Here is a 102,984-nt window from a genome sequence, read left to right as displayed (position 1 = left end):
ATAATCCTTGTTCTGCATTTGCAAGAATTCAATCTTTTAGTGTGGCAATCTTTGGAACTCCTTGCCTGTTGATATCAGGCAGGTGTCTTCCCTGCATTCTTTTCAGCACCTGCTAAAAACATTTTGTTTAGACAAGCCTGTGTTTAGAAAACTGATGTGAGTTTTAATCCGTTTATTACTATTTTAACTTTTTGAAAGTCTCAAATTATTGTCATTCATTGTTTTGTAAATGACCTTTATATTTTTGTTTTGTTTTACGATTAAGTAATGTATGAAATGAATGAATGAATAAATAAATAAATGTGAAGTTAGCATCCTGAAAACAGCAGGAAGGGAGAATCCCTGATGGGTCCCTAACATTAGTTAGGTACAGAGATTCTGTCTTTAAAGCAGTATATTTATGCTCATTTTGCACTGTATTCATGACCATTTGAAAAATGGGTGCACAATTTTTCCAGGGATTGGAGTGGAATAATGTTGGTGTTTCCTGGTTAAAACAAATCCACCTGCATAAGGTAAGTATCAAAGCATTATCTTTTTAGCATCAGGTGAATATCTTTTTATTTATTTTTATTTTCTGGGACCTGTTTAATCGTTTTAATCTTTGCTGCCTGTTTTTAATTTTTGATACTGGTTTTTTTCATTTTGTTTTTATTTTTCCAAATCAAATAAAAGTGTGGGGTGGTGGTTTAGAGTGTTGGGTTATGACCTGAGAGACTAGGGTTCAAATCCCCACTCAGTAATAATAATAATAATAATAATAATAACAACAACAACAATATTTTATTTGTATCTCTCCCTTCCCAAACCTTTGGGGGGGCTTGTTTTATACAAAGGAAAGTAAGTCAAACTGCACCCTGCCCAAAGGTTTGGCTATGAAGCTCACTGGGTGACTTTGTGCCAGTCACCATCTCTTAGCCTAACCTACCTCTACCTCACAGGGATGCTGTGAGGATAAAATGGGGAGGACGAAAAGAACCATGTACACCAACTTGAGGTCCATGAGTATATAAATGTAATAAATAAATCTAATGAAGCTGAATGTTAGAAGATTCTGGACAGATAAAAGGAGGACTTCTTAGTTAAACTATGGAACTCACTGCTACAGGAGGCAGTAAGGTGGGTGGCTTAAAAAGAGGACTGGACAAATTCATAGAGGAGGAGAAGGCTAATGATAGTTACTTGCCACAATGGCTATGCTCTTCCTGCACTGCTGGAGGCAAAAATGGTTGAAGCTGCAGCAGGGAGAGAGGGTTTTTGTGCTCTGATCCTGCTTGCAACTGTTCAGCCACTGTGAGAACAGGATGCTGGACTAAATGCATCATTAGCCTGATCCAGCAGAGCTTTTCTGATGCTCTTATGGAACCTCCAGATGCAGAGGCAGACTATCTGAATTACTAAGTCCTATAAGACACCTAGCCACTGCAAGAGCAGGATGCTGGGCTTGGTGGCCCATGGGCCTGATCCAGCAGGCTCTTCTTATGTACTTATGTTCTTAACTTCCATCCTGTAAAAAACCAGAAGGATCTTCTCCTGCCCAGAGGCCAGAGGGGGGGTCCCCTCTGCGAGCCGGAGCAGCTGCTGCCAGCACTGCGCTGTCTACCTCTCCTCCTGCAGGTGCTCATTCTGCTGCTGCAAGAGGAAGTGCCTCTCCTGGTGGGAAGACCTGGAGAAGTTCTGCAGGTGCTGGATTTCCGCCTGAAGGGAAGCAGAGGAACAGAGGGAATAAGGCTGCCTCCCCTTTGACCTAAGAAGAGCATCCAGCATCCTGCTCTCACAGCGGCTGAATACTCCTAAGAACCTGGGAATCGAGATAGAGTGCTTCTGGGCCTGGAGGTTCCATAAGATGACCCTTGGGTGCCCCGTCCAACTCTACAATTCTATGATTAGATGATGATGATAATAATACTAATAATGTAGAATATCAGCAGCCCTGGAGGGGGCCCCCTTTCATAACCCCCAAATCATTTATGGCTTGGAAATGAGCGGGAAGTACAAGCCCCATACCTGGCTGGTGGGATCCGTTGTCTCACTCATTTCGCCAGATTCTTTTGCTGGGATGGTTCTGCCAAGGAGCTGGTTGGTGGGAGGGGACCTTAGGCCAGAGACCTGGTACGCCTGGGGGGTAAAGCTGCCAGCAGGTTCTTTAGGCTGGAGCCCTAAAAAAAAGAACATATGAGCATCAGAAGGGTCTTCTGGATCAGGCCGAAGGTGGCCCATCTAGTCCAGCCCCCTGTTCTCAAGCAGGATCCGAGTGCAAGAACACCCTTCCTTCCTGTGGCGTCCAGAAACTGGCATTCAGAAGCATTGCTGCCTCCAGTCATGGAAACAGAGAATAGTCACGGTGGCTAGTAGCCCTCAATATCCCCTTTCAAAACCATCCGTTGCTGCCTCCTGTGGGAGGGAGTTCCACAGTTTAACTATGTGCTGTGGGAAGAAGGGCATTCTTCAGAATCTACCCAATAATATTTGTGTTTGGCAATCGTCAGGTGGTGGCTTTTCTCGTCCTGTTCTGACATTTGCCTATGTAATGCCCTCCTCTCCTTTACGCACGTGATCCTGAGTGTTTTAGAGCACAGAGACTCTCGCATTAACTGTCTGAAGTCTCACACGCCCTATTTAACTCTCAGGAGGAGCAGTTTGCATCTCAAGGTATTATTCAAAAACCACTCTCCAGCCCCAGTCTGCTAAATTTCTTCTCACTGACACCCTTGCAGGGTTTAAGCAGAATCCAACAAAATTCCTAATTAAGATAAGAAACGGGGGAAGAGATGATTAGTTTTTTTTCTCTTATTTTAGGCTGGACAGCAGTCTGTTCCATCAATGGCAAATTCTCTGCCCTGTTTTAAAAAACAGTGTCAGCAATAATCACTTAATCCAAATTCATGAGGCTGCACTTTTAAAAACATGGCAAAAGAAGCTGCCTTCTATCTATCACCACTGGCCCATCTAGCTCAGCATTACCTGCACTGACTGGCAGCAATAGCTCTGCAGGCATTCCCAGCCCTACCTGGAGCAACCGCAGGGGGTTGAATCTGAGACCTTTTGCATGCACTGGCCTTCTGCAGCAGAGCAATGGCCCATACCCTACAAATAAAGATTATAGTCCTCGTGGTTCTGGGGAAAGGGCTGAAGATGCTGGGAACTGAACCCAAAAACCAGATGTGTTGTCATAGAGCTGCAGCTGCAGCAGGACTCTGCTCCATGGATGGGAGGCTATTGTTCTCTGATTGGGATAAGTGGGTGGTTTAAACCTTGCCAAAGGCACTACAGTATTTTATATCACCTTGTGCTTAACTAGTAAGAGAACAGCGCTCTCTGGTGGCACAAAAAATACAGTGGAGCTCCTCCAGGGGACATATACTGTATTACTGTATAGCTTGTATTAGTGGAGAACAGTACAGTAGTTTAACAGGCACCTAATGAGCTCAGATATTGGAACTTTGGAACTCCCTGCCTCTTGATATCAAACAGGTGCCTACATTGCACTCATTTCGGTGGCTACTAATAACATTGCTGTTTAGACAAGCCTGTCCAGATGCTTAGAAGGTTTAAACTATTGTTGCAAATTATTTTATTGATAATTTGTTTTACCTCTTTGTATACCTCTTTGAGTTTTTGATTTGTTTTACAATCAAGCAGTATATACATTTTATGAAATAAATATAAAAATAGAAAATATATGCTGTCTCAATTAATTAATGAGTATTTTATTTCTCCTTTTTGCTGTATGAGTTTGATAAGAAGCAAGTTTCACATTAAAAAGCGATTGCTGCATTCCAGGGGGTTAGACTAGCTGACCATTGGGATCCCTTCCAACTCAACACTTCTATGATCTAAGTGCCTTTACAAATTGTCTAGGGGCAATAAAAATATTTTTCTTTCACTCTAAGGTCTGGCACACAAAGAAAGGTCTCAGTTGATGATTGCAGGGTCCGAGTCAGTTCATATGGGAAGAGAGGGCCCTGCAGGGATTGGGGTTCTATATAGGTCAAGACCAGAATTTGAATTGGGCCTGGAATCTAATTGGTAGCCGGTACAGTTTCTGAACTGTCTTCAAAGGCAGCCCCACCCCCACTTCTAGGCAGCAGTCTAGCCTAGAAGTCACCAGAGCATAGACACCAGAAATTAGCTGTGACTGGCTTGGGTGTAGCTTAGACACCTGACAAAGTTGGTGGAAGGCACTCCATGTCACTGAGGGAGGGAAGAAAAGGTTTGGGAAAAGCATCTCCTCACCCTGAATCTTCCCATGATAGGGCTTTTCACTGGGGTCTTCCATCCTGAAATTCTGGTGGGGGGCAATGCAGGTTTCCATCAAGGGGCTGGTTTGTAGCCTGATATGAACAGAAAGGGAGAGACATAAACTGCATTTATTTATTTGCTGAACCGTACTGATTAAAAACAAAGACCCTTTGGCAGTCAACATAAAATGAAAGATTCCTATGAAAAATCACAATAATAAAAACAGACTTTGGAAACTAGGGGATGTAAGCAATCAATCAAGTGGTGCATACATTTTATTAATTAATATGAAATCAATATGTCAATCAGGTTCCTCTCCAATAACTAAACAGAGGATTTATTTCTAGTACAAGAGAGATCAAGACAGCTACTCATCCAGAAAGCAAGGGAAAGTAATTACTTTCTGACTTTAGCATGCCACACAAATTCAGCATAGAAACATAGCATTTCAGAGTTGGAAGGGACTCCCAAGACTCATCTAGTCCAACCCCCTGTAATGCAGGAATCCTCTGCTTAAAAACCTCCAATGAAGGATGGCCCACCACATTCTGAGGTTTTCATATGATGATAAATAATAATAATAATAATAATAATAATAATAATAATAATAATAATAATAATAATAATTTTCATTTGTTGTTCTGCCCTCTTTTTCTCTGGCCCTGCCCACCACTGGCAGATGGCCCCAGAAGGCTTCCTAGAAGACAATGTGGTCCTCAAGTTGAATAAAGCTCCCCCCCCCCAGCCATCCCTATACAGAAGACGGAAGAGCATCTGACATTCCTGGCAGAGATACCAAGGCCAAGTCAGAGGGAGGCAACAAGGAAGCCCCTAGATCCTCTGCAAAGACTTGACTGCCGAGCTGAGCTAAAAGGATTAGAGGGAAATGTGTGAAAAACCAAAAATACAATAAAATAAAAATGGACATTTTTATGGAGCTCCAAAAGAAGGGGCAGAACAGCAACAGATAGAAGGGAAATGTTTTTATATCATCCACAATTAAATAGGATTGAATTTAAAAGGAGAGTAAGAATGAGCTCTCCCACTGAGCTATGACCCCCTAACTAAAGTAAGACTCTATTTCTCATTTTTGCTGAATTAAACAGGGAACACAGGAAGGCACCAGCCCTACCTAGAGATGCCTTTGGGGATTGAATCTGGGGGCTCCTGCACCTGGGATGCTCTGCCACTGCAAACACCCGTTTGTTGATAGTAAAGGAGCAGGGTGCCATGCCTTCCTGCTCTCACCTCCCAGCTCCCAAAGAGAGCACCTTAATACCTCTAATCTCTCATCCCACAAAGGATGAGGAGTTCAGAATATACAAAGTAATCACACTGATCAGGAAAAAGAAAACCCAGCTCAGTCTTTTCTGTCTTGTTTCTGCACTTTGTCTCCCAAGCCAGGTCAGCCACAGCTGAGGATCTCTTCCCCCATCTGGACGGGAAGGAGTTTCATGGGCCTGAAGACACCTAGCTGTTGCTGTCATGGAGACACCCCCCCCCCTTTTTGCGGGAGAGAAGGAATAATAACCCAACCCCCTGCAATGCAGGAATCACAGTAGAAAGACCAGGAAATTCACAGTTGTGCCAACAGAGCTCAACTGAAAGAAATGGAAACCATAAGGATTGACCACAGGATCTATCCCAACCTCTTCTTCTCATGCAGCTGCCCCAAAGGGAAGTCCCTGAGCAGCTGTGGGGATCCTTTGGCACACCCAACTGGCATGGCCTTTGCATGGGCTAGCAGTGCCACCCTGTGGTCAATTGTAGAACTGTTCTTCTTTCTTCATTGCATTTATAGCCCACCTTTTTCTCCAGTGAGTTCAAGGCCGGTGGTGATTAGTGCCCTTCTCTTCATGGAGTCCCCACAACAACCCTGTGAGGTAGGTTAGGCTGAGAGTGAGTGACTTGTCCAAGTGAGCTTCATGGCCATGTGGGGATTTGAACCCTGCTCTCTCCTAGGGTCCTAGTCCTCATTTAATCCCCATGGTGGGTTAGGCTGAGAGGCAGTGACTGGCCCCAAGAATACACAGTGAGCTTCATGGCTGAGTGGGGAATTGAACCCTGCTCTCCCAGATCCTACTTGACACCCTAACCACTACACAACACTGCTCCTCTTCTCTGGGTTCATATTAAAACACACACACACACACACACACACGAGCAGGCACCACATAAAGCCAAGCTTTCCAAACTGTGTGTCGTGACACATTAGCGTGTCAGCTGCACTGTGTAGGTGTGTAGCATGAATGCTCCCCAAGCTCCTCTCAGGGCCGGAAAGGGGTTAGTTTAACTTCCGGCACTCTAGTGAAACTGGATTACTGTATCGTGAAATGATGCATGTGTTAAAAGTGTGTCACCAACATGAAAAGTTTGGAAAGCTCTGCCATAAACAGAGCTTCATGAACAGAAAGTCACTGTGCTTCCCAAAATCCTTGGACTACCATTTGCAGAAGCTGAAAGCCGCAAAGGGGCTCTCCGGGAAGCTGGAGCAAGCACCCAAAATCCTTTTTTAAGATATTTGCATTTTGCATTTGGCAAGGAGAGTTTAGAACATAACAGCATAAAGAGAGCCCTGCTGGATCAGGCCAATGGCCCATCTAGCCCAGCATCCTGTCCTCACCGTGGAATGGGAAACCCACAAGCAAGCTCTGAGCACACAAACTCATCCCTCCTGTGGTTTCCAGCAACTGGCTTTCAGAAGCATTGCTGCCACCATCTATAGCATCAGAGCACAGCCAGCGTGCCTAGTAGCCATTGATAGTCCTCCCCTCCATGGATTTGTCTAATCATTATAAAGCCATTCATGTTGGTGGCCATAACTGCCTCCTGCAGCAGCAACTTCCATAGATTAACTCTGTGCTGTGTGCAGATTAGACCAATTCATGGAGGAGGAGAGAGGGCTCTGGATGGCTACAAGCCACGATGGCTCTGCTCTGCTTCCACAGTCAGAGATAGTACCAGTTGCTGGAAGTCACAGGAAAGAAGAGGGCTCTTGTGATCGGGTTCTGCTTGCAGGTTTCCTGCAGGCACTTGGCTGGCCACTGTGGGGACAGGATGTTGGACCAGACTGGCCATTGGCTTGATCATGCAGGCTTTTCTTGCATTCTGATGGGGCACCACAGCAGATGTGAAGGTCCATGAGGGTCAGGAGGTGCTTACCTTCGGGTGAGGAACTGCAGATGTGGTGTGGCAGGTGAGGCACCTGGCCTCTCAGGGGAGGGTTCTCTTTGAGGTCCCCTACTTGCAAGAAAACCTTTAGAAAAAAGGGAAGGATTATGTATGGACGGCTTTGAGGCATGAGACCTGAGCTCAGTTTTTACACAATGAGGATGATGTATACGTGTCAAATGGGTTTTAATGGTGAAGAATAATAGAGTTGGACGGGAGCCAGAGGATCACCCAGTCCAACTTCCTGCAATGCAGGAATACCGGTATGCAGCTGTCCCATACAGGGATCAAACCCACAACCTAGGCATTATCAGAACCACACTCTAACCAACTGAGCTGCCTTCAGAGAGGATATATTAGTTGCAATTTATCCCTCCAGGAACCCGGGCAGGGGGTTAAACAGAGTTTTAATATCTCATCCTTGGCAGCAAAATTAGAAGTATAGGAATTAGGCTGCAAAGCCTCTTCTTGAGCAAGTCCAGTGACAAAGTAAGCTGGCTTCCACCTTTCTTACCCCTCTAAGCAAAGAAACCAGACAACAGACTATGATTACTAACTCAATAGTCTTGCATTGGTCTTCAGCTACAGCAGCAGTACAAACAATGCAGGTAACATACTTATATTTACAGTCAAAACAGTTTCAGGCTTGTGCCTGGGAATGGGGCGAACATAGAGCATGTCTGGTTGAGGAGAGAGAAAGAGAGGAAACAGGAAGCTACATATTGGGTGCTGGGATAGCTCAGTTGGTAGAGCAGGGACCAGCAACCCAGGAAACGCTTCAGCTCACCTTTCCACCTTTCCTTGATGTTTTTTGCACTGGCTGCATGTCGCTCTTCCACCTCAGAGGAAAGATCCCACTGCGGTCCCTCACCATGAACTCTGGCAATGGACAAGAAGGCCCAGATCCTCTCCATGGTGGCCTGGGTTGCTACTGCTGCTGCTCCTTCTGGAAGGCGAGAGTTCTCCTGAGCATGCAGTGATGGACTACGGAAATGGCTGGGCTCCCAAAAGGCATTTTCACATGCTGCATGTGGAGCCTCAGTCTTTGAGGTGGCAGAAGGTCCCTCTGACAGAGATGGGGGTCCCGTTCGCCACCCTTGGTCCGCTGAAGATTCAAGTGGCCTGTTTCTGGCCCTCAGCCTTTTTGTCTCATTTTCTAGCCGCTCACTGAGGCTCCTGGCGAGAAGGCCAATGGCTCTGACTTTCTCTTGTTTGCTTCTGGACAGTCTGGACAGTTCCAATGGGGCAACATCCAGGTCCCTCAGCCTTAGAGGGCTGTGACTAACACTAGTGCAAACCAAATCTGAGCTTCCGGTCACTTCTGCTACCTTGGACGCCTCTCGACACTCCTCACTGACAAGACAAAAGAACCAGAAAGAAAACATTTTTCAAAAACACAAAAATAGCACTGGTTGCTTCAATCCTATCCCACTCCTCAGCACATGGGAGCGATGGCACCCATCTTACCTGGGAAACCCCACCTCACCCCTCAGAAGAGCACGTGATGTTTGGCGGACCCAATGCGAGACTTCTAATTCCTGAAAAGGAAAAGAGCATCCACTTTGCAAAAATGCTGGGATTATTTTATAGAGCAGGCTTTTCCCAACCTGGTGCCCTCCAGTTGGAATCTCATTTCCTGTCATTTGAATCCATTGGTTCAGGTCCTCCCTTCCAGAGCAGCAGAAAACAAGCTTGCTCCATTTTCCATGGGACAGCCCTTTAGATATTTGAAGATGGTTATCATATCTCCTCTCAGTCTCCCTTTCTTCAACCTACCCAGCTCCCTCAGCCATTCCTCTTAAGGCTTGGTTTCCTTTATCAACTTGGTCACCCTCCTCTGTCCACATTCCCATTTGTTAATATTCTTCTTAAATTGCAGCACCCAGAACTGGACCCAGTACCCCAAGTGGGGTCTGACCAAGGCAGAATAGAGCAGTACTATGACTTCCTTTGGTCTGAACACCATACTTCTGTTGATGCAGCCAAAAATAGCATAGAGGGGTGGGGTTTTTTTGTTGTTTTTTTTTTGCTGATGCATCACATGTAGACACAGGTTAAGCTTGTGGTCTACTAAGATCTGTAGATCCTTTTCATAAGTACTACTGGCAAACCAGGTGTTCCCCCATCTTATATTTGAGCAACTGGCTATTCCTGCCTACATTTGTCCCTGTTGAGATTCATTTTGTTAGTTTGGGCCCAATTATCCAATCTGTTAAGACCATCTTGAATCCCAATTCTGTCTTCTCCAGCATTAGCTACCCCTCCCAGTTTGCTGTCATCTGCAAATTTGATGAGCACCCCCTCAATTCCTTCATCGAAGTCATTTATAACGACGTTGAGGAACACTGGAACCAGGACAGAACCCTGCTGCATTACCCTTTTTTTGCTGCTCTCTCTTGGACTTCTGAATTACAGCTCACCAACCACTCTTTCCACCACTCAAACACACATCTGATAGCCTTACCGGGCTCCAGTGATGCTTAGCGTACTTTGTGGACGTGCTTCCCCGGTTGAACTTCCTGCCCACTTCCTCTTCTGTGTAAGCCTTTCTCCTCCTGTTGCTGCTGCTGAAGGCTTCCTTCTGCTTCCTCTCCACCTCTTTTAGCCTCCTCTTCCTTGCCTCCTGCGCCTCCCTTAAAGCTCGCTTTTCTTCCCAGGCCATCTTTCTCCTTTCTGCCATCTTCTGCACCATAAATTCCCGGACCTCATCAAGATTGTAGGGGATCCTCCTCCTCTGTCCATCCAACCTGAGCTGGTTCTCCATTTGGGAGGTCTCCTTCATCCTCCCCTTGCGGATGGCCGAGAGTGTTCTGGGGCACATCCACCCAGTGTCTGCAGATGCACTGTGGACCTTGGGGGAATCCTTGGTTTCCTTCCCATCAGAGCAACCTGCTTTACCCTTGCTTCCAGTTTGCCTTTGCAGATTTCCTGTCTCCCTTTCTAGACCTGGATATTCCTGGTTCCCGCAGCCTTGGCAGATTTTGTCCAATCCTGCAGCACCATCTGCTTCTCCAGCTTCTGCCGTTCCTCTCTCCATGGCATGATCTTTGCAGTGTGTGCCACCTCTCATTCCTAAAGAGGTTTGTTCTACCTGGGACATGGTCAACAAACCTTTTCCCGGTTCTGTGGAAAGTATAAGAACATCAGAAGAGCCTGTTGGATCAGGCCAATGACCCATGTAGTCCAGCATCCTGTCCTCACAGTGGCCAAATACCCTTAAGAACCTGGGAATCAAGAAAGGCTGCCTCTGGTTCCATAAGATTCAGTCCAAAGGGGGCCATCCAGTTCAGCATCCTGCCCTCACCATGGCCAACAAGATGTCTACAAACAGGACCCACTTTCCCTTTCTCTGGTTTCAAGGAATTGTATTTACAGTATTTTGTTAAACCACCAGTTAACCACGAGGCAGCAATGCAACAAACCATGCTTGTTTCAGTGGAGATCTATTTTCACAATTATTTTTAAAGCTTTGCTCACAAGAAATGGGAGTGAGGAGGAAATGTCAAAAGAGGACCATACCTGGGGTGCCCTTTGCTGCCATCCACAGAGAGCTGCTGTTCCCTGGCTTTGGGTATTTCTGGGGTTGGCCCAGGATCCTCCTGGCCAGCTTCTGGCCTTCCCTCCAGGCAGAAGGACCAAATAAATGGGCTCCTAGATTAAACACAGCAGGAAAAGGGTCTTTGAGGAGTGAGACACTCTCCAGACAGCTGCATTTGTACCTGCAAAACTCTAGGACTCCCTCCCTCAGGCAAGCACCTTCACTGTAATCTTTTCAGCACCAGCTAAGAACAGTTTTCGTTAGACAAGCCTGTCCAGGTATTTAGAAAGCTGATGTGAGTTCGAATCTATTTTCACACTATTTTTAACTCTTCAGATGTACTAAATTATCGTTTTTACAGATAGTTTTATTGTTTTATCCTTTTTTTGTAAACCACTTGGAGGGTTTCTTCTATGATCAAGCAGTGTTGCGAACAACATAAGAATAGCCTGCTGGATCAGGCCAGAGTAGCCCATCTAGTCCGACCTCCTGTCCTCACAGTGCCCAACCAAATGCATCTTGGGAAACCTGCAAGGAGGATTCAAGCACAAGGGCCCTCCCCCCTCCTGTGGTTTCCAGAAGCAAGTGGTATTCAGAAGCACTGACCATGGAGGCAGAGTAGAGCCACTCCGGCTAGTAGCCATTGATAGCCCTCTTCTCCATGAATTCTATTCCTTGTTTGAAGCTCTCCTTCACTGGAGGTTTTAAGTGGATGTTGGATGGCCATCTGTCAGGGATTCTTCAGCTGTGATTCCTGCATTGCAGAAGGCTGAATTAGATGACCCCTTGGGTGCCCCTTCCAACTCTACAATTCCAGGATTCTTTGCCCACCTACCTGAGCCTCCTTCCCCGCTCCTCCTTCCCATGAATAGATGAATATTTTACAGCCAGTGTGTGGCTTAATTTTTCATTAACTGCTTCAAATCACTAATTCATCATGATGCTAAGCGCTTTGCCTCTGACCTCTGACCTCCCATCCATCTCACCACTGACAAACGATGAAAGGGACCTTCCTGGGGACTGGTGCTGACAGTTCCCTTGATGAATGTGGGTGGCGGCGGTGGCCCTCCCTGTGAGGGAGGCACGCTAGTCATTTTTCAGGCTACTTGTTAAAACAAAGCAGGAGGGAGGAGAAAATTATTGTCTATTTCATACAGGGTTCAGCAAGCAAAAAGCCCCCTCCGCTGATGGAGCAGGAACAGGGGATAAGTTTACAAAGTTATGCCTGGCATAGGGGGAAAAAATAGATAGAGAAAAGTTTTCTTTCCTGTCTCCTAACACCAGAAATTGTAAGCATCCAATGAAGCTGAAAGTTGGAAGGTCCAGGACAGATAAATGAAAGTCGTTCTTAGTTAAACTGATGGCCACCAACTTCAATGGCTTTAAAAATAGGATTGGAAAAATTCACGGAGCAGGAAAGGTTTTTCAATAGCTAACCCTCATGAGAGAGCCAGTGTGGAAGGTGTAGTGGTTAGAGTGTTGGTTGGGAAATTAGGAGAGCAGGGTTCCAATCCTTCCATTTGCACATGAAGCTCACTGTGTGGGCCAGTCACTCTGCCTCTCAGCTTAACCACCTTGCAGGGTTGTTGTTAGTGTGGGGATTAAATGAGGGGTGGGGGACATGCTTGTGTTGGGAAATAACTGGGGAATACCAGTTAATCCTGAAGTCCTGCAAAAGAAAAGAAAAATGGCTGCCTGGCTGCATGGATTCAAAAAGCATGAAATGCAGGAATGTATGTATGAATGAATGAATGAATGAATGAATGAATGAAGAATTGGTCCAAGCAGCACACACGCAATCCACCATGACTTTACCTCTCTCTTTCTGAGACACCTCAGGGGGAGGAATCATGTGCGATTTGCGCCTCTTCTCCTTTCCTGACGTTCCTCTGCGACCTTCACGAGTGAGAAAAGTCACACGATACATTAAACTCAGATTTTGACAATGCACCACAAAACCACGAATAAATATATATTGGGGGCGGATTCTCCAGCAGCCGAATCCTGCTATCACTTGGACATCCCAGCACCTTCTTTCCATCAAAGAGTTCTGGGAACTGTAGTTTACCTCATGTTGCCCTGCAATTCCCAACAACCGTCAGCAGATTACGGTGCCCAGAATTCTTTGCACGGGGAAATGTGCTTTGAATGTGCACACAGCCTTTATAAGTGAACCTGTGCAACAACATTAACAATAATTTTGACAAAATGGGCAAATTCCTGCATGAGACAGCTATTAGCCATGGGTGGCAGAGCTATGTCAGAAGCAGTGGTCCTTTGAATACCAGTTACTTGAAGCCACAAGAAGGGAGGCTGATCATGTGCTCGCATCCTGCTTGTGGGCTTCCCATAATGGGTATCTGGATGGCCACTGTGAGAGCAGGAGCCTGGACTAGATTGGGGCCCCTTGGCCTGATCAACCAGGGTTCTTCAGGTGCTCTCTTGAAACCTCCAGGCCAAGAGGCAACCTATCTTGATTCCTAGGTTGTTAGAGGCATTTGACCAGTGAGAACAGGATGCTGGACTAGATGGGCCATGGACCTGATCCAGCAGGCTCTTCCTATGCGTTTAATAATAATCCTTTGCAGGGATCTCTGCATTGCAGGAGGTTGGACTATATGGTCCTGGCGGTCCCTTCCAATGTTACAGTTCTGTGATTCCAAAGCAATTATCTGTGTTAACTCACCTTCAGAAGCTGGATCTGGAGTGTCAACAATGTGGGCAGCCGCCTTGCCAACCTTCCTCTTGAGACGCCTTGTGCCCAGAATGGGGGCTCCCTCACCAGGACAAGGGGTCTTGGGCCTCCCCCCTCCCAGGGCACGGACAACACACCGCCGTTGCTGCTCCAGTATCCGCTGCTGCAACTCCTGCAGCTTCTTGTCTGGAGGGGACTTGCCTTTGAGAGCCTCCAACAACTTCTGAGCAATATGGCAATGTCCTGGCATGCTGGCTTTAGATTTGGCCAGGTGGCCCTCACTCTCCATCCCTTCAGCTGGGGGGACCAAGGAAGATGGATGGAACTCCATGGACCCCCTTCCGATGGATGGATCTTGGCAGGATGAAGCAAGCCGGGAGTCTCGTTGAGGGGCCAGCCTCTAGCCCAGAGTCACAGGATCCAAGGACCCAATCCTGGGTGAAGGGTTGTCTTGTCCATCCCAAAGGAATCCTCCATCAGCCTAAGGGAAAAGCCAGGAGGGTCATTGCAGAGTCCCACCCACTCATTTGCAGAAAAGAGGAATCCAACAGGTGCAGCTTCCTAGGCAAGTAGGAGCAAGGAAAGGAGCTGGGGAATTCAGAGCTGGCCCTGGTGTTTGGCTGCCCGAAGGGGAGGTCAAGGTGGCTCCCTCAGTGCTCTCTGCCCAGACTGGCAGTGGGAAGCAGAAGCTCTGAGACCCTTAGCACCATTCAAAACTTCATTAAACACAATGGGTAGATGGGGGAAAGGATTAGTTTCTGAATTGTACTATATATTGCTTAATGTAAATTATGGTTCTATGGAGCTGCTTAAAAAGATACAGGAGTTGGATACTGGCACACAAATTGTTCCTGAGGATTGCAATAAAATTTCAGAACTGCAACCATTAAGGTCTGTTTCCAGTTTTCTTAGGGAAAACTCCTTGAAATCACTACACAGATGGTACTGCATTCCTTTGCAAATGTAAAAAAAAAAAGTTTTCTTCTGTATCACCTTATTGTTGGAAGGATTGCAATAAACTTGGTACATAGAACCATAGAATCATAGAGCTGAAAGGGAACCCAAGGGTCATCCAGTCCAACCCCTTGCAATGTACGGTAGGTTTTCATTTATTGTGTTGGAAAGTCAATTTGTGCCCTTTTTGGCACTGCTGTTGGAAACCAGGGATCCCTATTGCCACCCTCTGCCACTAGGCTCTCTGAGGATTTCGGCTCCCCCGCCCTGGTGGGATGTTGCTTAGAGTAGAGCAGTGTTTTTCAACCACTGTTCCGCGGCACACTAGTGTGCCGCGAGATGTTGCCTGGTGTGCCGTGGGGAAAATTGAAAAATTACTTTATATATAGTCAATATAGGCACAGAGTTAAATTTTTTAACATTTTCTAATGGTGGTGTGCCTCGTGATTTTTTTCATGAAACAAGTGTGCCTTTGCCCAAAAAAGGTTGAAAAACACTGGAGTAGAGAGCTTCTCAAGTGTCTCTCAGGGCCATGTTGAGTCAAGCCCTTTCTTGCCACTAGAGGGCAGACCAAGAGCAAACTTCACACACACACACACACACACACACAGCCCGGGCAAAATAATACTGTTTCCTGTTAGTGCCCTTCAGGGGTGCTGGATTTCCAGCTCACATATGCTCCAACATCACAGGGCTGTTCTGGATGTGGCTGACGGGAGTTGTAGATCAACGCACCTGGCGGACACCAGGTGTTCGAGAAGGCAGAGCTCTATACATCATATATAATATTGTATAAGTAGAGTATATTTTATACCATATATATGCTGGCATCTGCCTATCTTGGGAGACAATGGAGCACCTCCCATATATATAGTATATTGTATATATACTAAGTATACATAATAAGACCCAGTGTGGTGTAGTGGTTAGAGTGTCGGGGTAGGACCTGGGAAAGACCAGGGTTCAAATCCCCATTCATCCACGAAACACACTGGGTGATACCTTGGGCCAGTCACTCACTCTCAGCCTAACCTCCCCATTCCTCATTTAATCCTCCCAAGGCCAAGGGAGCTTCATGGACGAGTGGGGGGATTTGAATCCTGTGCTCTCCCAGGTCTGAGCTTACGATGGAAGGGTTCACAGCATTAACACCCCTGAAGGCAGCAGGCTTGGATTCAAGCAGAAATCAGGCATGGCCCTGTCTCCCAGCTGTCCAGCCTGCAATCTCACACAACTCAACTCCCAACTGTGGCTTTTGTCCTTCTAACTACCAGGCAGTTGAAGGAGGAGGACCCATCCATTTGTCATCTGGCACAGAGCCACTTCCTTGGTTACTTTAACTACCAATACATACGCGGGTGGTGCTGTGCTCTAAACCACAGAGCCTAGGGCTTGCCGGCCAGAAGGTTGGCAGTTCGAATCCCTGCGACGGGGTGAGCTCCCGTTGTTCAGTCCCAGTTCCTGCCCACCTAGCAGTTCGAAAGCACGTCAAAGTGCAAGTAGATCAATAGGTACCACTGTGGCAGGAAGGTAAACGGCGTTTCCGTGCGCTGCTCTGGTTCGCCAGAAGCGGCTTAGTCATGCTGGCCACATGACCCGGAAGCTGTCTGTGGACAAACGCCGGCTCCCTCGGCCTATAGAGCGAGGTGAGCGTGCAACCCCAGAGTCATCCGCGACTGGACCTAACAGTCAGGGGTACCTTTACCTTTTACCTTTACCAACACTTAGTCCATTACCTCACCAGGAAGCTAGCCTGGCTATTCCAGGAATTAAATCAGTACTGGATCCAGGAATTAGAAGGGGGCTCAGGCAAAGAGTGCCAATCTGAATAAAATATGGGGTGCAGGTAAACCCCGCCCCACATAATTGATCACATGCCACAGCAATACCCATCAACTTGGGGGAGGCCAGCCCCCTCAATTTTTTTATTCGGGGGAGCAGAAGGGACCTTGGTCCCCAGGAATTGGCTCCTATGGGTCAGGCATACAGTCTAATACCCTCCCCAAACGAATAACAATATTTTAAAACAACACAGAGGCAGAGACTCTAAATAAATAATTAAATAAATGGGATTTCTTTGTGAGTTACCTGCTTCTCACCAGGACTTCCTGCTGCAGGATTTGGCTAACATTTCATGCCTGGGTCAGCAAATGCATTTCAGGATCTGTCTCTCTGCAACGCTATGGACTCCTGCAAGAGGCAGGGGTGCCGCCTATTTAAATGGCTTTTTAAAATTAATGGAGGAGCAGGCTATTGATGGCTACAAACTAGCCATGATAGCTATCCACCCTCACCCTCCATAGTCTGCAGGAGGGCAGAGGGCTCTTGTTTTCTGGTCCTGGTTGCTGGTTTCCCACAATGGGAATCTGGTTGGCCACTTTGAGAACAGGTTGCTGGGCTGGATGGCCTGATCCAGCAGACTCTCCTTATGCTCTTAACAGTTAAAACAGATCATAGATTCATAGAATTGTAGGGACTCCAAGGGTCACCCTTTAAAAACCTGATAAAATAAAGGAGATTTAATTGCAGGTTACCTGTCTCTTGCTGTGACTTCCTGCTGCAGGATTTGGCTAACATCGCATGTCCTGGATCAGTGAATGTGTCTCGGGATCCCTTCCTCTGCATATGTGGAGAGCATATGCGGGGCATTTCATAGCTTTTTCTCTGCTGGCAACAGGCAACACACGCCTCCGGTTTATGTTTTCCCTGACAGCAGCTGTGTGTATCAACACTTGCCTGCCTGGGCTTGCCAGTCCCTGGCACTTCCTTCTGTTGGAAGGAGAGGAGGAGGAGGAGGACCTGGGCAGCATGCAGAGTCAAGCCTGCACACCTCCCTCTCTGCTACTCTCTTGTCTCAGTTTGTTGCTCAGGGCCCCGGGGGAATAGATATTCCACAAAGCTTAATTAAACTGTGGAACTCCCTCCAGCAGGAGACAGTGAGAGCTACCAACCTAGATGGCTTTAAAAGTGGGATATTGATGGCCCACCTTGTCTATGCTCTGCCTCCAAGGTTGGAGGCAGCAATGCTTCTGGATACCAGCTGCTGGGAACCGCAGGAGGTGAGAGAGCTCTCCTGCTCAAATCCTGCTTGTGGGTTTCCCCTAAGGGGCATCTAGCCCTGCAACGCAGGAACCGCAACTAAAGCATCCCTGACAGGTGGCCATCCAACCTCTGCTTAGTAACCTCCAGTGAAGGAGAGTCCACCACTTTCGGAGACCACAAAATCACAGAACTGTAGGGTGGGAAGGGATCCAGCCAACGGGTAAGCAAGGCAGGAATCCTAGCTGGCCCAGGCTGGGGAAAAGGCGGCCACCTACGGCGAGGCCCCTGTGTGTTCAGCAGTACAGCAGGCTATGGCCGTTGCTCCAGGCGGAGTCACTTCTCCTCACGCGTCGGGGCTCCAAGCACAGGAAGGTGGGAGGCTGGACAACAAGCCTCTTCCCGTGGATCGAGCCCGTTTCGTTCCAACAGCGACCAAGATACTGGGAAGGAGGGTGGTCTAGGCCAGTGTTCCCCAACCTTGGGCCTCCAGCTGTTTTTGGACTACAGCTCCCATCATCCCTAGCTAGCAAGGCCAGTGGTCAGGGATGATGGGAGTTGTAGGCCAAAAACAGCTGGAGGCCCAAGGTTGGGGAACACTGGTCTAGGCGACCCCCAAAGGAGGGCGCCCGTTGGAGGCAGTGGGACCTTCATATTTACCGTAAATTTTAAACCCAAAGCCGGAGATGGGGTAGAATTTGAAAGACGTTGCAAAGGAATCAATTCCTTTAAATTCAAGACAAGTTTCCAGTCCTCATGACCCAAGAGGATTTTATTTTATTTTATTGTGCTCGTGGTGGTGGTGGGGAATATAGCCCTGCGTCAATCAGCCCCCCAACTTCATCCTCACAGTTAAGCTTACTTTCTGTATTTGAGGCAGGGAGACATAGGCACCCGCCCTCCCGCGAAAGCGCGCCGGCGGGCTGGTGCGCGCGCGGGCGGGCGGAGAGGTGGGCGTTGACGTCAGAGCCGGGGGCGGGTCGCCCTTCCTCCGCGGAGTCGGGGGGTCCGGGTGAGCCGCCGTTGCCGGCCGGCTGGAGGCGGAGGAGGCGCTGCCCGCCCCTGCTCGCCTGCCTGCCCTCCCGCAGCGATGGCACTGCTGGCCCCCGAGAACGCCCTGCCGGAGCCCCCCGACAAGAGATTGCATTCCAGGTAGGGCAGAGTGGGGGCTGGACAGACAGCTGAGGCGAGGGGCGCCTCCTCCTCCTTTTCGCTGCCCCCCTCAGCGCTTTGCGTTCAGGGGCGAAAGCTTGCCGGGTTCCAGGAGACATGGGGCTCCTCCCCGCTCGGGCCTTGGGAGGTTTTCCACGAAAAAAGGTTGCCTCCCTCGCGCTCCGGGCCGGAGGGAGCCCCCTCCCCCTTTCCCCTCTGCGGGGTCTCCCTAACCCCAGGACCTTCTGCATCTCGCGCGCTCTCTGCGTGGTTCTCAGCCATTACTAGGAAATTGGTCTATTTCCTTTTGGGGTGTGTGGAGGGAAGTGTCATCTAGTTTCCCCAAGGAACTCTGCTACTGGCTGCAATAGGTAGCCGAGGGTCTGCCCTGTCGGACCGCTGCAGTTTCCAACACCCACTGGCAGCAGCTATCCGGAGTTTCGGGCAGAGGAAACTCTTCCCCCCTCCAAAAAATATAAATTAAGGTTCTGCTTCTCCTGGGGTGAATTAAATAGGAACGAAGGATGGCACCTTCTACCGAGCCAGACTGCTGTCCCATTTAGCTCAGTGTAGTCTACTACACAGACTGGCAGTGGCTCTCAAGAGTTTCAGGCAGTGGGGCGTGCTCAGCCCTTCCTCTGAAAAGTACAGTGAAGTTCTAGTCCTCATTGTTCCAAATAAAGGACTGAATTAAACAGGAAACATAGGGGCCTTCGACACCCTAGCTTGTGGGTGCACCACTGGGGATGCTTTGCAACCCACAGTGACCCCCCAAAATAAATTGGGTGAAGCAGGGCTGGACAGCAGTGGGGATCCAGAGGTGCTTGACTTTTTCTTAGGATGTCCTAATGAGATCCTGGAGTCAATAGGTTGCACCTGCATTTAAAGTGCTGCAATACCACTTTAAGACTGCTTCCCCTAAAAACTCCCGGGAATTGTAGTTTAAGGGTGTTGAGAGTTCTTAGGAGATTCCCCCATACCCGTCCCAGAGCTGCAGAACCTAGAGTTCCCTGGGGAATAATTAAACCACTCTGGCAATGGGGAAGAGGGGCCTTCTGGCAACTCAAAACCCCTGAACAAACAACGGTTCCCATGATTTTTTTTTTGGGGGGGGGAGCCACAGCTGTTTAAAATTGTATATAATCCTGCTTTAAATTTCTAGTGCTGGTAAGGTCTCAGAAAAACTGCAGAATCTGTGATTCTTGCATTCCAGGGGGTTGGACTAGATGACCCTTGGGTGTCCCTTTCAGCTCCATGATTCCATGATGATTAAGGGCCTGTTTTTGCAGAGTCAGAAATGCTGGGGTGTGCTTTAATTGTGTATTGCAGTGAAACTCCAGGATTTCTAAAAAGGCCTTGGGTGCTGGGTCTGGGTCCAGGGGAAGACCACCCTGCAAGGGGGGGGGGGTAGAGAGAGCATAGCCATTGTGGCTAGTATCCATTGATAGCCTTGCTTGCTCTCTGCCATGTCACCTCTTCCCTCTCTTTTTCTCTGCCTGGAACCCTGGAGAACTGTTGATGCTGCCAGCCAGAGCAGGAAATGCTCATTTGCATAGGAAGCTCCCTTATACTGAGTCCAACAAGTCCAGCATTGCTTACTTTGACCATCAGCAGCTCTCTGGGGGAAGTCCTAGTCCTCATGGGGCATTCTGCATGCAGCACAGATGCTCTGCCACTGAGCTACAGCCCTTCTAGGTCGGAATGAGCTGACGGCCTGCGTTCCTGTGCCATTTGGAAGCCATTTACCATGGCCAGAGAAGCCTAGACCAGGGCTACTATCCCACTGCTGGATCAGGCAGCTGTTTCTCCAGGCCACAAGCTGCTTTGCTGCCCCACCCCAAGGCCCAGAAACCACAACCATGTTGAATTTGGAACCTGGTCCCTAAAACGTGGGCTCCTGGGGGGGGGGGAGAAGAATGTCAAGCGGGAACGGAGGCGAGCAACCACTTTTGGAGGGGGCCAGTGTTTCCTTTTCCTTTGCGATCCTCTACTTAGCGAACATAAAATTACAGGGTTCATTCCAGAGACCAGCAGTGAGGCAGCTTCTGGATTTACAAAATTTGCTAGGAGAGGAGAGTCCGTGATCCCCCAAGGCCCCATGCAATGCTTGCCTGATACTGGAGCATATTTCTCTCTCCTGTTATAATTCCTGGCTGCCGTTTAAACAGAAAAATAATTGGGGGGGGGGGGGAGAGGGGAGTTTTTTTTTTAAAGAAGAGTCTGCTGGATCAGTCCAGCACCCTGTCCTCACAGTGGCTGAACAGTTGCCTGGGGAAACCTGCAATCAGGACCCGATCACAAGAGCAACGCTGTCCTCTCCTGCGTTTCCCAGCAACTGCTGAGAAGCATTGCTGCTTCCAACTGTGGAGGCAGACAATAGCCATTGCGGCTAGTAGCCTTGACAGCCTTCGCCTCTTCCAAGAAATTATCTAATCCTGTTTTAAAACCATCCAGGGTGGAGGCCATGCTGCCTCCTGCAGGAAGGAGTTCCATAGTTTTGGGCCAACAACGTTCCATCATGGGATTTGAGTTACTTATCTGATTATGTGTATGTGTGTGTGTTTTAAAAAATATATAGATGGTTTTTTTTAATGGCTTTCAGGACAGATAAAATAAAGGGCTATTTTACACAGGACATAGTTAAACTACAGAACTGTCTCTTGTAGGGTGGCATTAAAAGAGGATCGGGCAGATTCACAGAGGAGAAAGCTATCTCTGGCGTGCTCTGCCTCTACCGTTCAAAGCAGCAACGCTTCTGAAACCCAGATGTTGGAAACCGCAGGAGGGTAAATGGGCCACTGGCCTAATCCAGCAGGGTTCTTCTAATGCTCTTATGGAACCTCCAGGTCCAGAGGCAGGTTAACTGAATTCCTAGGTTCTATGGGGGTATTTGGCCACTGTGAAGAAAGGATGCCATTGGCCTAATCCAGCAGGCCTTAAGTTCCTCTTGTTTGCATTGGTGCTGCTTCCCACCTCCAGCGCTTTCCAGATCCTTCCATGTCTCTTGCGTATTCAGCAGCTTCTGAAGGAGGTTGCAAGAAGCCGGATGCAAATCTTAGCACGATTTAAACAAAGAAGAGTGAAGCAAACACACGCAGGCCACTCGTGAGCTGGGAACAGAGGTGGCATTATGGGATTCCGGGGGACAGATGCACAGGGTGGGCAGAGGAGCTTTCCCAGAAGCATGGTGGCAGCACCAGAGAAACAATAGTGTCTTTAAGAAATGTGGACAGAAGACAGGCTCTTGTCAGAATTTGGCCAGCTGGGAAAGGGTCAACAGGGTGACTCTGTCAACTTCAGTTCGTCTGGAGTTTGGCATTTCTCTTCTCTTTAAGAGTTTACTCCTGCATTGCAGGGGGTGGGGCTAGATGATCCTTCAGTTCTACAATCCCATGAGTCTGTTGACGTAAATGCAACAAATCAATGCAATTGTGGGGGGGGGGGAGAGAAGTGCAAAAAAAAAGCAGCGTGTGATATCTGGGAGAGACTTCCTATTAGGTTGAGAGAGGACTTAAGGCCATTGGCTGAACTAAATTTCATGTTGTACTGTGGAGAGGGAGTCCTCTGTGTCTGTATTTAGAACCACAGACCTGTAGAGTTGGAAGGGGACCCCCCCCCCCCCCGAGGCTCATCTCATTCAATGCCCCACAATGCAGGAATCACGACCAAAGCATCCTACCTCTTTTTAAAGATCTCCAATGAAGGAGAGTTCCGAGGTCATAGAATCATCCAATTGCAGAGTTGAGGGGAACCCCAGAACAGTCCAGCACTTTGCAAAGCAGGAATCACAGCTACTTGTGACATATAAGACAAAATCCTGCCAAAAGAGCACATAGTTTTCCGGGATCCTCCAAGCCTTTTGGCAACACATTATTATTATTATTATTATTATTATTATTATTATTATTATTATCATTATCATCATCGCCACTACCCCCCTCTTATTTCATTTCATAATGTATGTAAAACAAAAAAACCATTATAACAACAGATGAAAATTAAAAGATGGAAAAACAAAACTATAAGGCACGTAGAATGAGTACAGTTGCAGAGGTAGCAAATTTCCAGTAAAGAATCATAGAATTGGAAAGGATCCCAAGGGTCATCTAACCCAACCCTCCGCAATGCAGGAATATCAGCATTATGAGATTATCAAGTCTAGTTCCAGATTTGCCAGGCTTGTAACGAGGGTTGCCTTGAAAATGAAATGTCCGCTATATATGTCCTAAAAGAATGCCAAACTCCTGTATAAAGTGCCTGGCAGTTCTAGTCGTCACTGATATCAAATTAGGTGTAATTTTCTCTCTTATAGCTATATTACAGAGTGGTTCCAAGGGCCCAGTGTAAGATTTTGGGCTGTTTTCCATTGATCTACAATATCCTTTTTGAGGTGAGGTGGCCAGGACTTTTGTCCCCTTTTGCAGGGCTGTGCTAACTCTGGGGAGGGAGGAAGGCTTGCACAGCAAAGTCTGTTGATCATCTGGTTGCCATTAAAGACCCAAGTGGGAGCTGAGTGCCTGAGAGAGAGGCACAGGAGAAGCTCCCTCTGTAATTATCTGGAGCAAATCCTGGCCATGTGATCTGCAAACGGATGTACAGGGCCTGGACGTCGTGTTCCCGGCGAGATGAAAAGAGCAGCTCCCTGGCAGCTGGCCGGACTTGGCGAGGGCTGTCATCATGGGTGGATTGAGCCCAGCCAGAAGCCAGCCTTCCGCACCACTCTCTGGGTTGCCATGGTTAGCTAATACAGCTTCTGATTCCTCACACTTGGAGGAGTGGCCCAGAGGTTGCTTGGTGTTGCAGAGGTTGTTTTCGGGAGTAACCAGAGATCTGGAGGACCAATTTTCAGCATCATTAAGAAAATGCCATCCAGTCCAGTATCCACTTCTCACAGTTTCCAAATGCCCCTAAGAGCTTAGGAGTCCAGATAGACTGCCTCTGGGCCTAGAGGATAGACACTGGGGTAGTAACCATTGATGGCCTTCTCCATGAATATGTATAATCTTTTTTTAAAGCCATCCAGTTTGGTGGCCACCACTGCCTCCAATGGCAGTGAGTTCCACAGTTTAACTATGCATTGTGTGAACAAGAACTTCCTTTTTTCTATCCTGAATCTGAATGATGACCTTCTGCAGTTTCCCTTCTGGGTTACACATGGCTTGCGAATAAGTCCCCTTTCCCGTGACCTTCAGGCACCTTCCTCCATTTTCCTTCCCCATGGGGTTGTAATCAATCAATTCCCCATCCCGCGCCAACCTCTGTTACTCAACAGTGAACCTTGTGTTTGATCAACACAGCTTGTTGAGATTAATCGATTTTGGCTAATGTGACACCCAATGAACAGTGTCTGCTTTGCTGTGTTTGGAAGTCCTCATTTGCCATTTATTTTATTTTTAAAATTAACACCCTGCCTTTCTGCTTGAAGGATGAGCTTTCAGAGCGATGCACAATGATGGATAATCAAAAGGCATTGTAGACAACAGCAGATGAAAAGGAAAAGACAACAACGAGTTAGCAGTAAAAACATACCATTTCATTTCTTCCATTTATATACCACCTTTAATCAAAAGACACAAATCTCAGTAGCTATACATATGTGATCTTGGCAGCGCACATCATCATGGGAACTCAATGGAAAACAGCCCAAAATCTGACATTGGGCATTTGGGACCACTCACAATGGACTATAGCTATAATAGAGAAAATTGCACTTAACTGTGATTTTGATGAGGACTAGAACCTCCAGACACTTTTTAAATGATTTGGCATTCTTTTATGAAATAATGCAGTGAGACAATCATTTTCAAAAACAACCCTTTTCACAATCCTGGCGTATCTGGAACAAGACTGAATCATCAGATATGCTGATATTCCTGCATTTTCAAGGGTTGGACAAGATGACCTTTGGGATACTTTCCGATTCTATGATTCTTTCCTGAGACTTGGTTATTTTAACCCCTGTGCTACTGGACTCGTGCTACATTCCAGTTTTATGGTTTAATTTTCTCATATATTTATATACAGTGATAGATATATTCCAGAAATATTCGAATGTCAGTGCACAAAAAAACAAGATAAAAACCCAAACAATTCTAGTAATAAATAATTACAATAATATATTTGCTGTACATGCTTGCCCCCATAGGATGGAAGCCTCTTGCTTGGAGGTGGCCCTGGAAGGAGAGCGTTTGTGCAAAGCCGGGGATTTCAAAGCTGGGGTGGCCTTCTTTGAAGCGGCTGTTCAGGTGGGAACAGAGGACCTGAAGACGCTCAGTGCCATCTATAGCCAGCTGGGCAACGCCTACTTCTACCTGAAGGAGTATGCCAAGGCTCTGGAATACCACAAACATGATCTCACCCTAGCTAGGTAAGTGTCCTGCTGCCAGAAGTATGTGTTCATTCTCTCATTATGAACATCAGAAGAGCCCTGCTGGATCAGGCCAATGGCCCATCTAGTCCAGCATCCTGTTCTCACAGTGGCCAAATACCCCAAACAACCTAGGAATCTAGATAGTCTCTTCTCTGGAGCTCTTGAGGTCCCATAAGAGTGTCAGAAGAGCCTGGCTGCTGGATCAGGCCAGTGGCTCATCTAGGCCAGCATCCTTTTCCCATGACGGCTGAACAATTACCCCTAGGAGAAATCAGCAAGCAGGATCCGAGCACAAGAGACCTCTCCCCTCCTGTGGTCTCCAGCAACTGGTATTCAGGAACATTGCTGCCTTCATTGTGGCTAATATCCATCAATAGCCTTCTTCATCCTTGAATCTGTCCAGTCCTTTTTAAAAAGCCATCCAAGTTGGTGACCATCACTGTCTCCTGCAGGAGGGAGTTCCGTAGTATTGTCCGGCAACGGTCAGCTTCATCAGATGACCATGAGTTGTGGTGTTATGAAAGAGAAAGAGAAACTTCTATCTGTCCAATTTCTGCATGCCATGCATAATTTTTATAGACTTTCCTGTATTGCAGGGGGTTGAACTAGATTACCCTTCTGGGCTGTATAATTTATTGCCTATAAAGTTAGGAATGGCTGTTATGCTCAGTTTCCTTGAAAAAATGGATAGACATTTGTGGTGGTGGTGGTGAGAGCAACAACAAATATATATAATATACAAAGATTACATAATTTGCCTACGAAATCAGCAGCAGGCACCTTCAATGTATTCTGTTCGGCACCTGCTGAAAACATTCAGGTGCTTAGAAAGCGGATGTGCATTTTAATCTGTTTTAGTATTTTATCTTTTTGTATGTTTTGAAGTGTAGTAGTGTAAACTTTTATTGTTTTACCTTTTTGTAAATAGGTTTGGGGTTTTTCCTTACAATCAAGTGGTGTGTATACATTTTGTGAAATATATATTCCACAATAGTTAATCAATGTCTGTTTTTTACTTTTTATTCTACGATTTTTTTTGGGGGGACTTGCTGTAAACCAGTTACATAGTCAGAGGGAAGGGAAGAAAGGACAGGAGGAGACAGAAAGAAGGGGTGGGAAGGGCCCCGTTGGGGAGCTTCATTCCTTCCCATCCCTGCCTGGGTCTTCTTTGTGGCTTTGCTGGAGTGGAGCCACCCAGGACCTCCTTCTGCTTTCTCTCTGCAGGACCACTGGGGACCGCATCGGAGAGGCCAAAGCCAGTGGCAACCTGGGAAATACGCTGAAGATCCTCGGGCAGTTTGATGAAGCCCTGGTCTGTTGCCAGAGGCACCTGGACATCTCCCAGGAGCAGGGAGACAAGGTACCACCTGCACACTAAAAATAGCACCACAAAACAGCAGGCACAGGAGGGGAGAAATGCTCTTGCACTCGGGCCCTCCTTGCACGGGGCTCCCTATGGGGCACCTGGGTGGCCACCATGAAGACACCCATTGGCCTGATCCATCATGGCTCCTCATATGGATGTCAACAGTGATAACAGAGCTTCCATGCCCAGGGGCAGTCTACCTGTGAATGACAAGTTGGGGTGGATGCTGCTGTTGAGCTAAGGTTCTGATTGTGGGTTTTCCATAATGGGCACCTGGTTAGCCAATAAGGACAGGATGCTGGACTAGATGGGCCATTGGCTTCATCTAGCAGTTGCCAGGCTCACCTTATGCTCTTATGGCACCTCCAGTTCCAGAGGCAGTCTGTCTCAATTTCCAGGTTCTTAGGGGCATTTGGTCACTGGGTGCTGGGCTACAATGGCCCCCCTGTGGCCTGGTCCAGCAGCCAGGCTCTTCTTAAGGTTGTCTCTTTTGATAGCAGACTATGACACTGTATATGGAAGATGGGGAACAACAGTGGGAGAGTTGCTGTTGCACTCAGGTCCTGCATGGGGGCATCTCTTTGGGTCATCTGGCTGGCCACTGTGAGGACAGGATGCTGGACTAGATGAGCCACTGACCTGATCCAGCAGGGCTTTTCTTATGCATCCATGCTGAAATCAACAGGGATGAGGACCCCGGTCCATACAACCAATGTAAGAGAGAAACCTAAGGCAGCATGAATACCTTTTCTCCCCCACCTCTTTTAGGTTGGAGAGGCGAGGGCGTTGTACAACATTGGGAACGTCTACCACGCTAAAGGGAAGCAGCTGTCTTGGAGCTTGCCCCAGGAGCCTAACCACTTGCCCGAGGAAGTCCAGGAGAGTTTGGAGAAGGCGTCCGAATTTTATGAGTGAGTGGCAACCCCTTATTGAGGCAGTCAGCCTAGAATTACAGAATTGTAGTCTCATCTAGTCCAACTCCCTGCAATGCAGCTCCAGTGCACCTGATGTCCAGCGGAGGCTGGGCTGCGGGGTCTTTGTAAAAATGCCCCATTCTCTTTCAGCCTCACTTCATTCAAAGATGCTACCCTTGTTGCTCCCCCACTGTGCCTCAGTGCCCCCCTTTCATGCGAGATCTTCGGTCCTTGAGGATGGCCCCCTCACCAGAACTGCCTGCTGGATCAGGCCCATGACCCATCTGGTTCACCAGCCTGTACTTGCAGTGGCTGAACTGTTGCCTGTGGGAAAACCAGCAGGCAGCATTTGCTCACAAGAGCTCTCTCCTTCCTGTGGTTTCCAGCAACTGCTGTTCAGAAGCATTACCGTTTCCGACCATGGAAGCTAAGCATAGCCATTGGGGCTGGTTGCCATTGACAGGCCTCTCCTCCTCCATGAATTTCTCTACTCCTTTTTTAAGGCCATCTAAGTTAGTGGCCGTCACTGCCTCCTGTGGGAGGGAGTTCCATAGTTTAACTAAGAAGTATTTACTTTCCTGAATCTTCCACCATTCAGCTTCATTGGATGTCCACCAGTTGTAGTCTTAGGAGAGAGAGAGGAAAACTTTTCTGTATCTGCTTTCCCTATGCTAGTATACATCATTTTATAAACTTCCTGCCCAAATGCTGCGACCTTTCCTCATAGGGGAGTCATCATTCCATCCCCTGGATCATTTTGGTTGCCCTTTTCTGGACCTTTCCCAATTCTGCAATATCTTTTGCTGCACATGAGGCTACCAGAACTGTACATACCATAGTATATTCCAAATGTGGTCGCCTCATAAATTTGTTTAATGGAATTATGATCCGGTCTGTTCAGTTTCAGTTCCTTTCCTAATGATCCCTAGCATGGAATTTACCACTCAGTGTGTCATCTTCATCAAGCTCTCTGCTGTGACCCCAAGCTTTTTCTGGTCTGGCACCGCCAGTTCAGACCCCTGGAGCAAGTACATGAAACTGAGATATTTTTTTGCCCCAACATGCATTACTTTACACTTGTTTACATTGAATTGCACGTGCCATTTTGCTGCCCATTCACTCAGTTTGGAGAGGTCCTTCTGGACCTTGCTATCCCTTTGTTTGCATGACTCTGCTGTTTCCCCCCCCCCATTCATTTTGTGTGTATGTCACATATTTATTAAGCTTTAAAATCCTTAATTGCAAATTTCATATTTCTTATACATTCCCCTTTTAAACTTTGACTTCCTGCCTTTTCTTCCATGCTGCTCTTAATCCCATCCCATTTATGTACATTATTCTAATAAACACTTCACCTAGAACATATTACTCTATTTCTTATATTGTCCTTTCCCCCCGCTGCTGATATTTCAAATCCTGCTTGCAATTTCATCTGATTATATTTTTTCTAGGTATTGCAACAAGGGCTTCCATTCTCCCATGAATAGGCCGTCATGTTGCTTTCCTATTTTTGCTGTTAGTTTTGCCAGTTCCGCATTGTCCCCCCCCCCATTTATTGATTGCAAAACAAGAACAACAACAACAAAACATTTTCCTTTTGGGGGGGATTCCAGGAAGAACCTCTCTCTTGTGAAGGAGCTGGGGGACAGAGCTGCCCAAGGCCGGGCATATGGCAACCTAGGCAACAGCCACTACTTGCTGGGCAACTTCAGCAAAGCCATCATCTTCCACAAACAGGTGAGGCTCAGTTGGGCTTTGCGTGGGTGGGGGGGGGGGGAGCCTTCCATTCTGTGGGTCCCTTGATCTGCCCCCCCCCCCAGCCCCTATGCTGTGATCTCATGACAGGGAATCTCAGTGTCAAACCACAGACATAAAGCCAAAATGTTTTTCTTTCTTTCTAAAGCATGTTTCTAGTCCTCATCCATGCAGAGAGTAACCTGGCCTGGACTGGCTGAAAACTCCCAAACTGAAGAGCCTCTGGGCAAAGGCTGTTCACCGTTCCCTTTGTAGGGTGTCTTGGAGGGGAGCTGGGTAACACACCCACATCTCAGTCATGTCCAGCCCTTTCTTCGTGAATTTGTCCAGTCCTCTTTTAAAGCCATCCAAGTGTGTGGTCATCACAGCCTCCTATGGGACTTCTGTAGTTTAACTCTGCGCTGCCTGAATAAGTCCTTCCTTTTCTCTGTCCTCCACTTCTATGATTCCCACATTCAGCTTCGCTGGAGGCCCATGAGCTGCAGCATTATGAGAGAAACTTTTATCTGTTCATTGCCTTTAATTACTACCTTGCATACCAAAGCGAAAATACTTTTAAAAGCAAAAAAAGCAAAAAGTAACAATATTTATAAAAAAAAATAAACTGCTTGTTCAAAAAAGTAAAATGGAATCTCCAAGCAGCAAACATGTCCAAATAAATACAAAACATTTCAACACCAGAAGTTGGAAATCCCTAAACCAATGGTATGATACAGTTGTTATTAGAAGAGTTATCTCAAGAGCAGTAAAAAGGGGACGAAAGAAACATGACAATTTCTTATGCTATTCTAAATTGTTCAAATGGTCTGACTTGTACAAATTCATCTTAATTTTTTTTGACCCATCACCACCTGATTCCTGTAATGAAGAAAGTAGGGAAACAATTAATAATGGAATAGCTGCAGTAATAGGAAACCAGTGTATTATAATTCACCCGATTTAAATCTGAAGTGGGTTTCCTGTATATACAGAAATTCCTTTATGATGTCTCATTACCTTGTATCTAGTTGATTTTGAGATTGTTTTTAGCTGTGCTTCTTGCATTTTAAGTTGTCATTGTTGCAGCAAAATTGCAATTTTTAAAAAAACACAATTCTGTGTACAAAATGCGAGTAAACACACCCAAACAAATGAAAAACAAATTTGCTTGAGATGGCAATTGAAAATGGAGATAAAATCAACAAGTGCAACTGCCTCATGTCTTATTTTTATTTATTTATTGCATTTATACCCCACCTTTCCCTTCAAGGAGCTCAGAGTAGTATCCATTGTTCTCCTCCTCCCTGTTTCATCCTTGCAGCAACCCTGTGAGGAAATTTAGGTTACAAGACTAATTGCAGCCGTTAGTCAACAGGTTTTCCACACCTATCAGCTGATCACCCATTCCCACCTTCTGAGTAATACCCCTCCCCACTCCCTCACTATATTTAAGGATCTGGTGACTTCTGTTTCAGTGTATCTGAAGAAGTGTGCATGCACACGAAAGCTCATACCAAGAACAAACTCAGTTGGTCTCTAAGGTGCTACTGGAAAGAATTTTTTTTATTTTGTTAGGAAATTTAGGCTGATAGGTGGTGACTCCCTAAAGGTCACCCAGTGAGCATCATGGCTGAGAGGTCCTAGTCCAAGACCAGTACACCCCACTTCCCAGTGTTCTTGCTGCAGCCGTAACCACCTCTCTCTCTCTCTCTGCCCGCCTCCCTTCCAGCGCCTGGCCATCGCCAAGGAGTTTGGCGACAAAGCAGCAGAAAGGAGAGCCCACAGCAATTTGGGGAATGCCCACATCTTCTTGGGGAGGTTCGACATCGCTGCAGAATACTACAAGTAAGAAGATGTCTCCCTGCCACTTCTCAACCTGCCATGTGATTTTATTCTTATTTATTTATAGCTCGCCTTCCCCCCCCCTAGAGCTCAAGGGGGTGTACATGCTTGTGTTCATTCCTCATTGAGTTCCCCACAAGAGCCCTGCGAGATAGGTTAGGCTGAGAGGCAGTGACTGGCCCTCAAGGTCCTCACATCCAGTGAGCTTCATAGCCAAGGGGAAAATCAGAACTCTCATCTCCCAGGTCTTAGTCCAACACTCTAACCACTGCACTGCACTGCACTGTCTCTCCCACTCTGAATGTGTACAAGTGAGAAATGGCATACACCTGTTGTGGTACAGCTCAGCTATTTCTGCAGAGAGGTTGAACACCCCTAGAGACATTATATTGGCATTGGGAGAGCAGATTCCTGCATCACAGGGAGTTGGACTGGGTGACCCTATCAACAATTCTATGATACTATGCAATCCCAGGAAACACTTTCCATTACTGCTTGGCTGGCTGGCCACAACTGTGTTCATTTCCTGTCTGCCGTGCCATCCTGTAGAAAAATCTAAAATCCAGGAAATATTTTATTCACTTCCATTCAGAGCATCCTGCTGCCACCTTCTGGTATCCAGGAATCTCCTCTGTTTCCCTGTCTGTGAACTTTAGATGAGCTCAGACGAACAAATCCTCAGCAGGCACAAGAGCTACGATAATAAAAAAAATTAAATATTGTAACATTGGCCTGGATATCTATTTCAAATCTATATTTACGGTGATATATTAATTCAGCCAACCAAGATAAGTGTGGAGGCTTTTGAGAATTTGAAAGGCTTTCACGCTTTGGTAACATTTCCTTGGTCTGAATAAAGATAATAACGCAATAAGTTTAACAAGGAAGAGTCTTGTGGCAGCCTAAAGTTTCACCAGTTTATTACTGCATGAGCTTTTGGGGACCACAGTCCACTTCACCATCATGTCCACAGAAGCTTAAGCTGCAATAAATTAAATTTATTAAAATGAAAGATAATAATTAGTAAAATGATTAATAGATTGAGGTGCTGCAAGACTGTGCTTTGCCGCAGGAGTCTGCCATGGCTATTCTATTCAGTTTCCTGCAGGCTTACCTTTTTTACAGTTTAGAAGGGGAAAACTATCTCTACTCCCTTCCAAAAGAAAACCACCACCACTTTACTATCCTGTTTTTAAAAATGTTGTTTGAGCCACAGAGTTGTTAAATAATAATAATAATAATAATAATTTATTATTTGTACCCCGCCCATCTGGCTGGGTCTCCCCAGTCACTCTGGGCGGCTTCCACCAAACATTAAAATACATTTAAAATATCACAGTTTAAAAACTTCCCTAAACAGGGCTGCCTTCAGGAATTTTCTGAATGTCAGGTAGTTGTTTATTCCCTTGACTTCTGATGGGAGGGCGTTCCACAGGGTGGGCGCCACTACCGAGAAGGCCCTCTGCCTGGTTCCCTGTAGTTTTGCTTCTCGCAGTGAGGGAACCGACAGAAGGCCCTCGGCGCTGGATCTCAGTGTCCGGGCTGAATGATGGGGCTGGAGACGCTCCTTCAGGTATACAGGACCGAGGCCGTTTAGGGCTTTAAAGGTCAGCACCAACACTTTGAATTGTGCTCGGAAACGTACTGGGAGCCAATGTAGATCTCTCAGGACCGGTGTTATGTGGTCCCGGCGGCCCCTCCCAGTCACCAGTCTAGCTGCCGCATTCTGGATTAATTGCAGTTTCCGGGTCACCTTCAAAGGTAGCCCCACATAGAGCGCATTGCAGTAGTCCAAGCGGGAGATAACTAGAGCATGTACCACTCTGGCGAGACAGTCTGCGGGCAGGTAGGGTCTCAGCCTGCGTACCAGATGGAGCTGGTAGACAGCCGCCCTGGACACAGAATGAACCTGTGCCTCCATGGACAGCTGTGAGTCCAAAATGACTCCCAGGCTGCGCACCTGGTCCTTCAGGGGCACAGTTACCCCATTCAGGACCAGGGAGTCCCCCACACCCACCCGCCCCCTATCCCCCAAAAACAGTACTTCTGTCTTGTCAGGATTCAACCTCAATCTGTTAGCCGCCATCCATCCTCCAACCGCCTCCAGGCACTCACACAGGACCTTCACCGCCTTCACTGGTTCTGATTTGAAAGAGAGGTAGAGCTGGGTATCATCCGCATACTGATGAACACCCAGCCCAAACCCCCTGATGATCTCTCCCAGTGGCTTCATATAGATATTAAAAAGCATGGGGGAGAGGACGGAACCCTGAGGCACCCCACAAGTGAGAGCCCAGGGGTCTGAACACTCATCCCCCATCACCACTTTCTGAATACGGCCCAGGAGGAAGGAGCGGAACCACTGTATAACAGTGCCCCCAGCTCCCAACCCCTCTAGCCGGTCCAGAAGGATGTTATGGTCGATGGTGTCAAAGGCCGCTGAGAGATCCAGCAGAACTAGGAAACAGCTCTCACCTTTGTCCCTAGCCCGCCGGAGATCATCGACCAGTGCGACCAAGGCAGTTTCAGTCCCATGATGAGGCCTGAATCCCGATTGGAAGGGATCCAAATGGTCCGCTTCTTCCAGGCGTGCCTGGAGTTGTTCCGCAACCACCCGCTCAATCACCTTGCCCAAGAATGGTAAATTTGAGACTGGGCGATAGTTGGCCATATTGGCCGGGTCTAAAGATGTTTTTTTAAGAAGCGGTCTAATGACCGCCTCCTTCAGCGGGTATGGGAAGACTCCCTCACAGAGGGAAGCGTTCACCACCCCGCGGAGCCCATCGCCCAGTCCTTCCCGGCTTGCTTTTATAAGCCAGGATGGGCAAGGATCAAGGACACAGGTGGTTGGTTTCACTCGTCCAAGCAGCCTGTCCACATCCTCGGAGGTAACAGATTGAAATTGATCCCATGAAACGTGACTAGACAGAGCTCTAGCACTCTCCCGCCCCAGCCCTGCTCCCACGGTGGAATCTACCTCCTTCCGAATCTGAGCGACTTTATCTGCAAAAAACTTTGCAAAAGCATTGCAGGAGATCTTGGGGTCCCTACCAGGCCCCGATGACGACGGTGGTTCTGCTAAACTGCGAACCACCTGGAAGAGTCTCCTGCTGCTGTTTTCTGCAGATGCAATAGAAACGGTGAAGAAGGCCCTCTTCGCCGTTGCCATTGCCACTTGGTAGGCTCGAAGTTGAGCTCTAGCCAGTGTCCGGTCAGATTCAGAATGAGTTTTCCGCCACCGGCGCTCTAGCCGTCTCAGCGACTGTTTCATCACCCTCAGCTCCTTTAAACAGGGCTTTAAAATGCTTGAGGTCTCCCATCCCTTGTGTACATCCTGGAGAGCCCCACATGGGCTACCCTGCCACTGAACAGAAGAAGAGCCTTCTGGATCAGGCCCCAGACCCATCTGTTCCAGCATCATTTCAGGCCAGCCATCAGGGTGCTTTAGCTGTGATTCCTGCCGTGCACAGGGTTGGGCTAGATGACCCTCAGGGTTCCCACCAGCTCTACAATCCTAGGATGCTGTGAAATCATCCTAGGATGCTGTGGGTTTATGGAAGAACAGGTCTTTTTGGGTAATGTTTTGGAACAACACCTTCAAGGATCATGTCCAACCTTATGCCATTTTAAACCTTTTCTTTATGCTCTTTATTTTCGGTTTACAGCATTTTGTTTAATAAAATATATTTTTTTAAAGAATCTGCTTTTAAATGCAGGAAGACACTGCAGCTCTCCAGGCAGCTGAAGGACCAAGCAGTGGAGGCTCAATCCTGCTACAGCCTGGGGAACACCTACACCCTCCTGCAGGACTACGAGAAGGCCATTGATTATCACCTGAAACACCTGGCCATCGCCCAGGAACTGGGAGACAGGTGAGGAGGCAGTGGTGCAGCCGGGCTTAGAATCATATCATAGAATCCTACAGCTGTATTCCAAGGAGGGACTCCCAGGATCATCTAGTCCAACCCCCTGCAATGGGACTTGATGGAGCTTCTTACAATGAGCCCCCTTTGGACAGCCATGTGCATGGCAGGGTGGGCGGGATTTGTTCATTTAACTGTGCTTTCAAATGAGTATTTCCATTTCTGCTGATCGCTGTTTTCAGACCTGGTTTTAATGCCTCTGTTATGCCTCTGGCATTGCAGGGAGAGATTAGGGCGGTTCTTCCCATGGCCCATGAACTGCGAGTGGCCCACGATGCCATTTTGACAGCCCTTGGCTATTTTCAAGGGGGATGGGGAACATTAAACATGAATTATGAATATTTTTTGTGCCATGCTTCATGTGTATTACATTTGTTTCATAGTTAAATATATTGAATCTAGGAGCTCAGGACTGCAATACCTCAAGGACCGCCTCTCCCCCATATAAACCGTCTCGGGCCCTGTGTTCATAATCTGAGGCCCTTCTTCGTGTGCCTCCTCCTTGAGAGGTCCAGAGGGTGGCAACATGAGAAACGGCCCTCTCTGCAGTGGCTCCCTGTTGGTGGAAAGCAATCCCCAGGGAGGTTTGCCTGGTGCCTTCATCATATATATTTAGGTGCCAAGTGAAAATGTTCCTCTTCAACTAGGCCTTTTGCTGATTAATATTGCACAGCCTTTTAAATTTGTCTGTGGGACTGGGGCGGGGCGGTTATTGTTTGGCGGTTTTGTTTTACTTAATTACTTGTTTTTATCCTGTTTTTTATTCTGTCAACTGCCCTTAGAAGGGTGGTATATAAATCTAATAAGATTGTTGTTGTTGTTGTTGTTGTTGTTGTTGTTGTTTATTAGCAGGTGGGCGAATAAGGGTTGAATTGGGATATATCTACACACATGTCGATAGCCAGCTAGGCCACAAGGGGGAGACAGAGATTTTGTATGGAGTTGAACTTGACAAACTCTATGTCTTATTGAAGTAAGAAATTACTTGTGGAATTCAGCATCATAATACTAAACTTGTGCAGATGGGGAAATTCCACTTCCCATCACCTCAAAGGCTGTTTCAGGGGTTCTCTCCATACATGCAACCCTGTTTCGGGAGCAAGAGGGGAAGTCTCAGAGTGGTTTACAGCCAGGGGCATAGCAAGGGGGGGGGGTGTAGGGGGCGGTCTGCCCCAAGTTCCATAATGGAGGGGTTGACAAATTATTAAGGAACAATTACTGCCCTACTAGGGCGGTTCATAAAAAACTTTTTTTAAAAAAATGCCTGCTCCAAAGGTCTTATCTTACTATACTAGGGATTATATAGCTATATATGAAATTTCATGCATATCGGTTAATATCTTGACTCTCCTCCACCAAAATAGCTATTTAGTTGGCTGTTTTCCTATGTCGTGAAGGCTGAAATTTCAGTTCAGTGGAGCACTTACTGTTCCCAACCCTAACCCTGTGGAAAGCCATCTAATTAGACTGTAATCTGATTTTGAGATGTTTTTAGGAGGTAATTTAATTATCGTTTGATTTTATACCAATGTTATGTATCTGATGTTAGCCACCCTGGGCCCGACTTCGGCCGGGGAGAGCGGGATATAAATAAAAGGTTATTATTATTATTACTTGTTATTATTCCTTTGTAAGAAAATATGAAATAACGTAAAACCATTTTTGCAGGGGGAGGGGGGGTTGACAAGAAATTTTCCGCACCGGGTACCACCTGACCTTCCTACGCCTCTGTTTACAGCCTACATTAGGACATCAAATCAAAGAATCCCAAAACAAAGTATTCCCAAAGAAAATCAAACATAGTACAGTATAAACATTCCAAGCAACACAATTAATGGGAGACTAAAATATTGTCTTCAATATTACAAAAGAAGACATTACAAAGGTCAAGTATAGCGCTCACAATGAATGCAGGAAAGTTGACAAACTGTACATCAGGAAGAACTTTCTGACCAAGAGTGGAACGGACTCCCCTGAGAGGTGGTGGACTCTCCTCCTTTGGATGTTTTTAAGCAGAGGTTGGATGGCCATGTGTCAGGGATGTGGAATTTCCTACATTGTTGGGGGTTGGACTAGCTGATCCTCAGGGTCCGTTCCAGTTCTACAATTCTATGTCTATATGTCATTCTACCTGACTGGGTGGTGCCTGGCAATCTCTACATGCCTTGAGTTGTCACTATGCAGGGAGGGGCATGATAGGAACATAAGTGAATAAACATACCTTTCCTTTTCAGAGTGGGAGAAGGAAGAGCTTGCTGGAGCCTGGAAAATGCCTACATCTCTCTTGGAAACCGTGAACAAGCCTTATACTTTGCAGAGAAACACCTTGAAATCTCCCAAGAAGTAAAAGCATTTTTTAATTTGTTGGTGGTCTGTCACATTTAATTATTTTATAATGTTGGGGGTGTCCATAGACCTTTAGCAGCTGTTCGGTGCTCCTTGGACACTAGGATTCCTGCTCTGCAGCGGATTGGGCTAGATTACTGCTGATTGCGTGACTGCTAATTGCAGCCTCTGGGAGCTTGTGACCAGGACTTGTAAACAGGGGTGTTTGCAGTGGCATTTAATGGGGGAGGCCAGGAATGCTGTCTCACGGGCGACATAGGACCAAGGGGCATGGATGGCAAGGGAGCTGCTGTAGTGACTTGCAACACCTTTGCCATGTTTGTCTCCCTACCCAAGAATGTTCAAAACTACACCTGCAGCAAGTGCAAGCTGGTTGCCTTGCTGGAAGAGAAGGTACAGCAACTGGAGGCCCACCAAACAGCACTTGGAGCTACTGGGCAAGATGAGGAATTTCTCAGTATAGCAGAGTGGACTGTCCTGGAATAGTAACATGAGTGGGGTGCCCCAGTGCAGAATTAAACCATGGCATTCGCTTCCGCAAGAGGGGATGATAGCCAACTTGAATGGCTTTGAAAGAGGATTGGACAAATTTATGGAGCAGAGTTATGGAGGGCTAGTAGCCACAATGTCTATGCTCTGCCTCCACAGCTGTGCACAGCAGTGTTTCTGGAACATTGCTGGAAACCACACAGGGGCAGGGAGCAAGGAGGGCTCTTGTGCTCAGATCCTGCATGTGGGCTTCCCAGCTGGGCATCTGGTTGGGTTCCCTCCCAACTCTACAATTCTGTGATTATTTGACCACAGGGTTGACTGCTACAGCTCAGAGGGGTTCAGGCAGAGATTTGTCCCTCTTTGGGGTCTGAGTTGGGAACAAATGTTGGGGGGTTTTTTTAGTGCAAGAGGGTAAAGAAACACAGCTCCAAGGAGCAGGTGTGGATAGAAACTGGCCTTTCAGGATGAGGCCCTGTGGACATTTCATGTTGGAAATCTGGGGTGCCAAGACCCAAGTTGGGGGCAAGTACTCTTGCCCCAGCAGAGATTTAAAAATCACAAAACCTGCAGCAAAGAAAAGTGTGCAAACATAAGCTGTATAATAACGTTTAAAATTTTACCTCCCCAGTTGCTTGGTTACAAAACAGTAAACGCTCCTAAACTATTGGTATAGGGAAAAAACTCATTTCAAACTCCATTTTGAAACCAAAGAGGCTGGAGGGAGCAGTTCAGAGCTCCTCACACACTGAGTTCATATGTAGACTGAGTATAACAAAAGATTTAGTTGCCCATTTCCTCCCAAGGTGAGGGGAAGGCAAGGGGAAGTGACATAGGCAGAGCCTGGCAGGACAGCTTATTCCATGGCCTTAACCCCTCCATGTATTAATTGAGCTCACAAGCAGACTGGTTATATGAGGCTGCTTACCCTATATATTGAGATGGTGGCAATGTAGCTTGTGGTGTAGAGCGCTTGCTTTGCATGCAGAAAGTCCAAGGTTCCTATTTATTGAGAACCATGAGGACTAGGACTTTCCTTTATGTTAAGGGGAAGGGCCCTAGCTCAGTAGCAGAGCACCTGCTTTGCATGCAGAAGGTCCTGGATCCAATCCCTTCTGGATTTTCCAAGCTGGACTGGGAAATGACTCCTGCCTGAAGCTTCAAGGGGCCACAGCTGCCAGTCAATGTGGACAATACTGAACTCAGTGGACCAATGTCCTGACCTGGTATCTTCCTCTGTACCATTACAATTCAGCCCTTTATTCAGAACTATGAGTAGAATATTCCTTAGTTTTAGCGAATGGAAATAAATCTGCCTGAAGCTCTTAAGGAGCCACAACTGCTAGTCAGGGAGGAGCTAGTCACTGTGCTAGATAGACCAATGGCTGGATTCAGGATCTTTTCATGACTGTTGAGGGTTGGGCTAGATGACACGTGGGTGTCCTTGTCAGCTCTACAATACTATGAAATGGGAAATGAAGTCAGGGGAAAGCGAAGCCAGAGGACCTTCTCATCAGTGTTACACCCCCTATTATTAACCCTTCAGCTGTTCCAGATAAATACACTTTCCTGTCCTCTGGGTAGCACAGATTACTCAGCAACAGATGGGGAGAGAACAATGGGAGGTTTCACGGAGGTGGGTAGCTGGGTAAGGGCTTGGATGGAGGAGGAGGAAGAGGAGAGTTCCCTAAATCATATAATGGCAGAACTGGCTTGAAGTCGGGTATGCTAACACATTTGCTTCCTGGCTCCGTTTCAAAAGAAGACCAAATAGGTTTGGCTGCCACACTGGGGAAGGCAATCCAGATTCTTGTACATTTCAGAGCTTTACACTCTAGATAGACTGCCTCTGAACCTGGAGGTTCCATGAGGGCATAAGAAGAGCCCTGGAGCTGGATTAGGCAAAGGTGGGGGTCCACCTACTCCAGCTTCCTTTTTTCATAGCCAAGCCAGTGCCTCAGTGGGAAGCCCCCAAGCAGGACTTGAGCTCAACAGAATTCTCCCTACTTGCAATTCTCAGCAAATGGCATTTCTGCCGCTTAATTTATTTATTATTTATTTCCTAAAATTTATACACCACTTGATTGCAAGAAAAAGGGGGAGGCGGACACACACCACCCTCTGGTTTCCAGAAAAAATAGAGCAATAAAATTAATACTAAGAAAAATGTACAGCAATAATTTGCGGCATACAAAAAGTTAAAACAACAGTAGACTGGTTATTCTGTTGTGATTCCTGCATTGTAGGGGTATGGACTAGATGACTTTTGGGGTCACTTCCACCTCTACAAGTCTATGATTCTATCTTAACTTACTGGAATGTATTGTATTCATCTACCTTTGCTGTATTGCATTCGCCTGACTGTTACTGGCTCAGAAATGACCAATATCTGGACTGCTGAATGTATTTTTATCGTTCTGTGTCTAGATATCGTTACAGTATTGAATATATACACAGATACACACGCGCACACACACACACACCCCAAACAGTAACAAATTAGAACTCGCATCTGGGCAAACTTGTTGAAACAAGACTGTTGCAGCAGTTGGCAAAAACATGCCCACTTGAAATCACGAGGCAGGAGTTCCAAAGATGTGTGCTTGTTCCATGAATTAATGATGGCTAACAATACTTTTCAGGTCGGAGATCAGGATGGGGAGGCCACGGCTTGCTTGAACGTGGCCCAGCTGAGGGCAGTCCTGGGCCTGAAGCAGAATGGAGAGGATCTGGAGACCCCCGTGGCAGGAACCGGTTACGAAGAGCAGGGTGAGTCTCTACAAAAGGCAGCTTCCTATCTACCTGCCTGATTCAGAATCATGAAGACAAAAAACACACTTTAAGGGAAGGGGCAGAGCTTTTGACTGCAGAGGGTCCCTGGTGCAGTTCCTGGCATCTTCAGGCAAAGGGGTAGGTATTGTCCATTGAGCCTGAAACCCTGCTGGTCAGTGTACTGAGCTGGAGGGACCAATGGTCTGATTCAGTATTATATATTTATTTATCTATTCCATTTATATCCCTCCTATTTTCCTCCAAGATGCTCAAGGTAGCGTTTGTGGTTCTCCCCCTCCCCATCCAATCCCCACAACAACCTTGTGAGGTAGGTTAGGCTGAGAGGCAGTGACTGGCCTCCAAGGTCACACCCAGTGAGCTTCATGGTTGAGTAGGGCTTTGAACCCTGATCTCCCGGGTCCTAGTCCTCATTAAAGCCCCACAACGATCCTGCAAGGTTGGTGAGGCTGAGAGGCAGTGACTGGCCTCAGAGGCGAGTTTCCTAGCCAAGAGGGGGAATTCAAACACTGATCTCTCCCAGGTCCAAGTGCGGTCACGTAACCACTACACCATGCCTGCATGGTAGAAGGCAGCTCCCTGTTTTACTCCAAACTATAAGGATTACGGACTTTATTTTTTAGGGGAAGGGCTGTAGCTCAGAGGCACAGTACTGACTTTGTGAGAGCCAGTGTGGTGTAGTAGTTAAGAGTGGTAGACTCATAATCTGGTGAACCAGGTTCGCATCTCCGCTCCTCCACATGCAGCTGCTGGGTGACCTTGGGCTAGTCACACTTCTTTGAAGTCTCTCAGCCAGGGGCGTCATAGGGTGGGGGCGGGGGGGCGGGCCGCCCCTCGTACCGCCCCTAGGTGGGCGTAACATTTTGGCGCGTAGGGGTGACTTGCGGCGGCCCCTCCCACCACTTCCACGCGCCGCCGCTCCCTCCGTCACCCCGGGAGCAGCAGCGCTGCACAGACGGGGTGCTCGCTCGGCCGAGCGAGCACCCCGTTCCTGCAGCGCTGCTCCTCCCTGGGTGACCGGTGGGGAGTGGTGGGAGGGGCCGCCGCAAGTCACCCCCACGCACTGCTGCTCGCTCCGTCACCGTGGGAGCAGCAGCGGCGCACAGTGTGTGCGGTGCTGCTGCTCCCGGGGCGACGGAACGAACGGCGGCACGTGGGGTGACAAGCGGCGGCCCCTCCCATCACTCCCCACGCGCCGCCGCGCCGCTCGCTGCCCGCTGTGCTCAGGGAGCGGAGCCCGGGGCGAAAGGACAGGGGCAGGCCCGCTGGCCCAACCCCTCTCCTTTCCCCGGGACGGCTCCGCTCACGGAGCGCAGCGGGAGAGGGGCGGGCCAAGTGGCCCGCGCGGAGGCGTTGTTCCGTGCGCATGCGTCATGACGTCATGCGCACGGAGCGACGCCCCGCCCCCATGGGTGCCACTGGGCTTGCCGCCCCCAGCAGCCCAGTGGCTAGCGACGCCCCTGCTCTCAGCCCCACTCACCTCACAGAGTGTTTGTTGTGGGGGAGGAAGGGAAAGGAGAATGTTAGCCGCTTTGAGACTCCTTCGGGTAGTGATAAAGTGGGGTATCAAATCCAAACTCCTCCTCCTCCTCTTCTTCTTCTTCTTCTTTGCATGGAGATGCTCCCTAGTTTGGGGACCTCCTTGTGCATGTTGAATTACTCATGTGGAGAACTGCTCCTAAGGGAAAACAAAGTTTTAACTCATACAAATATGCCCCATAAAAATTGTGTGTGTGTGTGTGTGTGTGTGTGTGTGTGTGTGTGTGTATTCTCCACCTGTGAGTTCCATCATTGTGAGAAAAAGGGTTCTATATGGTCTGAAAGGAGCCAGACATTTGCATTGTGGGGTTCAGCAAGATGACCCCTGGAATCCCTTCCAACGCTACAGACCAGTTGCACATGAGTGAAAATAATGAAGTGCAAATAAAGACCATTATCTGATTATCATCTAATTCTAGATATGCCAGGCTTGTGATGAGGGTTGACTTGAAAATGTCTATGAATAAAGTAATGTCAAATCATATTAAAAGTGTCTGCAGGTTCTAGTCCTCATCGATACAGGATTATGCATAATCTTCTCCGTTATAGCTGTATTCCAGAGTGAGGGGTATTGAGTGCTCAATGTAAGATTTTGGGCTGTTTTCCACTTGTTGCCATTACTATTCAAGCTGTCAAGATCATGTATCAAGACAAATTCTTTTGACAATATATGTCTACATTGGTATCATCAAAAATATTCAATCACGTTAATTTTGGGCAATTTCTTTAGTAATATTTATCATTTCTGTCAAAATTAAATTCCAAACATCTTGCACCAACTGACATTCCCACCATAATGATAATATGTACCAAGATCGTTGCAACCCCTCAGTCAATTAAGCAGTATTAGAAAAAACATATTTGACATTTGCAAAGGAGGACAAGACCATCTTTGAGGGAATTTCAGGAGATTTCAGGTGCCTCAGTATTCGTTTATGAAATAAAACCATGCCATGTATTTATTTAAAAGGTCATTCAAGCTCTGCCATTTAGAGATTTTTAGTTTCTTTTTCACCCCAGATGACAACCGCTGACAGCACTTCCCCGCACTGCAGAGTCCAATTCGGCCTCCCTCTCCTTTTGATAGGAGCAGCGCTAAGGACTGAGCTTGGGTGAACTTGAGTGCATGGTTTCTGGCATGGGAAGTGGATTGGGAGCTGCATCAATCCAGCAGAGCTCTTGATCTGGAGCTCTCGGGGCAGCAGTGACCTCAATCATCAGGCCCTTGAATGGGCTCCCATGTTCAGACCTCATCAGGAGGAACAAAATGTTCCTGAAAAGGAAAACAGAAAAGAAAATGCAAAGTTACCTATTTTGTTTATTTTTTCAAAGTGGTTTACAAAAAAAAGAGAGAAAATAAAGGTTTACAACAATACTTTAAAACAGACAAAAAGTTAAGATATTAAAACAGGCTAAAATTCACATTCTAAACAGGAATGTTTTTGGCAGATGCCAGAAGGAGTTCAGCAAAGGCACCTGCTTGATATCCATAGGCAGAGACTTCAAAAGTGCAGGTTCTACTGCACTAAATAACAAGAGGCTTACAAATGCATCTTTGGTGGCCCAGAGAGGCAGTGGAATTTAAGGGACATTGTGCAGAGGTGAAATTAGCTGGAGGCTTTTTGGCCACATCGTTGAAACAGAAAGGAGAGGAATGGAGGCAGGCTTCTAAACGATGTTGGGCTCCAGCTCAGTCAGCGTGGCCAATGGTTAGCAATGATGGTGGGAGTTGTAGTCAGCAACATCTGGAGGGGAGGTACCAAAATGCCATGTGAACATGTTCCCTGCTAGGAATTTTATTGTCTTTCAAGCTCTGATACTGTGAAATCTTGCTTGGGATTTCAGGGTGCTAGGGCTTCAGAATTGGAGCCTCCCTTGTTTTGATTTATGACCCGCATGGCTTTGATGAAAAGTTATCTTTGGAAATGTGTGGCCAGTTGCTGCTGGTGTCATTCTCCCGAGAACTGGGGTAAATCCCTAATCTTGGATAAGAGATGTTTTCCTCATTCTCATGAAGACCACAGACCACAGCCCCTTCTGATTCATGTGGATTCAAACAGTACTGCCAGACACAGCCATGTAACAAGGGACTATGAGACTCTGAGCGGGAAGCTGAAGAGCCTTGGGGCACAGGTGGCCTTTTCATCACTTTTTCCTGTTGAAGATCATGGCCCAGGCAAAGAGGAAAATACTAGAAGTAAACCATTGGCTGCACAGGTGATGTTATCAGGAAGGGTTTGTCTTCTTGGACCATGGCCTCTGCTTCCTTGAGGAAGGCCTTCTGACAAGAGATGGGTTAGCAAGAATGTGTTTGCTAAGAGTCTTGTCAACCTGATCAGGAGAGCTTTAAACTAAACCTTGAGGGGGTGGGAGACAATATTACAGACCACTGGGGGGAACACCTGGTACTGGGGATAATAGCTTCATCTATGCACAAGAAACCGAGGTGGGGCTCCAGAAACCTGATAAAGGGCAGGAAACGACAAGAAGAAAGCAGCTGGAGGGAATGACTCATGGTTTCAGTTTCTATGCTATTGCACAGAATATGAGAAACGAGCAAGACAAATTTGAGCTTTTAATATAAATATTAAAATTATTAAATATGATTTAATAAGAATTATTATTATTATACAGTGGAACAGGCTCCCGCAGGAGGTTGTGAACTCCTTTTCCTTGGAGGTTTTTAAGCAGAGGTTGGATGGCCATCTGTCATAAATGATTTAAGTGAAGATTGCTACATTGCAGAGGGTTGGAGTAGATGACGCTCAAGGACTCTTCCAACTCTACAATTCTATGATAAAACCAGAACTCACAGGTATCCAACGAAGCTGAATGTTGGAAGATTCAGGACAGACAAAAGAAAGTCCTTCACACAATGCAGAGTTAAACTATGGAACTTGTTCCCGCAAGAGAGGATGATGACCAACTTGGATGGCTTTAAAAGACGAGAGGAGAGGGCTTTCGTGGAGGAGAGAGTTATGGAGGAATAGTAGTCACAATGTCTATGCTCTGCCTCCACAGCTGTGTGCAGCGATGTTTCTGAACACCAGTTGCTGGAAACCACACAGGGGCAGGGGGCGGGGAGGGCTCTTGTGCTCAGATCCTGCATGCTGGCTTCCCAGTTGGGCATCTGATTTGCCACTGTAGATATAGATAGATAGATAGATAGATAGATAGATAGATAGATAGATAGATACTTTATTGTCATTGTACGTAGTACAGTGAAATTGAATGCCATCCCACATTTACAGCCACATATACACATTTATACATTTACAACCACACATACACATATTGTGAGAACAGGATGATGGACTATATGGGGCCCCTTTGCTATGATCTAGCTGCTGTTGCAGAGCTCTTCTTACGTTATGTCCTTCTTGCGCACAAAGCACCTTCTAGCCAGCCTCCTCCTCTCCACGGCATCCTCCACCTGCTGCAAACATGGGTCTTCTTCTGCTGTTTTGCACTTGCCACTCTGGACCAGACAAAACCACGGGGGATTCCATTCTGTATCCCATTTACTGCAAGCATTCTCTGAACGCCGGGCTGCCATCCCCAGCGCGACACATCAAAGGGCTGTCTCCATGTGCTCAGCATGGCCATGGGAGCTGGCTGGTATTCTGATGCATTCAAAGTCAACAAACGCACTCCAACCACAGCACTAAAGTGGTGCCTTTCTCCGCCTTGTTTGCACACCTCCAAGGAGACGCAGGTCAGCAAATGCCACTTTTTGCACCTTCAAGCAGGGAACTCTGTTCTACTTGGAGCTACTCTGAGAACAAGTCCCTGTTTGTCTCCTGACAGCCAGGCTCTCTGAATTGTCCCAGCTTTAGTTATGATTCCTGCACTGTTGTCCTTATCCTTCCACTGACAGGTGAAAACTTTCTTTTTCCAACAGACTTTGGGGAACTGACTGCTTTTAATGAAAGGGCAGGTGTCATGCTGTTTTTATTGTAATTATTTGTGTAGTTTTTAATAGAGTTCTCTCTTTCTTTCTCTCTCTCTCAGAGTGTGTGTGTGTGTGTGTGTGTGTGTGTGTGTGTGTGTGTGGTTTTAATTCAATCAGTGTTTAATTGTTTATTACCGGTTGCTTTTCCCCTATGTTTTTAGCTGTTCTTGTTTTTATCTATAAGCTGCTTGAGTCCCTATCAAGGAAAAAGGCAGAGTACAAATATGTGGAAATATGATGCATATGCTTGCACTCCCGGTTATAGAATTGTAGAATTGGAAGGTACCCTGGGGGTCATCTAGCCCAACCCCTGCAATTCAGGGCAGGTACCCTGCAGCCTTCTGTCTAATTTCATGCGGCCCTAAGATTAAGTCCCAAAGCTCCTTGTGAATGATCAGTTCTCAAGCATTATATCCCTTCTTCAGCTGTCTTATTGGTCAAGGGGAAGAGAGGAAGTGGGGTGGCATTGCCAAATATTGGACCTTGCTTCATTCACTGCCAGTTTTGTACAGTGTCTGGAGGGAGTTGCCCAGTAGGGAATGCAGGGAAACGTTGCCTACACCTAAATGAGAGGTGGATGGGGCTCTTCAACCTGGGAAGGTAGCCCATCTAGGAAAAGGAAAACCCATACCCAGCCAGCCATCTCAGTGCAGAGCCGGTTGTGACTAATAGGGGTTGTGGTGGGTTATGAGGCAGTGTCGTGTGGTGGTTAGAGTATCCGACTAGGATCTGGGAGTGTCCAGGATTCAATTCCCTGCTCAGTCATGAAACTCCCTGAGTGTGACCTTGAGAGACCTCACTACCTCTGTCAGCCTACCCTACCTCACAGGGTTGTTATGGGGATTGAAAGAGGAGGGAGGAACCTCTTTGAGCTCATTAGAGGAGGAAAGGTGGGGTATAAATGCAATAATTAGAAATTAATAAATTTTGCGGCAAGTGCAGATTTGGAAGGAGGGCTGTGTTTCCATTCACCTCTTGCACTGAAGAGTGCAGATTTGGGAGATTCGCTTTTTGGTACAAACTCCTTGGCTGTGACCTTGCCAGGGCTGTGGCCTCCAACAGAAGCAGGAAGATGCAACGGCTGGCCTTATCCTCCCGGCTCTTTTGTCAGCGAAAGATGTAAGCTGTGGGCTTCCTTTGACAGGCCCACTTGTTTTTCTCCATGAAGGACTCGGTTTTGTTGCTTTAATTACAGTTCTTTGGCTGATTCAAGATGCCGTCGGACTTAATTACAGCTTAGCTCAGAGCCGGCTGGGATTTCTGGGGTGGCTGGGGTGCTATATCTCCCGCTTATTTTGAGAAGTGTCTTTGATGCAAGAGGCTCTCAAAGTATTCGGGAAAAGGCGTGAGGGATCCGGTCTCTGAGAGGCTCAATAATCCCTGACAGGTAGTCAGACAACCTCTGCTTAAAAACGTCAAATGAAGGGACTACAACTCTCACCACAGTCAACGGCCAGGGATTATGGGAGTCATAGTGCAAAAATTGCCCCACAAAGGCTTTTTTTAATGGTAGTTTTTAACCGGTTGGTGTGTGTTTTTTTAATGCATTGTTTGATTCTGTTTGTAAACTGCTTTGAAGGTATGCTTTTTTACAGTCAGGTGATATATAAAAAATTATGATACTGTAGATCAGTAGTTCTCAAACATTTTTCTTGGGCCACACTTTCAGAATAAAAATTTGCACGCACTGATTTTTTTATTGATAATTAATGCATTGGAAAACAAACAGAAACATGTTGGAAAACAAAAACAAAAAAAGAACAACTCCTAGCAGTGCTTGATTTATGACATAGAAAATTTATAACATATATTACTTTAGAATGTGATCATGAGACATGCAGAAAGTATAAAATGATGCAGCTGCGTAAGAATGTAAATCATTCCCAAAATACAATTATAAGTGAGCCTTAAGTATACTTACAAACTGCATGAGAGGTGTGAGTTTGCTATTGCCGGGTGATCTCATTTATATTAGGTCTGATTTGAGACAAACGAACTCTCATCTCTTCTTCAGCACAAATAAGCCTTCCTCTCTTCTGATCTTTCATATTTGTCAGAGTTGAAAATCCCTGTTCACAACAATATGTTGTGGAGAACAGTAGAAGAGAGGTGATTCTGGATCACAACTAGGATTTGTCCTTGGTATCTCTTGATACTCTGGCTCTCATTTTGAAAAGACATCCATCCATATTCTGCAAATTAAAATATATATTTTGATACTATACTATACTACAATGAAATGTTTAAATGTTTCTTTGATTGCCCTTGAATTTTCCCCTCCACACTTGCCATCCTGTCCTGCCACATCAGTGTGGCGAGTCACACTCATGAGAACCACTGCTCTGTACTGAAGCAAATCCTGCCATGTAAAAGATTTCCCAAGTCTGCTCTGGTGCCATGTGGACGACTGCATTCAAGATTCATAGAATCATAGAACTACAGAGTTGGAAAGGATCCCAAGGGTCATCTAGTCCAGCCCCCTGCAACGCAGGAATCAATACAGGAAACTCAACATCTGGACATGCATTTGTCCTGGAAGACAGCACTTCCTTCTTGGGAATTATTTTGAAATTTTTTTTCAATAGAGTTTGCAATTAAACAGACAAACAAAGTCACAACAAGCAAAAATTGTGAAATAAATAAATAAATGTATTCCTGCATTGCAGGGGGTTGGACTAGATGACCTTTGGTGTCACTTCCAGCTCTACAATTCTATTATTCAATTCTGTGATTCTATACATTTGGATAACTGCATCATCCATGACACCTGCCCAGGTGACCTTATATTGCTGCAACTCAATTAATGACTTCTGCTGTTAATTTTTTTAAAAAATTACTGGGTGGTTTTTTCTTTTGTTTCTTTTGTTTTTGTTTGTTTGTTTGTTTGTTTTGCCATGAAGGTAGAATCTAGACGGTGGTTGGCCAGCTCACCCACCCATCTCCTGTTGCTTTTTCAGGGGCAAGGCCCAAGAGGATCCAGAGAAACCGCATGAGCAGCCTTGAGTTCCTGAGATTCCCATCAGAAAAGGTAAAGGGAGGCATCAGTTGGTGGTGGAGAAGAGGAGGAAGAGGGATCTTGAAGACATACCTGTTTAGGCCAGCATCCCCCTGTACTTGAACTTCCTGATTGATGGGTTTTAATTGTTTTAAAAAAAAGTTTTAATTTTTTATGATTTTTAAGTGGCTTGTTTTATTCTATATTTTAATTCTGAATGTTTTCAGTGCTTTGATGGAATTCTTTTACCACATGTTTTAATTACGGACGGATTTTATACCTGTAAACAGCTTAGAAGCCATTATAAATCAGTAATGACAGGCCACATTCAGCCTGCTTCTCCTTCCTTTCTGGAATGACGTTCCTCTCTAGAGTGGCAGGGCATGGGGGGTGAGGGAGAAGGGGCAACCTCTGTCGCCTCTGTCATGTGGCTCCCAGAAGATCACCCCTGAGGGGATATCGCCCCCAACAAGAGGGAAATGCCCCCTGCCTTGCCTCAAGGTGTCTCCATCTACAGCAATGACCTCTTTGTCACTTCTCCTCAGGACCAGAACGGAGACGTGGAGATCCCTGGGAAAGAATTCATGTCGCTGCCGGTCAGATCCAAGAAACACAGGGGAAGCCAGTCCATCCCAGACAGGAAGATTCCACCACCCAGCGAATCCCCTTTGGAAACCAGTGATGTACGGGTTCAGCTGTCCCAACTGGTAAGGAGATGAGGTGGGCATGAACAGTACCCCTCACCTAAAAATTCACATATTGCTCATCTTCCTAGGTTCATTGGCATCTGCTGTGAAGGACCCCATTGCATGAATGCCTTTCATTTCATTCTTGCTTATTTCATAAAATTTATACACTGCTTGATTATAGGAAAAACCTCAAAGCAGTCTACAAAAAATGGTTTTTAAATATCTAGAAAAATTGCAAGAATACTTCCAAATATACAGAAAGTTAAAATGCTGAACAAGTTTTAAAACACACTTTCTAAGCATCTGGACAGGCTTGTCTAAACAAGAATGTTTTTAGCAGGCACTGAGATGAGTACAGTGGAGGTGCCTGATTGATATCAAGAGGCAGGGAGTTCCAAAGTGCAGACACTACCACACTAAAATATAGATTGTTTGCCAATGTGGAGCAGGTGTTATGTGGCACATGTAGTAGTGCCAATTCTGCTATTTGGAGTGGTTGAATGAATGGCCACCTGTGTTGCAAGGTGACTTCGCAGGTAAACTGGTCTCAAGTTGTTAAGGACTTTATATACTAATAGTAACACCTTGACAAACATCTCTGAGCAGCAAAGACATTATATTCTGACAAGGTCTCACTCTCATCAGCAATCGTGCTGCAGCATTCTGCATTGGCGGCAGCTCGTGGTCCAAGTGCAAGGGTAGCCCCACATAGCGCGCATAGCAGAAATCCAGCCTGGAGGTATTTCCAGGTCATATTTAAGAAACTTATTTATGCTGCGCATAACTGAACAACAGAACGATCACTCGCAGGAGGCAGCGATGGTCACTGACTTGGATGGCTTTAAAAGAGAATTGAGCAAATTCATGGAGGAGGTGGCTGCCTGTGGCTACTGGTGATGATGGCTATGCTCTGCCTCCACAGCTGGTAGCAGCAATGCTTCTGAATACCTGTTGCTGAAAAGCGCAGGAGGGGAGAGTGCTGTTATGTTCAGGTCCTGCTTGCTGGTTTCCCACAGGCATCTGGTTGGCCAAAGTGAGAACAAAGTGCTGGCCTAGATGGGCCGTTGGCTGATCCTGCAGGCTCTCCTAATGTTCTGGTTTGTGGAAGTATGTGGCATCCTCCTATTTCTCTGCTGCTGTGGTTTTCACATTGGGCATTCGCCTCTCATTCTCCTGGCTGAATTTGGCCTTATTTGAAAGGTCACCATTCTTGGAAAGAAAAGGAAATTAAACAGGTTTATAAATAAACACACCACACACCACGGGGGATCTGCCTCTGACTTGGCAACAATTCAACAGCCCCGGATAAATATGATGGAAGTGAGTTTTGTTGGGGAACCCCCTGCTCCATGCTAGGTGAGATTCAAGTGCCTGTCTTGTGCCTGGTGCTCACTGCATGCTTGTTGTTGTTGTTCAGTCGTGTCCGACTCTTCGTGACCCCATGGACTAGAGCACGCCAGGCACCCCTATCCTCCACTGCCTCCCGCAGTTTGGCCAAACTCATGCCAGTCACTTCGAGAACACTGCATGCTAGATTTCCCAGATGTGCGGGAAAGGTACAAGAATCTCCCAACTGGGTGGGGGCTTCCAACTATATCCCGCCATTGCTCTTGTGAGGAATTCCAACTGGCTTTCCATCCATTAGCTGGGATTCCTGCATTACAAGGGATTGGGCTAGATGGCCCTTGGGGTCCCTTCCAACTCTACAATTCTATGGTTCTATGCCTTGGAAAGTAGTGAACTCTCATTCACTGTGGGGCGGGGTTTAAGCAAAGGTTGGATGTCTGTCTGTCAGGGATTCCTTTGCTGCGATTCCTAGGCCACCCTCCTCTCTGGCAAGGCCATGTATAGGCAACGGAAAGCGCAGAGAAGTCACACTGACAGCTTGCAGATGTGTGTTCCTCAAGATTGTTTAGATATGGAGCCATTTTTGGAGCATGCTGTTAGCATTATGCTCTTGCCGGGACTGAGATGCCCCTTTTGAGAAATAATAGGGGACACGTGCGATGAGGCAGCCATCTTGCGGCACCCACTGTGCAAAACCTGCCTGTCTTTCCATATCTGCAGCGTGGGTGAGCCCTCCTTGGACCCCCGCAAAGAGGGAGCTTTGCCCCACCCTCTGTGATAATGTGGCTAACGGAGTGGGAGCTTTTGCTGCAAGGTAATGAAAATGACATTGGCTGAGCCATTTCTCAGGAACTGTCACTTCTAAGGAGATAAATAGGAATGAGGGAAAATTCAATCCAAGGCCTCTAAAACTGCAAATATTTAATTTCTCGGGGTGTCTGGAATGCTTCACTTGTCGTTTCCGACTGTTGTTTCTAATATGGCCATTGTCTGAAATTAACGCCTCCTTGTAGAATCATAAAACTGTGGAGTTGGAAGAGACCTCAATAGTCATCTAGTTCAACCCCCTGCAGTGCAGTTCTGAAGAGTGCAGAACAGCAGCTAAAGCCCCCAATACTGAACTGCATTACATGGAAAACTAACCTATTAACATGGGAAATTTACCCATTATTTAGAAGGGAGAATAACCTCTTTTTGTCTGTGTTTGGTGGGATTTTGTTGACTACATTTTTTTAAAAAAATAGACATTTGTCTCTTCCACAAGCCTTTCAAGAAATCTGGGGTAAGCAACAGGTAATTGGCTGAGAATTTTTCTCGATGTAATATAGAGATTTTTGCTCTTGGTACTCCTTGTGCCTCTGATGGTTTCAATTATGGGCTTGCCTTTCTGTATATCTTGCAAGCCATGTGCGCAGCACACCACTTGCTTTCACATTTCTTCTTTTTAAATATTCATAAAAAATTATTACACTTTGTAGCCGAGATGGTCATACATCAAACAGGTTTGCTTGTTGATAAAAGCAGTGAGGGGAAGGGGAAAAAAAGAAAAGGAAATAATACGAAGGAGAAAAGAGTTAAGCATAGCAAGAGAGAGAGGAGAAAGAAAGAGACTTTATGCTCGGAAAATATCTGTTTCCGGTGGTAGAGCAGATAATAGGAATAATAGCCTGGTAGAATATTCATAGAGAGCTGATATTTTGCCCCTCCAAGAGAGTTGTAGTGTCTGCCACCTTTTCAGTTGTCATCTGTTTGCATGCTTATATTATTGTAGTTATGCTCAATGGGTTATTTGTGAATCTGGGTGCAACCAAACCCCTTAGTAGTTTATTGGACTTTTTTTATTGAAGTACTAATCATGTAACTGGATGCTTCTCCAAAGGTGTTTGGAAAGTCCATGTATTTCGTATTGATGTTTCTAGCTTGGTAAATGATAATGCTATATCATTTGCATACAGTGAGATTTTGAATTCTTGCAAGCCAAAGTTAATTCCATGAAGTCTTTGGTTGGTTCTTATCAAACTTGCTAATGGTTCTAGAAACCTTTTGCAAACGATAACAAAGGTAATGAGCACCCTTGACATGCACCACACTGGTAATTTTAATGGCTTTAACAAGTAACAATTGGTAATGAAAACTTTCACTCATGGGTCCTTATATAAGATGCCAATCCATTATTTGAATCTGCCACTAAGATCATTTATTGAAGGGTTCTGGGGCCTTTTTCGCATCCAAAACAAAAAAAGTGATTTTTGCTTTCATATCTTTCTTAATTCAACCGATACTTCAGTTTTGTTATATTGTAATCTCCTATTTTTTTATAAAACTAGTTTGATCTGGATTTACATATTTATGTACACTTAGCAGTTATGGAGGACCATTTTGGCATCTTGGTTTAGTAAAGAAATTGGTCTATACGTTTGGGGTAGTTTAGGATCCTTATCTTGTTTAGGAATAAAATTAATTATAATTTCTGATCATGAATCCTGGAGGTGTTTTTTTTAATGAGAGAGATGCATTGTTGTATAGTAAGATGTTACTTTATTGGGAAAAGGTTTATCAAATTTGCTGGTCAAGCCATCTGGCCCATATGCATTGAAAAAAATTACCTTATGTTATGTACCTCTTCCTCAGTGACTTTTGATTCCAAGACTTTGGGAACTTAAGCTGAAACTTTAGGCATCAGAATGTTTATAAAGGCTTTATCAATCTGTTCTTGGGTTGGTTGGGGTTTCTGGTATATCTAAATATTGATAGAATTGTTGAAAAGAATTTGCTATTTCTGCTGAAGAGTTGCCCTTTTATTTTTATGTTCTATAGATGCAATTATGGTTTTTGCTCGTCTATCTTTTAGTTGATAATGAATGCAATTTAGACGGTCTGTGTTACTATGTTCAAACAATTGTTGTTTGATCAAATGTGTTTTTTGAATTTTTCAGTTTGAAGTTATTGATACATCAATATTATGAAATTTAATTGTTCCACTGCCTCCAGATCATGTCTTCGTTTGTGACTTACTTATTTATTACATTTATATACCACCTTTTTCTTCCAATGAATTTAAAGTGGTGTACCTGATTCTCCTCTTCCCCATTTCATCCTCACAACAACCCTGTGAGGTAGGTTAGGCTAAGAGATGGTGACTGGCCCAAGGTCACCCAGTGAGTTTCATGGCTGAGTAGGGACTGTTTCTTTTTATATGATTGTTTTGAATTAAATCTCTTTCCATTTGGGAAAACTGTTTCCATTCATATGGGGGTTTTTAAATCAAAAATTCATGAATATGGGCTTTCGCTGCATCCCAGACTACCAGCCAGGTTTCCTCTGGCATAATATTCTGACTAAAAAAAAATTCAAGATGTTGTGCTATCTTATCTCTAATTTTGCAAAATGAAGTTGTCTAACCGCCATTGTTTATCAGATCAAGCTTCTGCAAATTATTTATTTATTGAAACTGGGGGGGGGGTGATTGGGTGGATTCGAGTTTCATTCATCTTTGCTTAGAAAAATATATATACAGAAATATAAATTATAAACATGAGAATAGGAAGTGCAATCTTTATCAGTAGGATGGCAGAATTTACAAATATATGTTAATCTGTGTTCTTTCACCTCCCATTTCTTATGATAGTACTTTTATTAAATGCTAGAATCATAGAATTGTAGTGTTGGAAGGTATCCCAGGGGTCATATAGCCAACCCCCTACAAGGCAGGAATTGCAACTAATCATTTTCCACTCTGCATCTTATCACAAATATCCAGAGAACCAGCTTCATCATTTCTGTTTGTGAATTTAACATCCCATGCAAGCCTTGGTTTAGCTTTTATGTGTTTGTCCCATGAAGTTCTATTTTGCTGTTTGGGTTAGGTGGATAAAATTCAATAAAACACTTTCCAAAAAGAATAAAATCTCACCCAATAAATTATATTGTATTAGACTCAGTCACAGGCTACCTGGAGGGTTGTATCCTGATGTATGAACCTGCCTAGGCTCTGAGATCTATGGGGGAGGCCCTTCCCTCCATCCTGACCCACTCCTGGGGCTGTTTGGTGGGGGGCGTGGGACAGGGCCTTCTCAGTGCTGGCTGCTCCCAGACAACTTTGGAACTCCCTGCCTAGAGAAGCTAAACTAACTCCCCCTTTAATGACATTCCACCAGCAGGCAACTGTTTCATCCTGACAGGCCTTTCACTGAATCAATTGTAGAGTTGGAAGGGAGCCCAAGGTCATCTAGTCCAACCCCCTGCGATGCAGGAATCCCAGCTAAAGTACCCTGTTTTTAAGGAAAGGGTTTTTAAACTTCTTTGCAGAAAGCTGGGTTAGAGGACCTCCTGCGGAAGTGAGTTCCAGAGTTTAACTCTGAGAAGCGGACTTCCTTTTATCCATCGTGAATCTCTCAATATTCAGCTTTGTTGGTTGTCTAGTGAATGATAAGAGAGAGGAAGAGAAACTTTTCTTTACCAACTTCCTTGCTCAGTTTGCAAGGTTGCCCTTTCCATTGATGGATCCATGTGGGAAGGATGTGAGATGCCTCCTGGTCCCTGCAGTCGCTGGCTCCTTACTGGCCTATCTCCAGCAGTTGGGGGGGGGTTGACAGAAGAGTTGTGGGCTCACTTTGACATCTGGATTGAGGGTGGTTGGTGGCTGATGCACACACTGAGTGGCAGGCTGCCTTTCCCATGTGGATGGCAAAGGGCACCCTTGTCACTGATGGCTGCCTGGTTGCAAATGTTCGCTCTTTGCTGCCTCTCCTTGCAGAGATGAAGCCTCACCCCTGATCCCAGAATGAGGCTTGCTAATGATTTCTTAAAGGTGCTTTTGGACCGTCCTAAGAACATAAGAAGAGCCTGCCAGATCAGGCCAGTGGCCCATCTTGTCCAGCATCCTGTTCTCATGGTGGCCAAATGCCCCTAAGAAGCTAGGTATCTAGGTGGACAGCCTCTGGACTGGTAGGTTCCATAGGAACACACAAAGAGTCTTCTGGATTGAGAAGAATACAGTGAAGGCACCTGCTTGATATCAATAGGGGGGAGTTCTGAAGTGCTGCCACACTAAACAATCAAGTTTACAAATGAGGATTGGGTATTACCTGTAGCCAGTTCCACGGACTGAAGTGGACATATATATATATGGAGTAAATGGACCTATATATGGGCATATATATGCTTTAGCAGGCAAACTGGTCCCATGTTGTGAAGGACCAAACTGGTCCTGACAGTAACCCCATGAACTTGGCCCAGTAGTATATTGGCAACAAGTGCAGATCTTTGAGCACAGGTGTTAAATGCCAGCAAGGCCTTACTGCTGGCAGCAATCGTGCTGCAGCCCTGCAAGGATGGCTGGTTTTGCACCTGTTAGTTAAACTGAACTAAGGCAGGTTCGTAATGAGTTCATATGGAGAAACTGCCACTGACCTGGGGTGTCAGTAAGGAGCAAAAAGCACCCTTTGGAGGGTGGGGCTGATTAGCTGCAATTCTTGAATTGCAGGGGATTGGACGGGTCCCTTCCAAAACTACAGTATGATTCCATGAATGCCAAGTGGACATCCGTAGCAGAGAGCTGCCCACCCAGCTGGGAAAGCCTGTTAGAACACAAATGTATCCCAGTGTTTCCAGAACACTGCTTGGGGGTGCCAGCCATATCTTGAGAGAGGCACCGTTTCTGAGAACAGGGGCAGCCATAGTAAGGTGCTGCTCTGAGTAACAATGGAGTGTGGGGCTTGTGGGATCTTTAGTACTTGGAAGAGAGATTCCTTCCCCCCACCCCATCCCTGATCCCATAGGGGTCCAAAGGTGCTCTGGCCAACATAACCTTTTGTGGCTACTCAGCTGCGAGCCATATATTCCCAGAAGGCAAAGGTCTTGATCTGCTCCATCAAAACCAGAAGGAAAAAGAGGGGGATTTGGGGCTGGAGTCCACCTCTCCCCATAGCTGGAGAATGATAGCCAGCCAGCTCCCTAGAAGGCTCCCTTGTCTCTAAAGAGGTTTATGCGTGGGGCTGGTGCAAAATGCGAAGAATGTGCAGATTTTTGAGTTTGTTTCTTGTCTGAGAGTGTTTTGTTCTTGTTGTTCTATTCTCTCTCTCTTTGCTGCTCTGGCTGCCTGACTCAGCCCACTGTAAAAAACCTGTATACTTTGTCAAAAGCCCACAGGTTTAGCATTGCAGGGACTAGATGACTCTTGGGGTACCTTCCAACTCTACTGCTCTATGATACACAGCACATAGTAGTTAAACAATGGAACTCAATCCCCAGGAGGCAGGGATGGCCAACCTGGATGGCTGTAAGGAAAGATTAGACAAATTCATGGAGGGCTATTGATGGCTGTTAGCCCATCTTGTGGCTTCCAGCAACTGGTATTCAGAAGCATTGCTGCCCCTGTTAAGGCAAAGCACAGCCATTGGCAGCTCTCAAATCCTCTTTTAAAGCCACTCTCAACTGGTGGGTCCCTGACTCCTGCGGGAGGTAGTTCCGCAGTTTAACTAGGCACTACCTAAAGAAGGACTTTCTTTTATCTGTCCTGAAGCTCCCTGGGAAACAGTCGCTGTCTCCCAGGCTTGCTGTTGTGGGGAGTCAACTAAGACGAGGAGAACCACCTAGCCTTGTCACTTTGAGTTCCTTGAAGAAGCAGCTGGGATAGAAATGGAATAAATTACTACCTCCCAACATTCAGCTTCACTGGATCCCCACGAGTTCTGGCTGTGTGTGTGAGAGAGAGTGAGAGAGAGATTGGGGGTAGAAAAGAGGGAGGAAATAAAATCAAAACATCACCTTTCCCCCAGTGCAATTCTTGCTCCCATCCCTACTCTGAGGCTACTGGGGGCGGTGTCTGGGCTCCTCCCCGACTGCGCTGGGCCTGGCAGGCGACTGGCCGCCTGGCGAGGCTTTGCCTCTGCCGCCGCCCAGGCGCACCACTCACGCGCCTCAGCTGGGAGAGGAGAGCGGAGGTTCTAGCTCGCTGCAGCGGCGGCGGCGGCACTTCGGAGCCGGGATGGCCGGAGCCCTTTGCTGAGGAGAAGGCAGGTGCGTCCCCGGCGGCGGGGGGGGGGGGCTTGGAGGGGAGGGGGGCTTCTCTCCCGGCAGAAGTTTGTAAGACTCCTCCCCATCCCTCCTGGATCTTCCCCTTTCTCCAAAGGGGCCAGGAGAAGAGGAGCATCAGTGCCCGCTCCTGGAAGAAGATGCTAGCAACAGCCCGGGCAGGTGTGCTCAGTATTGGATTCCCCAGGAAGGGAAGATGTTGTCTCCCCAACGGCACCTTGCTGCAGCGCGTTCCTCGGCTAGTAGCCCTCTACTCCGGGCGACTGCTTTCCCGCCCCACCCCCCTTGATAGCAAGTTGGCTGGGTGCCCCCAAAAGGGGGGGGGGCTTCCCCAGGCGATCCCACAATCCTTTAACACAGTCGAACTCGTTGGCAACCAATGAAGCTGAAAGTTGGACTCAGAGTGGATAAAAGTAATGCATTTAAACTGCAAAGCTCCCTCCTGTGGGAGGCAGGTATGGCCACCTATTTAGATGGCTTTAAAAGAGAGATGGACAAATTCAGGGAAGAGAGCATTAGTGATTGAACACCTGGAAACCTCAGGAGGGGAGAGGGCTCTTGCTTCCCATGCAGGAATCTGGTTGGCCACTGTAAAAACAGGATGCTGGGCTAGATGGGCCACTGGCCTCACCTAGCAGGGCTCTTCTGGTGTTCTCATGGAACCTCCAGCTCCGGAGGTAGTCTATCTCAATTCTTAGGCTTTTTTGGTGTATGTTTTTAAGCATTGCTTTTGGTCTGCATCTGAGGATTCTTCCTTTGCCCCCACCCTGCCCCCACTGATGACAGTCGTTTAGAGCAATGGATGAAGGATGGGCAGAGTTGGGCTCGCTTTGGTCCAACCCTGTCACACACAACACCACAAAATGTAGCTGCCTCTTCTTTTTTGCCAGAAGCAAGTTCTCAGAAGTTCTCTCACCCACAAGGGTGACCAAGATCCTGTGATTCCTGGTTGGATTAGATGATCCATGGGGTCCCATCCAACTCTACAATTGTAGGGTGCTATGATCCAGAGTCCAGAGCAGCCCTTCACCATCTTGGTGCCCTCCATAAGTTTTGGACTGTGACATCCATCTGCTCCTGCCAGCACAGCTGTTTGGAAGTGAGTTTGGTCAGCTGAGAGCCAGCCAAGTGGGTGAAGACTGAAGCCCTCATTCTCTGGACTCTTGTGAGTGGCAGTGATCCATGGGGTGCTCCTGAGAGTGGCTGGCCAAGCGGAGGGAGAGTTTTGTTCCTTCTTTGCATCACACGGCCAGCCTCTTCTGGAAAATACTCAAAGCTCCGTTTGCCATCCACCCTGCTTTTCAACAACCCCGCAAAGAAAGTCAGGCAGAGGAGTGGCAACTGACCCAGAGCCACACCAGGCAGCTTTGCGGACTCTACATCCTCCCACTAAGGTTAATGGCACTGGGATGTGTTTTTTGATACCCGTGCCACAACCTCAGTCCCTACACAGTCAGGCCAATTAGTGCATCTAGGTCATGTTATCTACACTGGCTGGCAGCTGTGGCTGTTCAGGATTTTGGGCAGGAAACATTCCCAGGTCAACCTGGAGATGCTGCTGGGGATTGAACCTGTATGCAGAGCAGGTGCTGTCCCCATTCAGCTTCAATCCTTCCTCTTAAAAAAGTTTATGGTACTGAATTAAATAGGAAGTTGCCTCAGAGCAACTGGTCAGGCAATTGTTCCATCTCGATCACTACTTTCTACACTGTCTGGCAGCAGCTCTTTGGGGCTTCAGGCAGGGGGCTTTGCCAGGCCTACCTGGAGACACCATTGTGGATTGAAGCTGCAACCTTCTGCATGCAAGGCAGGTGCTCTGTCCCTTTGCTGCAGCTAAAAATAAAGCAAGAGTCATTGGTCTGAGTAAAGGGCTGAATTAAACAGGACTATAGGAAGCTGCCTTATACCACTTCACTAGACCATTGTTTCACATAGGTTTTGTAATGTAAATGACATTTTTGTGCTCTCTGGCTTCAGTCACGGTGCTGCGTTGTGCAAGAAGCGGTTTAGTCCTGCTGGCCACATGAGCCGGAAAGCTGTCTGTGGACAATTGCCGGCTCCCTTGGCCTAAAAGCAAGATGAGTGCCACAACCCCATAGTCGCCTTTGACTGGACTTAACCGTCCAGGGGTCCTTTACCATTTTACCCTTTAGCAGTACTATAAACACTGACTGCCAGCAGTGGCTGTCCAGGGTTCCAGTCAGGGGACTTTCTCCTAGTTCTACTTGGAGATGCTGAGATTGAACCTGGGGCCTTCTGCATGCAAAACAGATTCTCTACCCCTGAGCTACAGCCCCTTGAAATCTCACTCTAGAGTCACACACACACACACACACACACACATATGTACACACATCTAATTTGGCCCATGGAGTGAAGGTCAGGGTAGTCACCTGAGCTTGACTCTCCAGCTCACACGTCTTCCAACAAACCCATCCAGGTTTGCTGGGAAATCATAGAATCATAGAAGGGAACCCAAGGGTCATTTAGTTCAACTACCTGCAATGCAGGAATCTCAACTAAATCATCCATTGCAGGTGGCCATCCAAACTCAGTTTAAAAACCTTCAAGAAAGGAGAGTCCACTACCTTCCAAGGAGGTCCATTCCACTGTCAAACAGCTCTTATCATCAGAAAGTACTTCCTGATGTTTCATCAGAATCTCCTTTCTTGTAACTGGAAGCCATTGGTTCGGGTCCTACCCTGAGGAACAGGAGAAAACAAGCTTCCATGTGACAGCCCTTGAAGATGGCTATCACATCTCCTCTCCATCTTCTCTTCTCCAGGCTAAGCATGCCCAGCTCTTTCAGCCATTCCTCTTAAGGCATGGTTTCCAGACCCTTCATCATATTGCTCACCTTCCTCTGTCCACCTTCTAGCTTGTCCTTATCCCCTTAAATGGTGGTGCCCAGTGGACACAGGCAGAATAGAGCGTTTCTATGACTTCCCTTGATCTAGGCACTCAGCGTCTGCTGATGCAACCTAGAGTAACATTAGCTTCTTTTGCTGCTGCATCGCACTGTTGGCTCATCCTAAGCTTGTGGCACATACTAAAACCCTGTATCCTTTTCAATCCACTGCTGTCAAGCCAGGTATCCCTCATCTTTTATTAGTGCATTTGCTTATTCCTGCCTAAGTGTGGAACCTGACATTTGTCCCCATTGAAATCCATTTGGTTTGTTCAATAGGAACAAATGTAAAGTTCTACATTTAGACAGGAATAACCAGATGGTTAGGTTATAAACAACACTCAAGTAGCCAGGGCTAGACTTGGAGGTGGCAGCGGTCATTGGACCAAATGTAGAATCCTAAATTGTATTTGGAAGTGACCTCGAGGGTCATCTAGTCCAACCCCTTGCAATGCAGGAATCAGTGGCCTTTCTGTTTAAGACAAGGTGGCTGTAATCACCTCGACCCCTCAAAGGGCCTTTAATTGCAAAGGTGAGGTTAACCTTCAAGCTTGTCACGGATTTGGGGAACTAATGGTGAGTTTGAGGATGAAGTAGTTGAATTCTGAATCCAGTTTCACTTCAGTTTGGGTGGGCACAGGATCCTTTCTCCCCAGAGCCCTGTTGAGTCAGGATGGCATGGGAAGATTCAGGATAAAAGGTAGTGTTTCTTCACTCAGCACATAGTTAAAATGTGGAACTCCCTCCAGCAGGGGGCAGTGGTGGCCACCAACTTGGATGGCTTTAAAAAAAGGGATTGGACAAATTCACGGAGGGGAAGGCTATTGATGGCTACTAGCCAGGATGGCTAAATTCTTTCTCCCTCCATGGTCAGGCAGTAATGCTTTTATAAATACCAGTTGCTGAAAGGGAGAGGAGAGTGCTCAGGTGCTTTGGGGTTTCCTTTGAGGGCATCTGGTTGGCCACTGTGAGGACCGGATGTTGGAGGACATGGGGCACTGGGCTGATCCAGCAGGATCTTCTTATGCTCTTAAGTCAGAAGATCCTATATTGAACACTGGAACTTCTGTGACCCAGTCTTTCTGCAACAGTGTTCCACAGGAGGGATTGCTTTTAATAATTTAAAAAAAAAAAAGACTGGGCAAATTCAGGGAGGAGATGGCTACTAGTCAAGATGACCCTGGTAGCTTAGGAAGTGAGAGGCCTCTTGTGCTCTGGTCCTATCTAGGGTCTTCCATTGGGGCATCTGGTTGGCCACTGGGAGGACAGGCCGCTCGACTAGATGGGCCCACTTTGCCCTGATCCATCAGGGGCTCTTCTGAGGTTCCTGCAGAATGTTACATTTCTGCTATTCAGAACTGAATAATTCTAGACTTTCAGATTCTAACATGGGGAAGAAGGGTTGATTCACCAGAATCACAGAATTAGAAAGGACCCCAAGGGTCATGTAGGCCTACCCACTGTAATGCAGGAATCTCAATTAAACCATTCCTGACAGCTGTCCATCCATCCTGTGCTTAAAAACCACCAAAGAAGGAGAGCTGGCCTTCCTTTTGTTCTGGATTCCTTCCCTTCCTCAAAGAACCAAGACAATTTAATCTCATTCTCACCCTTTTCTTGAGTTGTCTTTCTGTTTGAAGTGCCATAAGGCCGGCAGCTAACTTTAAATACTTGTGGGGGCTGCAGGAGGCGAAGTGTGGGGGAAACTCACTCCTAGGAAGGGTATTTATAATCAGCAGGTGATGCCATTGGAGGAGGACGGAATTGGAGTAGGCAGCACAACAATTTAACTCATAGTGGGGCATGAGGCTTAACTGGGCTCAGAGGAAGGAAGTTTTGCAAACTTGCAAGACCTCCTGGTGCCCTCCAGATGCGTTGGACTACAATGCCTACCAGCCCCCAGGCAGCACATCTATCAGATGACCCTGGGGCTGATGCAATTTGTAAGGGAAAGTGTTGTTTACAGAGAACCAGCCTGGCAGAAGCTGCTTTAGACTCAGGCATACTCTAGCACTTTGGGATTCTTTTTTACCTGCACATAGTTTTCTTGTTTGTATGTCTTGTTTTTTCTTTTTGATGTTCTGTTGTTCTCTTATAAAAAAAATATATGTAATATTTTTTTTAAAAGAAAGAATTTGGTTGTTCCTGCTCAGCAGGTGGTAGCAGCAGGGGTTGTTGCCCCAGTGAAGTGGGTGGCCAGTCACCTGCCCAGGCCAACCATGATAGTCAGTCCCCAGGTCATAGAGGAGGCTTCTTTGGGCTTGTCCTGGACAAATATCTACCCTACACCCCTGCAATGTAGGAATCCCAGCTAAAGAACCCCTAACAAAGGGCCACCTGCCCTCCATTTCAAAACATCCAGGGTAGGATATGATAAATAATAATAATTAATAGTAATACTTCAGTTGTGAAGCTCACAATTTCCATTTCTCATCCTCCCCCTGCCATGCTGCATGAATTCTGCCCCATTCCTGCTCTACCAGGCTTTGCCACAGAGAGAAAAGAGGAGCACAGATTCTCTTCTGGGAGTTTGGGGCTTTTCATTTCTCATCCTTCTACACCCACTCACCCCCCCAATCCACCATGGGCACAGACTTGTGATTCCTGTGTTGCAGGAGCTTGGGCTGGATGACCCTCGGGGTCCTTCCCAACTCTACAATTCTAGGATTCTGTGACAATGGGGACAACAGCAAACACCAACACAGCTGTGCAAATGCCCCCAAATTACAGCTCTTCAGAGCAAAGTGATCGGTGGTTGACCCAAATGAGCACCTTTTGCCAGACACCCGGGTTATTTTTATCCCAGCCTCCCTGTGTGCAGGGAAGCCCCAGAGCTCTTCCTGACAGCCTGACGCCCAAAGAAATGGCCAAAAATGCAAGCAGCTGCATGGATCCGTTATTGTATGCATACACACTCTGCCCCACAGGAATAATAGAATCGTAGAGTTGGAAAGGACTCCCAAGAGTCATCTAGTCTAACTCCCTGCAGTGCAGAAAGCACAACTAAAGCATCCCTGGCAGACAGTCACCCAACCTCTGCTTAAAAGCTTCCAAGGAAGGAAAGTCCACCACCTTCCGAGGCAGTCTGTTCCAAGGGATTCCCTCTGTACCACTTTCGGAACAGCCCCTGCCCTCAGAAAGTTCTTCCTAATGTTCCTTTCATGTCATTTGAAGCTGTGGGTTCAGGTCGTGGACAAGCTGCCTCCATCTTCCAGGTGGCAACCCTTCAGATGTTTGAAGGTTGCACTCATGTCTCCTCTTAGTTTTCTCTTTTCCAGGCTAAACATCCCCATCTCCCTCAACCATTCCTCATCAGGCTTGGTTTCCAAGACCCTCCGTCATCTCTGTCACCCTCCTCTGCACACCTTTCCAGCTTGTCAGTATGCTTCTGCAGAGGGTCTTTTTGGGGTGGGGGTTGCTCAAGATATCCACAAGTGGTCTTTAAACCTGGTTCCCTCTCTGGGAACCATCAGAGCAAGAGGGAGTGTGTGTGTGTGTTATTGCATTAAAAAAAATAAGAAAAGCTTACTGCATCCAGCCAGTGCCCATCCAGCTTAGCATCCTCTTCTCACAGTGACCGACGTGATGCCTGTAAGAATCCCTCAAGCAGGACCCAAGCACAACAGCCCACACACACACACACACACACACACACACGGTTTTTAACAACTTAATAGCTCTCTTATCCATGGATTTGTCTAATGTTGTTTTAAAGCCATCCAAGTTGGTGACCATCACTGCCTCCTGTGGGAATTCCGTAGTTCTTAACTGGGATCATAGACTCTACCCTAAGATTACCAGATTTTTTTCAATGAATCCAGGGACACTTTTCAACTTCAATGGATTTTGTCAGGGGATTGATTTGTAAGTCCGGGGACTGTCCCCAGGAACGGGGACGTCTGGTAACCTTACTCTACCCCAGAAGCCAGAGATTCCCCAAACCAGCAGGGACTGGGTTAACAGCACAGCTTGCTAAACACAGGGAAATAATTCATCTTCTAGCAATGCTGAAGGGAGAAATTAAAACACACACACTCACTTGGCTTCTATTTAGGGCAGCATCAAAATTAACCACCCAGTGGAGGAATCTGGCCTTTTGAGCTGCTTGAAGGCTGATCAGGAATTAAGAGAGAAAATTAAAAAATTATCCTCCTTGCCACCCAACCCGGGGGGGTGGGGGGGATCTGTTAATGAAAGATAATCCAAGTCTAAAGAAAAGCCCACAGCCAGTGGGAAGAGAGTGATAGCAGAGACAGATTTGGGGTAGTGGTAGGTGACTCCCTAATGAGGAAGACAGAGACAGCCGTGTACAGAAGCGACAGGATGTCCTGGGAGTTGATGTTGTCTTCTAGGTACAAAGGTTAACAGCGGGGCAGAGAAGTTGCCCAGCTGACCACAAAACCTTCCTTTTGATTCATAGGGGGTACAAATGACACTGCCAGACACAGCCTTCAACATACAGCAAAGGGACTACGAGAGTCTGGACAGGAAGCTGAAGGGCTTTCGAGCACAGGTGGTTTTTCCATCACTCCTTCCTGTTGAAGTTCATGGCCCAGGAAGAAAGAGGAAAATACTGGAAGTAAACCACCGGCTGTGCAGGTGCTATCGCCGGGGAAGGTTTGGCTTCCTGGGCCATAGTCTCTGCTTCCTTGAGGAAGAACTTCTTGCCAGAGATGGATCGCAGCTGACATTGGTTGGCAAGAATGTGTTTGCTAAACGTCTTGCAAACCTGATCAGGATTGCTTTAAACCAAATCCGGGGGGGGGGGGACGACACAATATTACAGACCACAGGGGAACACCTGGTACTGGGGATAATAGCTTCATTGATGCACAGGAAACTAAGGTGGTCCTCCAGAAACTTGCTAAAAGCCAGGGAACTACAAGAAGGAAGCAGCTAGAGGGAATGACTCAAATGCAGAGAGCAGGAACACCATCGGGGAGGGGGGCTGAGGGCTACCTCAAATTTTCGAGGGAAGGGTCCCCTCAAAATTGTGCAACTCCGCACGACATGCTCACCTCACTCTCACATGCTGCAGGGTGTGCTGATGTCACTCACACAATCTGCATGGCATGCACACAACGTCAGCACACCCTGCAGCGTTCGCACACGGCATGAGAATGCCCCATGGTGTGGGTGCATGACATCAACACTTTCTCGTCAATGTATGCCAGTGGAGAGGGGAGGAGAACATTGAGATGAGCAGCTAGTTTTATCGTGCTTTTGAATTTTTCCCAATTTTCCTGCCTGCTTCTCACCTCAACATCTTGCAAATTAAGTGTCTTCCCGCTTATAATACATACTGAAAACCATCAGCGTCTTGCCATCTGATTTTGAAGAGCATGTAGGAACTGGGGTGCATTTAGACAGCTGAGTTCTGGTTTTGATGATCCACTTTAAATATGGTGGGAAATCGAGACTTGAAAAAACTATTATTATTTCTTCTTCGCAGAAAATCAAGCGGGCGCCTTCGGACGAGGAGTGCTTCTTTGAGCTGCTGAGCAAATTCCAGAGCAACCGGATGGATGACCAACGCTGTCCCTTGGAGGAGGGCCAGAAGGAGCCCGAAGAAGCTACAGTGGCCACCCTGGTGCCTGCCCTGGAGGAGAGGACCTGTAAGCTTTTGTTGAGCTGCTCCCAGGGCTCTTGCTGGGCTAGCTATGTGTCCCCTTCTGTCTTAAATAATGGCAGATAAAAGGAAGGATGTCTTCCTGCAGCACTGTTAATCTGTGGAAATTCTTCCTGCGGGTGCCATTGAGGGTCACCAACTTGGAGGGCTTTAAAAAAAGAATTAGACGCATTCATGGAGGAGAGGGCTATCAGTGAAGCTGGATGTTGGAGGGTTCACGGCAGAGAAAATAAATTCACGCAGCACAGTGTTAATTTGTGAAACTCCCTCCCACAAGATGACCACCAACTTGGATGAACACATTCTGAATTCTGTGCTGCATTAATAAGTCTATCCTTTTAACTGCCCATAAGATAAGCCCTGCAGCTGGATCAGGCTAAATATCCTGTTCTCACAGTGGCCAGCCAGATGCCCCAAAGGGAAACCCACATGCAAGAACCTCCTGGGGGTTTCTAGCAACTAGTCTAATCAAGAAGCATTTACTGCCCCCAGCTGTGGAGGCAGAGCATAGCCATCTTGGCTAGTAGCCATCAATAACCTCCTCCTCCTCCATGAACTTGTCTAATCCTCCTTGAAAGCTGTCCAAGTAGGTGTCCTATAGGAGGCAGTTCCACAGACTAATTGTGTGCTGCAAAATGAATCCTCTCAACATTCACCTTCGTTGGATGCCTGCGAGCTCAGGTCGGCACTTCCTTGCATCAAAATATTAAGTAGGGGTTTGTGTGCATGGATCAAGAGAGGAAGCTCCGAAAAAAAAACCAGGCACAGGAAATGCAGGCAGAGCGCCAAAGCTGCAAGGCAGGCAGGAGGCAGTGTTGAAAAGGTCAGGCTGTGTTATGACAAGGAGCGGGGTTGAGCAAGGCTCTCTCGCTCCTAAAAATAGAAGGAGAGCTTCTTGTCGTCCCTGCTGATGCGGGAGTGCCCCTGGGGGCTCTTGCTTTCCTCCACAGGGCCCACACCTCCTCCTGCTTGCTTCAAAGTATTTGGACACAGCGCCTGAGGGATCAGGCCAACAACCCATCTAGTCCAGCATCCTCTTCTCACAGTAACCAACCTTGACATCTGAAGGGGGGGGCATTCCACAGGGGGAGCGCGACTACTGAGAAGGCCCTCTGATTGGTTCCCTGTAACTTCACCTCTCACGATAAGGGAACTGCCAGAAGGTCCTCAGTGGAGGACCTCAGTGTCCGGGCTGGACAATGGAGGCGGAGATGCTCCTTCAGGTATACAGGGCCAAGGCCATTTTAGGTCAATGGCCAACACTTCTAATTGTGCTCAGAAATGTACTGGGAGCCAATGTAGATCTTTTAGAACCAGTGTTAAATGGTCCTGGCAGCTGCTCCCAGTCACCAGTCTGGCAGCCGCATTCTGATTTAGTTGTACTTTCCAAGTCACCTTCAAAGGTAGCCCCACATAGAGGGCATTGCAGTAGTCCAAATTGGGTGGGTGGGGGGAGATAACCAGGGCATGTACCACTCTGGAAGACAGTACACAGGTAGGTGGGGTCTGAGCCTGCGTACCAGATGGAGCTGGTAAACAACTGCCTTGGGCACAGAATTAACCAGTGCTTCTATGGGCAGCTGTGAGACCAAAATGGCCCCCAGGCATCACACTGGTCCTTCAGGGGCACAGTTACCCCATTCAGAAGTAGGGAATCCTCCCACCTGCCTGCCTCATGTCCCCCAGAAAAAGTACTCAATCCAGTGACCACCATCCACCCCCCCCCCAACCGACTGTTCACACATCTATCTAAGCTACCAGGCACATCTTATGCCAGGAGTTCTGCGTGTTGCAAGCTGCTGAGCAAGGGCTGTTGCTGGGACTAATTAGGGACAGTGTGTTAAACAAGATGCTGGTCTTTGCTGATAAAATCCTCGATTACTTCGGAGCAAGCAACCTGGAAGAATTTCTAATCACTGCACTACACTTTTTTGTTGTTGTTGTTGTCGTCGTCACAGAATTGTAGAGTGAGAAGAGACTACCAACAGTAATCCAGCCCAGCCCCCTGCAATGCAAGAATCACAACTAAATAATCCCTGATAGGTGCCCTTCCAACCTCTGCTTAAAAACCTCCAATGAATCCTGAATTCATAGGGTTGGGAGGGACTCTAAGGGTCATCTAGTCCAACCCAGGGTCTCCCGAGTGTTCTGCTTTTTAATGTACTCAGTTATACTGTTTTTTTAAAAAAATATTTATAAATGACAAATGTAGGAATTGAGAGGGATGCACACTGTATTTGCAGATGATGCAAAACTGGCAGGGGCAGCTAATACAGTGGTACCTCTAGCGGCGGAGGAAGTGCCTGCTGCGCTCTCCTTTCCCCACCCCCTTTCAGTGGCTTTTTTCGCCACTCGGCTCCCTGGGCAGAGCCCCGACATGGAGGCGAGGGGCGGGCCAGCTGGCCCGGGGGGGGGGACACTTGCTGGCCCGCCCCTTGCCTCCATGCCACATCTCCAAAAGCCAGCTGAGGGGCGGGAAAAGCCGCTGAAAGGTTTTATTCGCCGCTCGGCTCCCTGGCCGGAGCCGGTGCGGCATGGAAGCAAGTGGCAGGCCAGCAAGTGTCACCCCCCAGGGCGCTACCTGGGGTGGTCCGCCCCCCCTTGCTCCACCCTTGGGTACCTCCAGTTACGAACTTCATTCGTTCCAGAGCTCCGTTCTTAAGCCGAAACCATTCTTAACATGAGGCGCACTTTCACTAATGGGACCTTGCGCCGCTGGCGTGCAACTTCTACTCACATCCCAGGGCAAAGTTTGCAACTAGGGGCATCTACTTCTGGGTTAGTGGAGCTCGTTACCCAAAGCATTCGTAAGGAGGACAGTACGTAACCCGAGGTTCCACTGTACCGCAGAAGATAGAATGAATTTCAATGAGGACAGATGTCAGATTCTGCATTTAGGCAGGAATAACCAGATGCACAGATATAGGTTGGGGGACACCTGGCTTGACAGCAGTCAGTGTGAAAAGGGATCCAAGGATCTTAGTAGACCACAAGTTTGACATGAGTCAACAGTGTGATGCAGCAGCAGCAGCAGCAGCAAAAAAAAAAAAAAAAGCTAATGCAGTTCTAGGCTGCATCTGCAGAAGGAAGGAGTGGGAACTGAGCTTCACAACTAAAGCATTATGGTTATGATTATTATCTCCTTCGTTGGAGATCTTAAAGGAGGCTGGGTGGCTACCTGCCAGGGACACTTTAGCTGAGTTTCCTGACTTGCAAGCAGTTGGACTAGGTGGGGACCCTGGGGGTAATCTATTCTGTTTCTGCAATAACATTTCTTTCTTCCTGTGTGCTGGCAGCCCAGTCCTCAATGGCCTCCCCACAGACTGAGGAGCTCTTCGACCTCATCGCCAGCTCCCAGAGCCGGCGGCTGGACGACCAGAGGGCCAGTGTGGGCAGCCTTCCAGGCCTGCGCATTACCCCCAACAACCTCAGCCACCTCCGCAGGGAGGGTGGCACACAGCAGGAGCCGGGCGACGAGTTCTTCAACATGCTCATGAAGTGCCAGGTATGTTTTGAGCATGGCTAATCACTTGACATCATTAAACCCACTTCAGAAACTGTCAGTTCGCAGCTTTTGAAAATCTTGGGGCATATTTTTTTGCTCTGTTCTTTTGGGGGTTGAGTTGAAGTTGTGGAGGGGTACTCATCCAACTCATCCAAGGGGTCCTGTTCAGAGCACTGGTCCATAGAACCACTGAACTGCAGAGTTGGAAGGTACCCCAAGAGTCATCTAGTCCAACCCCAGGCAATGCAGGGATCGTAGATAAAGCATCCAATAATTTTAAAATATCTATACTACGATACATTTTTAAATGTCTGAGTGCATATACGCAAACTCATGTGAAACTTCTTAAAATCAGAAAGAAGCTGACCATTATGGGGAAAAGATGTATTCTCAATTGCTTGCATAGGCCAAAGAAAAGGGGGAAGTATTCCAGATCAGGCCAACAATGGGCCATCTAGGACAGCATCCTGTTCTCACTGTCACCAAATGCTGCTTAGGATCTAGGAATCCTGATAGACTGCCTCTGGAACTGTCCAAAAGCATTTCTAGTTCAGGCCAGTGGCCCACCTAGGCCAGCATCCTGTTCTCACAGTGGCTAACAGATGCCTCTATTAGGAAACCGGCAAGGAGGATCAAAGCACAAAAGCTCTGTACCCTCCTATGAGTCTCAGCAACTGGGATTCGAAAGCATTACTGCCCCCAACTGTGGTGGGCAGAGCATAGCCATCATGGCTGGTAGCCATCAATAGCCCCTCTCCTACATGACATTAAATGCTCTGTTTCTTGTTGTTATAAAACAACACTCCTGCAGGTGATCTCCCTTAGGCCTGCCGGTAAGTTGTTCAGGGCTTGACCCCAGCTCAGGAGATGGCCACCAACTTGGATGGCTTTAAAAGAGGGCTGTTGAGGACCATTCACCACAGTGACTGCTCTGCCTCCATGGCCACAGGCAGCAATGCTGCCAGAAACCACAGGAGGGGAGAATTGGTGTTGCACTGGGATCCTGCTCACTGGTTTCACATTTAGGCACTTGGGCAGCCACTGTGAGAACAGGATGCAAGACTAGGCAGCCAGAGAAGATTATAGCATAGAATCATAGCACTGGCAAACACCCCCATTGGTCATCTAGCTCAGCCTTCTGCAATGCAATTTCTGGGCAGTATTCCACCAGCTACGGGTCCTTGCTGATAAGGTTCTACATGACTTGAGAGCAAGTGACCTGAAGGACCGTCAGTGTGTGTTGGTCACTATTTAACTACGCCAGTGTGACGTGGTGGTTAGAGTCTGGGAGATCAGGGTTCAAATCTGCTATTGGGGCAGTCACTCACTCTCAGCCAACCTACCTTGCAGGGTTTTTGTGGGGTTTTCTTTGTGGTTTTGGGGAGAACCATGTACGTTGGAGAAAAGAAAATGCAATAAATAAATAGTAATCCCAAGGATCATTTAGCCCAACCTCCTGCAGTGCAGGAATCACAGCTGAAGAACCCCCAACCTTTGCTTAAAAACCTCCAAGGAAATAAGAGTCCACCACCTTTGGAGGTCATAGAATTGTAGGGTCTGAAGGGAAACCCCCCCAAGGATCATCTAGTCCAACCCAGTCCTAAACCGCCTGACTCTCTGCTCCACTCTGTGATGCCTCCCTCCTTCACTTCTTCTTCTTCTCGTTCCTCCTCCCCTCTTGCCCCTCCCTAGTCCTCTCGCATCGATGACCAGCGCTGCGCAGCCCCCGATGCCACCCCACGCGGTCCCACTGTGCCAGATGAAGATTTCTTCAGCCTCATCCAGAGGGCCCAGGCCAAGCGCATCGACGAGCAGAGGGTGGACCTGGCTTTGGGTGAAGAGGAAGCCGAAGAAGAGGAAGCACAGCCCAGGCCCAGCTAAGACCGGTCTCCCATGCAGGGTCTGGACTGAGCCCATGTGCTGTGAGGACGCAGGCGCTGGGAGCAAGACATTGGGGCAATCTCAACTGTAGCAGTCCCGACTCAAGGGAGTGGCTCTGAGCAAGGCCCATTTCTTGAAGGGGGGGCTGTTATCCTAGAGATGCTGGGGGATGGAAAGTTGAGTGTGCCTCTACCACCAGGGGCAGTCTACCTCTAAGCTCCTAGAGACATTCATAAAAATGTACAGTTGGAAGAGTGCCCCTAAGATTCATCTAGCCCAGCCCCCTGCAATGTAGGATTCACAGCTAAAGCAAACCTGACAGATGGCCATCCATTGGCTACAGGGAAGAGAACAGGAGCAATGGGGGAGGGGATGCTTTTCACTCCTTCCCACATCTCCGAGCCCAGTCAAAACTGGAAATGAAGCCACCTGCAGGAATATCTGCCAAGATTCAATATATTCGCTAATTTATTCTATATATATATATATATACTGAGGGGAGGGGTCCTTCATCTGCATGGTACTTTCCCCATCCCCGTAAAAATCAAAGAGCTGCCAAATAAATTCTGTGGGGGAAGAGGGGTGCTTATTAAACATTTTTGGAACACAAGGTCGTTTGGTGTTTCATTTCAGCTTCCAACTCTGAAAGCAAGAGGAAGCTTCGGGGGGGGGGAGTCTAATTTGCCCCACACGGCATTTTGGGGTGGGGGCAACAGAAAAGGGTCACTCCTGGCTTCCCTGCCATTATTTGGCAAAGGGCCAAACCACATTCCAGGTGGCTCAAGCCTGAAACCAGAATCCTCTCTTGGGATTTGGCCACCAGCCCCCACTTGAAATATTATTTTGCCATTTTTAAATAGCTGCTGCTCCTTACAAAATCACACCTCACCACTGTGCAGGGCGCAACTTGGGGCCTGGCCCTCTTCTATGGATTTGGAAGCATAAATTGTAGGGTGCCGAGGGACCCCCAGTGGTCTTCTAGCTGAGCCCCCTGCAAGGCAGGAATCACAAACTAAAACATGCCTGACAGGTGATGATCATGACATTGGATAACCAGCATATGGGTGGCCTTCCCCAGCTATCTGCATGGGGGAGATAAAAGAACAGGCCCACCACGCCAAGCACACCTGGTGCACAAAATTGGGTTTAAAAAACAAACAAACAAAAACTGATGTTAAGATCAGAAGTGTCGCTGGATCAAGTCAATGACCCATCTAGTCCAGCAACACTTGCATGTCAGAAACCAGCAAGCAACCCAAGTACAAGAGCTCTTCCCTCGTGGCTTCCAGAAACTTTTACAGCATTCAGAAACCTTGCTGCCTGTAATTGGGGTCAGAGCTTGGCCATCATGGCTAGATGCCATCAACATCTCTCTCCTACTGCATGAATTTCCCTTATTGTGCAAAGCCATCCATGTTGGTACCAATAGCTGCCTTCTGTATCAAGTTTGCAGATGACACCAAATTGGGAGGGGTGGCTAATACCCCAGAGGACAGGATCACACTTCAAAATGATCTTAACAGATTAGAGAACTGGGCCAAAGCAAACAAGATGAATTTTAACAAGGAGAAATGTAAAGTACTACATTTGGGCAAAAAAATGAAAGGCACAGATACAGGATGGATGACACCTGGCTTGAGAGCAGTACATGTGAAAAGGATCTAGGAGTCTTGGTAGACCATAAACGTGACATGAGTCAACAGTGTGATGCAGCAGCTAAAAAAGCCAATGCAATTCTGGGCTGCATCAATAGGAATATAGCATCTAGATCAAGGGAAGTAATAGTACCACTGTATTCCACTCTGGTCAGACCTCACCTGGAGTACTGTGTCCAGTTCTGGGCACCACAGTTCAAGAAGGATACTGACAAGCTGGAACATGTCCAGAGGAGGGCAACCAAAATGGTCAAAGGCCTGGAAGCGATGCCTTATGAGGAACGGCTTAGGGAGCTGGGTATGTTTAGCCTGGAGAAGAGAAGGTTAAGGGGTGATATGATAGCCATGTTCAAATATATAAAATGATGCCATATAGAGGAGGGAGAAAGGTTGTTTTCTGCTGCTCCAGAGAAGCGGACACGGGGCAATGGATTCAAACTACAAGAAGATTCCACCTAAACATTAGGAAGAACTTCATGACAGTAAGAGCTGTTCAACAGTGGAATTTGCTGCCAAGGAGTGTGGTGGAGTCTCCTTCTTTGGAGGTCTTTAAGAAGAGGCTTGACAGCCATCTGTCAGGAATGCTTTGATGGCGTTTCCTGCTTGGCAGGGGGTTGGACTGGATGGCCCTTGTGGTCCCTTCCAACTCTAGGATTCTATGAGTACCATAGTCTAAGAAGGACTTTCATTTATCTGACCTGAATCTCCCAACATACAATTTCATTGGATGTCCACGAGTTCTAGTGCTATGAAAGAGGAAGAAAAACCTTTCTCTCCCCACTTTGTCCAGGCCGTGCATAATTTTATAAACTTATCTCATGTCACCTTTTCCTCACCTTTTGTCCAAGCTAAAAAGTCCCTCACACTGCAACCATTTTTCATAGGGGAAGCCACTCCACCACCTCCCTTAATCATTTGGGTTGCCCTTTTCTAAACCTTTTCCATCTTTAATATCCTTTGTGGAGTTTATAGTGTATTGACATTGCACTCAACACTGCAAGAGTCAAAGTACGAAAGGGTCATAAATCAAACACCATCAGATTCTTCATCCTTTTGCCAGCTCAGTTTTTAAAAAATCTTTTGTGATGTACTGCTGCCCTCTGGTGGAAACTCTCACACCCCACACAAAATACCTGAGCATCTTTTCTTGAGGCCTCATCTGGAACAACCTTTTGCCAACCTGCTACCCTCCAGGGACTTTGGACCATGGTTCCTCCCATAAAGCAGATGGCTGTATTGGGAGCTGATGGGAAATGTGGTCCAAAATGGCTTGAGAGCACTTAAGGAAAAATGTTCACCGTCAAGCCATTTCAAAAAGTGTCAATGCGCTTGAGGATTTACGGCGTTTCTCCTGGAACAGAGCCAGGCCAAGCCACCCACAACCCTTCTCATTGAGTCCTCCTAGTTTGGGAAAGTCAGCCCCATGCACCTTCCATCTACAAGGTTGAGAATAATGGCTGTATTGACTCAGCACACCGACACCCTGAAAATTTCAATTGGAGAAGCACATATCTATAAGGACTAGAATCTTACTTTATTTTTAGGCAAGGTGCTGTAGCTCAGTGGCATAGCACCCACCTTGCATGCAGAAGGCCGCGGGTTCCCTTTTGTTCAGGACCATGAGAACTAGAATATTCCCCAAACCACATTGTGCAGCATCAGTGCTACTTGGTGGCCTTGACACACACCTGATGTGGGAGTCAGGAGCAGTTGTGGCTAATCAACTGCTTCAATTGGCAGAACTGGCACTACTACAGGTGCCACACAATCCCCATTCTGCATTTGTAAGAACTTGATCAATTCATGTAGAAGCACCTACACTTCGGAACTCCCTCTCTTGATATCAAGCAAGCACCTTCACTCTACTCTCTTTGTTGCGTGCCAAAAACATTCTTGTTTAGACAAGCCTGTCCAGACTCCAGATGCTTAGAAAGTGGGTGTGAATCTTCAGGACACTTCCACAGCTGGCATGATCCCCCGCGCAGTGCAGATTTTGTGTGTGTGTTTTAAATTGCTTTTGAACTTAAAGAAACATAACACAAAATCAAAGTTATCCATAACAAAAAATAAATACAGAAAAATTATCACTATCTGTTATACTTTATCACAGTCTTCTTTTGGTTCCAATGACTTCCTGCCATTTCCATTTGGCTTTAAATATCTATTTATCTAGCACACTATTCATCTCTGTTTTTAATAATTACTTGTCAAAGATACTGTACTTTCTTAAACTTGTTCAGTGGATTACAGAAGCTATTCAAAGGCTGCCAGACTTCATGCAATTTTTAAATAAACCCCATTTATTAAAAAAAATACTTGGTCTGCATGGTCTCTTTTTTCCTGATAGCTTAGCCAGCTCTGTGTGTTCCATTAATTTTTGTTGCCACTCCGACTTCGATGGCATTTTTCCTCCTTTCCAGTTTCAGGCTATTAGAACTATTGCAGCCACTGTTGCATATAAAAATAGTTCCCTTACATTTTTTGGTGTAGCAGGACCTAATATTCTGAGAAGGAAAGCCTCTGGGGTTCTTCTTATAAACATAACCTTAAGCATTTTTTTTTAAGTTCCATATATATTTCATCCCAGAATTCCTTAATTTTTTTTGCATGTCCACCACATATGTAGCATCGATCCCACTGCTTCTCCACACCTCCAACATTTATACGATACATTCAGTGCAGCAGAACTTTAAGAAAGCCCGGGAGATGGAGACCAAAGGCTGGAAGTACCAGTTTACTGCCAACTTCCTGGAGATCTACACCGAGTCTCTGCAGGACCTGCTGCTGTTGCGCCCTGAGCAGGGGGGCTCCGAGCTGGAGATCCGGAGAGCCAGTGCACGGAGAAACTGCACGTCCCCAACTTCTACTACGTCCCCATTGCTTCGGAGCAAGAGGTGCTGAAGGTGCTCCAGAGGGCCCAAAACCAACCTCAACAAGTGCTCCTCCCGCAGCCACAGCCTCTTCCAGCTGCACATCGAGGGCCAGAATGCCATCCGGGAGATGCACACCTCCTCTGTGCTGAGCTTGGTGGACCTGGTTGGCAGTGAGCGCCTGGACAAGGTGACCGCCTCAAGGAGACCCAGGCTGTTTACAGCAGCCTCTCCGAGCCAGCTTAGCACAGCAGTTCCATCAACCAAAGCATTGCTTGGATCCTTGAGGAATATTGGGAGTTCAATTAACAAGAGGGAAAGAAAAAATAATAGTGGTAGGAATTTACGCACCAAATGGAAGTAAGACACAATATTTTTAATCAGTTGAGGAAAAATTGTTGGAACATATCAATGAAGAGATTATTTTAATGGGTGATTTCAATGGTGTCACCTCATTGGAATTAGACAGAACAGAAAGGGGGGGGGAATCAAAAGAAGGGAGATTACCACAAATATTTTTTGAAATGGTAGATAACCTAAAAGATGCATGGAAACATAAATACCCGAATGAAAAGCAATATATGCATTTCTCAGAGGCAAAACAATTTGCAGGAAGAATCATTGGGATTTGGATATCACCCCAAATTCACCATCAGATCACATAACATGTCCATGGCTACAGCCTGCACCACAAAAAAAAAACACATCCACTGTTTCGTTCAGAATATTTTTTTCTTGTTTTCCTCCTCTAAAGACTAGGTGCCCCTTATGGTCAGGTGTGTCTCAATGGAGCGAAAAATATGGTAGCTGAAACCAAATCTTTTTGTATTCCGCCCCCCCCCCCTCGAAGGACAGTGGAGCAATCCAGTCACATCAGACGTCCTCCTGCATCTCCGTCATCCGACGAGGTTCCTGTCTGCTGAGGATCCTCCAACAGGATTTCCCAGGCATCTTCACCAGCCACACGCCTAACTTTCTCCCCCCTAGCTGCGAGGATTTCCTCCACGTTCCTGCATTGCAAAACAAACAAAGGTTTTATAAAAGACGCAGCAGCCCCACCCAGGGCAGGAACTGGCAGCCTGGGTTTGAAGTGGGGCAAAAGTCTGCTGAACTGGGGATGTTGCCCTCTCATGCCTCCATTCCCTATATGTAAAATGGGAGCAGCGGCAACTGAAAATGTTACCTGTAACAGACTAACATTTATCACAGCAAAATATGCCTTTTTAGCAAAATGGTTGCCAATTTTGAGCCCAGCCCACTTGCATTACATGTGTGCGTGAGGGAGAATCTGTGTTTATACAGTCATAGAAGCACAGAAAAAGAAGACCAGGGAAGATAAAACAAAGTTCTTCAGGCATCACATCCACAGTTGTGGAACTCACTCCCACAGGGAGGCAAGTAATAGCCAGCAACTTGGGTGGCTTTAAAAGAGGATGAGCCAAATTCATAGGAGGAGAGAGCTATCAATGGCTAATAGTCATGATGGCTCTGCATTGCCTCCACAGTTGGAGGCAGCAATGCTTCTGGATACCAGATTCTGGAAGCCACAGCAGCGGGGAGAGTTATTGGGCTCAAATTCTGTGTGCAAGTTTCCCATTATGGACATCTGGTTGGCCATTGTGAAGACAGGCGGCTGAACTATATGGGTGCCCTTTGACCTGATCCAGAAGGTTCTTCTTATGCTATTAAAGGGGGGGGAGAGAAAGTGTGAAACAATAACCCATGCACATGTATTCAATAATGATTGGTGGGTTGTTGGATACAACCATGAATGATTCTAAAACTTAGAGAGCAGATCCCTAACTTAGGTCCATTAATTTCAGTGCGCTTATCCTGAGTATCACTGATGTTAAATACACAACCCTCAATTTTTAAATCATTTCCATCTTGCACACTGAGGATCAGAACTCTTTTCTCAACATATTCCATGAAGGCCAAGGAAGATTTATCTACAAGAACTTAAGAAAAGGCCTGCAGTTGTCCTCACAGTGGCCAGCCAGATGTCCTAATGGAAACCCCCCCAAAAAGTTTCCCCACTTGCCATTCCCAGGAACTGGCATGCAGAAGCACACCACCTCTGTTAAAACATAGCCATATACAGTATAGATAATAGTATTATGCAGTTAGAAGGGACCTAAAGTGTCATCTAGTCTAGCCCCCTGATAGGCAACCCTCTTCCTGTCCATCTCCTCTTCTGTGCCATGTTCTTTTAGATTGTAAGCCTGTGTGGGTTGATTATAGGCCCTTTTTGGCTGAAACATGGGGTGCTAATGCTCCAAATAAATAAAATCAATATGCACATTTTGGCATACCTGCCTACTATGGGATTTAGTCCCACCCACCACCAATATGCAGACCCTCACCCGAGAAGAAAGAGATCCACTGAAAAGTCATAGAATGGTAGAGTGGGAAGGGACCCCAAGGGTCATCTAGTCCAAACCCCTGCCGTGGTGCTCGCTCACCTTTTCCCAGCCAGGTCCGAGAACCAGCCCAGGTTATCTGCAATGATGTGATGGTTTTGGCAGCCAGGACATTTCACAATCACCACACCGTGGTGATATGCTGCCTTGGAAATGCTTTTGGCTGACCGTGTCCCACACACCTGAAAGGGAACCCCAAAAACAACTTGACCATTGTGGGCAGAAAGCGTCCCCCTCTCCCCTCTGCATTACTGCCCTGTCAAACTCACAAACTCCTGCTGAAATTCTGAAGCTACAGTTGCCAGTCTGTAGACAACAATGAGCTAGATGAACCCCAGTATTCCCTATGGAAGCAGCACACTGCTCCTATTGTCATGAGTTTTAACCTGTAGCTTACTCTTATTTTAAATTTCTCAATGTTTTAAAGTATCATTGTTTTTATTTTTTATTTTTTTGTTTTATCTTTTTTGTAAATCATTTTTATTTTTACAATCAAGCAGTGCATACATTTTATCAAATAAATAAAATTAACATTCCTGCCTTGTTACCCGCCTAGGCTCTCTCTCTCTTAACTATATGACCCTCTGGGCAGAGAACTCTTTCCCTGCTTTCTTTCTACTCTTCTCCACCAGAGGGCGCCCTCCTAAGTGCGACTTGGGACTACTACTCCCATCAGCCTCATCACGCAGGACTTGCTTACTGGGACTGATGGGCGTTGTAGTCCAAAGCGAATCTAGGCTGCTCCCTTCATCTTGGGGAAGGAGTTTCTCTTTCGCTCGCTGCTCCAAGAGCTCCTGCGCCCCTCAGCGCTCATAATCGGGCCTCATTTTAGATTTCCATCACTATGAAGCGCGGTAAAGAAAGGCTCGGGCAATTTTCCAGGAGCAAAGATGGCCGCCACGCCGTCGCCCCTCACACTGCGTTTCCATCCCCTCAGGGCTCTGCTCCGCCTCGCAGCAGGTCCCAATTCGGCCTCTTCTGTCGCCTCACCAACCATTTCAAATATATACGCACACAAACTCACGGACCTTACACGTGTACACGAGCCTGTACCCCGACGCGGCCTTCAAGGCCTGAGTCGCTTCCTCTTCCTGGCGCGCTCCACCGCTCAGGCTGCGCTGCTGGAGAGCCGTGGCGAAAAAAGAGGGCGGCGGTGGAGGTAAAGGGACCGTTCGCCAAAGACCCCGAGCGAGCCCCCGCGTTGTTCCGTGCCTGAGGCACCCCGTGAGGGCTCCAAGGCGCCGCAAAAGCGCTGAACAAGCCGCCGTGGTCGCCATCTAAACCCCGGGCAGCAAATAAAAAATAAAAATAAAATCACTAGGCCGTCGCGGTCGCCTTTTAAACTCCGGGCAGGAAAAGGCGGGAGGGAGTTTCCGGCATTTTTACCTCGGAGCTCCTTTGAGTTTTTTTAAAGCCGTGCTTAAACCACTGAGCCACCCGTATTGGCCACACGGGCTGAAATCTGCAATAGCTGGTCTTGGATTTCGGACTCCGGGGCATTCCCCAGCTCTAGGTAGAGATGCTATTGCGGAATAAAGCAAGATTCTAGTCTTCATCGTTCTGAACAGAGGGCTCAATTAAATAGGAATCCACCTTTGAGCAAGTCAGACCGTTGATCTATCTAACTCAGTATTGTCTACTCTGACTGGCAGCATCTCTTCAGGGTTAAAGATAAGGGTATTTCCCAGTTTTACTTGGAGATGCTGCCATACCCTTCCACCCAAAATATAGCAAGAGCCTAGTCCTCACAGTTCTGTTCTGTTAAAAGGCTGCAAAAAAGTAGGTACATAGGGACGGCCTTAGAGTGAGTCAGACCCTTGGCTCATCATTGCCTGTACCGACTGGCAGGGGCTGAACCTGGGACCTTCACTACTGCTATGCTGTGGCTCTTTAAGAAAGAAGAAACCAAGGTTCCAGTCCTCATGCTGAATAAAGGGCTTAATTAAACATCAGCATAGGAAACTGCCTTTTACCTAGTCAGAATACTGGCCCCTCTAGCTTAATATTGCCCACACTGGTGGTGATGATTTATTAAATGTATCCGGGGTTTCAGGCAGAGGATTTATTACCAGCTCCACCTGGTGATGCTGCTGGTGCTCTCCCACTGAGCTAAAACCTCTTTTCCATTTTTTAAAAAAATGGTGCTTTTGATCAGTGTGTGGCAGGGTACTGTCCCCTGCCTTGCTACAAAGCAGGAAATACAGAATTGCAGAGTTGGAAGGTACCCTAGAGGTAGAGTCCAACACCATGCAACGTTCCAGGCTAGACTCCTTTGTGTGCAAAGCTGCTTTTCTCCGTGGTTCCCGCAACAAGAGCTCTCTCCTCTGAATTGGGGTCTCTTGTAAATCTGGGGCTCATATATATGGATGCTGGTGTGCAGAGTAATGACAAATCCTATACTTCTTGGTGGCCAAAGCAGCAAGTTGCTCACCACAGGAGCCAACTCCTAGGGGCTGAGGGGTCTGTGGCCTGCCAAAAAAAATATTTGAGGGGGCTACTGCCCCCCCCCAAGTTGATGGGCATTGCCATTCAAATGGTGTGCGTGCACGACGTCATGTGATTGATTATGTGGGGCAGGGCTTACGTACCTGCCCCCCCCAAATAAATTTTTATTCAAGTTGGCACCCCTGTTGCTCACCATGTCTGATTTTGAAATGTGCTTTCTCCTTTGAGCACAGGGATTTCTACCTTTCTTGGTTTTGGCAGAGTTGCCCCATCAATGGGTGTGGTCATGTTCAGAATATAGGGTATCTGTGGGCACAAACAAACCCTTGACCTTTCATCCCATGAAGCTGAACCTTGGAAGATTCAGAGCAGATTTTTAAAATGTGGGATAACCAGCCTCGTATAACCAAATGCTTAAGTCTACTTAGTGCATGAAGGAATTAATGCCATAGAATAAGCTGTCCTGCCAGGCTTAGCCAGGTCACTAGAGAGCCCTATCACTTGCTTGCAGCTCTGGAAATGGAGCTTATTCTTTTGGATGCTGATGAGGACACTGAAGTGGCCAGCTAAGGTCATTATGTTACAAAGAAACTTACCGGTATCTGACAGTTCAGCAGCCTCCTCCATTAAATTCCAACTCTCACCATGCACAGAACCCAAAGAATTGGAAGGGGCCTCAGGGCTTCATCTAGACTGCCCCCTCAAACCCACAGTATCATACCCAAAGCCACAATCCATATTTATACAGACAATAAGTAGAGTTTAACTGACAGTTTCCAAAGTCAAACAGAAAGGAAATGTTAAGTTCATTTTATTGTACATATTTGACAAGACTGATCTATATATAAATTAAACTATGAATGGTTTGTGTATGGGAAGTTCCTTTATCTATAGGCAAGCTCCACATACTATATTGATGTTATTAATTTGTACCTTTTCCAATGTAATCCTTCTGCATTGTCCTTCCCAGGGTGACTTTCAAAGAGTGACAATGATCTGAAACAGTGAACTCAGCACAACTGAATGACAGCCATGAACCAACAGAACAGCAGGGCTAAAGCAGAAGAATGTGGCAAGCTTAGGTAGGGATCAGATTTAACCATATTTTACTATGATTGCTCCTGCCTTGGGCTATCTCTCCTGAAGGTTGTGATGCCTGTGTGAGCCTTCTGGTGCGCAGTCCCTTTTGTGGTGGAGCTGTCACCAAGTGTAGGCCCAACAATGCTGTCAGGCATTACCATTTTCAGGTGAGCTTCAGGTTTTTTTTGGGTTTTTTACAAACTATATTGAAAAATGTTAAAGCAGCTACCAAGCAATTACCAAGTCTTCCAGGACAAATGCATGTCCAGATGTTTGTTTTTAAAATGATCATTTTAAAAATTAATGTTTATTAAATTTTAAAGCATGTATAGATGTTGTCTTGAATGCAGTAATTCATATGGCATTCAAGCAGACTTGTAAAATCTATTACATTACAGGTTAAGTTCTCATCTAGAACATTTAGATAATTTCTCCATACTGGCTGATGTGACTGAAGCAGAAGGGAAATCGCTGTACTGTTGTTAATAAAAAAAATAAATCAAGACCATACAAACCCATCTTCCTTTTTTAATTCCTCTTATCACCCTCTGATGGTGAGTTAAGTGTTCCATAAGTGCTATATTCCACCCATCTTGGGTCCAACTTTCTGTGGTGGGGTTTCAGTTATGTACCAGCAAATTCAGATGGTGCAAATGAAAGCTGATTTGGAGCTCTTGCAGATCACACCCACTTCCCCCAAAAGACTGGACTTTTTGCTACAAGGAAAATGTAGTGTGTGGAAAGTGTGAGATGATCATTCTTGGCTTTGACACAACATCTAACCTCCCCTCAAACAAATCAAAGTGAAAGCTCACTAAAGAGCCAGTGTCTAATCTTCCTACAAGTGAATCAGTTTAACAGCTCATAAAAAGTCACCTATAAATGCCCTGTGTGGGAACTAGAAACCTTGTTGTTGACAGGCCCTCCAGGATCCACAATTTATTTTTCTGCAGAGCAAACACCCTCAGGAGCCTTCAGTATCTGTGTTGTCACTGCCTGATGTGTTCTCCCAGTCCACGGTGTAGTACTTGCCCTTCTGTGCTCTCCTCAGGGCCCTCTTTCTGCAAAATTAAGGTCCAAATTTGTTTAAAGTGTGGGGGATGGGGACTTGTTGCGCCTCAGATGTTGCTGATCTACAGTTCCCTTCATCTCTGTGATGGCTGATGGGAGTTGGAACCCAACAAACTCTGAAGGAGGTGCTGGTGTCCTAACCCACCTTTGGAGTTACAGGTAGGTAGCCGTGTTGGTCTGCCATAGTCAAAACAAAATAAAAAATAAACAATTCCTTCCAGTAGCACCTTAGGGACCAACTAAGTTTGTTCTTGGTATGAGCTTTCGTGTGCATGCACACAAAAGCTCATACCAAGAACAAACTTAGTTGGTCTCTAAGATGCTACTGAAAGGAAAAGAAGTTTTTTATTTTTTATTTTGTTTCCACCTTTGGAAGCATGAGTGCCCACAGTCCTTCAGTCTAAAGAAGGTGCTGGACTCTCCTTGGTTGGAGGTTTTAAAGCAGAGGTTGGATAGCCATCTGCCAGGGATGCTTTAGTTGCAATTCCTGCATTGCAGGGGGTTAGATTAAATGACCCTGGGGTCCCTTCCAACTCTACAGTTCTATTATTCCAGAACACATGGGGAGCTGAGCTGAAGCTGGATCAGGTCACTTGCCCATCTAATCCAGCATCCTTTCCTCACAGTGGCCAACTGGGTGCTTCAATGAGAAGCCTGAAAATAGGATCTGAGTGCAGCAACTTCTGGGATTCCCATGAACTTGGGGGTATTTAGAAGCATTACTGCCTCCAACAGTTGAGGTTAGTAACCATTGGTAGCCTTATTCTCCATGAATTCATAGAATCATAGAGTTGGAAGGGACCCCAAGGTAGCCTAAGCCCCTGCAATCAACTATAATAAAGTGCAAGTGTCTCTGCGTCCAGTCCCTGTGTCCATGGGATTGCGCTACTGCGCATGTGCCCCACGGACAGCCGTTGGGACTTGGAGCGCAGAGACTTCGGGAAAGGTCGGCGTGAGGAGAAGGTGGGAGGGAGGGAGGAAGGAAGGGCGGGGCCGGCTGGCTGTCAGTAAGCGAGGAGGCGGCAAGCCAGCCAGGGAATGCCCGGACGTGAGAGCGGGAAGGGGCGGGGACGAGAGCGAGGGGGCGTGTCTGCGAGGCTGGGCGCGCGGAAGAGACCAGGTTGAGAGCGTCGACGTCGCCTCCCCCTCCCCAGCAACAGCGCCGCTCGCTTCTCGCAGCCCCGCCCGCGGCTCGAGATCGTGCAGCCGAGCGTGACGCGGTGTCCTAGCGCCCGTTAATTTAACGGGCATAATACCCACTAGTTATAAATAAAAGTCCATGATTAATCAAAATCAGCCTGATTATTACTAACCATTCCCAGAGGTTTGTGGTCACCTCATCTCATTTCTCACAAGTCTCTCTCTGCCAAATAGATTGAGGAAGACCAGAGGATAAGGCTATCCATGGCTAGCAGCCCCAATTACTATGCATTGTCTCCACTGCTGGAGGCAGCAATGCCTCTGAATCCCAGTTGCTGGACAACACAGGGCAGGGGGAACGCATCTGAAGTTTAGGGAAGTTTTTAATGTTTGATGTTTTATCGTGTTTTTATTATTCTGTTGGGAGCAGCACAGAGTACCTGGGGCAACCCACTCAAATGGGCGGCATACAAATAAAATTATCATCATCAAATCCTGCTTGCATGTTTCCTGTTGGGGCATCTGGTCAGCCATTGTGAGGACAGGATGCTGGATTAAGTAGCCTGATTCAGCAGTCAGGCTCTTCTCCTTCCTGCACTTTGTAGCAGCAACATGGGGATGGGCAGGGCCGTCTTAAGCATATCCGGCGCCGTGGTGCAAAGATCCCTCTGGCGCCCCCTCCCCACATTTCCCAGAATCGCACACTTTACTGCACTTCATGTTTGTGTGCCGGGTTTGGCTCGTTGGCTGCATGGGGGCGTGGCGCACATCCCGGGAGGGCGCGGGGCATGCTGGGGAGGGGGCAGCCGCAATGGCACGCTTTCCCAAAAGGAGGCTCTGGGCACAGCATGGCATGGCGGAGGCGGACGAGGGCGGTGAGCTGATGCTGGGAGGCGCCGCATCCAGCCTCCACCTCTTCCCTAGCGCCCTCCAGAACGTGGCGCCGTGGTTTCCCACACCACTAGCCTCTATGGCTAAGACGGCCCTGGGGATGGGTCTGCATTAGGCAAGCGTATGAGGCATGTGTGCTTTACCTCCGGTAATGCTCAAAACTGTCCTTCATTCGCCGGCGCCCCTTCTCTGTCACCTCCCCATCGAGTGGACTGCTTTCCTGGAAACACAAAGCAGAATTGGGGCCAGATTACTTTCAGCCATGCTACTCTGCTAATTTGCATGGAAGGCTCCTCCACAGCTAGAGCTAAACTCAAGGTAGGTTACAGTGAGGAGCATCAGGAAAGGTGATTTGTGTTAGATCCATTCCCAGAATTTGGCATCTGGCGAGCAGCTTGGAATCCCTGAAACTCCTGATGGGTGTACAAGTGGTAAATGCCTGGACCCCTGGAATTTTATACTGCTGTGGAGACTGGAGTGGCGTGTAACAGTGTCACTAAGGAAAATTAACAGCAATAATTTTAGACTTTTGAAAATCTAAAACAGCAATAGTCTCAAAACAGATTAAAACATATGGTATATAAATATATTATACAAATGAAAATATAAAATACCCCTGGGGATGGAAGAAGTTGGATTTTGCTGAATTGCTGGTTGGAGGATTCTGCAGAGAGATAGAGAAAGAGAGAGAAGGAAAAGGGTTAATTTTATTGACCAACTATTACCGGTACTTGCTGTTCAGAATTTAAAGCCTAGTGTACCAATGTGCATCCAGGGTTTTCTGGTGTAAGATAGGCATATGTAAAGCCACTGTATTGCCCATTTGTGAATATTAAGATCCTGGCTGCTAAACAGACCAAAGGCTTATCCAGCCCAGCCTCTTTTACCCAGTAAACAACCAGATGCCCACCTCAAGCAAGACAGGAGTGTAGAAACAATGCAGTCATAAGAACAGAAGAAAAGCCTTGCTGGATCAGATCAAAGGGGATTCTTCTAGTCCAGCTTCCTGTTCTCACAGTGGCCAACCAGATGCCCATTGTGGGAACCCTGCAAGCAGGACCCGTGCAAAAGCAATTCTCCCCTCTTGTGGTTTCCAGCACCTGGTTTTTAGAAGCATTGCTATCTGTCTCAACTGTGGCAGAGATGGCCACAAAAAGTGGTATCCTTGGTTAAAACTGTCTGTTGAGTTGCAAATGCAAGCTGCTGGCACTGTAGTCCCCATATTAGTTTTGCAAGCCCTGGCTGAGAGAAGCATTTATGAAGTGGGATACCAGAAGCAACCTAAGCAGTAGAGAGCAAGGCCAGCAGCCCTTGGAAAAACTTGCCTTTGTTTGCACCTTTCATGTCTTCATCCGGGTTTCCAAGGGGAGGAAGCTTCATGCAAGGAAAGGAGAAAGAGAGTTAACATAAGAGCCTGCAGGGTCAGGTCAGTGGCCCATCTTGCCAGCATCCTGTTGTCACAGTGGCCAATGAGATGCCAAAGAGAAACCAGCAACTAGGATTTGAGTAGAAGAGCCCTCTCCCTTCCTGCAGTTTTCAGCAACTGCTATTCAGAAGCATTACTGCCGCCAACCATGAATGGGAAAGCATAGCCATCATGGCTAGTAGCCATCAACAGCCCTCTCCTTCATGAATTTGCGCAATCCTCTTTTAAAGCCGTCCAAATTGGTGGCCACCACTGCCTCCTGGGGGAGTGAGTTTCACAGCTTAACTAAGAAGGACTTTATTTTATCTGTCCTGAATCTTCCAATATTCAGCTTCTTTGGATATCCCTGTGTTCTCTAAACTAAAAAGTCCCAAATGCTTCAACCTTTCTTGATAGGCAAGTCACTCTATCCCTTGATTATTTTGGTTGTCATTCTGTGAACCTTTTCCAATTCTAAAAAATCTTTTTCGAGAATGGGAAATAAGAGCCTCTGCATGCAAATGAACAACACTGATTTATTCTTTACCCATGAAGGAAAATAGAAAACAAAAGCAATCAGAATCAGGTACATTTTCACAGAACTTCAGCACAAGGACCTCCAGTTAATCAGTGACATACATACACACACACATACATACATACATACCGTACATACAAAAAAAAAACCCTTGAAGAAGTCCTCTCTACTAATACAGTAATCCCATTGCAGCTCAGGACCACATTTGTTTGCCCAACAACAACAAAACTGTAAACTTCAGAAGACCCTGGCTGCAGGATGAGGCCAAAGGGGGCCTATCTAATCCAGCATAATGGTCTCACATTGCCAAACATACATCCCAAAGATAAGTAGTAGCCACCATTCTAGGGTATACCGACTCTGTCCATGGAAGCTCCCTTTAGGAATCATAGGAATTTAATACTGCAACTGGATCAGGCCAAAGTGGGCTCCAGCCTTCTGTCCTCAAAGTGGCCAACCAGATGCCCATTATGGAAAACCCCCAAGCAAGATCCAAGTGCAATAGCAACTCTCCCCCTTGTGATTCCCAGCAACTGGTATTCAGAAGTAGACTTCCCCTGGGCACGTAAGTTCTGTGCTCACAAAAGACTTCCATGAGAAGGGCCCTGCACCTGGATCACGCCAAAGGGGGCTCCATCTAGTCCAGCATTCTGTTCTCACAGTGGTCTGTCATGTGCCTCATTAGGGGGCTCCTAGCCTGGATTTTGTTGACAGAAAAGGAAATGGGTTCACCCTCTCTTTTGAATTTGGCACCACATCCTCCACCTGATGTCAGGTGATGAACAAGTGGGCATAATTTCATTTATTGGTATATATATATACACCAATATATATTACTATTTTCCCAGTAGTAATGTACGGAAGTGAGAGCTGGACCATAAAGAAGGCTGATCGCCGTAGAATTGATGCTTTTGAATTATGGTGCTGGAGGAAACTCTTGAGAGTCCCATGGACTGCAAGAAGATCAAACCTATCCATTCTCAAAGAAATCAGCCCTGAGTACTCACTAGAAGGACAGATCCTGAAGTTGAGGCTCCAGTACTTTGGCCACCTCATGAGAAGAGAAGGCTCCCTAGAAAAGACCCTGATGTTGGGAAAGATGGAGGGCATAAAGAGAAGGGGACGACAGAGGATGAGATGGTTGGACAGTGTTCTCGAAGCTACTAACATGAGTTTGGCCAAACTGCGAGAGGCAGTGAAGGATAGGTGTGCCTGGCGTGCTCTGGTCCATGGGGTCACGAAGAGTCGGACACGACTGAACGACTGAACAACAATATATATAGATATAGATATAGATATATATACACACACACACATATACAGCTATTCAGAAAAAGATGTACAACATTTATACGTAAAACCATGCATAAAATAGGTTAAAATCATAAAAAGATGTATTCATTCCCTGCATAAGCATGATGGAATGCAGAAGTTTTCAGCAGGTGTTGGAAAGTTGAAACAGAAGGCATCTGCCAAAACCATTTTGTTGGCCAAATATTTAGGCTTGGTGGGCTGGAGGTTTTTCACCCCAGTCAGTTAAAGGTTATGTGCTAACCGGACCCCTGACCCTGACCCTCAGCCCCAAATGAAGCAGACAAATGACAACAGAACAGCAGAGGCACTGAGCCAAGAACATTGATCACAACTCACTTCTTGGGAGCTCCTGGAGGATTCTTCGAAATCTGAAGTCTGGAATTGCAAGATCATTGTAAAAGGTTAGGAAGTGGGAAGAATTAAATTGCGCACATTTCTAGAGAAAGTACAGCATGAACAGGTGTGACGCGTCTCATGTGGCTGTCACACCACTCACTACTGCCACTACAAAATCTCACGACAACACTCACGCTCCATGACATCTCACCGGAAATCGCCAGTGCCAATGCTAGCACTGCTTCTCTTCCAGCAACGAAGGCAGAGAAGGGAGTTGAGGAGGTGGGGTATGTATGGAACACCACCTTGGGGACTTCTGCTACCTAAGGCACCTCTTTCACCCCGCTTCATGCATGGGCCAGACCTAGGCATGAGGTTGCAGCCTTGGTGAGGGGTTAGTAGGCAGGGAAGGAAGGAAGGGGCACTGAGGCAGAATCTGAGTATCCCCTTATGCCTCTCAATGGTTGCAGGCTGTGCCATTGGAACTCTCTGTGCAGTCCTCAAGGGCCACATAGGGTACATTGGCCTCCACAGTCACTCACAGACTCACTGTTAAGACCATGTTCATGGAAGACAATCTTACTCAGCTATGAGTGATCGCCAAAGAAGAAAGAAGAAGATTGCAGCAGTCAATTCCCCAACAATCCAGGTTACTGAGACATGAAGGGCAGGAGAGGATGCAGCTACCACATCAGAGGAATGTGTTAAATTGCACTCCAGGACCTAATTCAATGAACAGTTACTCTGAAGTATGGTACATTTTCAAGCATTCTGAGGGTTTGGGGTAGTGGTTCAAGTGTCAGGCTGGAAGCAGAAACACATCCACTGGCACTTCCAACAGTAGCACATCCACTGGCACTTCCAAGCAACTGGCACCTAGAGGCTTTCTGCCTCTGACAGTGGAAGTAGAGCACAGCTATCATGGCCAGCAACCATTGTTCTCCATTAATTTGTGTAGATCCCTTTTAATGACATCCACATGAACAGCCTGCTGGATCAGACCAAAGGCTCATGTGGTCCAGCATCTTGTTCTCATGGTAGCCAGCCAGGTGCCTGTTATGCGAAGCCCACAAGCAGGGTTGAACTAGATAACCCTTGGGGTCCCTTCCAATTCTACAGTTCCATGATTCTAGGACCTGAGCGCAACAACAACACTCTACCCACTTGAGATACCCAACAGTTGGAGGAATAACATAATAAACGCCTGGGTGCTGAATCAGATGAAAGGGGGCCCATATAGTCCAGCATACTGTTCAGACAGTGGCCAACCAGGTACCTATTGTGGCAAAGCCACAAGAAGGACCCAAGTGTTACAGTAACTCTCCTTATCTGCAATTCCCAGCAACTGGTACTCAGAGGCAGACTGCCCATGGGCAAGGAGGTTCTGCTGTCTCGAGAAACAGTACCTACTTAAGAAAAGGCTGTTGGATCAGGCCAGTGGGGGTACCTATTCCAGCATCCTGTCTTAACTGGTATATTCAGAAGCATTGCTGCCTCCCCTTAACATGGTGGAAGGGAACAGGCTCATGGATAGAGACACACCAACCAGAGGCAGTGCCTGGAAGAGCTAGCCTACCAATGCCGAAGGGTCGAGGTGCAACCTCTTCAACTTGGCTTCAGTGCTGAGCAGCTGCCCCTCTTTCTGGAAGAGCTGCAGCTGCAGCTCATCGCATCTCTCGCCCAGCTCCCGAATCTGCTTCCGGTAGAGATCCTTGTCCATCAGGCTCTTGGAGAACTGCTTATGGAATCCCTCTTGGGTCAGGAGGGCCTAGCAAGGTGTGGGTGGGTGGAGAGAAGATTATGATTATTATTGTTGTTATGAGTTAGGAATGTGACTGCTCAGAACTCTCTCCATCTAGACCCAGGTTGTATATATGTATAAAAAAACAATATATCATAAAAACACCGGTCTCCACTGTGCCTCAATAGCCAAAAGGAAAAACAGACCCGGGTAAATGCACCTGGAACCCCTGGAATCTCATACCACTCAGAGATTGGGGTGGCATGTAACATTATTATTACGCCCTTCCTCAAAAAGGAGGCCAGCTGAGTGAAAAAAACCACAGTAAAATATTCTTTCATTAATTTTTATTAACATTATTTTGATTGATTACCTGTCCTTACGCCTAAGGTCCCAAGGTGGGTTACAACAATCCAAAACACATCAAAAACAATGTCAAAAGACTTACAATTACTATTGTTCATTTGGGGGCAGAATACCAGTTGCTGGAAGCCACAGGAGGGAAAAGGGCTTTGTGCTCAGGTCCTACTTCTAGGGTTCCTTTTGGGGCATCTGGTTGGCACTGTGAGGACAGGAGGCTGAGATAGGTGGGCCTCTTTGGCCTGATCTAGCAGGCTCTGCTTACGTTCTTATGGAACCTCCAGGCCCAGAGGTAGTGTATATTGATTCCTAGCTTCTTAAGGGTATTTGGCCATTTTTTGAGTGGAGAGGTGCAAGGGGACATTGCCCTGGCAGCCCCTACCTGATCTCTTTCAGAAGCCACCTCCTCCATCTGTTTCAGGATGACCTCAATGCGGTCCTGGTATATCTGAGCATCGTTCTGCAGGGATGCACACTTCAGCTCCAGCATCTCCTTCTCCTCCACAAGCTGCCAACACAAGTACAGAAGGCATTGGAAGGCCAGCAATAGAGATTTCTCCTGTGCCACAGAGGTTGGATGGCAACCAGTCTTCTGTTGGAATTCCTGCATGCACAGGGTAGGACTAGATGACTCTATGAAGTCCTTCTCAACTCTACAGTTTTATGAATTTGCACACACACCAGAATAATATGTGGATTGGGACATTAAATATCATTTGCAGTTTGCACTTCCTCATATTCTGGAGCATTATTTGGGGGGGATGTACCAGAATGTGTTTTGAAATGCATATTTCAGGATAAAATCTGTTCATATATGTATTTAAATGCTGTTATTTATATGATGGAAATTGTTAAGAAGATATATTGATTATATTTAATCCTCTGGCGCCCCAGATGTGTGGGTTAACATCAAAGGAAAATGGATGCAAGCCCATATTCCAAAGCATGGGGCAAGCCTAGACTTTCTGACAGGAGAAAGCCCCCTAGCAGAATTTAATTCTCAGCCATAGTGAAGCATAGGAATGGGCTATTAAACCTCATTTATACAGTTAAGCTGCATGAAGCAGCTGATCCACCTTTTATCCCTCCTGCAATGAAATAAATGCTTTACTTACTTATTTGAGGACACAGTCATGCATTATCCTATGCAACCACAATAAGAAATGCATGTAAAAATATGGGTAGAAATGCAGCAGGTTAGCTTCTGACACATGTCTGAAGCTGCTACATTAAAGATGGAGTTCATGCAAATGTGGAACAGGTATTATGTGGCACCTGTAGTATCAAATCATGTGCTTCCTCATTCCTCTCCCTACACACATACCCCACACCCCCAGAAAGGGGCCCCCAGCCAGCCACCTACTTTATCCCGCTTGTCCTCTGTCCGCCGAAGCATCTGGCGCAGGTCATAGATGGTGTTGACCAGCTTCTGGTGCTCCCCCAGCATCTGTGTCCGCTCTGCCTGCAGGGCCTGAATGGAGATGTCCTCATCCTCAGAACCACCTGTCTTGGTGACCTTGGAGCAGAAAGAGAAAAATACATGTAAGGCCCATCTTTCTCAGTAACAGAGTATTTGCCTGGCATGGAGAAGATGCCTAGATAGACTATGTGTGTGGCAGCTTTCTATACAGTCATACCTCGGGTGACATACGCTTCGGGCTGCGCATTTCCGGGTTGCGCATCACGTCAAACCCGGAAGTACCAGAATGGGTTACTTCCAGGTTTCAGCGCATGCACAGAAGCGCAAAATCACACTTTGCGCATGCGCAGAAGCGCTGAATCGCAACCCACGCATGCACAGATGTGACACTGCGGGTTGCGAACATGCCTCCCGCACAGTTCACATTCGCAACCCGAGTGTCCACTGTATTGCTATCTAATTCAGCCTTTCATTCTGAATTGTGAGGACTAGAATCTCATTTTTTTAAGGGAAGGACTGTAGCTTCGTGGAAGAGCATCTGCCTTGCATGCAGAATGTTGCAGGCTCAATACTCGGTGACATCCCAAAGCAGAGCTGGGAATATCCCTTACCTGAAACCCTGATGGGCTATGATGGCCTGGTCCAGCTGCTAGGTTTTTCTTAAGGTGGCCTGTTTTGATAGCAGAACCTTCATGGTCAGGGACACTCCACCTCTGAATACTGGATAATGGGAAACAACAACCAGAAAGTTGCTGTTTCACTCAGGTCCTGCTTGGGGACTTCCCATTGGGGCATCTGGATGGCCCCTGTGAGGACTGGATGTTGGACTGGATGGGCATCATTGGCCTCATCTGGCAGGGCTCTGCTTATGTTTTTATAGAACCTCCAGATTCCCAGGTTCTCGGGGACATTTGGCCACTGTGAGAGCAGGATGCTGGGCTATGATGAGCCCTCTTTGGTCTGATCTACCTGCCTCTGGGATCTCCCTCCCTTTTCATTTGTCATTTTCATTCATTCATTCATTCATTTACCTACCTACCTGGCACTGTGCCTACCTGCAGGGTGCTCTCCAGCTCCTTGTTCTTAGCCAGGAGCAGTTCCTTCTCCCGCTGTATCTCCCACACCACCTCATGGCTGGGACGCTGTTCAATCGCGTGCTTGAGCTTGAGGGTGTGCTTCCTCTCCAGGCGGCAGTCATCCTCTGCCTTCATCAGGCTGTGCCTCAGACAGTCAATCTGAGCAGAGGGAAGCAAAGCCCATGGAGGGGGACAGACGAAAAGGATACATAGAATTGTGGGGCTGGAATAGACCACCAAGAGTCATCTAGTCCAGCCTCCTGCCATACAGAAATCATGGCTAAAGAATCCCGGACAGATGGTTGAATTGAGATGTTTTGGGAGTAGAATGAAACCTTGGATACAGAGATATAAAGACATCCTTAGCTGGCAGCGATAGAGCTGAGAGAGAAAGGACTCTTGTGTACAACTTGGAGTAAATTCCGAGGGAAAAGCTATCAAACCTCTGGTTTTTTTATTGGGAAAAGAATGGAAGGGTCATTTTAAAATCATTATGGAAAACCCCAGCAAATATAACAGGAAATGAGAATGGGCAGTACAGAACTGGGTATGAATTAATGAATACATACATAGCAAGGGAAGAACTACGGAATGCTATTTTAATATATGAGCACAGCAGAGAGACTATTGTGTGAACAAAGATGGAAAGACTTATTGTTTAATATGGTTAAACACTGGAGACAAAGTTGATATGTTTGAGTAGAGAAAAACCATTGTTGACACTTATTAACAACAAAAATTAGAGAGCACCTTTTGGGCTTTTTGTGTAAAAAGGAAAATGAATTAATTTGAGACATTGCAGTCAGAAGATTGAGAAAATTTTGCCCAACAGAAAGTAGATCAGTTGGATGTCATTCTAGAGTGAATTTTTGAATAAATTATTTTACATAACTGACAGAAAATTGGAAGTCCTTTTTATTTTTCTTCTTCTTTTCTTTCTTTCCTTTTTTCTATTTTTTTGTTTTCTTTTGGTGTCCTCTGCTTTGAGCCATTTTGGGGGTCCAAAGATTGCACACACATGTAGGTAATGGATGGTGAGATGTAGGGAAGGGAAGACCTCCCAGAATAAGAGACTGGGAGCAGAAAGGAAAGCTCCCAGGTGAGTGCTGGGAGGTTTCACCACTTTCTGTGTGAGGCAAGGGTTAAGAACTACTTTTGAAAGAGGACTCTGTGTTTCATTTTCTCTTTCTCTGTTTTAATTTCATTTATTTTATATTTTTTTATTATGAAAAATCTTCAATAAAATCTTATTTTGAAAAAAGAATGAATCCTGAACAGATGGTCATCCGATCTCTGTTTTAAAACTTCCAGCAAAGGAGAGCCGGCCACCTTTTGAGGTGACAGAATCATAGAACTGTAGAATCAGGAGGGACTCCCAAGCATCATGTAGCCTGGAAGAATCCCTGCAGATGCCCATTGATGCATTTCTTCTCTATCACCCCGAGCCACGTTTCAAGAACCAACCCTTTTCTCCCTGCCCTGCTCTGCTTTAACTCCTACACCCTACTCCCACTCCTCAGCTGCCACAGATGGTAAGATGGTTACCAACCTCCAGTTGCAGGTCCCGGTTCTTCATGAGTGCCACATTCTTCTCCTCACTCTGCCGAGCATAGCGCATGGCCAGCTCGTAGTTCTCGTCCTTGCAGCACTTGAGCTCCCGGCTCAGGCTGTCACGCTCCTCCTTCATCTTGTGGGCCCGCTCCTGGTGCTTGCGCAGGACGCTGTCCCGCACCCTCATCTCCCTGATGACATCCTCCTTGGCCCTGAGCAGGACACCCGTCTCCTGGAGCTTCCGCCGCTCCTCACGCACAGCATTCTGGAGCTTGGAGATCTCGCTCATCAGCAGCTCGGTCAGGCTGGACTCCCCAGCTGTGTCTGTGGGGAGGAAATAGAATTGTAGAGTTGGAAAAGGCAGTCAAGGGTCATCTAGCCCAACCCTCTGCAAAGCATGAATAGCATTCCATCAACCCCATACTCTCAGCATGTCATTTTGGGGTTGCCAGGATCAGCATCTCTCACCTATTAGCGATCACGGATAGGCAAGGGAAGGGTGTTTAAACCCACCAGCAAAATTTACTATATTCACCTATAATCATTGAGAAAACCCGGGTGGGCTCGTTGCCTGTGATTTTCTTGTAGAGGTGAGGATAGTAGAGCTCCAGGCTCTCAAGAAAGGCCACGAAGCCCTTCTGACCTGTCCGCTGAAGAATGTCAAGGAGTACCCCTGAAAAAAACATGGAAGAAAATGATATTTAGCCTAAGGTATCAAAAACTAGGTTGGAGGATGTGTAGGGGATACGTAGTCAAATCTAACAGTGCCTATTCTAGCTAGTTCACATGTGAATGAGTTAAGACCAAGGGGCTATATTGGTGATAGGCAGACTCAGACCATAGAAATGTAATTGGTACATTTTCCCTCCTCTCCTGGGAGAGAAGAAGAAAAAAGTATTTGCTGCTTCTTCCCCCTCTCTCTTCAACCAGCCATTAAGGGGGATGTGCCTCCACTTGATCCAGCATGAGGCACATGACTGAAGCTGTTTCTGCTCTAAACACAAGTATTTTATCTGCATGTACTTTTAATGCTGTTGCTACTAACAGCAAATGCTTAACTGTGAGTAAACTACCGGTATATGTTTTAAGCTTACTTTTCAATCTGTAACCTGTTTTTTTGATAAACAGGGTAACAAAGGGGGAGATCAGCCTAATGACTAATTCCTATGCTTTCAATTAAACTGCCTAAAACTCTGCCCTGCCCTGCACTTTTAAACGTAAGCAGTAAACAGATCCCTTTGTCTGTTAATCCACACATGTGGGGGATTAAATCAGAACCAGTGAAGGCGGTGAAGGTCCTGTGTGAGTGCCTGGAGGCTGTTGGAAGATGGATGGCGGCTAACAGATTGAGGTTGAATCCTGACAAGACAGAAGTACTGTTTTTGGGGGACAGGAGGCGGGCGGGTGTGGGGGACTCCCTGGTCCTGAATGGGGTAACTGTGCCCCTGAAGGACCAGGTGCGCAGCCTGGGAGTCATTTTGGACTCACAGCTGTCCATGGAAGCGCAGGTTAATTCTGTGTCCAGGGCAGCTGTCTACCAGCTCCATCTGGTACGCAGGCTGAGACCCTACCTGCCCGCGGACTGTCTTTCCAGAGTGGTGCATGCTCTGGTTATCTCCCGCTTGGACTACTGCAATGCGCTCTACATGGGGCTACCTTTGAAGGTGACCCGGAAACTGCAATTAATCCAGAATGCGGCAGCTAGACTGGTGACTGGGAGTGGCCGCCGGGACCACATAACACCGGTCCTGAGAGATCTGCATTGGCTCCCAGTACGTTTCCGAGCACAATTCAAAGTGTTGGTGTTGACCTTTAAAGCCCTAAATGGCCTCGGTCCTGTATACCTGAAGGAGCGTCTCCACCCCCATCGTTCAGCCCGGACACTGAGTTCCAGCACCGAGGGCCTTCTGTCTGTTCCCTCACCGCGAGAAGCAAAGCTACAGGGAACCAGGCAGAGAGCCTTCTCGGTAGTGGCGCCCGCCCTGTGGAACGCCCTCCTATCAGGGGTCAGAGAGATAAACAACTACCTGTCATTTAGAAAATACCTGAAGGCAGCCCTGTTTAGAGAAGTTTTTAATTTGTGACTTTGTATTGTATTTTAATATTTGTTGGAAGCCGCCCAGAGTGGCCGGGGAGACCCAGCCAGATGGGCGGGGTATAAACAATAAATTATTATTATTATTATTATTATTATTATTATTATTATTATTATTATTATTATAGAATATAGTTAAGTATATTCCCTCACCTACCTAATAAAATAAATCAGGATTGCTGTGAGTATCTCAGAACCTCAAAAAAAATTCCTGACACTGGCCTGGTTTACTCATTTATTTATTTCATAAAATTTATACAGCACTTGATTGTAAAAGCAATCAGACCTCAGAACAGTTTTCAAAAAGATAAAACAAGAAAATAAATATAAATTTAAACCATACAAAAATATACTAAAATGGATTAAAAATTACACCCACTTTCTAAACATCTAAACAGGCTTGTCTAAAAAAATGTTTTTAGCAAAAACTGAAATGAGTACAAAAAAGTTGCCTGCCTGGTATCAATAGGCAGGGAGTTCCAAAGTACAGATGCCGCCACAGTAAATGACCGAGTTCTTACAAATGTGGAACAGGTGTTTTGTGGCACATGTGGTAGTGCCAATTCTGCCGATCTGAGTGGTCAAGTGGGCACATGTGGGGTAAGGTGATCTCGAAGGTAAACTAGTCCCAAGTGGAGTAAACCTAGTCAGATCATGGGACGAGGGGCAGATCTGCACCATACCATTAAAGCACATGGCTTTCCCCAAAGAATCCAGGAAACAGTAGTCTAATGGTACTGAAAATAGTAGGTCTGTTTAAGGGGGAAACTCCTGTGATTTTTTTTTTTTTGTGGGAAGCTATGTGCAAGGCTAGTGGTGAGTGAGCTATTGAAAATTTACCTGCTTTCCTTTTCCTGATCACAAGGCTGGGGTCATTAAGGATCTGTTCCTCATCGTCGTGGTTGATGACTTTGCACTGGCGGAGGTAAGGGGTTATCCTGGACGGGTCAACCACTGAAATCAGCTTTACACGGTAGTTCTCCAAGTTATTCCAGCAGCTTTCATTGTCATCATCCGGCTCAGACATGGCAGAGGGCAAAATAAAGAGTGCCTTCCGCTCTTCCAAAAGTGCTGGGGGAAGGTACAGATGTGCCCTGGAAGGTCAGCGAAATAAGGTTTCCATCCTGTACTTGTCACAAACGGTGCCATTTCTGTTCTGCTGCAATTCAGCTTCTGCTAAATCTACATGTAATTTTTCACTATCTATTATGGCCAAAACTAACATATTGTTATATGCCACCCCAATTTCTGAGCCGCGTTGAGACTCCAAGGGTTCCAGGCACTCACCCAGGGTTCAGTTTCATTGGAATGAAGGTGAGCAAAGACCATAGGCGCCAAGTTCCATTGGGGGTCCATTAGTCACAGTTTTGGATCAAGCACGGAGCAAGCAGTGTCTCCAGCTTCCAATCTGCTTCCAGCTCAGTTCATACACACCTCTCTGGCTCTTGTTCTCCTGCCTAGCAGCTACACTAATATTTAGTATGTATGTATGTGGGGTTTTATGCCAGTGCCACTTATGTAGGCTCTCTATTCATTTATTTTATATGTATAATGTCTCACATCAAATGTAAAAAAGGACTATACAACTTGAAAAAAGACAATGCACATTTTTTGTGAACCATTAATATCTTTAATAAAAAGTATTTTTAAAAAGCAACAAACACACAGCTCCTAAAACAGAGAGAAGGCTTCCCCCTGCAGAGTTGGACACCCTCAGCCTGGCCCTTTTCTGCTTCAGCTTCCTTACCTACAGATCAGGAACAACCACAAGATGCGTCACCCACACCCTGGTTTAGATTTGCATGTTTGGAGAAAACAGCAGAGAAAGAGCAAGCAGGAAACTTCCCCAAATTGCTTCTGACCTCAAAGGTGGACTTATGACACAAATGACATCCTTCTCCCTCCCCTGACTCAGCAATTCTAAATGGCAATTTTAGCTTTTCCCACTTCCAGATGTTTTCCTGACTTCCATTCTTCACATTTCCAGTTTGTTATATTTTAAGTTTCTGTAAAATATTAGTCCTTGTGGTTCTGAACAAGAGGCTGAATTAAATAGGAACATAGGAATCTGCCTTATACAGACTGAATTGGTTCATCTATTTTGGTCCATCTGCACTGACTGGTGTAGGTTTCTTGTTCTACATGCAAAGCAGGTGCTTTCCCACCTAAGCTGCAGTCTTTCCCCTAAAACCAACTTAAGATTCTATTCCTCAGTTTTGAAAAAAAATAGGAATATAGGAAGCTACCTTACTCAGAATTAGGCTCAGCCAGCTCTGTGCTTTCGACACTGGCTGGCAGCAGCTCTCCATGGTTTCAATTAAGGAGTGTTTCCCAGCCCTACACTAAGATCCCATTGGGACTTTCTGCATGCAAAGCCAGTGCTTCACCACTGAGCTACAGGCTCCCTCCCTTCCAAATGTAGCAAACAAGCCCTGCCAGCAACCCGAAGCCAAATTCAAAATACTACTAAAAAAACCCACAATGCATACCTTCCAACATTTCTCTGATGAAAATAGGCACGCGTTGTTGTTGTTGTTGTTGTTGTGGTTGTTGTTGTTCATACCCCACCCATCTGACTGGATTGCCCCAGCCACTCTGGGTGGCTTCCAACATACCGGTATATAAAAACATAATTAAACATTAAACATTTAAAAACTTCCCAATACAGGGCTGCCTTCAGATGCAGAAGGCTCCAGGTTCAATCCCCAACAGCATCTCCAAGTAGGGCTGGGAATGTTTCCTGCCTGAAACCCTGGAGAGCTACTGCCAATCAGTGTAGACAACAAGGGTCTGGCTCAGTACAAGGCAGCTTCCTATGCTCCTATATTCCCACACACCTGTCCTAATAGAAATCTCAGAAAGCCTTTGGCTACTAGCCATGTCCTCTCCTTTCCCCAGGCAACCTCCACTCCAAAAAGATGTGTGTGAGAGGTTTCGGTTTCCCTCTTCCCTTTTCCCATGCTCAAAGCAATGAACTTCCACTCACCTTCTGAACAGAGGCTCCCCAAAGACCCCCCTGGGAGTGGCCCAGCAGCCCCTCTGCCACGCTGAGACTTTGTCTTGGGTAAAGGAAAGAAGGCCAGCTGGCAAGCAAGGCAGGGCACAAAAGGGGAACTGGCCAAGGCAGCGAGAAACAGAACACCCACCCCCCTGGGGAAGAGGAAGTTGCAGGCCAGGACAGTGTGGGAATCTGAATTGCATTTCCGTGCTATCTGGAGACAACCCCGTGGCCTGGTGAGTTTCCAGTGTTTGTCTTGCATGTCTGTCAAAAGCTTTTGCAATGCAGGGGTTGGACTAGATGTCCTTCTGTACAATTCAGTGTCCAGATTTGAGTGCAAACCATCTCAGCACACACATCATACATTTAACACATATGGCTACCCACCCACCCCCACCAAGAATCCTGGGAATGAATAGTTTAAGGATGCTGGGAACTGTAGCTCTGGGGCAGGGGGTAAAGCATAGTTCCCAAGATTCTTGGATGAAGCTGCAGGGTTTCAATATAGTTCTACATGCCACCCCAATCTTTAAGTGGTATGAGATTTCAGGAGTTCCAGGAGCTTTCCCAGGGTTCCTACAGAAATCAGGAACAGCCTCCTCCCCCCCCCCCACACAAACACTAATAAGAATATGTTGTGGATAGGATCTATGTTATCTTATGGTTGCTTTAAATATGCACACCATTTTTTCAGGGCAGAGGTAATTATAACTATATAATAAGTTCTTGTATTATACATTAATATTATATGTTTTAATATATAATTATTATAATAGTATATAATATCATGGAACTGTAGGGTTGGAAGGCTCATTTAGACAAAATTCCTGACAGGTGTGTTTAAAAACCTCTTAGGAAGGAGAGTCCACCACTTTCCGAGGGAGTCAATTCTACTGTCAGACAGCTCTTACTGACAAAATGTTTTTCCTGATATTTAGTCAGAATCTCTTTTTGCTACTTGAAACCCTTGGTTCAGGTCCTGCCCGCCAGAGCGGGAGAAAACAAGCTTGCTCCATCTTCCATGGAACAGCCCTTGAGATATTTGAAAATGGCTATCGTATCTCCTCTCGGTCTCTCTTTCCCAGACTAAAAATACCAAACTCCCTCAACCATTCCTCATAAGGCTTTGTTTCCAGACCCTTTATCATCTTGGTCACCCTCCTCTGCATGTTTCAGCTTGTATGTATTATATAATGTTCAGGCTCAGGAGTAGAGCTCTTGCCTGGGCTTCCTCCTCTACTTCCCTCTGCACATGTTCTCAGTTCAGCCTCACTGGATTCTTGCCAGTGGAATTTGGATCATAAATCATTTTCAGACTTGGGGCCTGGAGGTTTCAGAAACAGCCATCATAGCTTAGTGGGCAGAGCAACTGCTTTGCATGCCTAAGGTCCCTGGTTCAGCCACCAACAGGATCTAGGTAGGATTAGTGAAGACTACTTCTCTGAAACTGCCAGTCATTGCAAAAAACCCTGTGCCAAATGGACTCTGCTAGGCAGTTTCCTACGTAATCACTTCAAACAGCTCTTTATTCAGAACCATGAGGATTAGCATCTGGACTTTTTCTGGAGGGAATGCCCCTTAACTCACAGGAAAGGGCCATAGCAGTTGTGGGCAGAGCAGCTCCTTTGCATGCAGAAGGCCCCAGTTTCAACCCCCAGGGGCAGCTCCAGTTCTGGTGGGTAGAGAATAACACCCTCGCCCCCCCCCCCCAAAAGGAGAAACAACCCTAGACAGCCACTGAGGATCCTGGTAGAGGTTTTTTTCTTTAGAAAAAAGGAGTAAGAACTTTTTGCACAAAGCATACAAACCTACCTCGCTCCCCTCTTCTGTGGTCCAAATATATTAGAATCATAGAATTGTAGAGTTGTAAAGGTCCCCCAAGGGTCATCAAGTCCAACCCCCTTCAATGCAGAAACCACAGCTAAATAATCAATGGCAGATTTATTTATTATTTATTTTTAGTTCATAGAATTTATTGCTTGATTGTAAAACAAAAACACTTCAAAGCATTTTACAGGAAAATAACAAAATCAATTAAACATGTACAACAGTACAAATATACAAAACCAATTAACTGCAGTGCAAGATCCTCTGGTCTGGTGTTTTTAAAGGGCCTAATAATAGAGAACTATTTAAACCCCCACCACAGCCATCAAGAAATCTTATGCTGATGGGGTGTCAGGGAACCGCCCTCGGCAGGGCAGGAGGTCTTGTCGATATACCGAGAACCCAGACACCTCCTCAGTAGTGAGACCTCCTGAAGCGGAAAGAGTTGCACATACTCCAGCGGGGAGGGGCAGGCTGGAAACAGCCAGGCGGGGCAAGGGCTTGGAGATGTTGCTGAGAGCCCCAACACGCCTCATGAGTTTCGCTCTGAGGGGAGCACGGCACTTCCGTCGCCCCAGTTGCGCAGAGGGGTCAAAAGGAGACAGGGGAGGCAGCGCTTTGGGGTGCCAAAATTCTTATGTTGGGGTCGCAGCCAGAAACTAGGGCGGTCATGTTTTCGCGTTCTCTGCACTGTAAATAGTCTGTG

At 46.7% G+C, this 102,984-nt stretch overlaps 4 protein-coding genes and 1 long non-coding RNA gene across 7 annotated transcripts; 2 read left to right on the top strand and 3 right to left on the bottom strand.

The window, feature by feature from the left end:
* Nucleotides 1–9,829: 9,829 nt before the first annotated feature.
* LOC117040454 lies at nucleotides 9,830–17,441 on the bottom strand. Its single transcript, XM_033138234.1, has 5 exons — nucleotides 17,135–17,441; nucleotides 13,638–14,127; nucleotides 12,767–12,847; nucleotides 10,933–11,064; nucleotides 9,830–10,536 (listed from the first exon to the last, which is right to left on the bottom strand). The coding sequence occupies exons 2-5, from the start codon at nucleotides 13,975–13,977 to the stop codon at nucleotides 9,830–9,832; spliced, it is 1,260 nt and encodes a 419-aa protein (XP_032994125.1). The 5' UTR covers nucleotides 13,978–14,127; nucleotides 17,135–17,441.
* A 1,247-nt stretch (nucleotides 17,442–18,688) lies between these two features.
* On the top strand, nucleotides 18,689–72,655 carry GPSM1 (G protein signaling modulator 1). 2 transcript variants are annotated; one of them, XM_033137619.1, is made up of 14 exons: nucleotides 18,689–18,791; nucleotides 24,937–25,158; nucleotides 26,386–26,521; nucleotides 27,296–27,438; nucleotides 29,055–29,178; nucleotides 30,905–31,020; nucleotides 34,734–34,889; nucleotides 37,175–37,283; nucleotides 40,418–40,544; nucleotides 49,014–49,084; nucleotides 49,597–49,758; nucleotides 66,483–66,645; nucleotides 69,956–70,164; nucleotides 71,857–72,655. In XM_033137619.1, the coding sequence occupies exons 1-14, from the start codon at nucleotides 18,730–18,732 to the stop codon at nucleotides 72,043–72,045; spliced, it is 1,989 nt and encodes a 662-aa protein (XP_032993510.1). In that variant the 5' UTR covers nucleotides 18,689–18,729; the 3' UTR covers nucleotides 72,046–72,655. The 2 variants fall into 2 exon arrangements, with proteins under 2 accessions (XP_032993510.1, XP_032993511.1); XM_033137620.1 differs by lacking the exons at nucleotides 18,689–18,791; nucleotides 24,937–25,158; nucleotides 26,386–26,521; ... (6 more) ...; nucleotides 49,014–49,084; nucleotides 49,597–49,758 and adding an exon at nucleotides 57,990–58,107.
* A 4,752-nt stretch (nucleotides 72,656–77,407) lies between these two features.
* Nucleotides 77,408–80,278, bottom strand: DNLZ (DNL-type zinc finger). The gene is made up of 3 exons (XM_033138124.1): nucleotides 80,019–80,278; nucleotides 79,033–79,172; nucleotides 77,408–77,580 (listed from the first exon to the last, which is right to left on the bottom strand). Exons 1-3 carry the CDS (start codon nucleotides 80,265–80,267, stop codon nucleotides 77,439–77,441), a joined length of 531 nt encoding a protein of 176 aa, XP_032994015.1. The 5' UTR covers nucleotides 80,268–80,278; the 3' UTR covers nucleotides 77,408–77,438.
* A 211-nt stretch (nucleotides 80,279–80,489) lies between these two features.
* Nucleotides 80,490–83,013, top strand: LOC117040264. The gene is made up of 3 exons (XR_004425833.1): nucleotides 80,490–80,769; nucleotides 82,406–82,517; nucleotides 82,914–83,013. It is a non-coding gene; the product is annotated as an uncharacterized LOC117040264 (long non-coding RNA).
* Nucleotides 83,005–100,566, bottom strand: CARD9 (caspase recruitment domain family member 9). Of its 2 annotated transcripts, XM_033137935.1 has the most exons (13): nucleotides 100,440–100,566; nucleotides 98,294–98,547; nucleotides 95,894–96,031; nucleotides 95,357–95,682; nucleotides 93,787–93,966; nucleotides 92,675–92,827; nucleotides 91,694–91,819; nucleotides 90,787–90,978; nucleotides 89,211–89,249; nucleotides 86,943–86,991; nucleotides 86,232–86,281; nucleotides 85,761–85,837; nucleotides 83,005–83,576 (listed from the first exon to the last, which is right to left on the bottom strand). In XM_033137935.1, the coding sequence occupies exons 2-13, from the start codon at nucleotides 98,478–98,480 to the stop codon at nucleotides 83,480–83,482; spliced, it is 1,614 nt and encodes a 537-aa protein (XP_032993826.1). In that variant the 5' UTR covers nucleotides 98,481–98,547; nucleotides 100,440–100,566; the 3' UTR covers nucleotides 83,005–83,479. The 2 variants fall into 2 exon arrangements, with proteins under 2 accessions (XP_032993826.1, XP_032993825.1); XM_033137934.1 differs by lacking the exon at nucleotides 90,787–90,978 and having other exon boundaries at nucleotides 100,440–100,497.
* Between the last annotated feature and the right edge of the window lie 2,418 nt (nucleotides 100,567–102,984).

This window comes from Lacerta agilis, chromosome Z (assembly GCF_009819535.1).
Source record: "Lacerta agilis isolate rLacAgi1 chromosome Z, rLacAgi1.pri, whole genome shotgun sequence".
NCBI lineage: Eukaryota > Metazoa > Chordata > Lepidosauria > Squamata > Lacertidae > Lacerta > Lacerta agilis.
This window is presented reverse-complemented; position numbering and strand designations above follow the sequence as displayed.

Bases quoted from the DNA above. Each gene is read 5' to 3' on its own strand.
- LOC117040454 (XM_033138234.1), bottom strand. From the start codon at position 13,977: ATGGAGTTCCATCCATCTTCCTTGGTCCCCCCAGCTGAAGGGATGGAG. The intron at 12,848-13,637 runs GTGAGTTAACAC...TCACTCGTGAAG, and splicing joins TCCAGATCCAGCTTCTGAAG to GTCGCAGAGGAACGTCAGGA. The intron at 11,065-12,766 runs GTAAAGTCATGG...TGTTTAATCTAG, and splicing joins GGTGTCTCAGAAAGAGAGAG to GAGCCCATTTATTTGGTCCT.
- GPSM1 (XM_033137619.1), top strand. From the start codon at position 18,730: ATGGCACTGCTGGCCCCCGAGAACGCCCTGCCGGAGCCCCCCGACAAG. The intron at 26,522-27,295 runs GTACCACCTGCA...CACCTCTTTTAG, and splicing joins CCCAGGAGCAGGGAGACAAG to GTTGGAGAGGCGAGGGCGTT. The intron at 34,890-37,174 runs GTGAGGAGGCAG...TTTCCTTTTCAG, and splicing joins GCCCAGGAACTGGGAGACAG to AGTGGGAGAAGGAAGAGCTT.
- DNLZ (XM_033138124.1), bottom strand. From the start codon at position 80,267: ATGGCGACCACGGCGGCTTGTTCAGCGCTTTTGCGGCGCCTTGGAGCC. The intron at 79,173-80,018 runs GTCCGTGAGTTT...GTTCCCTTTCAG, and splicing joins GGCTCGTGTACACGTGTAAG to GTGTGTGGGACACGGTCAGC. The intron at 77,581-79,032 runs GTGAGCGAGCAC...TTTGCAATGCAG, and splicing joins TCGGACCTGGCTGGGAAAAG to GAACGTGGAGGAAATCCTCG.
- CARD9 (XM_033137935.1), bottom strand. From the start codon at position 98,480: ATGTCTGAGCCGGATGATGACAATGAAAGCTGCTGGAATAACTTGGAG. The intron at 89,250-90,786 runs GTAGGCTAGCTC...TTGCAATTCCAG, and splicing joins ACCTCGACCCTTCGGCATTG to ACTTCAGATTTCGAAGAATC. The intron at 86,992-89,210 runs GTGAGTTGTGAT...CCTTGCATGAAG, and splicing joins CCTCCAGGAGCTCCCAAGAA to CTTCCTCCCCTTGGAAACCC.